Here is a 144,179-nt window from a genome sequence, read left to right on the forward strand (position 1 = left end):
TGGAAATAAGTGCTTCGCAGTCCAATAAAAGTCAAAGGGCGACGCACATTCTCTATAGGCGACAAGAGATCAGTCAACGAAGTCAAAGTCAATAAAGTCAAAGGGCGAGGTGCGACGCACTTTGCTATGTGCGACGCACCTGGGTGCCGAATCTGTCCACTTTTCTGCATCATATATATAGCTGCAAAAATATTCCAAAACCCTATCTTTCATTTTCCAAACGATTTTAAGAGCTTTTTCTAGGGTTTATCTTATTTTTCATCAATTTGAAGGATCAAAGACTCGTTCGGAATCATTTCGTTATTCGTTTTTCAATCCTTTGTATTCGGTAACAATGAATTATTTCGTTTTGATTTGTTATTTCATATTTAATATGAGTGACTAGTCGCCTTTTCATCCATCTTGATGGAGTGAGACATTATGTAGGGATTGCACAATATTTATTATTTCGAGTGATTTGATTTAACATTTTGTCGTGAACTTAATCTATTAATTCTTTGTTATTCAATTATTGATTGAGGATAATTTGTATTCATTACTTAGTGACGACTAGGATGTGGGTGTAAATTATTTTGATTGCTCGGTTAGAAGCAATTGGCTCTATGACGGGTACGGTAGAGGGTAGTCAATATTTGATAAGAATTAACAGGTTGACGGTTGGGTACATTCGATAGGCAAAATTATCTGAAATGACCAAAACCATTGTTTAACTAGGGAAGTTATAAAAAGGCGTCTCGTGGTACCGGTCTTAATAATGAAACTAGTTTATACAAGAGAGTCAAATGAGTTGTTAACTTGACGGGTACGGGGTTGGCGATAAATTTGAGTCTCGGTTATTTAATCACTAAATTGAATTTGAACTTCATCAAAAGTGCAATCCTAACATTCTGTCAAGCGAAATCAAGATGGGTGACCTTTAAATTATTGTTTTCAACAACAAATTCTTCTTTCGACTAATCCTTTCGGATTACTAACTTTTCAAACTAATTGCTCGCAACGTGGCAACTCGGCCACAAAACCCCCATTTTTACTTGAATCATTTAACGTTTTACAAATGCTTGTTTAAGTCCTTGCGAACGATCTCGGCTTACCAGTTTTTAACTATACTGCATGCGATCAGGTACACTGCCTGTGAGTGTGTAGTAATCAGTATTTTCGGTAAATCGTGTTTATAAATTTAAAGCTAGATTTCGCACATCAGGGTGACTCAATTATTATTATTAAAAGGGGTAAAGTTATTATTAGGATACATTGTAAAAAAAAAAAAGAAGAAGAAAGAAAGAATTATGAATTGTGTAAAAGGTAGAATGTATATATATAGATGGTAAAAATAAAATTAAAAGGTAAAAAATTTTTTTTTTAATTAAATGGTCATTACCAACGGCTCAAATTCTTGGAAGATACAAAATGTTGAGCGAGAGTAAAATTTCGCCCGTTTGAGTATGGGGGCGTAATCGGCGAGAGGGGATGGTGTGGAGAGCGACAAAAGGGGGAGATACGCCCCACTCGGTTTAGCCTAAGTGCTCGTACGACTAAATTGGCCAACTAAGTGTTGATTCACCAATGGACTACTTAGGTGATTGTGTTTGTTGGTAGTTTAAAAAAAAATGTTAGGTCCAGTTTTGTTGAAAACTGGAGCTCTCCAGTTGCATCTGGAGAGCAGGAAGAATTGTCCGAAATATTTGAAGTCCAGTTGTGATGTACAGTTTATGCAACTGATGACTTCCTCCAGTTGAGATCTAAAGAACAACATTTGAAGACATTCCAGTTGAAGTCGAAGACAACAAGTGGAAGAAAGAGAATGGCAATGGCAGCGAAGCCCAGTTGACATTCTAATCAGATTAATCAACTGGAGATCCTCCAGTGTAAATGCTCTTACAAAGCTTTATACTGATTACGAGGAGGACCTTTTACACTACATTCTTTTACCCAGATAAAAATCTTGTCTGTGGATAAAAGTGCAAAGATGTAGAGTGGTTGAATAAAGTAACATTTTATCTTACTTTATTTAGCACACACAGAAAGAATTATTTACTAATACTTTTGTGTGTTGTCAACCATATTTGTACGTCGAAGTTAAGATCCCAATGCTCAACCTTCGACTATAAATAGAGGCCCTTGCACAAGCATTTTCACAACTTTGCAAAAACACATATACCTGCAATATCGTTGGTGAACTTGTGCAATATTCTCTCAATCGCTAAAAGGAACATTTCAAAACTCTAAGTGTTTTGATTGTATAAGAGAATTTCCAAGTATAAATCAATTGTATTTCATAGGTTGTTAGGATATTTATATTTGTGTATTATCTTGGTTCCGCAACAACCTTGTATTTTATTTAACCATCAGTAAATAAAATACACTTAAAAAATTACATATTGTCTCACCAATTTACTTTACTTATACTTTACATTATTGCTTCGTATTTACTTATTTATATTGTCACCTTAATAAGTAACTTCCAGTTAACCTGATACACTGTTCACTACAACTGGTCACGTCCAGATACAGTGAACGCCTTGCAAAGTAAACTCACCATCGACATAGAGGTGTCTTCAGTACTCATCTAGTAATAGTTGGGACTTACAAGTGGTATCAGAGCAGGCAAGTTGAATTGTATCAATTCTATAACCTAGGTCTGCTTAGATGTCTACTGAAGGTGAGAATGGTTCTGGTCCTCAAAATGAAACTAATCCTAATAACACTGTACCTATTACGAATCCTCCTCCTCCTCATCTTCCTCCTACATCTGGAGCCAGCCACGTCCATGTACATTATTCTAATACTCCTATTCCCAAGTTCGATGGGAGCAGTGAGACTTTTGGTACATAGAAAGCCATAATGCTCTTGCATTTTGGTGGGATAGAGAGGTATATGTTGAAAATCCTCAAGGATGGACCATATATATTCATGTCCAGTGGGGTAAGTCCTCTTCTAGACCCAACTTGGAGAAGAGGTACGAGGGAGAAAGCAGAGGAACATTGGTCTGATAAGGATCGCAGACTGGTTGACCTTGATACCAGACTGAAAAACATGATCCTCGCTGCTGTCCCTGAGGAACTAATTCCAACACTTGTGTTGTTCCCAGTGCCAAGTCAATGTGGGATGAATTAGTTCTCCAGTTTGAATGAGGAAATGACACCATTGCCACCAGGAAGGTTGCTTTAAACAAAAAGTATGAATCCTTCTTTGCTCTTCCCAAGTTTAACTGGTACCTACACCAGATTTACTAGCCTCATTAACCAACTGAGAGGCTTGGGTGTAGAGAAGGATAATGATATTCTTCTTGAAAAGTTTTGTGATATTTTACCATCCAAATGGGCACACATGGTTCTTGTCCTAAGACAAGGAAAGACATTGCACAACCATACTCTTGCATCTCTCTATGGAGCCTTCAGATTCACTGAAGATAATAATGCTGCAAGATTACTGACTGAGCAAGATGCTTTAAACCATGCTCAGAGTTCCAAGGTCGCTAGCTTCACTGGGCAACCTTGTGCTGCTTTAATGTCTGCTGAGAATGTCCGGCCACATTCTATGAAGATGTTAAACAACTTCTTGAACTCTGGCCTGACCACTGACCTCAGTGATGGTTGTGATGAAAATGACGATGATGGCTCAAGTCCACCCTCATGTCACTTGAGCAAGAAAAAGAAAAAGAAAAGAACAAATGCATGATGGCTCAAACTGAAGGAAAGTGGGAACTCTCTGATGACTCATCTGATGATGACGAAGAGATCAGGGATGTGTGTTTTATGGCTCTGAAAAATCAACAAGCGATGGTGAAAGATGATGTTATTTCTGGAAGATGGGTAGACATCATTTTAAAGAAGGTAAGGGATTATGATGTTGAGATGGATACAGAATCAAAACTGGACATTGCTGAATCACTTAATGATGATTTACTTTTTGTTGAAACAATAAGAACTGATTGTGAAAGATATATTGCAATTGTTTTAACTGAGCTAAATAATTTGAAACCTCAACTGAATGATTTGCAAAGTGTCCAATTGGCTCTTAAAGAGTCAGATTTGAAAAATGAGGCATTGGAAAGAGATAACCAAAAATTAAAATATGATCTTGAAAAGGAACACATGGTTATCAAATCTTGGGTACAAGCATCTGGTAAAAATTATGATGCATTTTCAAAAACCATTGATGCTCAAGAAACTGACTGGAAATATGGTGATCTCCAGATGGCATCTGTTTTACCCTCAATCTATCAGATGCCTGAATCAGTTAGAATTGAGACTCCATATGACTCTTCTAACATTGCCAAATCTAAATTTGTTGAGACCACCCCTGTTGAGGCCAAAACTAGAGCCAAAAAGGCTAAAGCTCCAGTTAAAAAGGAAGCTGGTGATGTTCCTTTGCCTCAAAAGTCCAAAGAGCCCAAGACTCCCAAGACTAAAAATTCCACTGACCCCAAGTCCAAGGGTCAGCAGCCTGAAGAAAACAACCTTTTGATGAAACTGGAGAGTCAACTCCAAAATTTATCAAGGCAGGTACAAAGTTGTACTGCCAGAATTAAAAATATGAAAGGAGCTTCGACTTCTTCAGTTGAAAAACAAGTTGTTAAAACCCCTCCCCTAAAACAAAAACAAAAGCAAATTGCTCAAAAAGGAGCAAAATCTGGAAAAGAAAAGGAGGTTGTTCCCCTAAACCAATTGTTTTTACCTTTGAAACTGGAAGTAATACTCCAGTCTCAGCCTCCAGTACAACCCCAAGTCAATCTGCTGAGACTTCTCAGGACAAGTCTTGTGGACCCATCAAGAAAAGATGGGTTCACAAAAATAACTGATTATTTACTTGGGTGTGCAGGGCGATTGAAAGAAGAATATCTGGTATCTGGACAGCGCAGCTGGCTGGACTATGACCTGATGTAAGCCCCTGCTGGAAGAGTTCACTGTCCAAGATGGACCAGCAGTGACATTTGGTAATGATGGAAGTGGGAAAACTAAAGGATATGGTATAATCAATAATGGACAGATTTAGTTCACTAAAGTTGCATTTGTTAATGGTTTGAAATATAAGCTGATAAGTGTCAGTCAACTTTGTGATGATGGATATAAGATACTGTTTGATATTGCTCAAGGTACCATATTTAATAAGGATTGAAAAGTGGTGATGATTGCTCCAAGAAAGGTAATGTACATCATAGACATGGAACCAGCTCCAAAAGAGCATTGTTTTTATGCCAAGGCTGATGATGACACCTAACTGGCTATGGCATACAAGGTTATCCCACCTGAACTTCAAAAATATCAACAAGTTGTCTAGAAAACAACTGTTGGATGGGATACCTTTAATTTCCTTTAAAAAGGAAAAGCCATTTCCAGGGTGTGAGATGGGCAAGAAGAAAAGGGCCAGTTTCAAGACCAGGAAAAATTTTAGCATCACTGAACCTCTTCACATGCTTCATATGGATCTCTTTGGTCCAATGAATGTTCCAACTAGAGCTGGTAAGCGATACACTTTAGTTGTTGTTGATGAATACACCAGATTCTGTTGGGTGATATTCATCAGATCAAAAAGTGATGCACCTGGTGAAATCATATCTCTCATCAAAAGAATTGAACTCAAGTATACCAAGAAAGTGTGTCAGTTGTGAAGTGATAATAGTACAGAATTTATAAATAAAGAATTAGAATCATTTTGCAATGACACTGGCATTTCTCAAAACTTCTCTTCAGCTCGTTCTCCAGAGCAAAATGGTGTGGTTGAAAGAAAGAATCGCACATTGATTGAAGCTGCAAGAAGTATGTTATCTGAATCAGGTCTTCCCACCAGTTTTTAGGCTGAAGCTATGGCAACTGCTTGCCAAACCCAAAATCGGTTAGATTATGTCAAGAGACATATGAAGACTACATATGAAGTCCTCAGGAATCGTAAACCAAATATTGGTTATTTCCATATATTTGGTTGTCCAGTTTATATTCTAAACGATTCCAGTCAGTTGGGAAAGTTTGATGCAAAGGCTAACGAGGGTGTTTTTGTGGGATATGAAGATATAAGAAAGGCCTATAGAGTTTATAACTATAGACTCCAAAAGGTACATGAGACAATTCATGTCACATTCGATGAATCAAATGAATCAATCAATAAAAGACCAAGCCTTGATTTACCTCCAGTTGTCCGAGTTGATTTTGGTGTATCTGATCAAGTTCATCAATCAATTTCTACACCAAAAGATGTTTCAAGTCACCAAGACTTGGAACCAGTTGCACAGAAGAAAAGATCCTGTGACACTGCATTTTATCCCTGCATCAGTTTCAATTTACCACATAAACTGGTGATTGGATTAGATGTACATGCCACAACAACATCAAAACCAGTTCAAACCTCTCCAGTTCTTCAAGACATGCCTTTATTTGAAGAAAATCATGATGTCAATCCAATTGAAACTGATGATGAAGCTGAAGTAGTTTGGGCTGATCCTTCTCCAGTTGCTACAACTATTGAGGATCACCAGGTGACTTGCACTGATGTTGTGCTATATCAACCTAGTCAATACACTAAATAGACAGCAGCTCATCCAATAGAACAAATTATTGGAGATCCAGATAGTGGGGTTCATACTACAAGAGCCACAAGTGAGCAATGCTTGAATGTCACCTTCTTATCACTGATTGAACCGAAAAAGATTGACGAGGCTATGGCAGATCCAAGCTGGGTTGAGGCTATGCAAAAAGAGCTCAACCAGTTCGAAAGGAACAATGTTTGGCAACTTGTTCCCTTTCCTCCAGGGTTAAAGAAAGAACCCATTGGTACGAGGTGGGTCTACCGAAACAAGATGGATGAAGATGGCAATGTAGTGAAAAACAAAACTAGATTGGTTGCCAAGGGTTATTGTCAAGCTGAGGGTGTTGATTTTGATGAAACTTTTGCTCCGGTTACAAGACTTGAAGCCATTAGAATACTTTTGACTTATGTGACCCATCTGCACTTCAAGGTTTTCCAGATGGATGTCAAAAGTGCGTTCCTGAATGGAACTTTGGAAGAAGAAGTGTATGTTAAGCAGACTCCAGGCTTCATTAATGAGAAGCATCCTCACTGGGTATACAGACTGAACAAAGCTTTGTATGGTCTTCGCCAAGCCCCAAAAGCCTGGTATGATACTTTAACTAAATATCTTCTTAATAATGGTTTTCAAAGAGGTGCAATAGATAATACCTTGTTTATCTTGAAAGAAAAAGGTAATATCTTGTTGGTACAAATTTATGTTGATTGTAACACCCCGACTACGGCTGAAAACTCGGTATGCAAGATAAAGCACACACGCACATAGATGTTACATAGGAAAAGCTAAATGAGTGCATAGACTAAGCATAAATAGTCGAATACATAGTTCAAATAAGCAAAACTTAGTTCACAAACATAAATTCCATAGCCTTCAAATAAAATTTAAGGTAAGTTCCCACGCAGGGGAAACGGTTAGGCATATTGCCGACTAGCACGTAAGAAGGCATGCAAGACTCCCAATCCTAAGTCTGAAGTCTGCTACGAGTCCCATGCTACCAATCCTATCCACGATTTGCTTGGTTACTGAAAGGAATACTTAAACGAGTCAACACATAGGTTGGTGAGTTCGTAGGTTTGAAAACATGATTGTATGCTTGTAATCCTCCTTTGAATCACATATAGTTTACTTGAATATCCATTTGAAAACATTAATAGATTAAATGAGTAGGATTTATGTTGTCACTTAAATTTGAGAATAACATGGTATGATGTAGCTATAGACCTACCTACGGCACATAAGTAAGAGTATGTGTATAAATCGTGCACTTACGGTACCTGGCCAGTATGTATCAATCGAGCACTCACAGTCATAAACATGACATGGCTAGTATGTATCAATCATGCACTCACAGTCTTAAACATGACATGGCTAGTATGTATCAATCGTGAAGTAGTCTATTAGCCATAGAATAAACAATGAAAGCAGTTACGGCATATATATGAGCACATTTTGTATTCCTTTCACCCCAAAACATAAGTAAAAAGGGGCTACGAAAACTCACAGTGATCTGGTACAAGCACAGTTTATAAGCACAGAGATAGATAGGTTGTATCTATCAAAACCCAAGCACGTCTTGATGGAAGCCTATATACAAGTCATTGATCGTAAATAAGCACACGTATTAGCTCTTGTGATTTAAGTAATCACTGAAATGTCCCTGATGAACTGATGATTTGGCCCTTTGAAGATCTTTGAACGTTTTGACTAAAAAAGAGTTTGAAAGAACTTTAAGTAGTTGAGCTGGACTCGTTCTGAACGTCTTTGAACTCACACATATGTAATCATAATGTTTACATGTCTTTAATAATGGACTTTAGTCTTAAGAACTTCGTTTGATTGTTTATAGAACTTGCACTTTATTGGTTAAGATGAATCATGATTTTTAATGTGCTTGGTTTTGGAACATGTACAAGATCGTCTTAGTGTTTAGTAGGAGCAAGGTCGTTTTAAAGCTACGCATGATCAAAGTCGCATTGTGGCACATGAACTGATGAATCAAGATCGTTATAAGAGACAAGGAAGTGACAAGATCGTCCTAGCTCAAGCAAGACAAGATCGTCCTAGCTGAAGCTGAGACAAGATTGTCCTAGCTCAAGCCAAGACAAGATCCTCCTAGCTCAAGCCAAGACAAGATCGTCCTAGCTGAGCTGAGACAAGATCGTCTTATAGCATCCAGGGTTCAAGATCGTTTCAAGGTCTGAGCAAAGACACGATCATTTTGTTTCAAGAGCAAAGGTTGAGCAAAACCAATCCAAAAGATTAGTTAGCCAAGAAGTGACTGGTTTCCAACCACATACCAAAACTACATCACAATCACCACACGAGATTCAACGAATAAGCACAAGGGAGACAAGGAGGCTGCCCTACGACGGTCTTGGTGATCAAGATCGTCCTAGTGCCCAAGAACAAGATCGTTTCAGCCTATAAGATGAGCTGAACAAGAACGATCACAATACGGAAACGTCTAGATCAATTTTTAGGACTTGTTGGACATAGCACAAGAACATATATACACAATAACACTATCTCATAACACTTTTCCTGGTTTTAAGATCAAATATAACATAAACAAGTTATGACTTCAAGAATAAGCTATACCTTTATTTATAAAAAAAAACAGGTTTTGTAGATTAAAGCATGTTATGACCCAAATTTACACGATTAAAACGGGTTTTGTAGATCAAATATAACATAAACACATTTAGACAAAAACCCATTAACTATTAACACGATTTTCTTTCAAGAATTGGGCCAAATCATCAAGACCATAAACTTGAAAAAGTACACTTTTAATTTGATCAAAAACCCATCAAATGTTGTTGTTACCTGTAAAATGATTCAAGAAGTGTGTTTTGATTATCACAAGGATGCTAAAAGTACAAACGATTTCGATTGAATGAATCAAAATCAAAAGATGCTCTTGTGTGTGTTTTATGGTGTCTAGAGTGTGTGTTTTAGTGAGAGAGTGGGGAGGTGGAGAAGATGAAGGGAATGGGGTTTCTCTCTCTAACTCTCTATTTATAGTTTTCGAATATTAAATGAACTTAATAAGTGAAAGGACTATTTGCGAACATTTTAAACTAGAACTTTTATGAACACGAACATTTACGACCCGAACTTTAGTATTTTATCATATTATATCACAAACTCGTCATGTAAATCAAGATTTAAGATCAATTTGACCTTCATATAAGCACATAATTGGGTCTAAAGATTATCAAGAACTTAAATAAATTGAAATATCTAGCCGTTCTAATGGCGAAAGTAAGATTCGAGGAACTTATCTAGAACATTTCTAAGACGGTTGTTACGTTGATGACATTATATTCGAGTCAACTGATGATGCAATGTGTAAAAAGTTTTCAAAAATCAAGTCAACTGAGTATGAAATGAGTTTAATGGGTGAATAACATTTTTCTTAGGATTAAAAATTAAACAAACCATGGATGGTATTTTTATTAACCAAGAAAAATATGTAAGCGATTTGTTAAGAAAATATAAATTTGATTCAATCCCATCGAAAAACACACCCATTGCAGCACCTTTAAATTTGGAAAATCAGTGGACCAAAAAGAATATCATGGAATGGTTTTGGTTCACTGATGTACTTAACTGCAAGTCGACCAGATATAATGTTTGCAACATGTTTATGTGCCAGATTTCAGGTTAACCCAAAAGAATCACATTTGCACGCTGTCAAGCGCATTTTTAGGTACCTGAAAGGGTGCCCTAGCCTTGTTCTTTGGTATTCCAAAGGCTCAGGGTTAGATCTAATGGGTTTTTCTGATTCAGATCATGCAGGTTGTAAGATAGATAAAAAGTCTACAACTGGTGGTTGTCACTTCCTAAGGGGAAAACTGGTGAGTTGGACTAGCAAGAAGCAAACGTCAGTCTCAATGTCAACTGCTGAGGCAGAGTACATTTCTGTGGCCAGTTGTTGTGCCCAAAATTTTTGGATCAAAAACCAGTTGCTCGATTATGGTATGAAATAAACAAGAACCCCAATCTTTTGTGACAACACCAGTGCAATTGCTATATCTCACAACCCGATGATGCACTCAAAGACAAAGCATATTGACATCAGGTATCATTTTATTCGAGATCATGTTATGAAAGGAGATATTGAAATTCATTTCATCCCCACTAATAAACAATTAGCTGATGTTTTACAAAACCTCTTGATGAAAAGACTTTTAAACATCTCATCAGCGAATTAGGAATGCTAAATCCTTGAAATTGGAAACTTTGTTATGAACGCGTCAGTGACACTGATGAAGTTCTTCTAGTTAAGGAGGTCCAGATGATCCTTGCTCGCCAGGCTATCGAACGCCTTTGTGATACTTTCCTGGCACTAACTGATATCTGGATCATCATTCTAGGGGAAAAAGGCTCAATGTTTTTATGACTAAAATTCATTTTTGCTCAAAGATGCAGCTGGAAAGACCTCCAGTTGAAACTGACTAAAATTTATTTTTGTTTTGAAAACTGCAACTGGAGAACCTCTCCAGTTGAAACTGGCACTAGATAATCTCCAGTGTACACGTTTATTCTTATCTCAAACTAGTGGTCAACCAGATTTTCATAACTAGAAGGATACTTAATCAATATTTGTGATACGTGATGGCACTCGAGTGTTTTATCCCACTCCCAACCGTCATATGACGTGTCAAAACCATTTTGACATAAAGATGCACTTTTTATGGGGATTGTTGCTGGTAGTGGGCGTGTGGGAGTACCAGCCGTAGTAGCATTAAATGTTTGACAAGATGGTATTAAATATTTTTGAATTTCAAATTTTCTAAAAATCAAAGTAATAAACGATTTCGAAAATTTGGGGATTAAAATACATTTTCGTATATATAGTGGATACTTTATTGCCTATATATACCCCCACCTAAATCATTTCTCAGTTACTTCGCACAAAAATTCCCTTCATTTACTCTTCAATCATCCAAAATCACTTCCTTTCTCTCTCTTCTCTATAAATCGAAAACCCTAAATTTCCAATCTTTCTAAAATGGCTCCTAAAGCATCCACCTCTCGTACTCATGATTTAAATCTTCTCACCGTTGAGTACGAACCATCAGAAAATGTTAAACATGTCATGGGTGCATCATTAAATCCAATATTAATTAAATTGAATCCAAACAACCCCATTGCAAGTTTGAAAGGGATTCAGGCCGCCGATACCCTTATTGGACGAATCCAACAATTTCTTCGGGATTCTCCTTTAGGGAAGTCCTTCTCCCTTAATCCAAACAAAATGTATCACGATTATTTGTGTGAGGTTTGGTACACAACAACCCTTTCTGAGGACTGTTCATCCATCTCCTTCCCTCTAAAGGATGGTTCAATCCAGTGTACCATTACAACTGGAACGTTGAGGGACGCTCTTCACCTCAACTACTAGAGACAGGGTGAGACTCCAGTTGTGATATCCCCCAATATCAATTTCCGTCAGGTACTTCTTGACATGGGTAACACTGAAGTACTTAAAAGGGGGGTATTAAGGACCAAGGGTCCACTGACCATGAAAGGCCTCACACCATCCTGGAGATATTTCTTTATTCATCTCGTCAAGAGTTTAGGTGGAAGTTCTAGTAGATTGGACCAGATTAACTCTTTCCAGGCAGAGATGGCTTACTGCCTGTGGAATGGGCTGAGGGTAGATTTTGCAAATATTTTGTTTAGAAGCCTTGTGTTTAAGTTGAAAGGCAACAGGGGTCCATATATCCCTTTTTCTCTATTTCTATCCCTCTGTTTCAAGCTAATTCTAGGTAGAGAAGCATACATAATACTCTATCACTTTACTCTGTGCCAGAATTGCTTAGGAATCTGGACAACCTTGAATCTCTTACTACTGAGGTCCAGATTCCACCAAGAATGTTGCTGGCATTCGCTAAAACTGATGCACCACCACCAGGTGAGTCAGAAAGGCAACTGGGCGGGCCTCAAAATAATGAGGGACCCACCAGTTCGTCTGCTGGTATAGTGACGATTACTGAACCCGGGCAAGGTTGTAACCCCACCAACTCCAGTATGTTGGTTTCCCCAGTTCTGTACCACGGAGACCTCCCAACAGGTGTCCGAACTATTCCAAAGGCAAAAAGAAACAAACAAAGTAGGAATGCATCAGCATTTGCCACTGATGATAGTACACCAGCCAGCCCTTCAGGTGCTTCTCAACAAGCACCTAGAGAAAGTCAAAGGGAAAACCTGCTTGCAACCACCCTCGAAACTTCTCTAGGTGAGGGTGGTGAAAATGATACTAGGTCAGCCCAACCCAGAATATAGTCCGTGTCAGCACTCAACTTGGAAAACCAAACTTCTGACACTCTTCTTGCACGAACTGACGAAGTCTCTGGCCAGTCACAGCTGGAGATCGAGGTTCCAGACTCTTTGGCCCATGATATTGCAACTGAGGAAAGAGCAGTTGTAGTTGAGGCACCAGTGACCTCTTTCCAGGGAGAAGATGCTTCGGCAACGGATCCTAGAACTGATGAAACCATTGAGGAAACTTAAACTGGTCATCAGGAGCATGAACACTCTATTCAGACACCCTCAACATTTATGGATCTAGGCATAAATGAGGGTGAGTTTCAGCTTGAGTCTTCGGATTCATCTGAGACAGAATCTGGTCAGAAAATGGCTGATGCATCTTCACATGATCAGCTCCCTTCCTTTTCTGATCAACCCCTAGTTCCACCAGTTTCAGTTTCATCTTCTGACTTCTCCACACTTCATGAAATTCCACAATTCGCCTCCAGACAACTCCTCTCTTCTATGAATGTGCCTAGAAATAGACACATTCTAACACCACCGTCGCCGGCATACATACCTGAGCATTCTCAACCTGTACGTCAACTTGAATCTCTTCCCCTTCTTTCTTCAACAACTCCTCTTGTCTCAACTGGTGCTACTACAACTAGAGAACCAACACTTGTAATACCTCCTCCAGTTGTAACTATAGCTTTCAGAACTGGTCCAGTGACACCTTCCCTTCCGTCACTAGATAGCCAGTTTGTATCTTTTCAATCCGATATCCAAAACCTTCTTACGAGGGTAGAGGATATTCAAAAGATACTTGATAAGAATACCAAGTCCCTCTCCAGGTACCAGAAAGAACACATTACAAAAGTCAAAGTGGTTGACATGGGGATCAATAAGTTCTCTGCAAATGAGGACTTGGTATTTAACAAGCTCAACGAGTTAGTAAATTCCTCCAATCAATTGGCAACATTTTTAAAGGAGGCTTTTGCACTGACTCAATCTGGAGTCACATCCTCAATTACCAACCTGCTGAACACAACTGTTAGATCTCCGAGGTTAATTTGAAGGAATTTGAAAGACAGGTTAAGTTGCTAATTGAAAAACCTGGTCTGGATGTGACCGAGCTTGGTAACCAGTTGGCCTCTTCAGTTGGTCAAAAGATAGAAGAAACCTGGGCTGCTAGAGAACAACAATTTTTGGAAAAGGTGATATCTGAGATCACCAAGATTGCAGTGCCCCGGGTTGATCTCACCCCCATTACACCTGAGATCGATCGGTTGAGGTGCAGTCTAGACACTTTAGCTAGCAAGGTATCTGATCACTCAACTGCCATAAATAATCTGACAACTGAAGCTGGCAAAGACAAGAATGAAAGTTTGAAGGAAATGATGAAAGAGGTGGTTTGGGAGATGGTTCCCTCAGGTCTCTCTCCAGATGATGTAAAACTATTAACTGAAATCCAGGCAAGTCAAGTTAAAACCTTTGAAAATGTCATGACTCAGTCTCGGGAAGTAAACCATTTGTGGAGAACCTTGAGGTTGGTTTGTGGAACCTTCAAGAAGTGTAAGGATATGCAATCGTGGCAGCCTCTAGCTAATTTACCTTCAAGTCATCAAGACTTTGAAAATGTTCGTCTGGGCTAGATGCTGCCAAGGGGGAAAGATCAGTGCATACCTATATTACTGCTGTTGAAATCCCCAAATCCACTGGCAAAGAATTGGTAGTTGTTGTTAGGAATAGTATTGATGTTAGTCAGGTTGTGGTTGCCGCCAGTACTGAAGCTGGTAGGCAAGTGATCGAACAGTTTGATGATATGGATGTCAGAGGGAAGGTGGACAAAGGAAAGGGAATGGCCACTAATGAACAAACTGATAAGCCGACCACTGATTTTCCAATGTTGAAAACTGGTAACGTTGATCAGCTGCCTCCAGTAACAGAAAGTGAAAGTTAGAAACTGGCAAGAATTGGGAATGTTATTAAGGAGAGAAAGAAACAAATGAAAGTTAATCAAAATGAATCAAGGAAAACTCTCCCTCCCATTCTTGTTGATGCCACTGACGCACAACTTCTTAGCATGCAACTGGTGGAATACAAGAAGATCAAAGAAGATCCAAGGATTGTTAATGCCTTGAGAGAAATGCTGGAGGTTAACCTGGATAAACATTATCTGGATGATGAAGCTGATTACGATGCCAGATGCTTAAACATATCAGTGGAAAGGGATAAGGAGATACGAACTTAAGGTATTCTCAAGAGAACTGAGCAAGTTAAGAAGGTGGTCAAACAAGTATTGAATCCACCCAAGTCCACAGGAAGAAAATAAAAGGCTTTACCAAGGGATGCAAACCTGAGGACTTGGTTAGAACCATCTAAGCCATCAAATGAAGATATTCTAGCTGCTACTCACAAACTGAGCACGAGACAGATCAAACTGGAAAATGAATCTGAGGCTCGCACATACTTATCAGATGTAAAGCGTCGAAGGCACAATTCAGGAAGTATCACTGATGTAAAGGTATCGATCAAACCTGGTGCCAAAAACTTTGTGGTGGAGGTTCATTACTTTGGTGGGCCAAAATGAACAACTGAGAATCCAGATGTTCATCAGTATGGTCATTTGGAGCATGTGGAGATGTTGAGCTTGTTGGAAAAACGGCAGCACAAGAACAAGGCAGAAAAACGCTGGGAATATGTATTGCAGAATCTGATCAAGTTCAAAGAAAATGTCGAAAAAAGGTTGAACTTCGATCCAAAGGATAAGCAGCCAATTTCATCTGTTGCCAAGAGAAGGAAAACTGAAGAAGGGCCATCAGTTTAAGTTTTTCTTCTATCTATTTGCTTGTAATTTTATTTACTTTCTTGTAACTGATGTAAAATTAATGTATATACAAGTTGCCAGATTGTAAGCCGCAAGTTAGATAGCTGATAAAATCAACAAACATTTAAAATTGAACCCAAGCATTTAATGATCTATAAAAATGTCTTGGAAAATTAATAGGTTTTATCAAACTCAAAGTTTTTCAAACTTACACTTGTATAGAAACAAGTTTGAAAATACTTGGCAATATTTCAGGACAATTATGGGGAATTTGTTAGGTCAAGTTTTGTTTAAAACTGAAGAATTGTCCGAAATATTTGAATTCTAGTTGTGATGTACAGTTTATGCAACTGATGACTTCCTCCAGTTGAGATCTGAAGAACAACATTTGAAGACATTCCATTTGAAGTCGAAGACAACAAGTGGAAGAAAGAGAATGGCAATGACAATGAAGCCCAGTTGACATTCTAATCAGATTAATCAACTAGAGATCCTCCAGTGTAAATGCTCTTACAAAGCTTTACGCTGATTACGAGGAGGACCTTTTACACTACATCCTTTTACCCGGATAATAATCTTGTCTGTGGATAAAATTGCAAAGATATAGAGTGGTTGGATAAAGTTACTTTTTGTCTTACTTTATTTAGCACACACACAAAGAATTATTTACTAATACTTTTGTGTGTTGTCAACCATATTTGTACGTCAAAGTTGAGATCCCAATGCTCAACCTTCGACTATAAATAGAGGCCCTTGTACAAGCATTTTCACAACTTTGCAAAAACGCATATACCTGCAATATCGTTGGTGAACTTGTGCAATATTCTCTCAATCGCTAAAAGGAACATTTCACAACTCTAAGTGTTTCGATTGTATAAGAGAATTTCCAAGTTTAGATCAATTGTATTTCATAGGTTGTTAGGATATTTACATTTGTGTATTATCTTGGTTTCACAACAACCTTGTATTTTATTTAACCATCAATAAATAAAATACACTTGAAAAATTACATATTGTCTCACCAATTTACTTTACTTGTACTTTACATTATTGCTTCGTATTTACTTGAAAATTTTTTTACCAAATTGACCAATCATATTTGTCCTTTTTTCTTCACATTCTTTCTCCCTCGTTGTTATCACATACCACATCTCATCTTTTTGAATAGGGATAATGATCTGTAGATGTAGTTAACTATGAAAAAATGTCTATGTTATGTATTGATTTAATCGGGGGTCTATATTATGTAACGAACTTACCAAAACTGTCTAAGTGATGCATGTTACCGGGTAATCTACAGGTATCCAGTTACCATCCAAAGGGATAATGACCTATGAATGTAGTGAACTATGACAAAATGTCTATGTTATGTAATGAACTTACCAAAACTGTCTAAGTGATGAATAATATTTATTGTTTCCAACTCCTCCCGAGTATTTAAGAACTGGTATTTTCTTGTTTCCATTTTGTTATTTATTAATATCCCGAAAAGAGAAATGATGAATTCTGAGGTCAAGGGGATTTGATCTTTTCAGCTTTAGGCGTAATGCGTTATTTTAAGTTTGTTGTTGTGTTGCTTTAAATAAAATATATCAATTAGTTATTCTTTCCCATTTCAATTCTAAGTTATGCTTCAAGAAGCCATGTAAGAATACGTCCCCTAGTCTCTCATTGTTTGTTTGTGTGGGTTGTATATATGTACCCTTAGATTTGTGTGTCAATGTGTATATGTTTGAGAATATATGTACTGATTGGTTTCAGGTTCTTGACCTTATAAGGAATTGTAATCTTCAAATGCGATTTTAATTTTTGAGATCTATGTTTTTTTGGTATATGATTGTGTTAAGGTTGATCTGAAAAATGGGGAGGTAGGTGGCGGCCAGAAAATATGAAGGTGTTTACAGTTTTTATATAATTACAGAATTATATAAATATATGTTTCCATAACTTATATTTATTTATATATGTTAAATAGGGTAAAGTTATTTTGAGAACCTTTTTTTGCGAGAACCTTTGAGAACTTTTCATATCAAGCCCAACCGATAATTGTTCTTTACATGAAATTTGTTTTTTGACTATTCTCTGAATAACTTATGTGTAAATTTGAAGTTTATAATTGTGTGGAGGCATGGATTATCATATGTTATACAATTATGTGGAGGTTTGGATTATTGATCACATGTGCACGAATATTGCTATGATCACATGTATGCAAGTCGATCACATGTAATCATAGCAATATTCGTGCACATGTGATCAAGAATCCAAATTTCCACATAATTGTATAACGGATGATAATCCATGTCTGTACACAATTATATACTTCAAAATTATACATAAGTTATTCAGTAAACAATCAAAAAACAATTTTCATGTAAAGAATAATCATCGGCTGACCTTGATTTGAAAAGTTCTCAAAGGTTCTCGCAAAAAAAAAAGTTCTCAAAATAACTTTTCACATGTTAAATAAATAAATTAATTATTAAGATTAAAAAATAAAGGGAAAAAAATTGATGACCGGCTTTAACCTGTAACATGCATCCCTTAGACAGTTTTGGTAAGTTCGTTACATAACATAGACCCCCCGATTAGATTAATACATAATATAGATATTTTGTCATAGTTCACTATATCCACATGTCATTATCCCACAAAAAAATGGATGGTAACCCGCTACCTGTAGATTACCCAGTAACATGCATCACTTAGACAGTTTTGGTAAGTTCGTTACATAACATAGACCCTCGATTAGATCAATACATAACATAGACATTTTTTCATATTTCACTATATCATTATGTGAATCGAAGTAGCATAAGAAGGTTATTTTGAAAAATATATCATTATCCTTATATAAACATTTGCTTAGCATTTGACATGATTAAATTTCAGCTTTCTCTCCAATTGAATATCCTTCGTACGCAACCACTACACCTTCCACACACTAACCAAACGGTCCTAAAACCATAGATTTATGATTTCTTCTTAATATACCTAATGACAATTTAATCCTATGAATAATAACAGCTCACACTTTAAGAGCATTTAGATACAGATATCCATCATTATCTAACATACCATATTATATAGAAGAAATGAATGAAGGTATCTACTTTTAGAATAAGATATCTGGAATTTTTACTTAGGGGGTATGATTTTATTCTATTCTCTCAAAATGAGCACACAAGTTTATAAGTTAAAAAAGCAATAAAAATTAATCTCTCAAGTTTTTATGGATGAGAGTTGAGAGAGAGAGCATCCAAACAAGAATCATATAGGGATTAGGGGGTCGCCCACGTTATAATCAATGTGTTAGCTTACTAGAACACACTTATTTAGAAGGCAGATACCGCACTTAATCATTGTTTAGTATTATTATCTTGAAGTTGTGGATCATGTCACCTCAGGCCTCATTAATTAGTACATAACCTTTTGATTAGTTTGTAAATCAATATGGTACCAATTACTGTCATCTCTTAAACAATGACCCATCCATAAAGTATGCTTTCTTGAGTGTGTATGAAACTTTGGATATTAATAATGCATGGAAATTAAATGGAATCCAGTTATACCATGCTTAATCATATGAAGCAGGTTCGATAATTCTCACACAAAGATAATCATGATTTTGTATACGGGGTCGGTATATATTTATGACCTATAGCGAATTCAAATATATATAATGGTAAACTTCACATTCGACGACTAATGATATATCTAAATTTTTATTTTTGATAACTCTAAAAAAGCCGCCCTGTGTATATTCTTTGCTCCTAGCGATCGAAGAAAAAGTATAAAATCTTACATAAGACTTACTAATATTCAGGCTCGTCCAATGAACGGGTAGTCTCAAAATATATTAATCAAAGCTAAAAATTAGTATTCAAATATATTAAATGGATTTACCAAAATCAACTTGGAAATTTGCTAACTGAATAGCCATTCCATCGGTCAAAATACTCCTAAAAATATCCGCTTATTCACCATTGACCGAGCTATGTTTGATAGTGCCCTGCAAATACCAAAAAAAAAAAACATGGAAAAAACTGATAAGTTCTCTTAGTATGTTTTTATGTATTTAATCCAATTTTAAAAAATATACCTCAAACAAATTAACCATAATAATCGAATAAACATCTTTGCCTACAGATCCATGAAAATATTCAGGATAAAAAAAGAACCTAATTAAGGACATTTCAAACGTCAATAAAATGATTCAATCGGCTAATGCAGGAAAGATAGGGAAACAAATTCTTGATAAAAAAAAAGGGAGTCGAGCCAAAAACCTTGCAAAGTCATCTCCTGTTGTGTTAAATCCTAAACATAACGTGGATCAAAGGGTTTTATCTAAAGGTATTATTTAAAATTGATATCATACTTTTTATAAGATCTGAAGTATATCTGTCATACACAAACTAAAATGATGAGTTGCTCCACCATGCTAAATAATCATACTAAAACGATCAACACGATCTCAATATGTAGCATTTTCTCCTGATAGAATAACAGCGACTAAAAAATTTCACCATTAATGAGCTAGTTTCAAAACTGATTCAAAATAATCATAGTCGGTATATTAAAGTAATCATGATCTTACTTATAACAATATTCGACTTTTTATCTAAAAGCTTATATAAATATATAATCGTAAATCTTAAGTATACACCATTAATGAGCTACTTTCAAAACGATATCAAAATAATCAAAGTCAATATATTAAAGTAATCAGAACCCTACTCATAGCAAATTTAGATTTTTTATCTAAAACTAAAAGGTTATAGAAAAATATAATCGTAAATCCTAAGAGTTAATATAGGTTACAAATACAAATTTAATATATAATATTTAAATTAGTTAAGTCATATATCACAACTTAATCAATACGAAAGCTAAAGAAGAAACATACGAAAACTAACTCCATATAAATATTGAATCCACTTTACCTTTTTTTTTTTTCCCAACTTTAGTCATATAAAAAATTTACAGTTTCTTATATTTTAAAAGTGTAAACTATATAATTTGAAAAATATATATCAATTCATCAACAAAGACCATCTCGAACCTTTTGAATTTTGAAAGAACTAGACTCGATAAACCGAAAACGCAATTTTTTTTTTATACGGGGCAGTGGGTCGAACACTCCCCACTGCGCCGCAGTGGGCAAAACCACCCCCACTGCGCCGCAGTGGGAGACCTAACCAGCAACCCTAACATCAACTTAACACTTGATCCAACTTGCAACCTTCAAATTTCAAAACGAACTTCTCAAAACACTTTGCAAAGGTTTCCAACAACAAAGTAGACGCATTTCAAACCCAATTACAATATAACTAGTTTCACAAATCCAAGAACAACCCTAACGGGTCATTTACCCGTTTTGGCAACATTTTCGCCCATAAACAACAATACCAATTTTTCAGAGACTTTACAGCCTGGATATTTACAGAAATATTACCGAAACATGACCCCAAATCAAAATGTACCAAGAGCCAAAGGAGAGGGATAACTAGGTATCTACACCAAAATATTGTCATCCATCCAAGGATGACCTAAATACCTTCAAGAACTTCCAAAAGTTACTTCAAGCTCTAATTCAACTTTCTTCATATCAACAACACTAGTTCCTTCTTCCGGAACTACCTATAAGAGTGTAAACAACTAAAATATAAGCAAAGGCTTAGTGAATATACTTGCATACATTTACGAATACGAAGGAGGGCAAAGTACAAAGACTTTTACATGTAACCTATGGCATCGTCATGTCACATTTACATATGCACCTTGTACACTAACAATACATATATGGATCCATATAAGCTAAACAACATAATCATGATCATCTATCGGGGTTCTTAGGCCTCAATTAATCAACTATCGGGGTTCTTAGGCCTCGGAGGTTCTTAGGCCTCATAAACTATGCCCCACATGGGCTAAACGCCAAATCAATTACCATGCTTGGAACATTCACATCTCTTGGTAATTGACCCAACGTATACACAAAGGTATGCAAATATACTCACCTCCTCCGCAACAAAGACAACAAAGCTAAACAATAATGCTCAACAAGCTCAACATATGATCATATCATAAAATGCATAAGCTTTCATTCACAACTTGAGTAGCTCAACCTAGTCATACTAAATCACTAGCCTTTCCAAACCCAACCCAACCCATTTTTCATTGAGTTACTTTCAACACCCACAATTACAAAAAGGTAGTTCAACCTACCATTTTCATCACTATTTCAATAACTAGAAAAACTCATCTTTTCTCATAAACTTAAATTATAACAAGAACTTATCAATTTCATAATCAAACACATCAAATAACTCAATGACACTAGGTTTGCTAAGGAAATGGGAAAAATCCATCCATAATAAATTTCTAGCAAAAACCCCCAAATTGGAAATCTCCAAGAACCCTAATTTCAAGAGAAAAAGGAGATAAAACTAGGTTAAGGAAATTCAATACCTCAATCTTCCAAGAACTAATTCAAGACTTTAAGTTACAATTTCTTCTCCCCCAAATTCCTTAGGATTTTCAGCCACACCACAACACCCACAAACCCTAACTCTTCAAATTGCTTGATAAGGATTATTGGTGATGGTTATTATGATAGTTTCTATCTTGAATTGAAGGAATTGAGCTTTGATTTTCAAAGAAATGGGAAGGAATGCATGAAAAGATAGAGAAAAAGAGAGTGGGAAATGACTCACAAGCCAAAAGGATGGCTGGTTCTCTTTGGAGATGCCACGACCCATCCCACCTTTTGTGGGTATTTTACCCGCTATCCATTAAAGTTCCAACTAAATTAACCTCATATCCAAAAATAAAATACTAGGAAATTAATTAGTGTCAAAACTATGAAAAAGGGTTAATTTCTTTTACCTTAAAATACTTGGGGTGTTACAACTTTCTTCGGGTTGTTCCACTTCGAAACAGTCCATACATGCACAACACAGAGTCGTAAATGATAGTTAACATGTATTGGCTTAAGATCTCCAAAATGAACTAATGTGATCATATTTTTGTTGTTGAAGAAAAGCCATAACGAACCTATAATGGACAACAAACTAAATTAAAAATAATAATAATAACAATAACATAAGAATTCAATATTAAAAAATAATAATAATAATTAATTATGTGCAAAGTATATAAAAAGAAAAACTCTTTTGAAGTTGATCGTAGCTTATTTTTTTGTTGTCGTACGTGAGTTATATATAAAAAGAAAAACTCTGGATCATTGTTGTGACAACCGTCATCTGAGCGTATTTCCCCGAAGTACTTTTCCTGTCGTTTTAGTTCCTTTCGTTTATGTACGTCTTTAAACTTTAAGACTTTGGCGATGAAATAGGTGGATTTATGACTTATTTGGACTCCTTGAGCATTTAGACTTTAGAAAGATTGTGCGTGGATTCGAGAACAGGAGAAATACTAGTTGTTTTGTGGAAATGCCAAAATAAATAAAATACTTTAAATTAAATCAGTTAAAGATTTAATAAACAAATATGGTCATGTTTATATCCGTTGGAAAACTATTGAAAAGTTATATTCAAATAAGTCGACAAAATAAATTTATGAGTCTCGGGCTTTCTTAATTGGTCGAGTCAAACGAGTTTTTGGTAGAGTCAAAGGTTGGTCAAATTTTGGTCAAGCTGAGGGAGGAGCTAACAAAACCCTAGTTTCTCCTAAACCTAATCTCATTTATCCTACAACTCTCTCACTCTTCTCCTTCTCTTCCTTTTGGCCACCCCTCTCTCTCAATTTCGGCCAGCCGCCACCATCCACCACAGAACCACCACCGGCCGCTGTAAACCACCACCACTTCTCACGTTTTCTTCATCTTCTTTTTATTTTCTTTTAGTTTTGGGTAAGATTAATTTAGATCTTTGAGTTTAAATGATTTTCTTCATCAAAAATCACAAGATTTCGTACATATATTGTTAGGTCCAGTTTTACAGAAACTGAAGCATCTCCAGTTACAACTGGAGAGTGAAGAATTGTCCAAAAATATATTGAAGTCTAGTTGCAACGTACAGTTAATGCAACTAAAGACTTCCTCCAGTTGAGATCTGATCAGAACTGAAGACATTCCAATTGACGTCGAAGACAACAAGTGGAAGATAGAGAATGACAATGGCAGCGAAGCCCAGTTGACATTCTACACAGATAGAAACTGGAGAATATCAGTCTAAAGCCTTTACAATGCTTTACACTGTTTACGAGGAAGACTTTTTTGCTTTATGCAGCTTTATATAGACAATATCATTTGTCTATGATTAAATTACAAAAGTGCATAAAGCAGGTTGGATAAAGTAACATCTTGACTTACCTTATCAAGCATTTCAAAGGAACTCACCTAGTTTCCTTGAATGCTGTCAACCACATCTATACAACAAAGTTGGAATCCCAATGTCAACTTTAATTTGTCTATAAATAGAGGTCTTTGCACAACAAGAATACAACTTTGCATATTTAGACTTTTGCAATATTTTTGGTGTACTTGTGCAATATTCTCTCAATTGTAAAAGGGAACACTTCACAACTTTAAGTGTTTCAATTGTTAAAGAGAATTTCCAAGTATAGATCATTTGTATTTCATAGGTTGTTAGGATATTTACATTTATGTATTATCTTGGTTCCGCAACAACCAAGTATTTTATTTAGCATCAATAAATAAAATATATTTGAAAATTACAACTTGGTCTCACCATTTTTACTTTGTTGTATTTAATTATTGCATTGTCATTTCCATATTGTCACCTGTTAAGTAATCTAACTAAGGACTTGGTATATATTCACTGTAACTGGTCGTCTCCAGTTCAGGGGTATTAGTTAGTACCATCTCTTGAGTTGGGACTTATAAGTGGTATCAGAACAGAAGGCTAACATAATTGCCTAGATCTGCTAAGATGTCTACTACTGAAGGTGAGAATGGTCCTGGTCATGATGAAAACATTAATGCTAACAATACTGTTCCTAATCAAAATGTTAAGCAAATTGTTAATATCAATCCTCCTCCTAATGCCCCCAACCACGTTTATGTCCATTACTCAAATACTCTTCCCAAATTTGATGGAAATGGTGAAATGTTTGGGACATAGAAGGCCAAAATGCTGCTGCATTTTGGTGGGATAGAGAGGTATATGTTGAAAATCCTTAAGGATGGACCTTATATACCCATGTCTCTCGGGGTAAGTCCTCTTCTTGATCCAACTGGAAGAAGAGGCTCTAGAGAAAAACCAGAAGACCACTGGTCAGATGAGGATTGTAGACTGGTAAACTTGGATACCAGACTGAAAAACATGATTCTTGTTGCTGTTCCTGAAGACTTAATTCCAACACTTGTGTTGTTTCCCAGTGCCAAGGCAATGTGGGATGAATTGGTCATTCAGTTTGAAGGAGGTGATGATACCATTGTCACTAGGAAAGTTGCCTTGAACAAGAAGTATGAGTCATTTTTTGCTCTACCTAATGAGAGTCTAACTGGTACATATACCAGATTTACTAGCCTTATCAATCAGTTGAGAGGTTTGGGTATTGAAAAAGACAAGGACATCCTTCTTGAGAAATTTTGTGATATTTTTCCATCTAAATGGGAAAATATGATTCGTGTCTTAAGACAAGGTAAAACCCTGCAAATTCACACTCTTGCATCCCTCTTTGGAGCTTTTAGATTCACTGAGGATAACAATGCTGCAAGACTTGTGGCTGAATAGGATGCCATAAACCATGCCCAAAGTTCCAAGGTAACCAGTTACATTCTATGAAGGAGATGTTAAGCACTTTCCTGAACTTTAGTTTGACCACTGGGATCAATTTCCTGAACTGACGATGATGATCTGGTGGCATGATTGCCAAGACCTTTAATAGGTTTAAGCATAAATCTAATCGATTTAATGGTTCCAACAATGCTTCCAGCTCCAACTCTCTGGACAAGGCCAATCTTACTTGCTATAAGTGTGGTAAGAAAGGTCACTTTATGAAGGGATGCAGATCTAGTCAAATGAACAATCAATTTGGTCCCCTTGTCCCAATTTATAATGTTCCTGATGATAAATACAAAGCTAAATATAAGAAGCTTAAGGCACAAATTGCCCTCTTGTCTCTTGAAAAATAAAAAGAAAAGAATAAATGCATGATGGCAAGCACTGAAGGGGAGTGGGAACTCTCTGATGTGTTTTATGGCACTAGAAGATCAACAGCAACATCTGGTGAAAGATGATCTCATTGCAGGAAGATGAGTGGACATCATTCTGAAAAAGGTATGTGATTATGATAAGTAGGATGACCCTGAATTGAAACTGGACATTGCTGAATCACTCAATGGTGATTTATTGTTTTTTGAAACCGTTAGAACTGATAGTGAAAGATATCTAGAAATAATTTTAACTGAATTAAACAATGTGAAACCCTAGTTGAATGACTTGTAGAGTGTGCAGTTGGCTCTCAAAGAGTCAGTTTTGAAAAATGAAGCTTTAAAACTTGAAAATCAAAGTTTAAAATCTGATCTTGAGATAGAAAAAATGATTATCAAGTCCTGGGTAAAAACATCTGGGAAGAATTATGATGCATTGTCAAGAACAATTGATGCCCAAAAGAATGCATGGAAATCTGGAGATCTTCAAATGGCAGCTGCCATACCAGATCTCCATGCATTGCCTTCATCTCTTCAAGTTGAAACTCCTTATGATCAACCTAAGAGTATCAAAATTGATTCTGTTGAAATCATCTCTGTTGAGGTTAAAACTGGAGCCAATCAGGCTAAAGCTCCAGTTAAAAAGGTTGCAGGTGAAAAGACTTTACCTCAAAAGTCAAAGGAGCCAAAGAATCCTAAAACCAAGAATCAAACTGAACCTAAGTCCAAGGTTTAGGTGTCTGTTGAAAATGACATTTTGCTGAAACTGGACAGTCAACTCCAACTTTTGTCTAGGCAGGTTCAGAGTTGTACTGACAAAATCAAAAATCTAGAAGGAGCCTATTATTCTTCAGTTAAAAAGCTAAGTGTCAAAACCCCTTCCAAGTCTAAACAAAAACAAAAGGTTCCACCTGGAACCAAAACTAAAAATAAAAAGGGAAACAAATACCAAGTACCAATTGTTTTTACTCATGGATCTGAAGCAATTGAACAAGCTCCAGATTTAGCCTCCAGTTCCACCCCTCAACAATCAACTGTGGCTTCTCAGGTGAAGTCCAGTGAACCCATAAACAAAAGATGGGTTCACAAAAAAAACTAATGATTTTTTGGGTGTCCAGGGCTATCGAAAGAAGCATATCTGGTATCTGGACAGCGCTGCTGGACAGACTATGACAGGATGTAAGCCCCTGCTGGAAGAGTTCACTGTCCAAGATGGTCCGACGGTGACTTTTGGTAATGATGGTAGTGGAAAAACTGAAGGATATGGTGTACTTAACAATGGACAAGTCAAATTCACTAAAGTTGCATTTGTAAATGGTTTGAAATATAACCTGGTCAGTGTAAGTCAACTGTGTGATGATGGCTTCAGAGTTCTGTTCGATGTTGCACAAGGCACCATTTTTAATAAGGATTGGCAAGTGGTAATGATTACTCCAAGAAAGGGAAATGTGTACATCATGGATATGGAACCTGCTCCAAAAGAGCATTGTTTCTATACCAAGGCTGATGAGGACACCAACTGGTTATGGCACAAAAGACTATCCCATCTAAATTTCAAAAATATTAATAAGTTGTCTCGTAAACATATAGCAGATGGGATACCTCTTATTTCCTTCAAGAAAGAAAAGCCATGTCCAAGGTGTGAGATGGGCAAGCAGAAAAGAGCCAGTTTTAAAACCAGGCAAAACTTTAGTATCACTAAACCTCTTCACATGCTTCATATGGATCTATTTGGTCCAGTGAATGTTCAAACTAGAGCTGGAAAGCGTTATGCTCTAGTTGTGGTTAATGAGTTCACCAAATACTGTTGGGTGATATTCCTCAGATCCAAAGGTGATGCACCTGCTGAAATCATCTCACTCATCAAAATAATTGAACTCAAGTATACTCACAAAGTGTGTCAGTTAAGACGTGATAAGGTGATGCAACTGCTGAAATCATCTCACTCACCAAATAGGTTTATTTACATCAAAAGGAACAAGAAGACTGCTTATGAAGTGCTCAGGAATCGTAAGCCAAATATTGGTTATTTCCATGTATTTGGCTGTCCACTTTACATTTTAAACGATTCTAGTCAGTTAGGGAAGTTTGATGCTAAAGCTGATGAATGAGTATTTGTAGGTTATTCAGATATTTGCAAAGCTTTTAGAGTTTATAATTATAGACTCCAAAAGATTCATGAATCAAATCATGTCACATTTGATGAATCAACTGAAGCAATCAACCAAAGGCCAAATCTTGATATTTCTCCATTTATTCCAGTTGATTTTGGTGTATCTGACCCAGTTCATCAATCAGTTACTACACCAAGAGATGTTTCCAGTCACAAAGACTTGGAACAAGTTATGAAGACAACTAGTGACACTTCATTTTATCCCTCCATCAGTTTTAATTTACCACAAAAACTGGTGATTGGATCTGATGTTCGTGCTACTCCAATATCAGAACCAGTTCAGACTCAAGATTCTCCAATTTCTCAAGAAATGCCTTCAACTGGAGAATTCCACGATGCAAATCGTGATCTCATTGACTCTGATGAAGATGTTGAAAAAGTCTGGACCGATCCTCTTCCAGTTTCAACAATTGTGGAGGTTCCCCAGGTTACTTGCACTGATATTTTTATACACCAACCTAGTCAATACACTAAATGGACACAAGCGCATCCAATTGAGCAGATAATTGGAGATCCAAGTAGTGGGGTTCAGACTAAAAGAGCCACAAGTGAACAATGCTTGAACGTCACCTTCTTATCACTGATTGAACCAAAGAAGATTGACGAGGCTATGGCAGACCCAAGTGGGGTAGAAGCAATGCAAGAAGAGCTTATCCAGTTTGAGAGGAACAATGTGTGGGAACTTGTTCCTTGTCCACCAGGGTTGAAGAAGGAACCTATTGGTACAAGATGGGTTTACCGAAACAAGATGGATGAAGATGGGAATGTTGTTAGAAACAAAGCTAGATTGTTTGCCAAGGGTTATTGTCAAGCAAAAGGTGTTGATTTTGATGAGACTTTTGCTCAAGTTGCTAGACTTGAAGCCATATGAACTTTCTTGGCTTATGCAGCCCATCTGCAATTCAAAGTCTACCAGATGGATGTCAAAAGTGCAGTTCTAAATGGAACATTGGAAGAAGAAGTGTATGTTAAGCAGACTCCAGGCTTCATTGATGAGAAGCATCCTCACTGGGTATATTGACTGAACAAAGCATTGTATGGTCTTAGACAAACCCCCAGAGCCTGGTATGACACTTTAACCAAACATCTTCTTAAACATGGTTTTCAAAGAGGAGTAATAGATAATACCTTGTTTATCTTGAAAGAAAAAGGTAATATCTTAATGGTACAAATTTATGTTGATGACATTATATTTGGGTCAACTGATGACCCAATGTGTAAAAAATTTTCAAAAATCATGTCTACTGAGTATGAAATGAGTTTAATGGGAGAATTAACATTTTTCTTAGGTTTACAAATTAAAAAAACCATGGATGGTATTTTTATTAACCAAGAAAATATGTCAAATATTTGTTAAGAAAATACAAATTTGATTCAATCCCATCGAAAAACACACCCATTGCAGCACCTTTGAATTTGGATTCTGACCAAAATGGAAAACTAGTGGACCAAAAAGAATACCGTGGAATGGTTGGTTCACTAATGTACTTAACTGCAAGTCGACCAGATATAATGTTTGCAACATGTTTATGTGCCAGATTTCAGGCTAACCCAAAAGAATCACATTTGCACGTTGTCAAGCGGATTTGTAGGTACCTGAAAGGGTGCCCTAGCCTTGGTCTTTGGTATCCCAAAGGCTCAGGGTTAGATCTAATGAGTTATTCAGATTCAGATCATGCAGGTTGTAAGATAGATAGAAAGTCTACAAATGGTGGTTGTCACTTTCTAGGGGGAAAACTGGTGAGTTGGACTAGTAAGAAGCAGACTTCGGTCTCAATGTCAACTGCTGAAGCAAGTTTCAGTTTTGAGCAAACTGTCAGCCATCAACGGATTTGATATGTCTTTACCAGAGCCGTTTGCTGCTGGACTAGATGAAGATTGTAGTTCTTCATTAACTTTCTTTTTGCTTTTTTCCAAAGCAACAGGAGTCAACAGATTTAACTTTTCTTTACCCTTTACTGTTTGAGAGGGAATAGATTCAGATTTTATCCTTGTGGATTCCAGTTCTGAATTAACAATTGTTAGACTTTCGTCATAAAGAGCTATTTTTTCTTGAATAGCTTTTAATTCAATTAAAAGAATTTTTTCCCTTAGGCGAAATGCCTTAAGTTCTTCCATTATTCCCCCTTTCTTAAAATGGAAAATAGATGTCTTTTTTTTTCTCAATTACTCCTTATATGCTAGTTATAGCAAAATTTGAGTTATTGCTTTCGTTTTTTAAAAATTACGGGTCAAGCAATCACTAGTACCCTTTTTTGTCAAGATGTTCTAAAAGTAATATCTTGAAATCTTTATTTGTATTTTGACAAGACGTCTTTATTATCTCCATAGATTTTTGTTTTAAGGAAATAGATAAAGTTATTGTTATCTAAACTTTAACTTGAGTTAAATAAATAGAAAACTTTGAAATAATATTTTTTACTGCAAGTAATTTTTTATTACTGTGGTAGCTTTTTGAAGTATCTTTGCATATTTCTTCTTTTCCTGTATTTTCTTCTTTCAAACTAGCACTTCAAAATTCATTAGAAGCATCTGTTTATAATAAGAAAATTTATATTCATTTTTCTTCTGACGAAGAGTATTCAATTTTTAATGAATATACCTTTGTTATTCTATCAAAAATATCTTCTAAAGGAAAATATTCTTCATCTTCAGCTTATAAAATAAGTTTTATTTTATTAGGAAATTTTTGCCTATTTGGACATTCATTTGCATAATGTCCTTCTTCAGAGCATATCCGGCACCGACAGTTCTTTTTACCTTGAAGACGTACCTTAGGTTTTTCTTTTGAAAAATATTTACCTGGGGTAAATGTTCTTCTCTTAGGCTTCCAAAACCTTCTACTATTGGTAGGTTTGTTATATTTCTTTTTATATTTATTTTTGAAATATTTTTTTTATCTTTAACTGGGTTACAACCGTATGATAATGGTGGTATATCAGTTAAATTTGCACAACAATTTTTATTAAACCTTTTTAACTGTTTTTGTGTATTTGCAAGATCGCAAATAATTGCGATTTCTTCTTTAACAATTTTTGTAGCAAATCCAAGAGAATGCTTTGTTAAATCATTTTTTTCTTTATTCCATCTTTCTTTGGTTTTTTCTCCAATGATAGGAATTTTCATTAAGTATACTTCTATCCAATTGTGATATTCACCTGTGGATAATTTGTAAAGATTTTGTTCAAATACGCAAGTAAAGTCTTCTAAGAGACATATATCACAAATTTGAGCTTTTGTTAAGGTTTGTCTTGCCTTTTCGTGTATTCTGTTATTTTCTTTATTTTTATTAGTAAAGTAATCAATTCCTAAAAACATCATGTACATGGAACCAATAATATTATAATATAAGTCTCCTTCATGTATATCCATGTTCTAATTAGTTCCTTTGATCATATTTTGAACTATTCCGGAGGATTTATGTTCTACTAAAAGTAAAACGGATCTTGCTCTAGAAAATTCATCAGGATTTGACTGATTAGTAAAATTTATTTTAGTATTCCATTTATCAATTATCTCTTTTCTTCTTACGAAGTCAAAGATGCAATCAATTTTTATGGTATCAATGGGTTGTGAATTTCCATTATTATTTGAATTAGGTATGCCTTTATGATATGGCATAGAGAATTCTAATTTATTATTATAGGAAGGTCTTCTGCTACTACTAGTAGCTTGAGTTTGACTCCTATTTATTTTGTATTCTAATGGTTCTTCTTCTACTTCCATTTCATCTAAAGAATCATCTTCTTCAGTTTCTGGTTCTTCGGTTTTTGGTTCTTGATTAGTAAAAATATTTATTTTTCAATTCTTTATTTTCTGGAAGCTTTTGTTCACATTCTTTATTACTTAAGGATAAAAGTTGCACTAGTTCATTAATTTGATCTAGATCATCTTTTTCCAAATTATCAAAAAAGATATTTTCTAACTTTTCATTAATAGAACTCATTTTTATTGGTTATCTTTGATGATATCCTTATTATTTGAAGTTGACTCAAAAGACCATGTTCATGCATTAGAACTCGTAGAGTTTCCTAATGAAGAATTTCCAACATTGAAGTTAGGAAATGTATATTTTTGACATCTTTTTGAAAGATTATTTTGACTAGATTCTTCCATTATATATAGTTTTTGTGTTTCTTCTAGTTTTTGAGTTTCAACTAAAATTTGTGTTTTTTCTATTTTATCAATTCTTTCTGATAAATATTTGATAATTTTAGCAGCAATTTCTTCTAAATTTTTATTTGTAGATAAATTATCTATTTTTTTAATTAATTCTTTTATTAATTCTTCTATTTTGGCTAGAGAACTCATATTGTATAAATAGTAGTTCTTCTTGTCTTTAAATAAATAATTGGTTGTAAGGACATTTTTAAATTCTTACTACCTCTTTGAGGATTTCTCCATATTTATCTATTCTTTTAGACATTGATCTCATTAAATCAATAGAGATTTCAGATGAACGTGGTTCACTTAATCTTAATGAGTTAGAAAGACTATATCTAGGCCTTTGGTGTAAAACCTGTTTATCTCGTGCAATATTAATTGCCCAATTTTCTTGTAACTGTGATGGTTCAGTAAATTCACTGCCTTCAACAGTTCCTATTTCTGAGAATATATCTTCCATTGTGATATTCTCTTTTTCTTTATACTCGATAAAATGAGTACTATTTGTAATAACATATGCGTTTAAATAATTAACCGTAAATACTTTATTACCTGGTTCCAAAAGGTCAGTTCTTTCACATTGGTGTATAAAGCTTAAAGATTTATCAAAATCTCTAGACTCTCTATGTAAAGCAAATGTAGGATAGACGGTGAACATAAATTTACCATATGTTAAATTTCCTTGTATAACTCCTAATAGAGCATCTTGTCTGTTAACAATTCTATTGTCAACAAGTGCCATTTTTATTGGAAAGTTAATTCCATCTCTAAATTGTGCTTTTAGGAGAATTTTTACTGCTCCTATATGAACCATATTAAGAGATTTTCTTAATTCTGGTCTAATTCTTAAAAGTCTTTTTGCTATTTCTCCTTTAGTTAGAAGTGGCAAATAAACTTCTCCAGATGTATCTTTTATATCTACTGAAAGTTCTTCAGTATTAAAACAGTAAAAGATTTTATTTTTTCGAGTAAAAGCTTTTGAAACTAAACTCTATAAATATCCATACTGATTAAAAACCTGTCTTGTATCAAGCTTGAATTTAAGCTTATTAATTTTTTTAAGTTGATCAGAATTTATCATGTAATATGATATAAAACCTTTTTCATTCTTATTGAAATTTAAAATTTCAGTCATTTTTTCTTTAAATTCTTCAGAATCGTTCATTAAAACGGGATAATTTTCCATTTCTCCCAAGTGGCTCTGGTACCATTGGTCGTAGCGAGGGGTGACGAGGGGCAAGGATGGGAGCGTAGGGAGACTTAATATAATTTGTATCTTTAAAATTTCTAAAATGGAAAAATGAAAAGTGGAAAACAATAAAAAAATATATTTTTAATTTTCCATTGAAAAAGTGGAGAACAGTGTTTTCTGTCTTAGAAAATATTTTTGAAAAAATATGATTTGAACGCGTTTCCTATTTTTCATTTTTTTTTTTGAGAAAATGAAAATGGAAAATAATGGATGTTTTTTGAACTAAACGTGCCCTAAGTATTTTGCCTTGATTATGTAAAAGGTAGAATGTTAGATACACCAAACGTATAATATACACGACATCCTAACATGTATGAAATTGATTTCCATAAGATAAGTGAACCTCTCTCTTACTGAGGCTAAGGTGGCGTATGTATTAGACCATTTAGTATGGTCACTACTGGTCTTAGTCACCACTAATCCTGATCAGCATCATATCAAAAAAGTTATTGTCTGTTCCACTATAAATAATAAGTATTTTCTGAGTCGCTTTATCAAGATCAGAAACAAAGCTTCTAATTCTATGAATTGTGTCGGTTCAAATTTTCATTTACCGGCTACTTATTCCGTAGCTTTAATTTAAGCTGTAAACCCCACTTTGGAACAGAGATACCCACATTAATAACGGGTTGGATGCCGATACTAAATAGATCGACAAATAAAAATATTTGTCCACCGGTAAACGAAATGACAGTAGTAGGAATATAAGCTGAAAGATCTCCTATTTGGGTTTCAACTATTGGTAAAGTAGTCACATATAATTCCTTCACCTAATAAACTTAATTAGCAGCCTTTTTCTACGACCTTTTTAATTGTAAAAAAAAACAATGGGGTTGGAGAATTGATGTGTAGTTGAATCATAAGAGCTAGCAACCATCGATATGCTCATATTGGTGACGGTATTTCTCTAAAAAATCACAAGAGATCAGAGTTGTCTTTTCACCGCTACTCCTAGTCAACATCATATCAAAAAAATTACCCCAGGTATGTTTCAACCAATAATTGAACACAATAACTCTTAAGTCACAACTAATCAATCATTCATTGTTAAAGATCTTAATGACATCAAGGAGTTTAATAACACATTTTTAATCAATTTTTTAATTAAATAATAATATGAAATTATCCAATAGTAGAAAAAAAAAACATTCATTGTTAAAGATGGTCTAAGCAATGTCCAAAAGCCCTTTGTTTTACTAGATGGATGCCGGCGCGATGTAGCGGCGATGGTGGTAGCAACGACGGTGTGGTGGTGGTGGTGGTGTGGTGGTGATTATAAATTAATTGATGTAAAAGGGGTTAATATGTTTATTTAAAGATTGGAAAATATATGTTGTAAGTTATTTCATTAAGGGTCTTATAAATATATAAATGAAATGTTTAAATTACTGAATAAATAAGAGAGATAATATGTTTATTTTAAAATCTTAATTGCTTAAAGGGAGAGGATAGTTTGTTTTATATATAGATAGCACGGTGCCCGCGCGTTGCGGCGACTTTACGGTGATCACATACAAAACATGAAAGAAAAACAAAATAAAAAAGACACCGGTGGGGATTTGATTCCGGCTCCGGCGGCATCAGTAAAAAAATGAAGAAAGATACCGGTGGGTTTTTGGTTTGTGTGGATATGTATTTTTAGGATGTGTGGGTTTTTTTTTTGTATGAAAGGGTAAGTTTGAAACTTTAGAAATAAAGTGGGGATATCTTGAGAACAAAAATTATGCTGAATTTCTTAAACTCAATCCTTTTTATAAGGGATTATAGATATAGATATAGATATAGTCATATAGATAAAGAGATAGAGTAATACAATATGTTTCGCTAGACTGGATATTGAAAATTTGAAACACAAAAGGAAAAATAAAGAAAAAAGACTTCGGTCCATATAATCATAGATCTGTCCTGGCTTGGCCCACGATTGATATTTTGGTTGGCCCAGTTATACTTTCCTAATGATCTATTTTGGACGTTCTTAAGAATTCTGATTTTTGATTAACTTGTACGAGTAATAATGTTTGTGATTTACTTATTCTAAATTATTTTCACTAAATGTTACGACTACTGTTTTTAATTTTCCTAATTTTACAAACATATTTTCTATTTGATTTAAGAGTAAACGGCCTAATCGTCACTGTAGTTTACCCTTATAATCAAGTTTCGTCCTTAAGTATTCAAAATAACACTGGCAGTCATTCTGGGAATAATAACGTTTACATCCAGTCCTTTATACAAATGGACGTTTTCGTCAATCCGTTAACTCTCGCACGTGTCGTGCACGTGAGGGCTTTTGTCTTTTCAAACCTGTAAATGACCTTTTAACTTCTATCTCCTTCTCGTACCTTGTATTCCAAAACCCAAATCACTCCATTAATATGTATATCTAATATATATATATATATATGAAAATCTATATCACAATTCAAGAATTTAATGAAAACCCAAATATATATATATTTAAATTTATATCTATGTAATAGATTCAACGCCACCATCACTATAAGAGTTATCGACCTAAATCGTCCGTGTGGTTTACCCAAATAATCAAGTTTCATCCCTGAAGATCCGAAACCTCAAGGTCAATCCTTTGTAGGAAGATAAGGTTTCTATTTGGTCCTTGGCTATTTGACCGTCATCTCTCCTTCGTTAATAGCCTCATGTGCCTCTCACGTGAGGGGTATTCTAGTCATTTTCCTCCCCGGTTGGCAATCTTCTTCCTCGTTATCCTTCTTTTCCTACAACCCTAATAACTTAAAACTATACATACAAATATTTGTATTTATCATCATCATCATCACCAATAAACTATTTATCTCTTATCATCATCAGCATCATCATCATCATCACCAATAAACTATTTATCTCTTTTCCTTTCACATGAGTATACAATCTCTCTAACACTTGCTAATCAATAAATGCAAGAAAACGAATAGCAAATCTGTCACCAATAAAGACTAGGGAACAACTCATGAATTTATACTAACTATAAGCAACATGATTTATCATCTTAATCTATATCTATATATATACATATCTACATATATAGTTCTATAGATATATATGTATATATATATATTAGAGATCCTGGAAAAAGGTGTCTTAAGGAGAGAAGGTCCTATGAACCAATCAGAATGCGACATGTGTCAAAATGAAAAATATGTGCGGTGGCATTTTGGTAAATAAATCAAACTTTTCTGAAGTGATCAATTTGGGTTCCGATTAGCTTGGGTCTGGGTCAGCTTGGGTTCTGATCAGCTTGGTTGGTCAGCTTGGTCAGTGATATGTCCATTTATATGCATATTTCCATATCGTTTCTAAGTCGTTTTAAGCTTAATTATGTGCAAATTATATGTATATTCGATGCTTTGATGGTATTGTTAGTGATTTCAGGCTTAGAACAGGTACATTGGTTAGAAATAGCATTTGGAAGGTTAAAAGATGCATTAGGATGATTCTTGGACGAGTACGAGTGAAGACGAGTTGAAAAATACAAGTTTTGCGAAATCTGGAAGCTTGTGCGGCGCATGGATGTGGTATGCGGCGCACAAAAAGGTGAGATTTTGGACAGGGAATTTGGCAATTGTGCTTGTGCGGCGCACACAGAGGGCATGCGGCGCATATCGGGTGAGGAAAGTCTGAAATATGGAAATTGGAGGATTTGTGCGGCGCATGGTGGTTTTCTGCGGCGCATAAATAAGGTCGGCAGAAGGGTTTTTGATTTTTCACTATAAATACAAGACCATAGCCCTCCCATTCGATATACAACCACCTTTAGTCAATTTTAGGGTTCTTTGGGGCAATTCTCAGCAGCTTTTTCGTCCATCAAGGTCTAATGGTTGTTCGTGAGCTTCAAGGCATTTGGTTATCGATTTTCTTAGCGTTTACTTGTTTTCTACACATTGGTACAATATGTTCTTCTATATTTTTACTCTTTATGCTTTGTTTATGATTATGAGTAGCTAAATAATTCGTCATCCACTGAGATGAAGTGATACATTGATTAATGGTTGCATAATCTTTTGAATTTAAGTTGACTTGATTTAACATTGTGTCGTAATCTTAGCTTATTAGTTTTTTGTTATTTAACTCTTAATTGCGGATAGTTTTTGCATGATCTCAGTGGTAACTTAGGTTGTGTAGAAGCTATTTTGATTGCTTGGTTAGAAGCGATTGTTTCTATGACGGGTACGGTAGAAAGTAATTAATAGTTAGCAAGAGTTAACGGGTTAATGGTTGGGTACAATCAATAGACACAATTGTTATCTAAATAACCAAAACAATTAGTTGACTAGGAAAGTTATGAAAGGCGTCTTGGGGTACCGGTCTTAGTAATGGAACTAGTTAATTAAGGGAATTGAATAAAGTAACAAACTTGACGGGTACGGGGTGAGTCTTTGTTTAGTTCTCGGTTATAAATCAACATATTTGAATTGGTTCTTCAATTAAATGCAACCTAAATAATGTGTGTCATGGAGTCGAAGTGGATGATCTTCTCATCCTATTTGATTTAAAATAATTTTCGTTTCGATAAATTCTTTGAAATTTCTAACTCTTTCAATCAACTAACTTTTAATATAAAAACCAAGATAACGTGGTGTCTTTAAAAAACCAAACTCTTTTTAACTACTTAAAACTCGTTAGCTCTTTGTAGTCTCCGTGGAACGAACCTTTACTTACTTTAATCTATATTGCATACGAACGGGTCCACTGCCTGATTGTGTGTGGTATTCGATTCGGAGTATTTTTAAGGATTTTAATTTAACTAGATTTTCACACATCAAGTTTTTGGCGCCGCTGCCGGGGACTAATTTAAGAGCTTTAGTTTGAGATTTCGTAGTTGATCATTTCTTGTACTCAAGTGCAAGAGAGTTACTTGTTTTCTTAGGTCAATTCTCGATTTTTAGTTTTAATTTTTTCTGTTTTGTTTACTTTGTGTAACTTGGTGCGTTTTACGGTTTTCTTTGTTTGTGTTTTCAGGTTTGTTCTTAGTTAATGACCACAAGGGCTGCCAGTATACCAATAGTAAGTCCTCAATCTAATCCGGGAAAAACGAAGAGACGAGGAAAGAAACCTTCTAAAACCGTTAACCTTTCACCTAGCAAAATAGATTCCTTAAACTTAAACATTGAAGCCGAAAGTTCCATCCATTCCACACCACCGGAAAATAAACAACCAACTCCACCGAAAACTTCACCTAAAAATTCACCAAATTCAACACCAAACTCCACTCCACCCTCTACACCTCCTACTACACCTAGAAACATGGTCGAAGACATGGTTCATCCGTTTGATAGGACTATTGGGGAAAGTACTCGAGTCATTGCACCTAATAGGGGCTCGGCTATTCGGCCTCCAACCACCGCTCCAAATTTCAATGTCAAAGGTAATCACTTGTCTCGGGTTGAGGAAAATCAGTTTGGCGGGACTGTTAAGTGGGATCCGTATGATCATGTCGAGAAGTTTGAAAAGGTTTGTCGATTGTTCAAGTATAAGGAGACTCAAATGCCACATGTTGAGCTTGAATTGTTTCTGTTGTCTCTCACGGGAGAGGCGGCGAATTGGTATAAGAATCTCGATGAAAACATATTTGAGACATGGGAAGAGTTGAGGGAAGGATTCATTGAGCGGTTCTTTCCGGCTCAATTGGTTGAAACAATGAAGTTGGAGATCCGGGCGTTTAAGCAACTTAGTGGTGAGGATTTGGTAGATGCTTGGAAAAGATTGAAGGAATTGATGAGGAATCATCCCGGGCATGGTATTTGATTGAATGAGCACATTTTTATTTCATTTCCGGGGTTTAGATAGCCGTACTCAAAGGGAATTAGATTGGGCTTGTGGTACGTAACATTAATAATGTCACTTACAACGAAGCCTATAAGATTATGGAAGATATGGTTCGTACTAGTGTGATTCGAGAAGCGGGTAGGACTAAACCGGATCTTGTGAAAATGGGAAGAAGAAGTGTGGCTCGGGTTGATAGTGGTGGAAGTAATGATGTTATGGCTGAAATTAAGGCTTTGGCGAGTCACATGGATAAGAAATTTGCAAGCATGGATGGTAGGTTCGGATTGATTGAAAAAGATTTGAAAGCGGCGGTTGCGGGATGTGATATTTGTGGTGATAGGCATTACACGGAAGATTGTGATAAAGCACCACGGAATGAAGAAGTTGATTATGTTCAAAATCAATATCAACCACCATTTACAAATCGAGGGTTATTTCAAAGGAATGGAGCTTATCAAAACTGGTACCAAGGTAATTCTAATTCTAATTCTAATGGTGCAGGAAATTATAGGTCTACATTGGGAGCTTCATGGCAAGGAACAAATCAAGGAGGTCCGTCGGTTCAACCGATTGAAGTTGTTGATCCAAATGTCGAGCTTAGGGATCTTGTTAAGAAGTTTATGGTTGATCAAGATAAGAAGAATGAGAACTACCGAACCGATATCACCGCTTTGAATGATAAGATGAATCAAAATATCAAAAGTCAACAAGCGGCGATCAAGGATTTAGGAGTTAGGTTTGATAGAATGGGTAATTTTAATCGTCAACAAGGATCTTTGCCAAGTAATACCCAACAAAATCCTAAACCTTCCAGTTCAAATGATGGAGGTAATAAGTATCAACACCCGAATGTTAGGAATGAGCATGTAAATGCCATTACTACTCGGTCTGGTAAGGTAGTTAATTCTCCTATTTCTCCTCCTATTTCTAGTGCTACTAATGTTCCTACGCAGGTTGATAGTGAGAACGAAGAAGATGAACAAGTCGATGAAGAGATTGTAATGGATTCGAACCAAGCCGTGAAACCACCGGCCGTTCCACTTACATCTACTACTCCGGTTGCTACACCGGTAGCTAAACCGACGGTTGATGAGCCTCAAGTGAAGCCATATAAGCCTAAAATTTCTTTCCCTCAAAGATTGCAGAAGGATAAGCTCAAGGAACAATACGGTAAGTTTGTAGACATGATTAAATCGGTTTTTATTAATGTGTCTTTGGTTGATTTGCTTTCAGGGATGCCGAATTATGCTAAGTTCATCAAGGATCTTGTAATGGATAAGAGGAAGCTAAAGGAAGCTAAGGCTACTTTCCTCAACGCGGAGTGTTCGGCAATTGTGCAAAATCAAATCCCTCCTAAGCTTGAAGACCCAGGGAGTTTTCTAATTACTTGTTCTCTTGATGCTAAGCTTACTTGTGATGCTTTGGCCTATATTGGTGCAAGCATTAATTTAATGCCTTTTTCAGTTTATAGGCGATTGTCTTTAGCGTCTCTTAAGCCAACTCGGATGAGCATTAGGCTCGCCGATCATTCATTTCAGTATCCCATGGGGATTGCGGAAAATTTGTGTGTTAAAGTAGGCCATATTGTCTTTTTGGCCGATGTTGTTATTCTTGAGATGGAAGAGGATGCCAAGGTGCCTCTTATCTTAGGCCGACCTTTCTTATATACGGCCGATGCCATCATTCGTGTTAAGGATAAGATTATTTCGTTAGGAATAGGAAATGATAGAATTTCGTTTTCAATTGATAAAGCTTTGCAACATCCTTATTCTACCGATGATTCATGTTTCAGGATTGATGTAATCGAAGAAGATGAAGCTTTGGAAATGGAATTGATAAGTTTCTTGGACACGGATGAAGGAGAAGCTTTGCTAGCTTGTAGTAAAGAAGAGCAAGTGATGGTTGCGGACATCGTAAGAGAGATTATGGAGGTAAGCATGGATGAATCAACACCGGAAAATGAGACTTTTGAGGAGATTGAGAGGGATGGTTTGAAGATTGAAACTTCGGTGGACAATCCACCAACCGATTTGGAGCTCAAGCCACTTCTCGAGCACTTGGAATATGCATTCCTTGAAGGTAAGCCACTTCTTCCCGTTGTTATATCATCATCACTTTCGGATGATGAAAAAGGTAAATTAATGACTGTGTTGAAGGCTCATAAAAGAGCCTTTGCTTGGCGTACAACAGACATACCTGGAATTAGCCCCGAATTTTGTAAACATAAGATTAATTTGCATAAAAATTTCAAACCGAGTGCTCAAAGACAAAGGATGCTAAATCCGAATATGAAAGATATCGTTAAGAAAGAGATAATTAAACTTTTAGATGCTGGAATTATTTATCCTATCTCTGACAGTCCATGGGTAAGTTCGGTCCATTGTATACCAAAGAAGGGGGAATGACCGTTGTCACTAATGAACATAATGAACTTGTACCTACTAGAACGGTTACCGGGTGGCGGGTGTGTATTGATTATAGGAAGTTAAATAATACGACCCGTAAAGACCACTTTCCTTTACCCTTCATTGACCAAATGCTCGAACGGTTAGCCGGAACGAGTATTTTTGTTTTCTTGATGGTTTCTCCGGGTACTTTCAAATACCCATTGATACCAACGATCAAGAAAAGACAACCTTTACATGTCCCTTTGGCACGTATGCTTATCGTAGGATGCCATTTGGATTGTGTAATGGTCCCGCCACCTTCCAAAGGTGTATGATCGCGATATTCCAAGACATGTTAGAAACATCTATGGAAGTTTTCATGGATGACTTCTCGGTCTTTGGTTACTCTTTTGACAAGTGTCTTTCCAACTTGGATAAGATGCTTGAGCGATGTGAGCGGGCACACCTTGTTCTTAATTGGGAAAAATGTCATTTTATGGTTAGAGAAAGCATTGTGTTAGGTCATAAGGTGTCTAATGTAGGGATTGAGGTAGATAAGGCTAAAATTGATGTTATTGCTAAATTACCTCCACCAACTAATGTAAAGGGCGTTAGAAGTTTCTTAGGTCATGTCGGGTTCTACCGTAGGTTTATTAAAGATTTTTCTAAGATAACCCGACCTATGACCCGTTTGCTTGAGAAAGATGTGCCTTTCGAATTTAATTCGGATTGTTTGAAGGCATTTGTATTGTTAAAAGATTGTTTGACTCACTCACCCATTATGGTTTCTCCTGATTGGTCTCAACCTTTTGAACTAATGTGTGATGCGAGTGATTTTGCAGTAGGACCTGTTTTAGGGCAACGAGAAGGTAATCATTTTCATCCTATTTACTTTGCTAGCAAGACTCTTAATAGTGCTCAACAAAATTACACCACTACTGAAAAAGAGTTGCTTGCAGTTGTGTATGCGTTTGATAAGTTTAGATCGTATTTGGTGCTTAGTAAGACCATTGTTTTTATCGATCATTCAGCCCTTAAGTACTTGTTTGCTAAACAAAATGCTAAACCTCGTCTCATACGTCGGGTCTTGCTTTTGCAAGAGTTCGATATTGAGATAAAGGATAAGAAAGGGGCTGAAAATTTGGCGGCCGATCATTTGAGTAGGTTAGAGGATCCTTACCATGAGGAACCAAAAGGGGGATGATATTGATGATGCATTCCCAGATGAGTCTTTGATGAGTATTGAATCTAATGTTCCATGGTATGCAGATTTTGCTAATTATCTTGTTGCAGGGGTACTTCCAAAAGGATGGACAAATCAACAAAGGAAAAAGTTCTTTTCCGATGTGTTGCAGGTGGAGAGACTCATTTGATTTTGGATGGATGTCACCGAGGACCAACCGGTGGTCATTATGGACCAACCGTTACTAGTAAGGAAGAGTTTGATGCAGCTTTTATTGGCCAACAATTTTCTTGGGGTACCGGTCTTAGTAATGGAACTAGTTAATTAGTGGAATTGAATAAAGTAACGAACTTGACGGGTACGGGGTGAGTCTTTGTTTAGTTCTCGGTTATAAATCAACATATTTGAATTGGTTCTTCAATTAAATGCAACCTAAATAATGTGTGTCATGGAGTCAAAGTGGATGATCTTCTCATCCTATTTGATTTTAAACAATTTTCTTTTCGATAAGTTCTTAGGAATTTCTAACTATTTCAATCAACTAACTTTTAATATAAAAACCAAGATGACGTGGTGTCTTTAAAAAACCAAACTCTTTTTAACTACTTAAAACTCGCTAGCTCTTTGTAGTCTCCGTGGAACGAACATTTACTTACTTTAATCTATATTGCATACGAACGGGTCTACTGCCCGATTGTGTGTGGTATTTGATTCAGAGTATTTTTAAGGATTTTAATTTAACTAGATTTTCACACATCAGTCAGCCTGGGTTCTGATCAGCTTGGGTCTGGGTCAGCTTGGTTGGTCAGTATAATAAGTTTGGTCAGTTTGGGTCTGGGTCAAGTTGGGGTCTGTTCAGATTGGGTCAACTTGACACAATTTACACATAATCTACACAAATATAGATTATGGGTTTTGGGTCAGCTTGGGTTCTGGGTTGGGTCAGCTTGGGTCGGTTTTGGGTCAGCTTGGGTTCTGATTAGTTTGGTTGGTGAGCATGATGAGTTTGGTCAGATTGAGGTCAGGATCTGATTGGGTCAGCTTGGGGTCAGGTTGGGCTAGCTTGGGTTTGGGTCAGCTTGGGGTTGGGTTGGGTCAGCTTGGGGTCAGGTTGGGTCAGCTTAGTTAGCTTGGGTTGGGTCAGGTTGACACAATCTACACAAATGTAGATTAATCTACACAAATGTAGATTATGGGTTTTGGGTCAGCTTGGGGTCACATTAGGTCAGCTTGGGGTCTGGTTCAGGTTAGGTCAGATTGGGTCAGCTTGGTTAGCTTGGATAGGGTCAGCTTGACACAATCTACACAAATGTAGATTAATCTACACAAATGTAGATAATGGGTTTTAGATCAGCTTGGGGTTGGGTTGGGTCAGCTTGGGGTCTGGGTCAGCTTGGTTAGCTTGGGTTGGGTCAGTTTGACACAAAACTACACATAATCTACACAAATATGGATCCCAAGCTGACCCAGATTTCAGGCTGACCAAGCTGACCCATAACCCAGGCTGACCAATCTGACCCAACCAAGCTGACCAAGCTGACTAACCAAGCTCATCAGAACCCAAGCTGACCCAGAACCCAAACTGACCAAGCTTACCCAACCAAGCTGATCATAACCCAAGCTGACCCAGACCCAGGCTAATCCAGAGCCAGGCTGACAAAAGTTTGATTTATTTACAAAAATGCTACCGCGTTTTTTTTTAAATCAACATGTCACGTTCTGATTGGTTCATAAGACCTTCTCTCCCTTCTCTCCTTAAAACACCTTCTTATTTGATCTCTCCTATATATATATATATATATATTCTATGTATATATGATCTAAATCGATATTTATATTTATACACATACAAACAAGATTAAGGTTGCATAGTGATGTCGCCATTGCCGTAAAAGCGAATCCAGCCATCACCAACAAGCTTCGACCACACCACCATTAACACAGAGATCCAAACACTTGTTGTGTTGGAAAAGGAGCCCTGGTGTCGTTTGTGGCCGGAAAAATTGATGATAACCACTGGTATGATGATGGGAAGAGAGACGGCGGTGGAACAATAACTAAAATACCTCACCGGAAAACTCGTCAGAGAAAGATACTCGAAGTCGTACCACCGCTAAGAAGCTCGCCGAAGATCACTTTAAGAGGCAGTGGTGGTGGTCTTGTCAATCTCCGGCCATTGTTAGTAATCTTATAGATTTCCGACCCAACACCATCGTAGATTGATGGATATAGTATAAAGAGATGATGGTACGTACATTGGTTTTTTATTTTAGCTTGGGATGGGTGGAGAGATCTGTATTTTTTACGAGTAGATAACCTCATATCTGCTTTTCTATATTTATTATTTGATTTGTATTTTAGGTTTTAGGAAGGTGAAATGGAAATAATAAATTAGGATAATTTAAGGTTTTTTGATTAGTGATGAAAAATATTTGATCGATGTCGTTGGACCGATCAAAAATATAAACTAAATACCACTAATTAGTTAGGGTAAGTCGAATATCGTTCCACAGGGAATCACGGGAAAGTGTTAAACAAGTTTACAAAATTAATTAATCTAGGCATAAACTTAAAATCGATTGATTGATTGATTTAGTTAAAACTAAAAATGATTATTGACTTAACACAATAATTCAATTAAACAAAATAGACCATTCTCATGCTCCCAATTATGTTTTCAAATATGTAATCTAACTTATACTCATTGGAAACCACATAGACATAATTCGTTATAACGTTTGGATTGAATGAATTCAAGAACTAGACTAATCGATTGTGATGATTCACGATAACGAAAACCGGGGAATTGACACAACTAGACTTCTAATTCATTAAAATAAACTATGAGTTCATAAGAAATTCATTCAATAATCAATGATCAATTAACAAGTTAAAACCAAACGATAGATGAATTTCATTCAAGTCATGAACAAATAATCATTCAAACAATCCAAACAACATTAGATGTAAAAGACTAATAAAGGATTAAACATCTAATCCAACATGAGTATGAGAAAGATTGAACATAAATGGCTTACATAATTGTTCACATGAGAATGATCAATAGAAAACCTAGCCTATCATCTTCATCATTGAATCTTCACTTTGAATTGTCATCTTCATGAATTGGTGATTTGATGATGATTTTGGGGTCTTCTCTATGTTAGGAACTGTTATTGTGAGTGAATTTGATGAATGGTAACTTCCCAAGTCGTCAATTGAATTGTATATAACTGAAAGTTAATTAAAACCATAAAAATCGGGTTTCTGATCTGCAACTGGCGTAACCTACTACCCCCTGGGCGTAAGTTACGCCCCTTGGATTTTCAACTGGCGTAACCTACTGCCAAGTCTGGCGTAAGTTACGCCCTTTGTAATTTCAGAATTCCAGATTTTTGCTTCTTGGTTCCTTGACTCGTTTCTTGATTCAATTAGCTCCATTTCATCACCTAGTGCCTGAAACACTTAACAAACATAAGGGTACCCCTAATCGTCTATTAAGCTTCACAAAACAACTTGATTTTACATCTTAAAATTATGCATTCTAGGCGTTTATCACATTCCCCAACTTAACTCTTTTCGTCCCGAAAAGACATTCATCATGTGTCAAAGCTAATTTACAATCCTATAATACTTCCTATCATCAAAGAAACACCATATAAGAATTATACCAACTATACATACTTGTAAAACTCAATTTTCAAGCAACCTTCAGAGTACACTTGGGCAAAACTAAGCAATGCAAACCAAACTACATAACACAACCAACTCATGAGACTTACAACTATCAAAAGATTTACAACTAGTAAATAAAAATATATAAATGTGCAATTAAACCTAATAAACCTCAAATTCGTCACAATACATGCATCACACTCTCACAATGTGCACTCCCCTCGGTTCATATTTGAGTGAATTAGCAAAAGATGTGCCAATATATATATGAATATGAAGCTCTCAACTCATTATTGCACACTAAAAGTCATAGGCTAGTACACAAATCGAATCAAGACCTCATAACTCAAACTATTACTTCGGTATTCATACAAGATTGATGGAATGAAACACGGTAATGATTCTCAATTGGCGATTTACTAGAATGATTTTTGAACAATTCACTTTTGGTTCTTTTGAATCAACTTACATGGATAATTGACTTGAATTTGACTTTTAACCATATACTTTGATTTTTCAACCGGATATTTCAATTTGACTTCAATTTGTTCTTTCTTTCGATTCATCATCATAAACAACATACTTTTGAACTATTAACGGATTTCATGACGAGGTGAAGTGGACTATGGAGTGATTTGTATGATCGTTTTATGATTTTAAGCACATAATTCAAGCTAGAGGTCTCGACACGGTGAGTATACTAGTTCTAACCTAATGTACAATAATGATTCACACAATATGATGATCACGAAAAATAATGCTACGCTAACAATCTAAATCAATCGTCGACGAGGCGTTTTTCTCTCATGAAATTGAAGGATATAACGGATAAATAAGTGTGATGCATGCATTATGACTCACAATTGGCATATTACCTTCAATTGTACATTTCTATGTTTTTACTTGCTAACAACTCTATCAAGCGGCTTATAAATCAATCATGTCATGCAATCTAGCCTATACTACCTAGCTCCACTTACATATACTCATCCAATTACAAGAAAATCTCATTTTACAAATATGTATAACTAATATAACTCGAACATTTTGTCTCTTTGATTCATTCCATAATACAAGAAAGTAAATTAACAATAAATTAACAAGAAATTTGAAATCTACCTATGAATTGAAAATGCAAAAGCACAAAAACAAATAAATAAATAGTCACATAATCACACAAGAAATAACAAAAATAAAAATGAAAAGAAGGTACCGATCACTGTCGTGGACCTCGTGATCCAAAAATCGATTCCATCAAACCCCGATAGAGAGATTGGGCTTCAAATGGATCCGAAGCTGCTGGTGGTGCATCCGAAGTATCCTCGACCCGACTGACACAAGAATGTCGGGGAAACCATTCAGAATCATAACTTTGAGGATATGCTGGATGAGCTGCAGGATTAAACGGCTGTGTATAATCGTATGGTGGGGGAGTTTCTACATAATCAAGACCTGCAATGTGGTCCTGATGATGGCGGACCTGCTCATAATAATCGAACTGCTGTCTTCTATGTTGTTCATGAGCATACGCCATAGCTAATTCATAACTCCGCCTCTGTACACCACTCTGAGCAGTAATATCCCACATACTCCTCTCATAGGAGGTCCACTGATCATACTCCTGAGGCCTAGCATAACCAAAACTCGGCCCTGTACCTCCTATCCCAGCTCCCAGCAAACCATCTCTTCTTCCTTGAACACCTTCTTGAGGCCTACTTGATTCACCCCTTTGACTAGCACCCATTGATTCCACAAGTGCTATTGCCTCTTCCCGAGTAACCCCCTGCTTAGGGGCTACCAAGTACCCACCAACCTTCAAATCCTTAAGGAGTTTAAACTGTGGATGATCTTGAAACTCCCATTCATTCCCTTTCAACAACCTCTTCCTTGTATAAGGAGTACCATCCAAAAACTGTAAATTAGTATCCTTTGGGACTACCTTATTGATTTGAAGTAGGCGAGAAATAAGTTTCGGGTGAGGGATGACAAGCTTGTTCCTCTTGTTCCTTGCCTCCCAAATATTAAACATCATAATCTGTCTAAGTGATAAGGCTAGGTTCCCCGTTACCAAGGCATATAAAACAATAACATCCTGATGCCTAACCATACTTTTATCACTGGTTTGGGGCAAACATTCCAAAGTAACATTGACATTATCAACCGGGGCAGTGGTTTCAACAAAGAACGCTCCAACCTAAATGTTGTGCTCAAACTGTCTCTTCTAACATCAAAAATCTCAGAAAGCATATCAATCCAATTAGGTGGTGTTTCCGCCCCTGCCAAATATTTCTCATCTACATAATCACAAGCCCTTCCCGACGTAGCACCCGTGTCAAATTTTGCTATTTTATCTAAAGTAGCAAAAGACATTATCACCTTCTTTCCATTTACCGTGCCTACTAACTTAGAAGACACAGGAGGGTTACTACCATGAATTAATTCTAAGGTACTTAACCAATCCATAATACCATTTAAGTACACCTCAGAATTATCATTATTGGTCCAAACCAAGGCTTGTTTCCACCCCATTTGCTCAAAGGCCTCAATCATCCCAAATCCCCGAAATTCTGACAAATCAAGTGGCCTTTCCCCCAACAATTGATCCTCAAGATGTCTAGCCTCCCCCATTTTTTCTTTAAACAAAATTGGTTGCCATTCAAGAGGTAATGTAAATAAGGGGATACCTTGACGCCATTCCGGTTTATCCACTTCAACTTCCATTTCATCACTTCTCTGCTGTGAGTTTTCTTCTGATGATGATGATGATGATGATTCTTGAATAACCACTTGCCTTCTCTTCTTCTTTTGTTGACTAGAAGAAGTGTCACCTTTCTTGCTTAAATTCTTGAACATCTTTCCTGCCTTCTTTAGAGCATCCATGTCAACAACTAACACAAAGTAACAAACTTTAGCAAAGGTTAGTGAATTAAACAAAAATTAAGAAGAAATTTCAAAAAAATTCGAAATTAAACTCACATGAATCGTGAAAATTAGGCTGAAATTAAACAAACAAAGATAGGGGTTTTGTAGCCCTCGAAAAGTTATGCAATTTAGCCTAAAGAATTGTTAGAATTGATGAAGAATTGAAAAAGTAATTAGAGATTGAAGGTTAGGGTTTTGTGGAAAATAATTGGGGAAGAAAGAATTGAGAAATAAAGATATGTTCAGATATGTGTGGGTGAAAAGAAAAAGAATTCTGGTTGTGGTTGTAATTAAAAGTTTTAAAATTTTCTGGATTTTATAAAAAAAATTCGACCTTCTGTTACCGTAATTTACGCCAGGAAGGGGCGTAACCTACGCCGGTTCTGCTTTCTGTTGCCGTAACCTACGCTGAGAAGGGCCGTAATTTACGCCAGTTGTATTCAGACATAAGTCTCAGTCACACCTACCGTAACCTACGCCAGATGTAGGCGTAACCTACGCCTAATCAAAACACTTACCGTAACTTATGCCGGATAGGGGCGTAACTTACGCCTATCTGGAAATAGCTATTTTGGCGTCTTCGGAGGCGTAAACAGAGGATTTTTGGCGTAAACTAAAATAGCCACTTCCAGGGCACCGTAACCTACGCCAAGGCTGGCGTAGCTACGCTAAATTGAAATTTTGCAAATCCTTTGTACCGTAAGTTACGCCAGTTAGGCCGTAGCTTACGCCCTTATGAATTTTTATTTTATTTTATTTTTTTTAACTACAGCCACATTGATTGCAATTGGTTATAAAAATAGACTCCCTTCCCCAACTTAAAGGCACATTGTCCTCAATGCACGCCCGAAATTAGAGATGAGTTACTCAACTACGTAACTTGCAAAACGTTTTCCTTTTTCACCTAAACTGACCTTCCCCAACTTAATTCTCAAACATAAGTGCTGGGAATTAAGTTTTCATGTGTGATTATGCTACAAAACACTCAAACAAATAAATAAAAATGAAAACAAGCTAACTTACCGAAAATGAGGCTAGAAAACAAACAAACAACGGGTTGCCTCCCGTTTAGCGCTAAGTTTATTGTCCTCGGCCCGACATTACCTCAATTTGATTCATGCAAGATCATAAGATGGTGGACTTGAGATGAAGTTCACCATTTCCTTTGTAGAGCCATTAATGTCACTTGCATCCAAATAAGGCTTTAAACGGTGCCCATTGACCATTTGCTTCACTCCATCCTTTGGATCCTCAATTTCAATTTCACCAAACTTTCCGACTCTTGTAATAACATATGGACCCATCCACTTGCTCTTGAGTTTTCCCGGAAAGAATTTGAGCCTTGAATTGTAAAGCCACACCTTTTGGCCAACTTCGAACACCTTTTTCTTTAATTTGGCATCATGAACCGCTTTCATCTTGTCTTTGTATGTTGATGCGCATTCATATGCTTCATTTCTCAGTTCTTCCAATTCGCACAATTGCAACTTTCTTTCCTTACCTGCACTCTCAAAATCCATGTTAACGGCCTTAACGGCCCAAAAAGCCCTATGTGCAAGCTCAAGTGGAAATGACAACCCTTCCCATAAACCAACCGATATGGTGTAGTGCCAATAGGTGTTTTAAAAGCGGTTCGATAAGCCCATAAAGCATCATTCAATTTTGTTGACCAATCCTTTCTATCGGGCCTAACCGTCTTTTGCAAAATTTCTTTAATTTGCCTATTGGAAACCTCAACTTGACCACTCGTTTGTGGGTGGTAAGGAGTAGCAATTCGGTGGTTCACGCCATACCGTTTGAGAAGTTTGCCAAACTGAAAATTTTTAAAATGAGATCCCCCATCACTTATGATCACACGAGGAATTCCAAATCTTGAGAAAATGTTACTTTGAACAAACTTGCAAACAACGGTATGGTCATTGGTTTTAGTGGCAATGGCTTCCACCCATTTTGAAACATAATCTACGGCTACTAAAATGTAGTAATTACCAAAGGAATTAGGGAATGGACCCATGAAATCAATGCCCCAAACATCAAAAATATTAACAACTAAAATAGGTTGCATGGGCATTTCGTTTCTTTTGGTAATACTACCTAGTTGTTGACACCTAACACACTTTTTAACAAATTCAGCGGCATCTTTAAAGATACTAGGCCAAAACAAACCACACATAAGAACCTTATGACCTGTCTTTTGGCCGCTGAAGTGACCTCCACATGCAAATGAGTGTGCATGAGTCAAAACCTCTTGAATTTCTTCTTCCGGAACACATCTTCTCACCAATTGATCCGGGCCCACTTTAAACAAATCCGGCTCATCCCAAATGTATTGCTTTGCTTGTGCCAAGAATTGTTGTTTCTTTCTCTTAGGCCAATGTTCCGGTATCTTACCTGCAGACAAGAAATTCACAAAATTTGCATACCAAGGAACAATAGAAATGGTTAGTAAATGTTCATCCGGAAACGTTTCATTGATCTCCTTGGTTGATCCATCATCCATTGATTGAATCCTTGACAAGTGGTCCGCTACCACGTTCTCACTTCCTTTCTTGTCTCGAATCTCCAAATCAAACTCTTGTAGTAGCAACACCCACCGAATTAGCCTTGGTTTTGCATCCTTTTTCTCCATCAAATGCTTCACCGCGCTATGATCTGTGTACACTATCACTTTGCTACCACAAATGTAAGAACGAAACTTGTCAAGTGCATAAACAACAGCAAGCAATTCTTTTTCGGTGGTTGTATAATTCAATTGGGCATCCGATAAAGTTTTGCTTGCATAATAAATCACAACGGGTTTCTTGTCTACCCGTTGCCCCAAAACAGCCCCGATTGCAAAATCACTTGCATCACACATAATTTCAAATGGCATGGACCAATTTGGTGATTGCAAAATGGGGGCTTCAACCAATTTCTCTTTCAAGGTTTCGAAAGCTTTTAAACACTCTTCATCAAAAACAAAAGGTACATCTTTTAGTAACAAATTACACAAAGGTTTTGTTATGACACTAAATCCTTTGATGAACCTTCTATAAAACCCGGCGTGTCCAAGAAAAGAACGGACACCCTTAACATTGGTTGGAGGGGGTAAAGTAGAAATCACTTTGATTTTGGCCCGGTCAACTTCCATGCCTTTATTTGAAATTACATGACCCAAAACCGTCCCCTCTTGAACCATGAAGTGGCTCTTTTCCCAACTTAAAACCAAATTTGTCTCAACACATCTTTTCAAAACTTTGGTAAGCTCATCAAGACAATTATCAAAGGTTTGACCAAAAATTGAAAAATCATCCATAAAGATTTCTAGTGATTCACCGACCATATCTGAAAAGATACTCATCATACACCTTTGAAAGGTGGCTGGAGCATTACACAAACCGAATGGCATTCGCCTAAAGGCAAAAGTCCCATAGGGGCATGTGAATGTGGTCTTGTGTTGGTCATCGGGATGGATAGCAATTTGATTATAACCTGAATAACCATCTAGAAAACAATAAAACTTCTGACCTGCAAGTTTTTCGATGATTTGATCAATGAATGGTAATGGGAAATGATCTTTTGAAGTAGCGGTATTCAATTTCCTGTAATCAATGCACACCCTCCACCCGGTGATGGGTCGGGTAGCAATTTGCTCACCACTATCTCCTTTCACCACTTGAATTCCGGCTTTCTTAGGTACCGTTTGTGTTGGACTCACCCATGTACTATCCGAAATTGGGTAAACAATTCCAGCATCCAACCATTTTAGCACCTCCTTCTTCACAACTTCACGCATATGAGGATTCAACCTTCTTTGAGCATCACGTGAAGGTTTTGCTTCAGAATCGGTGATTATCTTATGCATCACAATTGATGGACTAATACCTTTCAAGTCGGCAATTGTCCACCCAATGGCCGCGTTGTTTTCCTTGAGCACTTTTAGCAATGCCTTTTCTTGCACTTCTTCCAAATTTGATGCAATAATCACCGGTAAAGTTTGTTCTTCTCCCAAAAATGCATACTTCAAATGAGATGGGAGCTCTTTCAACTCAACTTGTGGTGGACTTTCAATGGAAGGCTTGAGATGAGTATCAATATGATCCGGTAGACTTTCCACCAAGTGAGTCCATGGTGGTCTACCTTCTTGAATTGCCATGATCTCCCAATCTTTCTCTTCCTTCTTCAATGTTTCACTATGCTCCACAATTAACCTGTCAACTAAAGCACAAGACTCCCGTGTGTCCTCCTCATTTTCATGAGAAATACACTCATCAATGACGTCCGCCATAAAGCATTCGTCACTAACTACGGGGTTAGGAACACTAGCAAAAACATTCAATCTAATCTTACGGTTGCCAAAGGTCATTTCAACCGTACCCCTTCTACAATCAATTAATGCATTAGCGGTGGCCAAAAAGGGTCTACCCAAGATAACGGTGGGTTGCCTAACATTACCGCTTGGTGCAAAATCAAGTACCAAAAAGTCTACGGGGTAGTAAAAATCCTCCACTTTAACTATGACATCTTGGACAATTCCCCTAGGGAGTTTGAGTGACAAATCAGCCATCACCAAGGTGGTGTCGACTTTTTCCAATGGTCCAAAGTCATATTGGTCATACAAAATACCCGGTAGGATACTCACACCCGCCCCAATATCCAAAAGTGACCTTTTCATCTTAAAATCACCAACTTGAATTGTAATCAAAGGTGCTCCTGGATCTTGGAGTTTGGGTGGGAGTATGCCCATCACAACGGCACTAACTTCCTCATTTAAAACAATTTTTTTTGGAAGCTTATGATGCCGTTTTTGGGTACACAAGTCCTTGAGGTATTTAGCATAAGCCGGAACTTGTTTGATTATGTCAATAAGAGGTATATTGATTTTCACTTGTTTAAAAATTTCCCACATTTCTTCCTCATGGGGACCTCTTTTCTTAAGTGTAGGCCTAAGTTTTGGATCAATCAAAGCCAAAGGGAAAGGAATGGTATTACCCTCCATATCCTTACCTTGTTTTTCAGAAAATTTTTCACTAGACCTATTGTTTTTTACCTCTTTAAAAGACACTTTTTTACTTGGTTTAGGCAAAACAAATTCCGGTTCATGCTCACTATCTTGGTCATCATCAACTTCCTCCACCACACCATCTACCAGTGATGATGAAGGTTCAACTTTATTATCATAAATCCTACCACTACGAAGAGTACTTACATTATTTATCTCCACATTCTTGATATTCTTTGAGCCGCTACTTTGGTGTTGTGGATTGATCTTTGTGTCACTTGGTAGCTTCCCCGGATCCTTTCTCAACGCAGCCACATCTTCCGCCAATTGACCAACTTGCTTTTGCAAACTTTCAACCGTTTTGTCCCGAATCTCATTCTTTCGATCCATTTCCTTCAAGTACTCCATAATCTCCCGGTTGATACCTCATTACCTCCCGAATTCCCACCTTGGTTATTACCTTGTTGATAGTTCCTTGGGTAGCCTCTATTGAACCCTTGATTTTGGCCACCTTGATAATTTCCTTGGTTGTAATTTCGGTTTTGGAACGGTTGAGATGGTGCTCCACTGGTTTGGTTGTTTCCTTGAAAGTTCGGGTTGAGTTGGTTTGATGAATTCCCATATCTAAGATTGGGATGGTTTCTCATTCCCGGATGATAAATGTTGGAGTTCATGTCAAATGGCCTCTTTTCTCCAAACACTTGATTCACCTCTTCAACTTCTTCCGGGAGTAATGGACATTGCAAAGCCGTATGCCCAAGCTCATCACAACTCTCACAAATCGGGTATTCTTGAGAAACTTGAGCAACACCCCTATTTTCAGCTTTCCCCAACTTGGCAAACTTTCGCTCCAATGCCTCAATTCGATCTTTTGTTGCTTGATCACTTGTTGATGATAATGAAGCAATTGGATGCCTTGCCCTCCTATTTGATTGAGCTTGTCTCTTTGAATTCACACTCATCTTCTCCAAGAATTCCCAATCAACATCTTCGGGATTTGTCAAGAAAGTACCATTGCTAATAGAATTCACATCTCTTTTCTCTTCCGGTAACAAACCATCATAGAAAGCCGTGATCAACTCCCATTTAGCAATCCCATGGTGTGGACAAGTTCTCAACAACTCATTAAACCTCTTAAATGACTCATGAAATGTTTCACCCGATTGTTGTTGAAAGGTTCTAATGGAGGTTCTTGCATCACTAGTCTTTTGCATTGTATAATACTCATCCAAGAATTGTTGTTGCATTTCAGCCCATGTAAAGATACTACCCGATGGCAAAGCTAAGAACCATTGCTTCGCTTTATCCTTCAAAGTGAACTGAAACAAAACTAGTTTAATCTCATCCGGTGAGAATCCTTGACCTCCAATGGTACCACAAATAGCCTCAAACTCTGACAAATGCAAATAAGGCTCCTCCGTTGCTTTTCCATAGAAACTCGGTAATATACTCAAACATTGAGGTCTTACCTCAAACGCTCTACCCCTCAACACCGGTGGTACTATAGGTGAAGCATTAACGGCGATGGTGGGTCGAAAATGACTATCAACTCCTTGTGGTGGAGGTTGATAGTTCATGTTTGGAGCAGCTCGATTACGTGGTAGGTAAATTGGGTGGTTTCCATGACGGTTGTGGTTTGGTGGTCCTTGAGGAAATCTTTGGTTAATTGGAGGTTGGTTAAATTGCGGGTATTGGCGGTTTGGTGGTTGAACATAATCCTCCCCATCATTCCATTCATACCCATCCGAATGGTCATCAAACCTCCTATCATCCCAATTAGCAACTCGATCATACACATCCTCCCTATACCGTGATCTATCTCCAACATAGGTTGGTGTTCCAAATCGGTGAGGAGTTGTAAAACCACTCCTCTCGGATCGGGGTGGTTGTTGATATTGGTCTTGATGTTGGTAGTTTGGTTCAAAGTTGGGTTCATGTTGAATTCCGGCGGGTTGGGTCTTTGGTGGAATGTTTCTTTGTGAATTACCGGGGTCACTCATAGTTGCACGGTGAAGTACTCGGTTTCTCCTAGCTGTTTTCTCAATTTCCGGATCAAACAACAACGGTGACTTCTTCTTTGAATACCTCGTATGCATATACAAACAACCTGTAGCCTACACACAATGAACACACCTAGCGTAAAACTGAAATACAAGAATAAAAAGGAAATAACCAAACTAACAACTAAAACTAGACTACTTCTTTTTGAATTTTTTTTTTTCTGAAAATTTTAACAAATTACAAACAAACTTTAACACTTTGCACACCGATTCCCCGGCAGCGGCGCCAAAATTTGATCGATGTCGTTGGACCGATCAAAAATATAAACTAAATACCACTAATTAGTTAGGGTAAGTCGAATATCGTTCCACAGGGAATCACGGGAAAGTGTTAAACAAGTTTACAAAATTAATTAATCTAGGCATAAACTTAAAATCGATTGATTGATTGATTTAGTTAAAACTAAAAATGATTATTGACTTAACACAATAATTCAATTAAACAAAATAGACCATTCTCATGCTCCCAATTATGTTTTCAAATATGTAATCTAACTTATACTCATTGGAAACCACATAGACATAATTCGTTATAACGTTTGGATTGAATGAATTCAAGAACTAGACTAATCGATTGTGATGATTCACGATAACGAAAACCGGGGAATTGACACAACTAGACTTCTAATTCATTAAAATAAACTATGAGTTCATAAGAAATTCATTCAATAATCAATGATCAATTAACAAGTTAAAACCAAACGATAGATGAATTTCATTCAAGTCATGAACAAATAATCATTCAAACAATCCAAACAACATTAGATGTAAAAGACTAATAAAGGATTAAACATCTAATCCAACATGAGTATGAGAAAGATTGAACATAAATGGCTTACATAATTGTTCACATGAGAATGATCAATAGAAAACCTAGCCTATCATCTTCATCATTGAATCTTCACTTTGAATTGTCATCTTCATGAATTGGTGATTTGATGATGATTTTGGGGTCTTCTCTATGTTAGGAACTGTTATTGTGAGTGAATTTGATGAATGGTAACTTCCCAAGTCGTCAATTGAATTGTATATAACTGAAAGTTAATTAAAACCATAAAAATCGGGTTTCTGATCTGCAACTGGCGTAACCTACTACCCCCCTGGGCGTAAGTTACGCCCCTTGGATTTTCAACTGGCGTAACCTACTGCCAAGTCTGGCGTAAGTTACGCCCTTTGTAATTTCAGAATTCCAGATTTTTGCTTCTTGGTTCCTTGACTCGTTTCTTGATTCAATTAGCTCCATTTCATCACCTAGTGCCTGAAACACTTAACAAACATAAGGGTACCCCTAATCGTCTATTAAGCTTCACAAAACAACTTGATTTTACATCTTAAAATTATGCATTCTAGGCGTTTATCAAAATTCACCAATCGTCCTTTCGTATTAAAAAGACTGGAATACCCTGCACGTGAATGGCACGTGAGGCGCTTAACGGAAGAGAGATGACGGTCAAATAGTCAAAGGACCAAATAGGGACCTTATCTTCTTATAAAGGATTGACCTTGAGGTTTCGGATCTCCAGGGATGAAACTTGATTATTTGGGTAAACTACATGGACGATTTAGGTCAATAACTCTCACTATAATTTTCCATATAAAATACCCAAATAAAATCCCTAAATCAACATATCTTCACTTTCTCATTCTTTTTCTCTATGTCTCTCTAGATGTGTGCAAGTGTTGACTTAAGGTTACCATACAATGACCGAGTACATCAAAGAGTTCCTGGGTCACCGTCGCCGCATAGCCACCACCTTTAAATTCCGGAAACCACTAACAAGATCCAGCTACCATCATGGAGATCCGGCCACCACTGCTAACATCCCCAGGCACAACTACCACGAGAACGATCCGACCAAATTTTCTTCTTATTTGTTGGTGTGAATCAGGGAACACAACCCTTCGATATCTATTCTATCTATTCAGTTGACTCACCGTCGATATCTATTTACGAACAGAATAAATCCGGCGAAACACCGTCGGGCCATCCACTATTTGGGTTTCTTCTCTTGTATTCTATAAATCTAGCAACAAAACATCACTATATTGACCATCAATTTCATATTCTTGAGTCGAAATATAAAACTTTTGTATTTACTTTTCTTATAAAATTGGTGATTTTTACAAGGTCTACAAAGTTTCTATTGTAAAGTTTCTACCTTTTTACTATCAAAAGTTGTAAATACATCTATTACATCTAGATCCAAAGTTATTTGTGTTTTTGTAAACAAAATGTCTATTTTTTTGATGATTTAGTAACTTTTCTCAAACTTTCTTACCAAATGGGTCACATACTTATAGTCCATTTTTTTAAACTGTATGCTTGATATTGTTTTTCTATAGTGATAAGAAACACAAAAGTACAACCAGATTTCTAAAACTAACCACGATTTTTATGAAAAGCGTTTTGAGAGTTCTTAGGGCAGAAACACACAAATGACAGAAACACACAAATGATAGAAACACACAAATGACCGAAAACACACAAATGACCAGAAACACACAAATAACCAGAAACGCGCAAATGACCATAAACACGCAAATGACCAGAAACGCGCAAATGACCAGAAACACGCAAAACATCAGAAGCACACAAATCATCATAAACACACAAAATGGTCAAAACTCTCAAAATGGTCAAAACTTTCAAAATGGTCAAAACTCACAAAAGGGTCAAACATGCAAAACTTGTGAACGTTATACAAACCTCATAAGCTTGGAGACTTCTTGATACTTGTGGATAATCTACCCGCCTCTATTACCTGTTTAGTAATCAGACGAACACCATGTGAGTTTCGTAGTCCCCTTTTTACACTTTTTCATGGGGCTGAAAGGATACAAACTATTTTTCTAATAAACTGTATTTATTGGAAACTATGCTATGATGATTTTGGAGAAACGTATATTGGATAAACATATGATTACTTTTATTGGATATATTTGGTAACTTATTTTGGCTACATATATGACTACCTAATTTGGAAACTCGTGTCTTTGTGTCTATCATCATTTATGGCTATTTGACTGTACTTTATGATGTGCACTGTGATACTTGACACTTGATACTTGATGCTTGTGTTGGAGTTTGAGATGCTTGATACTTGATACTTATGATGGAGCTGGAGGCACTTGACACTTGATACTTGATACTTATGTTGGAGTTTAAGATGCTTGATACTTGATACTTATGGTGGACTTGGAGACACCAGATACTAGATACTTGACACTTGATACTTATGATGGAGTTTGAGATGCTTGATACTTGATACTTATGGTGGAGTTGGAGACACCAGATACTTGATACTTGATGTTTACACCTTAGGCCTGGTATACCGTAAGTGCTGGTGGCATAGAGATACTTGATTCTTGCTATCATAAGTAAGTTGATAGCCATTTTGCTGTGTGGATCTTGATGATACTTCAACCTGGCACCGTACTTGATACTTGTTTACAAAACCTACGAACTCACCAACCATTGTGTTGACGCTTTTTAGTATCCTTTTAGGTTTGCAAGTTGAGAATGTTAGAAGTGGCTAAGGAGCATAGCATGGTGACTTGTAGCAAACCAGACTAGGGTTTTGGAGTTACATTAACTCATGTTTTGTTATGGTTGCTATGTAATTAGACTATGGCATTATGCCTATGAGTTATTCCCCTGCGTGGATGTTTATCTATGTTTTATTTGAATCTTAAATCTATGTTGGATATTTGTGTTTGGATTTTGTGAAATGCATGTTATTTAAGTATTCATGTAGTTACTCTACGTAATATCCATGACGTGTGTACTATGCGTCACATCCCGAGTTTTCCACCTTAGTTGGGGTGTGACATAATTCAATGGCTAGGATTTGTCCCTTGGTTTCCATGGAAAAAACTAGACTCAAATGAACAAAACTCTAGTAAGGTATCTTCAAAATTTCGTAGCAATATATTCTTTTATAATTTTTAACGTAATTGTGATTTGATAAGGATATAATTGGTGAGATCAATATGCCATATGGCAATAAAAATTGTCTTATGTGTCACTTTATAATAACTCTAATTATATCCCGTGTCGTTTTAAAAATTATTCAGTCATGATTTAGTATATTGGTAGATACTTGAATGTACATATATTGTCTCTCCTATTACATAAAATGTATGAAATGGGCCTTGATTTTTAAAAATTTTAAGATTAACAAATTTATTATTATGCCCTTACTACACCCCCACCTCTATTTTTATTTTTGATAGGCAATGGTAAGATTTCACACAATTCCTCACGTATTTACAAAATGTTTATCATGAGATTACAATGTATAATCTTTAAGTTAAAAGGTTATTACAAGCCAAGGCTAGCTCGAGGGTTACACCACCTCTATTTACCCGTTTCCTTCATTTTTACGAGCTTTAGATGATCTTAACTACTAGCTAGAAACCATGAATGTGGAAAAAAAATTTTCTAGTGACATTTATACTAGTTGTCACGTTAGAAAAAAATACTATAGGACTATAGGAGATATGTCTACAATAGCATATTAAGAAAGTTGACTACAAACAATAGAAGAGTTCTTAGTTGAATGTGTAGAATTACAGATTTGGACTAAGTTTTAACATCTTTATCCCTTAATTTTAATGATCTGCATTTACGCATATATTTGAGTGTAAATGAAATTGTCACAAAAGGGGTTATGAGGAACCCCTCACTCAAGGGGAACCTCTCACTTCAAGGAGGACTCTACATGTCATGCATATAGCAAAAAGAGCTAGGGGTTCCAAGAACCTGTGACTCCCCATGGTCTAATATGTGTGTAATATAACATGAAGTCAATTTTTGATGATGTTAGCTGTCTACCTCCTCTGTTACTCATTTGAGTTAATTCTACGTAAGAATATATCGTATTCGCTATAGTGGCGCACACACATTAGCATATTCTCCAAAATTATGTTAGTTAAATACTAGTTGACGTATTTGTCTAATTCTGCTCATTTGATTTGAAATTAGATACTTGGAATTCAATTCTGTGTAGTAAAGTTGCTCGTTAATATTTCGTGAAAGCATTATGTTTTGGAATAAAATTGAAAGAACCATATCTATATAAGGTTTTGTCAACTAACGCAGCATGCATTATAGCATAATCTTTGAACTTCTAAGATTCAAGTTCATCTTAATTCCATCTTGTGCCTACTAAATCTAATTATTCTATCTCTAAGATTTGGCAATACTGTTTGGAATGGTAAAAAAGATTCAGTTTAATTGCCACTATTACTTGATTAGCATATTCGTGTTAATTAGTGCGGACATCAACAAATTTGCATCAATGTTGAAAATAACATGACCGTGGGGTACCACGTACTAGTCGGTAGTCAGGTGGTTGACTCGTGAAGGTACAAACCACGATCCCTGTGGTGACTAGTGACTAGTGGTGGAAAACCCATTGCTAATGATCTACGCATACTTTTCTAAAAGGGTATCAATATTGACTGAGATATAAATAAGGGTTAGGGACTTCTATCATATATTCATATTCTTGATACATAGAGGAAGTCTAGTTGTATTATTAGAAGTTGTCGGATGTCAGGGACTCGTACTCAGGAGGACTAATCTTAATCAGCGCCACATCAGCAAAAAACCATCCAAGGACTAATCCGCCTAAATCCAACCTTATACCCAGGACTAGTCTTGGACCCCCATGGGGACTAATGGGGAAGGACAAGTCCAACCCCGCGATGTTATATCGAGGACGAGTCTTGGACTAGTCTTGGACGAAGGCATAAGGCAACCTCTTATACCAAATTAAATTAGATGTGAATCATAAATACTTATTTTGTAAGGTAACATCATGGAAAATCATGATGATAACAACTAAGCACCCTGTAAGTATTTTTTCTATGGGTTGAACCTGCAGCATGTTTGCTGCTAAGGATAATCAGAAGATTTACGAAACTATAACTCCATTTCTAAAAATAAAAAATGCAGACGTATAGTTTATTGATCTCAGGCCCTCGATCAATACCTTCAGCATGCAGGCCCTCAGATTGGACTCTCTTTCTACATCTAATATGATATATATTTTTCCTACTTTCTGGATATACATTCCATATATCAAAATCAATGCCATCCTTCTCCCAAAAATGTGGATACTTGTTATGATCAGTAACCAAACGTATTAACCTACTCTGCAATGTAATTTTCTTTTTTCTAACCATATATATACAAGTGTGAATATAAATGTGTCTACCAAAGAGTCCAGTTAACTAAAATTGAGGAAGCAAAACTGATTTATATGCTTCCAAGAAAAAAGTACTTTGGACTGTACCATGCAATTTAACACCACCGAAACAATCCTAGATGGGTCATATTATTTCATTCAAAACTACTTGACCTTTCCTTTGCTAAAGAGATGGGGTTAACATAAATCACAATTAGATATGTAGCGAAGAGATTATATGTTTATAGGCATGATGTATCAAAAATAAGAAAAAGCAAGCTAAAAAGAGAGTGAAGAAAATATGTCTTGAAATGTATCCATATAATACATTCAAGAGAAAACAAAAGCAAGTTAAAAAGAAGAAAGGGATATAATTAAAGCCGAAACTTTTTCATGAAGGACACAGCTGATATGGCAAATTGGCAATATCCAACAATACTGGGGCACCATCGTACTGCGCTGCAACATCATGTAACCCACAACACCTCTCACTCATATCCAAATGAGCCGGGGACCTAGTCATCTAGTCGTGTCTCATCTATTCCTTCGATATGTCAGTTCTTCTTTCCTGGCGCTATTTGTTTGTAGCCTTATACAAAAGAGATGTCCCCTTCCAATTTTCCTTCCTATTTACTAATTATTACACAAACTAAGTATAAGTGTTCCCACATTATACTTAGTAAGGGTCCTAATTTTATTTTATTTTTACCTTCTACACATCATTTGTAGTCCCTTCAGCATTTATTGTTGGTATTCAACTAGTGAAAATTATGCTGATACTTGGAGAATTTGTTTATATCGTGTAAGGTGTAATCACTTTCTAGAAATGATAAATGGACCTTACACATCATATTCAATGTTCTTATTTTGGCTGGCAAACCATGAACCAGATTGATAGAGAATCCTAAATCGTGTTTATGTTTCATAAATATACGTACAGCATCAAAACTTTCTGGAGAAAGACATTAAAATCAAAACAATTTTAAAAAGAAAGTGATTAAACAAGAAGTGTACAGAGGAAATTTGAAGTTAGGCTGCACTGATAGCTGATATTGTAGAATCAAAATAAATCAAAACAATTTAAAAAGACAGAACTTTTGGATTACATATATAGTTGATACGTCAGCTTATTTTTAAGACATTCATTCATTCCATCTTACGGCCCGAGTGCCATATTTACAACATTGTGATTAATTGCATTGGCCCCTAAAGGGGAAGCCACTATTTGAAACAACCATGTTAACTACGTGGTAGGCTAATTGGGGATAAAGAAACAATCATCTATTTGGTTCGTCACAAGGTAAAGAGGAGATTGATTCTATAGTTTATTTTTCAATTTTTATGGTATGTCAATAAGAACAAAAATGTAACTTATGCTTGGGATGAGGGGATTAAAAATCCATTCCTTATAAAAATGTAGCTTATGCTTGGGATGAGGGGATTAAAAATCCATTCCTTATGGTGTACACTTTGATTTTCTGGTTGAATCTGATACAAATCAAATGGTTGTATCGAATGATAAGAACAATAAGAAAGATAGGCTGGTATTCGAGAACCAGTAAACTCCCAAATTAAACTAAACAAGAACAATAAATTTCTGATTAACATTCCACACTCTTCATAATACAATCATAAAGCCGTATATATAGATAACCTATAACTTGTTCCCTAAGATTTACCTAATTAAATAAGATCATAATAATACTTTCCTAACCCTAATAATAATAAATTTATATTATCTAATTATAAATAATATTGATCGTATCATTACTTCCCGCCGCAAAACACACCTTGTCCTCAAGGTGTGGCTTCAAAGAATGCTTCAAACGATTCCTGGATCCCATACCATTCTGGAACACCCCAAAACATGTCCAACAACAACCAGACCATATTGACTAATAACACTAGGTAAGTTAAGTGTTATAGAGTTGTCTCGACTATCTCCCTGGTCTCCACCACCGAGTTACTTATTGAAGCTATACAAAATTCTGGTCTTTATGGTCCTGTTTGTTCCATGTTGGCTTTTGCAACCATCAACGATTATCTCACCTCCCTATTGCACCCAACTGTTGATTCGTCCATATGGGTCATGTTTACCTACAACTGAATCTGAAACATATTCAATCTCCTTACTAACTGTAACTTGACGAGTATCATTCAGATCTATTACTACCTTATTCTCTGGTACCTTAGTGGTTCCATCCTCGGGCTCCTTGCTTCTATCTTCATGGTGTGATTGTGCTGATTTTGTACCCGTGTCTTCCACGATGTTGATTTTATGATCGGTTTGTTGGGTGGAATGTTTTTCACTAATAACACTTGTCTTCTCAACCACTTTGGTTTCACAACCATTAACAGATTGAGTACCTTCAACGCCAGCTGATGAGGGCCAGTCAAACACGTCGCAGCCCCTCGAAATCGCAAGCCCCCTTAATAATGTCATGATCTCATTGTGTTGCCTTGCACGCCGTTCCATATATTCATCATGTTTCCTACTAAATTCCCCCGTCTTTGCCTTGAATTCCTCCATCTTTGCTCTGAAATTCTACATCATTGCCATAAAAAAATAATAATTTTTGTGTTTCAGAATGAATAGTAAACGTGATGAACAATACCGAGTGAACAGTGTTTTCAAAAAAAAAAAAATTTCTTCTGAATATCACAGGTTCAAGATCGATGCTCTGATACCAATTGATACGAACCAATGGCTTGTATCAAATGATAAGAACAATAAGAAAGATAGGTTGGTATTCGAGAACCAGTAAACTCCCAAATTAAACTAAACAAGAACAATAAACTTCTGATTAATATTCCACACTCCTCATAATACAATCATAAAGCCGTATATATAGATAATCTATAACTTGTTCCCTAAGATTTACCTAATTAAATAAGATCCTAATAATACTTTCCTAAATAATAATACCCTAATAATAATAAATTTATATTATCTAATTATAAATAATATTGATCGTATTAGAATCCTTATTCAACCAGTTATGTTTAATAAAATTAAGTAGTTGAAGAAAAAATGTGTTTTGGTTATGTTGGGTAACTTCTGTTATGAGTGAAGAACAATATACTTACTGCGAGACGTAGTTGTAGCTACTGGGAATAATTTACCAAATACCGTCAAAATCGGAGTATGTAAGGGTTGAGATGTAGACAATCGTATCTTCCACCTATCTCACAACAATGACAATTGAAACTCAATGCCTTGTAGCCTTTGCAGCCTCGCAGGTAGTTATCACCATTTCATGATTAGAAAGCCTTATCATTTCAATCCAAGTTGAACAACTTAAGCCTACATCTTAAGAACCCAGTGAAGACACCAAATACCAAACTTCAATGGGTCTTAAGTTTACTTTTTTAAGCAATTAGGTCTAATAACTTAGGCACAGGATATTGGGAGCCCAGTAAAGAGACATCCATATACATTTATTGGGCTGATAGATGTTTTCCCTTTTGTAGCTGTAATTCTTTTTGGACATTGTTGCATCCTATGATTTATCATCAGAAAATTAGCCATGATGATATACACTTTCTTTGCAATTGTAGATTATTGTTTTAGTGTGAATGAAGATTGTATCTTAGTTCAAATCCTGCTAGGTATAATTTTAATGGTGCCAAGAGCTCGGAAACCACCATGGGTACTCCGGTTTAGCTGTGTATATCTATGTCAAAAGACTCGTGTTTCAAAGATAACGTGAATAGAGAACCTCATCCCTTCAAATAATCCTTTTATCGGCATGTCTTCAATTCTTAGAAATAGAAAATGGACAACTTGCTCGTGGCATGTGACATTACAGCGACAATCAAGCACATCAACAGGTGAATATATCATTTCCGAGATAAGTCGTTTATATGTGATGGTCAGTTAATCAACTCTCTTCTTTTTTGACACTTTGAATGTTGGCTATTCTTAGCTTCAAGGTTCAACAAAATCCATATTTGATGTCTTGACACCTTTCTTCTTTTTTTGGGTTTTTTTTGTTTCTTTTGGCAAAGTAATATCTTGGCACTTGTAGTACAAAAGATGCGCAATTGCAACTCATCAAAATTTCAGTGCATGTCTTAGCCTGGATAATGGAACCAATGGATAGAAATGAATCAGATCTCAACTTTGGATTGCATCATTATTTGGCATCGGATTAGAAAAGCTTCAAACCATAATTTACAAGCAATTGCTAATGAAACAACTAAAATTTACAATAATTACCAGCCAAACCAATCGTTGCATCACTGGTTAGTCCCAATAAGAATCTACAACTCTCGATCTCTCACACTCATGTTCTTTACAAGATCATACAACTTGAACCAAACACATTTAAACAGCTATTTAACATCGATGATTTGTCAAATGCTTTACATAATTTACCCTCCGTTGACCATGATGGACTGAAAAGGCACCCTTTTAATATGCACAAATGTCGAGGACTCATTGTTCATGGGTTGTTTCCATGGTTCTCCATCCATCTGCATAAAAGCTTCTTTCCATGCTCCACCCCTCAATTCATACCGAATTTCTGTAGCCTGGAAAAGAAAAAAGTATTATATGGATTCCAAGTTTCCAACTTGGCGCTTTTGCAAGCGAAAATAATACAAAACTTAGGTTGTGTTTGATAATGCAGAATGATTTAGTGCTGAATGATTTTTTAGCCTGAATGGTTCAAAGACACAGAATGAACTTGATTCTGAATGAAAATAATATGTTTGATTTCTAGTCTGAATGTATACTCTGAATAATGAAAAATTACAAGTTTAACCTTACGGAAAAGATTTTTGATTAATCAAACATGGCCTAACTTTTGTTTTTAGTTGCAAGCATTGCATATAAAAATATAAAAAAGATAATAAAAACATTGAATATAATAATTATCTTAAAACATTAAAAAAAAATAAAAAATGTTCATATATTTTAATGGCCAAGAGAATGTCATCATCATCATCTCTCCTTCCTCATCTTTTCTGACCACAATCACTATTCACCACCACCACATTTTTCCACCTTCACCATTAAGAACTTCCATTAAACCCCATCAAATTTCACTCTGAGAATCCATTTTTATTCACAAATTCAAACAACCACCTTTCTTATCATGTGTCACAACAACAAAAGCTCTAACAGAAATACAGAATCATCATCTACATTTGATTCCACTAAATCACGTGACTTGGAAGGCAATAATGGAACTTGATGTTCTTGTTTTTAATAGGAGACCACCATTTAAAACATACATAAGAAAAGAATGAAAAAAGTAGGAGAGGAAAAAATAAATAAAAAGAGATTATGACAGATATCTATGCCATAGAATTAGTAGAAAAAAAAGAAGCAAAAATAAGGTAGATGGGGAGAGAAACGGCAGAAATAGATTGGGATGAAAAAGGGAGTAGAAGGGTATTTGAGTAAGAAGTGGATAATGAATGGTTAAGAGAGCATCTAAAGGTGAAATGGTTCAGAGTTTTTTTTCTCTCGTTCAGTATTCAGAACAACATAACAAACAATTAGGATGCTGACCGATTCAGCACCAAGTGCTGAACCATCCCATTCAGTGAAAATCAAACAGAGCCTTAGACATGTTAAATACCTGTGCAAGGTGTTTGGCTGAAATAAGATCAGCCATTACAAATGATGCATGCCATCCATGTTTGAACCCAAAAACTTCTAAGAGCCCATCATCTGCTTTAGCCTCAACAAACCCTTTCTGCATTTAGAGCGATAGCTATTTAAGGTGTTACACAGAACGATGATGGAGAAAAGAAATGGAACAATATAGTAGTCACTTATTATATATCTATTGAGAAAGTAAATACATTAAAACGATGTTCTTTGTCCTAACTTTCGTTACTACTTTCTAATGATATTGGGTCCATAAAGTTACATCTTGCTTGATGTTTAAAATGGTCATGAAGGCAGCTTCATTGTTGAAAAAGATTACAATAAAGCTTTCATCTTGGTAAGATATACGAGTACAAAGATTCATGGGGAGACCAATTGGGAGAGTGACTGAATCGGTGAAAGTTAGAACTCGCTTGGGGAATGAGAATTATGAAGGGCAGCAACATTAGTCAGAGAGACATTAGGGGAAACGAAGAACTGTTTAGGTGTTGATGTACCCACAAACCTTTATAGCATCTTAAATAGAATGGAGTATGTAAAGTTAACTTTGACAGGTAATGGGCTTTAGAGTTATAATTGTTACAATGGCTTCTTGTATAAATGAAAATATAAATTCTCCATACTTTATATATACAGAGGTAACTTGATTTATGCCTTTTTTTAAGCTTTCTAAAATCCCCATTCATCTTTTACGGGATACACTAATAATATATTTATATTTATATCTTTGTTAGGTTACTTTATAACTATGTTTATATTTATATCTTCGTTTAAACAATTTTAAATATTTTAATATTTTTTTGTTTATGTTATTTTTTTTCCTCTAAAATAACATATATTTTTATTAAAATATTAGATATTTGCTTTTTCGGAAATACTTAAAACAAAATTAATTCAAAGGCTCGCGTTTTACGCGGGATCTAAAACTAGTTATATATCTATTGAGAAAGTAAATACATTAAAACGATGTTTTTTGTCCTAACTTCCGTTACTACTTACTAATGATATTGGGTACATAATGTAGCAAGACTCCAAATCCAGTTGTGACATTATTCGACTAACAAACGTTACCTTTTCTAAATACTCTGGCTTCAATTTACCCCATGGATTCCTTCCACTTGCATAGCTACGAAGATTTAAAGCCACTATCGACCTAACACTGGAAAATAAACATGTCAGATAAGAGAAATATGCCTGGCCAGGCACCCATTAAAGAGTTAACACGTCGATAATACCTATATAGGCATACTATTGTAAATTCAAAATATAACTATATGATATTGCATTAATTTCATAAACTTCTCTAATTGTTTGTGTAGAACGTTATGATAGGCATCTGCAGATAATGATACATTTTCCAGACTACTTGTTAAGTCAAACGTCGCAACTTTCAAAGACAGGGTACATTATTAGAATTCAAATTATGTAACAAGGTGCCAAAATGATTGAGAGTACCAACTCCAGTAGTTAATAGCAAATATTCAAATAAGAATGAACTTTTTATATATTTCAACTAGCACAAAAATACTAATGATGAATTATAATGGAATAACCTTACCTCGATGGGATAGTAACTGGCTCCCACTTGGTGCTGTTGAGCTTTTTAACATGCAGCTTCAGGATGTTATTTAGTCCCCTGCATTCATCACAGTGTTAATAGCGAGTTAAACGGTATTACTCTATTTAGAATCAAACCTAAAGGTAGCAATTAGGACCATTTTACAATGAATGTGTATAATTGGGCTACGTTTTGAACAAACGGGTTAAATTGGGTTAAAAGTTAGACTTTAAGGTAATCTTAATGCACCAAGGTTCTTCACAAGGATCCAGTAGAACATTCTTTGTTTGCAATACATCAGTGTAAAATTACTTTTCTTTAAGGTAATATAAGTTGATACCTACAGTTTGTGCTCAAAAGAAGATTTAACCAAAGATTACCAATAATATGTCCAAACTAAAATATGGGACTTCCAGAACATTCAATTTGAGAAACTCTTACCTCAAACCTGGATCAGATATACAAGGCGTAAAAAACCACCCTTGTTTGCAGCTATAACTCGAGTAAATTATCTGCAATCGGGAATTAGTCGACAAATATATTAGACCCCCAAAACTGATTAACTCTTAACCACCTATGTTCTAACTATATACTTTAATAAAAGTGGAAACATGGGCAGGGTGGGTGGGTCAGGTGAAGGCTCAAAATGAGAATTCTTTGGTACAAGTTGGGTTGACCTCAAACATTATAAACCATGTGGCCATTTCGTTTTAGGTTATTTTTTTATTTCACAGTTAGCCCGTTAAAGATATAACATAACCTGATCTGATCTATTTATAATGGGTTAGAATTGTCACCTTAACTTGATTTTAATTTAAAAGAAGCTCATATTCAAAGGATATTTAGTAAGGTATGAGATTCTACGATTTACAGATCAAAGATCAGACCTTGTTTGAGATAGGACCTTGTGCAAGGTAAGGTTTCTCATTCCTTAGGTGATGAAAACCATAAGCCACTTGCGCATCCATTCCTACATTGATTAGAATAGATATAAACCAAAACAAAAGGTTACAGTCTGTACTTCCATAAACTTTATCGTGCATACAAAGAAAAAGGCTGACACTATATACAAGAATAATTTAGACACAGTCATTAACATTAATAGCATTACCTATGCTGAAATAATTATAGAAGACTCCTCGGTAGCACGAGACTTTTTCAGGCCATCCTTCCATTTTTAAATCCTGCAAATAAGTGCACGGAACATCGATTATTACAATACAACTAACAAGAACTATAAGAGAAGCAAAAATTGTCAACAACATATCTCTAAGCTAAGGGTACAATTCCCACCTGATCAAGAACAACTTCTTCAGTTTGTTTCAAGGAATAAGGAGTCTCCATCTCTGGCCCCGCAGGCATTGATATTACAAGATCCCAACTATTTATTTCATACAAGAAAGCATAAGTACATAATCAACTAGATAAAACCAAATTCAGAGCCATTTCTAACATAAAGCAAAAAAGTATTATATTTGTACTTGACACCTACGGAACAGCTTATGAACATAAAAATCTATACTAACTCACCTGTCCAGGCGACTAGTTGGAGCATGAATAGCCTTATCAATAGTCTTTTTTATAGCAGATTTCCAACTAAAAGGAAACGAACCACCCTGAAAATAAGTACAAACCCATATGAAGAACCTGGCCCATATCAGAAAATCTGTTAGTAGATAGACATTCTTAAAATTACCCAACCAAAACTTCTGGACAAGTCATTTCCTGTACCAAGAGGTACAACGGCAGTCGGTGGGACAGGGTCCCGACCCGCTTTATGGAGCTCTCCTAGGCATCCAAGAACCCATCCTACGGTTCCATCACCTCCTGCAACCTATCAAATAATAACCAACTTAACTTCTTTTATAAGTCATATAACAATAACTGACTAGTGACTGCATGATATCTTTTTATGTTGACATTATATTACACGTACCACAATCCTCAATCTTTCGCGGGTTTCCTTGGCACATACATCACCAAGACTAGCAAACTTCTCAAGGCAACCCAACCCGTATTCAATAAACTCATGAGGCTTCACCGTTAAAAGGTCAATCACCTAAAACCATAAGAAACTTAATATTAATAAAACACATACAAGTATATACAAGCCTTTGGCCTAACAGTATTTAAGGTGGCCCATTAACCAATAGATTTTGGGTATGGGTCGATTATTTGATATTTGTCTTTCATAAAAATAATAAATAAAAAAATGTAGTGAACTTTCACTTAGCCAATAAGTTTTTGGTCTAGTGGTCCAAGACTCCAAGGGGAGGTTGGAGGCTTTGCCCCTCTATAGGTCGCCTTAAATTACTAACCTGGAATAAAATAACTACTAACAAGTAACATTTTGCCGTTAAAAAAAAATCGTGAACTTTCACTCATATCAATCCCAATCTTATCCCATCTAAATTCAACCAAACCTCACATATAAATATACACACGAAACACCACAAATCAACATAAATATCTCTAACTTTTACACTATCAAAACCAACATTAATAATGCTTTAAAAAAACTTCAAAAAGATAAGCACCTAAAAGCCCAAAAAGAAAACTAACAAAAGGGTTTACTATAACAACTATATATGACAAGAAATTAACAAACTTTACACATATTTCTTATAGAACAAAAAATAAAATCAAAAAGGCTAAACAAATCTTGAAACCTGTTCTTGGCCCATTAAATCTTGCAATCTAGCTTTAAGATGAGGCCCAAATCTTCCACCACTTTTGGAATTAATAAAAACAACAACTGGGGATTCAGGAACATCAGTGACAGACAAAGATTTGTCAAAATGAGGTTTTCCAGCATCAATATCTTTAGAAGAAACAGAATCTCTAATGGCGAAACGTAAGTATTCTGGGATAGTTATTTTTTGTCTTAACTCTTCTTTAGAGATCTGTATGCCGGATAATGATGACCACCCTTTTATTGATTCTATTACTGATGATCTAACGGCTACTTTATTCATCGCCGGTGATGGCCCAGATGATGATGATTCCATCTTTTTTTTATTGACAAACAACAGTGGAGCAAGATGAAAGGAAAAAGAATATATTCTTGTTTTGAAACACAAGTTGTTTACTTTTTATTTTATTTTTTTTGTGAAATTTGACTTGTGTTTTATTCTTGAGAGAGAGTGTGTGTATATATATGTGTGTATATATATGTGTGTATGAATGTGTATGTATGTATATGTGTGTGAGAGAGAGATGGGGTCGACGATGGGGGGTTTGCGAAATCCGGTGGAAGGTGGTGATTTGGAAAGTTTTGGTTGGCTTTTGTTTCAAACAAAGTTGGCTTTACTCTTTTTTTCTTTTTCTTTTTTTTTTCTTTTAACCGCAATTCTGTTAATTATTGTTTCAAATAATTCTAAACTCACGAATAACATAATCATAGTTGTGTATAACGTCCCAATTCAAGCCAGAATAACAATAACATAACAATTCAATATCAAATAATAAACAAATACGGACAAAATAGCAAAAATAAAACTAAAGTGGTATAAAGAAAACCGTATGTTTTTATTTAGAAATTTATTAAACTTGATTTGTTTATGAAAGATAAGAAAAAAAAGAATAATATGAATGAAAATGATTAATAAAAGTTAGGTTGTATATATAATAACTTTTAAAAAAAGATAGTTGAATGTTAATTGTATATATAATAATTTATTGAGAGAGTTTTAATCGTAGTTACAACTGTTTTTATCCTTCTTTAGAATGAAGACAATTTAGAAGAAAGGAATAGAAAGTTTCTCTTTCACATCCAATATGGTAAATAAGACAAAAGCGTCTGTTGCAAGTACTTCTAGCCAATAAAAATTCGACAACCACCATCATATCACCATCAACTCACGGATCTTTTGCCCTATGTCTTCTATTTTATAAGTTAACACATTCTCTCACAGTTGGTGTGTTTGTCACAAAAGAAAGTGTGTTCCTTCTTATTTACACTTGTTGTAATTTATTGTTCTAAGTTTATAATTAGTCTTAAACTTAACAATTGTAATTTCATTTACATGCTTGTAAGTCAAGTTGTAATATCGACCGTTTATTCACTGTTTAGTCAATGATACATATGATTAGACTTGCATAGATTATATGTTCTTAAATTTTTACTCTTGTTCCTTATTTAATATTTCTTAATCACTTGTCTAGTTAATTAATATAAGATTGACAAACTTGTGGACTGTCAATATATCAAAGGTAAATATCAAAATAATAAATAACAAAAGATAAAAAATAACAAAACATGAACAAAATAAGTTTAAAAGAATAAACCCGTTAGTAGTATAAGAAAAAGTCATAATCAAACTACAATTGATAGCAAACTAAATTAAAAGAAATAACAAATAACAACAGCATAACAATTCAATATCAAATAATAAACAAACATGATAAAATACCAAAACTATAATTAAAGTGATATAAAAAAATCGTTTTTTTTTTTTTTTTGACAAATTTACTGACATTGATTTGTTTATTATAGATAGCAAGGAGAGGAATAATATGAGTGAATTAATGATTAATAAAAGTTTAGGTTGTATATATATAATAATTTATCTATTGAGAGAGTTTTAATGATATTATATATTTTTAAAATTTAAAAAGTTTTGATCCGATAGAAAAAGATTTACAATAGACTTTTAAATATAATTATCTATTTAATAAGCAAATAAAAAAAATCTATAAAAAAAAAAAGAGAGAGCTCTAAAGTAATTAAAAGAGAGTTTTAGGTCTAAAAAGAAGTTTAAGAGGTGTCAAATGCCAAGTGTACTCCCAACCTGCTATTCTTGTTTAAATATACATAGTTGGGGATTTAATCTCTCTTATATCTTTCAGTCAAATGTTGGTCACGGGTTCGAAACCTTTCAAATACATATTGGGAAGTCCTTGCCAATGAGATAAGACATAGGGGTTTTCTCTAACATTTAGCTATCTAGTTTTCCCTTGAACCGTAGTGGGACTTCCACCGCCAGTCATACCCTCAAATTAATTGTGCTGGTGACGTGGTCAATCTATACTGGACGATAAAGAGGCAATGCACTGAGTCCAATCACCATTATTATTCAAATATATATATATACATTTTATTAACAAATGATATAAATCTGAAAAAATGATCAAACTAAAGTTTTCTAGACCATTTCCTTCAATATCTTCAAGATGTATTTTAGTTATCTCAAATTACAACAAAATTAACCAATTCTTGCATAAATAGACTATTGGATAGATGAGATGTAGATAGTTTTATTTACCCCCAAGCTAAAAAGAACTGCTTGCATAAAAACCGATCAAACGGATTCATTTTTAAACTTTTCATTTGTTTCATTAAAATTACAAGTATTCTTTATTTTCTAAATAATTGGAAATAAAAAATTAGTAAACTATTCTAAAACAAAACGCAACTAGCCTTTACAGAAAAATGGTTTCAGAATATAGATTATTTTGTATAATCATTAAATATAAAAGAATTAAAAGTTTGTGGCAAACGTGAAATAATTTTTTGGCTAAAACATAGCTTAAAAATGTGTGGTAAAAACATCAAAAAATCACTGTAATTAAGGCTACTTCAGTCGTTTTATATAAAAAATATATGTTTAAATACAAATTCTGGTTTATAACTAATTAACTATTATTCTTAGGCAAAGTGACAAATAAATAAACTGATGTATGCATTTAATTGAAATCTACTTGAAAAGCATTGTGCCAGATGGACCAGTTTGCCATACTTCAAGACATAAAAACATTACCGTCGGTGTGGTTCCGGTGGGAACCGTTCCACAATGGGAGAATTTTTTTTTTTTTAACTGCGAATAGTATCACTCACCGCAGCACCTTTTGCAATCGGTGGCAGCAACGCGATCATCCTCTAATGCCTTCCAGAAGGAAGCCCAAATAAATTGGGAAAATCCCCTGTTTGTGGGAATCGAACCAGTGATGTCCTAGCCATCCAAAGGTTCTATCCAACCCTGATGACCACTACGCTGTGAAGCCGTGGTCCACAATGGGAGGATTTATCTACCATACATGATACATTATAATCTTACGACATAAATATATCGAATGACCTCTTCAATTAACGAGCATGAAATTTTAATAACACTCATATATTATTTATAATTTATGAATGTACGCTTTTTGTGATAAAATCTTTTGAATAAATTAGATGAACATAAAATGATTTGTGGAAGATAGAAAAAAAATGAATTGTTGAAATTTGAGGAGAGAGAAATGATATTATAATTATTTTAAGTAAATATACAATAGATATGATGAATATTTTGGTGAAGTAAATGTTGAAGCTTAAAATTTTAGATAGAGGCTATTTGCTTTATAAGATAATATAGAAGTATAGATAACATTGTACAAAATTAATAAAACATATCTAATATATATATATATATATATATACGAGAGATAGTGCCCGCGCGTTGCGGAGGTGAGATGGTGGAGGTAATAGGTCAAGTCACAGAGTATGATAGTCAAATGCCTTAGCTATACAGACTCACACCTCAATTAAGTATTTGAACTACCTAAATTACCCTTCTTATTTATTCACTAATTTAAACATCTATACCTAATATACCTATAATACTCTTAAATCTCAACCACTCATTTTTTTTTCTTTTTTGAAATCTCAACCACTCATTTTTTTCTCTCTTCCATAAATTATTTTTTCTTCTAATTCATTGAAAATCTTTTATCTCAAAACTATATATGAGTGGTTGAGATTTTAAAAGAGGAAAAAAAAAATAAGTAGTTGTGATTTAAGGGTATTATAGGTATATTAGGTAGAGATGTTTAAATTATTGAATAAATAAGAAAGGCAATTTAGGTAATTCAAATACTTAATTGAGAATTTAAAAAAAAAGAAGAAAAATATTTTATAAGATAGTATTAGATATATCATGTGTTATAGTATTCTATCATTTTTCTTTTGGAATAAAGTGGCATCCAAAATATTATTTTAGTATTACTTCAGCTTTCATAATATTATTATTTTCAGATCACGCCTAAATGGATGAATATAAAAAGTCACTTTTTAATTTCTATACTTTAATAAATTCCGTAAATAATTTTATGATTCATAGACTTGAATTGTCCATGCCAAAAAATCAGCTTTCGTTCTTAAGTTTGCAAAACTTCTAACGAAAATTTTTATAAGTGGATAAGGTTCATATATATCTAACACTTAGACCATTCATAACCATTCAATCTTTCACCTACACTTTTTCCTGCTACATCAGCATCACCTTCTCACCTCTTTCACCTTCTATTTTTCTCCTTAACCATTCACCTATTATTTGGTCCCCGCCTTTTTTTAAATTGTGAACTTGTAAAAGATTCTCATTGACCCACTAATTTGTCATCTTCTAGTAGGTGAATGAATTAGCCTAGCCATCTTCACCTTCATATTTAACCTATATGCCATAAAGCTTTTACCTCTTAACCTACCTATTTCACCTTTAGTTTTCACCTACTCTTAAGAATGGTCTTAGAAAAAGAAGTTGTTATCTCTCATTTATTAACTCCCTTGGAAGCCTTCCACGTGAATGTAATTTAAAAGGGGTGAATAAATTATATCAATTTTTAACTTTTTTTGCAAGTATATTTTAGAAACAAAACTTGATTACTTGGTTTGTGCAAAACAATATCAATGTGTAAATTTTATATCAAATATACTCAAATGAAAAGTTAGAATTAGAGTCAGAGAATATATCACCAATCAAGAGAACACCACGATGTATAGTGGTTCAAGTGAATGTTAATGAATTCACCGTAATCCACTCCTTGATTCACGAATCCAAATTACAATTTTGCACTTCAAGATTACAAAAGTACCTAAACACTAGAAAAACACCACTTCAAGAGCATACCCATCAATCACACTCACTATGTTGAGATAAGGTTATGAAACTAGTTTCAAGTCTTGGGAATGTGTAACGAAGTCACAACACAAAATGGCTGATCAAAACCTAGCGACCATCGGCCAGTGACTGTGGAGATCCACACAGCCATCGAGACATTTTTCAACTAATGCTACATCAAAACTCAAACTTCACGTTTTCATCATTTTTTGTCCAGAAATTAAGTATGTATGCATGCCTAAATCATCTTTTATTTTATTTTACAACCATTATATGTATTTTTAATCATTATCAAAACAACGAAAACGTTTTAATTAACCATAAAATGCCTAAAATGCACTAACAAACTGCAGTTGAGGTTTCATAAATTTAAGAACAAAACCGAACATTTTGTAAACAACAACGACAACGCTAAATTTCTTTAACTATTGTTTGTTTAGTAAAAGGTTACAAAATTATAGATACAAACTTTTATTTAGACTAATGTTAGAAATCCAAAATAGTGATAAATTGTAATTTAAGTTATAGGACTTACTTGTTGTTAAGTCATAGGCTTATGATTACTAAGGTTGAGGGGCTAATTGTGATAATTAGCATAATTGTTTAGATTAGCCTATAAATACCCCTCATCACCTTAGAAATCATAACCCTACACACATCCTTGATTCATTTTACACACACTTAATACCATTTCACCTCTAATTCTCTCTCAATACACACACAAACACCAAGAACACACACACTAACCAAACACCTTGATTCCGCCATTGTTAATGTGAATTCGATGATATAAATCATGTTATTACATGTGGTATCAGAGCATAATATCGTTTTGATATCGATCCATAACCGAATTCAATCACAATTTATCAAAAAATCAAAATTATTTTTGTTTTTTGTTCGTCATTTTTCGTCACTGAAATTTCAAAATTCACCTCACAATTCACATAAAATCACAAATGTTTGTTCACCATTAGATTCGTGATAGTTGATAACACAATCCTTTCAAGTTTCAAGTTCTAATTCGATCTGGATCACGAGTTCGAATTTTGAGTTTTTTGGCGCTAAAATTTGGGATTTGATTCTGTTATGTTTTGTGTTGATATTTGTTAATCGGATCATAGCTAAAGTGATTTCAAACTGTTTGCAAGTGGTTTCATGTTCTAATTCCCAGAAAATCAAAAGATATTGAAGTTTTTCAAGTTCATCAATGGAGTTTTATGTTGAAACTGAACTGATGAAGAAGACGACTCAAGGACGATCTTGCAAAGATCGTTTCAGTCTTCATACTTGTTTTTCACATTTCAGTGTTGTGGCTTGTAGGACGATCCTCATAAGATCGTTCTGACAAGTGTGGTTGTGTTGTGAAGTATTGATTGTGGCTAATTAATCCTTTTGGATTGGTTTGGTCAATTCAATTACTTGGAAATAGCTGTGTTACTGAAAGTTTTGGAAAGAAAAACCAAGACGATCTCAATCAAGATCGTCTTAGCCTGTTGATACCAGGACAATCTCAATTAAGATCGTCCCAGTTTTCTTTGAACAAGTTCTGGTTTGATTGATTTTGTGAAGTGTTGTGATTGGGAATCACACTTTTCTTGGGTAACTGATCTTCGTGATTGGTTTTGCTCAATTCATTTCATTCCATCTCACACCGTTACTCTGCCCCAATCGTTTCAGAATACTTAGAAATTTTTTTCTCAAATTCAAGAAACCTAAAACGATCTCTTTTACAAGACCGTTTCATTTCATACCATACAAGATCGTTTCATCTCCAATCTAATCAAGATCGTTTCATTTCTTCAACCAAATTCAATTCTTAATTCAAATCAAGTTCAAATGGCTTCTCGTGAAGCATTGGCATTGGGTTCCAATACAAGACCTCCAGTTCTGTACCGTGATGCTGAACAAAAAGATCGAACAGCTGCAGATAACAGAGCTAGATCATGCTTGTACAAAGCATTACCAGATGAAATCTATGGTTCTGTTGATTCTTATGATACAGCCAAGGAGATATGAGATGAGGTGGCAAGACAAATGGAAGGATCTGATGTGACTTCAACAATAAGATTGACAAATGTGTTTACTGAGTTTGACAACTTCAGCAAATTGCCAAATGAATCTCTAGAGGCTGTCTACTGTAGGTTCTGCAATGTCATAAATGAACTTAGGAAGAACAATGTCAATAAATCAGAGATTGAGTTAAACATCAAATTCATCAAAGCCCTTGGTCCAGAATAGGAAGATTTTGGAACACAGATTAAGCAACATCAAAATCTGACCAAGTTCACCATCCATAATCTTCATGAATCTTTCAAACTCAATGAACATCAAGTTCTAAACAAAGCTTCATCAAACAAAATGCCAGAAGTTGTATCTTCTGATCCTTTGGCATTGATTGTTGAAAAGAAGGTTTCTGAAGCTCTTAAAAGGCAAATGGTAATTGTTTCTTCATCTGATGAGGAGGGAGATGATATGATGGCTACAAGAGATGGTGTCTCAGATGAACTATATCAAGCTCTTGCCGCGGTAACTAAGCATTCCAAAAGAAAGTACTACAAAGCGAGGCCAACCAACAACAATCTTTGTACTTCATCAACAAGTGCATTTTCAAAGAAGGAACACTATCATCACAAGAACTTTGAACAAGGTAAATCTAGTGGATCAAAGCATAAGGACAAGAAGGAAGGAAGTGAGAAACAAATTGTGGAGAAGGGTAATTCATTTGACAAAAAGTGTTATAACTGTGAAGTTTCTGGTCATTTTGCTGTGGATTGCAAGCTACCTCGCAAGAAGAATTATGAATACTATAAGCAGAAGATGCTTTTGGCCAAGCAAGTGGAAGCCACACAAGCCTTAATTGCTGAGGATGATAAATGGCTATTGCTTTCTGATGACGAAAATGAAGATCTGTCTGCAAATGTGTGTTTCATGGCGAGGTTGAGCAGGGACAAAGTGTTGGAAGCTGAAAGCATTGATGAGGAATATCCCGATGATGAGGTAAATCTCGACTCTACTTTTTCATTAATTAAGGATAAAGAGTCTTGTAGAATTGCCTTATCAAACTTGACAAAACATTTCAATTCTCTAGCCAACAAAAACAAAAATTGAAAAATAGCATTTCATTTTCTAAAAGTGAGTATACAAAACTTCTTGAAGAACATTCAAAAGTACTTTTTGAATATGATGCTATGAAACAAGATTTTCAAAATTATAAAGAAAAAATGTTGGTTAAAGAATGTGAGATGAATGCCTCTCCTGATTTTAAGTTATTAGAAAAGTGTCATAATCTTGAAAAGACCATTCTTGATCTTGAAAAGGCCAATCAAGATCTTGAAATTCAAAAGACCAATGAATGGCTTCAGGCAAATGCTAGACAAATGGATGTTGATATTCTGAATAAAAAATTGATAGGTCAGAACTTCTTCTCGGGTTGGGATTTGAGAATATCACTCCATTGCAAAAAGCCAAAGAAAAAATTGAACCTTTGTATGATGAAAATTTTCTGAGACTTGGTATGGTACAACAATTCATTCGTTCATTGGATGACGAATTTGAGACTGATGAAGTTGAGAAAATTCAAAACAATAAATTTTTGGTTAATTATGATGCTCTAAATACTTCTTACGAAACAAAAGAATCATCAATTTTTGAATTAGAAGAAATTGCATCTAATTTTCAAAACCAAGAATCTGTCAGGTCTCCACCTAAACCAACTAAATTGTATGTTCCATCCACATTTTTGGAAAAACAAATAGAAGGTTTACAACAAAAGGTGGATTCTCAACAAAAACTCATTAATGACCTAAAGTCTCAAAGTCCGAATTTAGAGGATGAATCAGTTGTTGATATCAAGAAAGTTTGTGTGAATGTTTCTACTCAAACTAACCTAAATTCCTTAGTAGACCATTCCACTCAGACTACCGGTGATTCATCTACAAATTCATCCACCCAAACCTTGACTGATTGTCTTGCATGTACTTGTCAAACTACTGCTACTTCAATAGCTGAAAATTATGTGCAATCTGATTTATCTGATGAAGATCTTGCGCATAGTTTAGTTTTAATATGGTACTTTTATCAGTTTTTCACATGCAATAGTGTTGATGAGCTAGTTGTTGACCCTAAGCTTAGTGCTAGTATAGGTGTTGAAACTTCTACTCAATTCTCCTGTGAAACCAAAGATGTGTCAGGCCAAGTTGACCTAATTTCTGAGACTACCAGTGATGTGAAGTTGGACAACAAGATTCCTGATTTTTCTAAATTTTCAAAAGAATTCACCAAAGATGATTTTGACAAATTCATGGAGGGAGAATATGTTTTTGACTTAGAAACTGAGAAAAAAATTGAATCTATCAAAATCAAAGTAGAAACAAAAAAGGAATCTCAAAAATCAAAGTCCAAAGCCCCAACTTCATATTATTTTAAGGAACGAGTTAAACCCAAACTCGTCAAGACTAAACAAAAGAGTCCTACCCCTCCTACCCCTATCAAACATGTCAAGAAGAAACAAGCTGCGACCTTACCAAGACCAAAGTATCAAAAAGTGAAACTTCCAAAAGACAATCCCAACGTTTCTTCGTCTAACTCTTAATCTAGTTCTTTACCTAAGGTGTCTAAGTCTAGCTCAGTGTTGCTAAATAAGGACACATCGAATGGTTCAACTAGATATAGGGATAGATATGGATGGTTTTCTCATGACAAACCTAAGAAACAAGAAGTTTCCTCACCCCCAAAAGAGACCAAAAAGATGGAAGTGTTTAAAACCCCTTGTTCTAATCTTCTTAGTTTCAATTCAACAGGTGGAAAGACCAAATGGGTTCCTAAGTCATTAGAACCTAAGATCACTAATAAGCATGTTGAGGAAAAGAAGAAGAGGAGGAGGAGAAAGAATGTTGGGAATAGAAAAAAGAAAAATTTTGTTAGTTTAAACAATTCATCTTTGGAAAACAATGTTAATAATTCCAAGGCTATGCCTTGTGGGTCTGTAAAAAATGTTAATTCTCGTGCTTGTTTGAATAATGTTAGACATGTTACTTTTGATTCGAATGTGAATGTGCGTACCTTTTATACAAATGTGCTTATTGATGGTGTGCTTGTTAATGCTCATATTGATTCTAAAGCATGTTCGTATGCATTTCCTAAGTTATACCCCCTGCCTGTGTTAACTAACCACAAAGTACCCGTCTTTAAGTGGGTACCTAAAGTCGGTTAAAATTTTGGATTGCAGGAAATAACCATCTGTGTTTGGATACTCGATTCCGGGTGTTCGAAACACATGACTGGCAATAAAGCATTGCTCAAGAACTTTGTTGAACGATTCATGGGAACTGTTCGTTTTGGAAACAACAACTTTGCTCCTATTCTAGGTTATGGAGATATTGAACGTAACGGAATTGTCATCAAGAAAGTTCATTATGTTGAAGGTCTAAGTCATAACTTGTTCAGCGTTGGACAATTCTGTGACAACAACCTTCAAGTTCTTTTTCGACAATCCCTGTGCAAAGTCCAAACTCTAGATGGGGTTGATATCCTTTGCGGAGATCGTGGTGATAATCGTTTTACCGTTAATCTCGATGATAACCAACCAACTAATAACATCTGTCTCGTTTCAAAGGCTACTTTGAATAATTCTTGGTTATGGCATAGAAGGCTTTCTCACTTGAATTTTCAAACCATCAATGCTTTGGTTAACAAGCAGCTTGTTGAAGGCTTGCCTGACTACAAGTATGAAAGTGAGCATGTTTGTCCTTCTTGTGCAGTTGGGAAGATCAAAAGAACTTCTCATAAACCAAAAAAAATTCCACACACTTTGGCACCTCTTCATTTGCTTCACATGGATCTCTGTGGGCCTATGAAAGTACAAAGCCGAAACGGGAAGAGATATATCTTGGTTATCGTTGATGATTTTTCAAGATATACTTGGGTCAAGTTTTTTGCATCCAAAGATGAAACAACTCAAATTTTGATCGATTTCATCACTTCCACTCAAGTAAATCTCCAACTTCCAGCCCGTTACATCCGATCAGATAATGGTACTGAGTTCAAGAATGCCGTTTTCAGTTAATTTTGCAAATCAAAAGGCATTACTCACCAATTCTCTGCTGCCCGTACCCCACAACAGAACGGTGTCGTTGAAAGGAGAAACCGAACGCTGGTGGAAGCAGCAAGGACAATGCTTGTTTATTCCAAATTACCTTCGAATATGTGGGCTGAAGCTGTTGACACTGCTTGTCATACTCAGAATCGGTCTATCATTAATCAGCGTCATGAGAAGACTCTTTATGAGGTTATTAACAAACACAAACCCAACATCAACTATTTTCACATTGTTGGGTGTGTTTGTTACACTTTGAATGATTGGGAAAATGTTGGAAAGTTTGAGAAGAAAGGTGACGAAGGTTACTTTGTTGGTTATTCTAAGACATCAATTGCCTATCGTATCTTCAATCGCCGAACAAACACAATTCAAGAAACAATGAATGTTTGGTTTGATGAGATGTCTGGCATGATTTTTGAACAAGAAAGTTTGCTACCACAATCAGTGATCCAAGTACTTCAAGTGCTCCGACAAGGACGTCTACCTTAGCTTCTAATTTGAAGAAGTATCCGACTCCAACAAGTGAAGAAATAGATATTCTTTTCGAAGAATTCTACAATTCAAAACTGATTCATGAAAGGGAACCTCAAGTCATCAATGAACCTATTCCAATCAATGAACCAATTCAGACCAATGATTCAGTTCCTGACAACAATCATGAACCATCATCAAGTTCTTCAGAGCAACAAGAATCACCTTCAATTAATATTTTTTCTCAAAAGAATGTTCAAGAACAACCTTTTCAGATAACTCAGACAACAAACCCATCAAATACTCCAAATATGAATGTGCCACTGGACTTTGATCATCCAGATTTTGAGAAAAGAGTTCTTCCAAGTTATGATTCCATCTCTCAACAAAACTCCAGTTTTAATGATGATGATGTTGACATTCATCAACAAGATCTTCTTCCTCATGACAACAAATGGGCACGTATACGGAAAGATCATCTTACAGAGCAGATAATTGGAGATCCACAAGCTGGAGTAACTACTCGTACTTCCGTCAATGAGTGTCTTGTTGTGCTTTCTCTTAGCAATATCGAACCCAAAACAGTCTCTGAAGCTCTTAGTGATCCAAAGTGGGTTAAGGCGATGCAAGATGAAATCACACAGTTTGAAAGACTGAAGGTATGGAGATTAGTTCCAAATCCGAGGAAAGAAGAACCAATTGGTACCAAGTGGATTTTCAAGAACAAGAAGGATGAAAGTGGAGTCGTAGTAAGGAACAAAGCTCGACTAGTTGCGAAGGGTTATTTCCAACAACTTGGTGTTGACTTCGATGAAACTTTTGCTCCAGTTGCAAGAATGGAGGCCATTCGCATATTCTTAGCCTATGCCACATTCAGAAACTTCAATATGTTTCAAATGGATGTGAAGACTGCGTTCTTGAATGGTGATCTCAAAGAAGAAGTTTATGTGGAGCAACCAGAAGGTTTTGTTGATCCTCAGAGGCCGAACCATGTCTACAGGTTAGACAAGGCTCTTTACGGTCTGAAGCAAGCACCCCGAGCATGGTATGATTCCTTGACTACTTTCTTACTCAAAGGTGGCTTTACCAAAGGCACGATAGACCCTACCTTGTTTATTCGCAAGCAAGGTAAGCATGATTTACTTGTCCAAATATATGTTGATGACATTATCTTTGGGTCGACCAGTCAAACTTTTTGCCGAAACTTTTCATCTCTAATGGTCAATCATTTTGAAATGAGCATGATTGGGGAAATGAACTACTTTTTAGGTCTTCAAATCAAACAATTACCAAATGATATTTTTATATCACAAGGTAAGTACATTAATGATATGTTGAGAAAGTTTGACATGACTTCATGTTCTTCAATTTCTACCCCAATGGCTGCTCGAACAAACATTAATGCTGATAAAAATGGGAAACCATTTGACCAAAAGAGATATAGAAGCATGATTGATTCGTTGTTGTATCTTACAGCATCTCGCCCAGATATAATGTTTGCAACATGTATGTGTGCTAGGTATCAAGCTGCTCCAACTGATTTACATTACCAAGCTGTGAAACGAATTTTTCGTTATCTAAAGGGTACATCCAATCTAGGTCTCTGGTATCCAAGGGATACTGGATTCAATTTAACTGCCTATTCAGATGCAGATCATGCAGGTTGTAAGCTTGATCGCAAGAGCACATCTGGTACTTTACAATTCTTAGGTGATAAAATTGTGAGTTGGTCATCCAAGAAGCAAAATTGTGTGTCACTATCAACGGCTGAAGCTGAATATGTGGTTGCGGCTAGTTGTTTTGCTAAAGTGTTATGGATGAAGACACAACTTACTGATTATGGTCTGAAATATGATCGTGTCCCTATCTATTGTGCTTCTCAAAGTGCCATTGCAATTTCAGTCAACTCAGTAAACCACTCTCGCTCAAAGCATATTGATGTTAGATATCATTTTCTCAAGGATCATATTGAGAAAGGTGACATCGAGCTCTACTTCGTGGGAACTGACTATCAACTTGCTGATTTGTTCACAAAACCACTGGATGAGAAGAGGTTTAACTTTCTAATCTCTAAATTTGGTATGCTAAATCTTGATCCTTAAATCACTTTACCCTTGAAGGAATTCTTGATACATTTTCGAAAATTTAAAAATAAATAAATAAATAAATAAAAAATGGCTTATGCATACTCAGTGCATAACCCATTCTTAATTGAAATTATTTATATTTCAAAGTTGGTATAAATTCATGTTGTTATACATATAGATTGATATAAGATAACGAGGAATTGAACGCCTTTGTGTACTTCCAAGTGGTCTTATATGAATATATATGTGTAATAGCAATTTTGAAGTTTGTTGAGCAAAGATGTGACTTGAAATGAAACAATTCATGAAATTTTTCCGACAATAAATTATCAAACTCTCAATTGTTGATATGAGAAGTGAAGGATCGAATGCCTTTGTGTACTCCCGAGTTGTCTCATCTTGAACAATTGATTGAGTTAACATGAGTAAAATCATTATGGTTTTTGTGAAATTCATTTTTGCTCCGCCTTTATATCTTTGCATAGATTAATGGGGAGTTTGTGATTTCAAACCTCTTTCAAACTTCAAATGTGTTTTTAAAACAATTTTTTTCACATTCGATGATTTTCCAATGATTTTTATCCAATGGGAGTTCGGTGATTAGTTTGCATATGAGCAACTAGGTTTTCTCAAATATCACTCCATGAACTTCATCATCACCGATGAGTTCTAACCCCGGAGTATTCACTTCTTTCATTCGATAGTGAGGGTATTTAGAGTGATGATGATTTCGTGCAAATAGGATGGAGGGAGTTAAGTCGAAAAGTGAGAGGTTATGGTGATATGTTGTGAGAAAAAGGGTTAAAAGAAATGATACCCTTCCCTAAAATTCTCAAATCACCGGGTTAAATACGTTTCTATCGGATGTCATTTGTTGATATCTCGTTATTGAAGAAGTCTTCATGTACCCAGTGAAGCGATGCACATCTTTATCTAACCACTCAAGTGTTTATTAACAAATGCTTGTTTTATTTTTCACGGAGATTTTTTATTTCTATTGACTCTTCATTTGAAAGATGTTGATATTGAAAAAGGGCGACACTCTGCTCCAGTCCCTGACTTCATTTGATCACATTGTGTCTAGAGCTATATTGTTTGATCAGTCCTTTGATCATTATTCATTCTTTAGGACACAATCGAGTCACATCTTTGTGATATAATTGCTTATCTTTGTGATATAGCCGGAACATTAGTAGTGATATCTTAATTGATATTTCACGATGATCAAATGGAAATCCTACCATTGTTAACGTCTTGGCCAACTTTGAACGTAGGTCTCATAATTACATTAGTGTGAATATAGAGTTAACAAGAAGTCTATTGTGACCTTCGTTTTCTCTTAAAAAGTCTTTAAGGATAGTAGAACATGGTTATCGAACACTTTGGTGACACTGACCATGGTATACATTCTTTGAAGCAATCTTGAGGTTGAAAAGCCAAAAGACCGAACTATGTTAGAGTTTGCTTTGTGCATTTCTCAATGATACATAGGAAATCCGATAAATGGTATTCATTTCTTTCGGTCATTTCATTAATCCTTTCGGTTTTTGCAAATGTTAACGGATTATTATTATCCGGTTTTATTTCTCTTCACCCCAACACAGAAAACACCAACACCATGCTAAAACATTTGTATCAACAACTTCAATCTTATATTTTAGACACCCATAGGATTATTTGGGTTGGCTTAATGTCTAGGTTGTAGTTTTGATGGTTGATAATTCTTCGTGTGCATAATATCTAACTTTTGGTCATATTATTTCTTTTGACATTTCATTAATCAATGTGTGCATAATGACATTGGTTCCCAACTTTGTCATTATGAGGGGGAGAAAATATTATGATTGATTAGGGGAAGAAATTAGAATGATTGATAAGGACAGCAAGGAGAAAAACTTTTGTGTTTGGTTGTTTTAAAAGTATTAAGGGGAGAACAGAAAAACACCTCATCATTAAAAAAAAAATTGCAACAAATCATGCTTTGGATCGTTAACGTATAGTTATTTTGAAAGGGTTCCAAATTCAACTTGAAGTTCTTTCATCTCGAAAGTAGATCATTTGTTCTTTCAATTTATAATATTTCAGTCAATTGAGCTCAAGTTTTCACTAGATCTTAGTTGAAATGAGATCTTGACTTGAAAAAGAAAATCCGAATTGAGTTCAGAAATAAGAATGAGATCAGAGATGCTCCAATCAAAGACTGTGATTACTCATGAATTGAGGGAGAGCATGATTACTTTCATAAGAGACTTTTCAAAATCTCAATTCAAATGTATACTCTCCAAAGTACATATTTCTCCAAAAGAATTGAGGGGAAGCTCCAATGCATACATCAAGGGGGAGAGTACATATTTCTGAAAAATTCATTCCAAGACATCAAAATTCAAGAAAGCATAAAGACTTGTTCAAATTCATTGTTCTCCTTGTAGAATCAAGAAGCTGAATTTCATTCAAGAATCGAAGATTGAAGAATCCAAGACAAGTTTATACCTTCCGCATTTCAAAAGACAACTCTGATTCATGATTCAACAATCCTCTAAGATTCAAGATACACACACTCATCATTCTCTGTTCAAAAAGAACATTGAGAATCAATAAATGATTTAACTTCAAGAAGTCCAAGACCAAGACTGAATCAAGTTCTCCAAAGACAATGAGAAAGCTTTGAAGACTTGTTTCAACACACCAATTGTCTTCACCACCGGGCACATCAAATTCATTCCTACAAGACAAAATAACACGTACTTCATTCCTTACAATATATCACTAAGGGGGAGAATGTTAGAAATCCAAAATAGTAATAAATTGTAATTTAAGTTATAGGACTTACTTGTTGTTAAGTCATAGGCTTATGATTACTAAGGTTGAGGGGCTAATTGTGATAATTAACATAATTGTTTAGATTAACCTACAAATACCCCTCATCACCTTAGGAATCATAACCCTACACACATCCTTGATTCATTTTACACACACTTAATACCATTTCACCTCTAATTCTCTCTCAATACACACACACTAACCAAACACCTTGATTCCGCCATTGTTAATGTGAATTCGGTGATATAAATCGTGTTATTACAACTAAATACATTTATTTCGAAACGTGGATTTTTAAAATACATCAAAAGGCTTTGTGTTGTTTCGGATCACTACTAGAAAAATAGTCTTTAATGACACCTAAATTATGACACACGCATTTTAATGACAAACAAAAACATGTGTCATAAAAATACTGTCATAATTTGTAAAATTTGAAAGGTTTATGACACGCAATTTTTGGTGTCACAAAAAAAGGTAGTGTAACACGGGATACACTTTCTTTGCGTGTCATCCCTGGATGTCGTCTTATAATTTTGTTACAAATATATAAAAGCTGTACTTAAACAAACCTCCCCAAAAAAGAAGCCCCAAAATCCCCAAAATCCAATTCAAGTACGAGTATATAATTTTTGGTGTCGTCCTCATCTCTTTTTCTCAAATCTCGATCACAGACTTAGATAGATCCAGCTCTCTCTTTCATTTCTCGACGTTATCTCGCCGTCACCGTTGTTCACCATCGCGGGCAAAATGGCAGCACCTCAACACCACTGTCGTCTCGCGATCTGTACTGAAAAATTTGGTCTTTCAATTCTCTTCCTTCTTTTCATCAACAGATCTGTAAGTGTTTCAATTTCGTTCAATTTTTTTTTTTATTTTTAGTTCAATTTCGTGATTAATTTTGCTTTTAATTTTGTGTTTATTGGTTTGAGTTCATTAATTTTGGATTTGTACGTGTTTCTCTCTTTATGTGTATATACAATATATATGTGTAGCTGGTAGGTTTTTTATACAATATATGTATATAATATGTATATATATGATTTAATACAAATGTTCGTTGTAAAAAAAAATACAGTTAACTGGGAGATATCTTTTAACTTCATGAAGGTGTATGTGATAATATAGTGCGCAATATAAGTGTTTGATGAAATGCCTCAGTGACATGTTTAGGTAAAATTATCTAATTTTGTACCTTATAGATGGAGCGGGACTGCAGCTTTAGTGTTTCTTTATATACTGAGGGTTTATTACGCGCAAGGGTTTTAGTGTTCTACATTGTTTTTTTGTCTTTGGTGATATCTTCAACACAATTTTATAATTATCTTTTATATATTTATCTTAGACAAACCCGGAGATCTTAAGAAGACGGAGCAATGAAGTACAAGAAGCTGTTTAGTCAAGAGTTGCACTCGTGCAGTTTCATGCACTTGCTCTGCTCCACCAGATATGATAAAGTGATATGAATACATTTATATACTATATAAATTGATTATAGTTTATTGAATGCAAAAAATATATCTAGATATCTATATACTGTATCTATATGTCAGGTCTCGATTATTATCATAGGGGAAGACACGTCACAAACAACATAAATAGGTAATTATTTTTTGAATTGTAATATCTATTGTTTTGTTATTTTGAAGATAATTAATAAACAAGTAAATTTTTTGAGTTTGAGATTTTTTTTTTGTGTATTTTGCTTGACCATATAACAATGCGCGTCTTGGTTATTGATCGGATTAATTGACCTTATGTTTTTATGGCTAAGAGTGTCAATGGCTTTTTTAAGTTATGAAAAAAGAAACCTGATTAAATTTATGGCTCTGTTGATGAATGTTTGTTTCTGGTACAATACTATATGGATTTATCTAAAGGAAGTGCATAAAGCAAACAAATTATGGTGTTGTTTAAAGTGGTTTGGATGAAGATGATTAAGTTGCAAGGGCTTGATGTGTTTTATTATTTTTTAGAGAGTAAGACATGTATGTGCACTCGGGGTCTAATTGCTTTTAAGTTGCAAGTAGGAATTGTTGCATTTTATTTTGGCTGATGTCTTGGTAACTTCTTGGCTACTTGGTCAAGAGGGCATTTGTTTCACGGTTGCTGTTTCGCATGTAATCGAGGGCAGGTGCTAGCAAGCACATCTAAGCTGGCGGTAAGAAACTCATAATCACTGCACCCGCAAAAGGTACCAAATTTATGCTGTTTTTGTTCAAGTCATAATCACTGCACCCAAACAATTCATTTGCTTAGTATATAAATTAATCGTGATAACTTTGCAATTTTTCAGCTTCAAGACTCAAGCAAGGAGAGCTTGGCAGCTGTTACAGGAATGTTTACTAGTAAAGCCAAGGGTAAAGCACTCTGACATAGGTAGAAGAACTTAAAATGCATTTAGCTTTGTGAACAGCTAACTTTGTTTTTATTAGGTTAGGTATATTGACATGTTTATATTTCGACATAGGGTAACTACTATTTTTAGTTGCTAAGATTGTTTTGTCATATATTTTACATGTTTTTATTTGCCTTAACTTATTTTATATATTTATCTCTTTTTTAATGTATTGTACGTATATGTCAGATCGAGGAAGGTAAAGAGGAATATACGGATGATGATTTGGATGAAGTTCGTGAAGAATGGGTAAATTATGTGGCAAACTTTATTTTCCGGTCTTGAACTTTATATGATTTAGCGGTTGTAAACTTTTATGGTTAATATTAGAATTTAAAATTACTTGTAGTGTACGAAACACATTGTTTTGATATATATGAAATGCGCTCTGTTGCTATTTGTGTATTTATTTTTATTATGAGATTAACTGTTACTTAATGTGTGGATATTAATAATTTTACAAATATATATTTTTTTAGAAATATTTGAACCATGACACGCAAACGTCGTGTCATTAAAGCATGTCGTAAAAGTGTGTCATAAAAGCATGTCATAAATTCATGACGCGCGCAAGGCGTTTCATAAAGATTTATGATGGGTCGATTTATGACACCAAAAAGCGTGTCATCTGACCCCTTTTATGACACGCATTCGGTGTCATTAAAGGTGTCATTAAAGACATTTTTTCTAGTAGTGGATTTAATATAATTAATAAAAAAAATACTTAACTCATTAAGTCAATAAAAAATAATTTTTTGCCTTAATAAACAAAAACAGTTGTATTGACTTAATCCATACAAACATTATTAATCAATTCAGTCATTTTATCAATTCAGTTATTTTATTTTAAAAAAAACAGTAAAATTACTAAAAACACAAAAAGACACTAGTAATAGCTACATTAGGCTACGTGTAAAACTTACTAATTATTCGGTGAGATTTCCCTGGCACGTTCCAAAGCTAATTGTTAACCGCATTCAAGATTTTGAGTTTTTGCCAAGATTTTGAGTTTTTGCCTTTCATGACCATCTATATTAGATTTTGTGTCAAAATCTTCAAGTCGTTTCTTTTTTCCATTTAGTTTCTTGTGTGCAACAAATCATCAACTCGTTTTGCAACTACAGTTATTTTGTCCATACCTTATGAAGGTTGTAAAATATGAAGTGTGTTTGAAAATGTGTAAAATGGTACTAGAGAGTGAGGAAGGAAGAAAGAAGATATATACATCTATAATGAATAAATATTTGGAAATGCAATTGTATATAGGGTATTTTGAAAAATGTAGTAACTAACACCGATGTTATTTTTTATAGTTTGAATCCTAATATCATCGATGATAGTGTATGAGAGAAGTTGAGATGTATACAACTTTATTTTTACCAAGGTAGCGATCGAGTTACAGGTTCTATCTAAGATTAAAAAAGACAACGATATTACCACTTAATTCAACCTTATTGTTTGTATACAAGTGACTAAAAACCTTTTAAGAAATTAGTATTGGAGTGGCATGTCATTCGCTGAGATAGTTTTGGTTTTTGCTTTAATTGGATGTACATAGACTTCCTGATGAAAGTTATATAAGGAGAGAAATGTCAGAGATACCCTCCACTAAAACAACACACCTTATAAATAATACACCCCATCCTAAATGAATAAATACACCATCATTCCTCCAAACTTTTGAAATAGCTACACTAATCATTATATTAATTACATTTACATTAATAACCTACACTACTCGTCGTCACCAACATCGGTCGCCGCCGTCACTTGTCACCACTGCATTGCTGCCACCGCCGTTGTATTGTCCGGTCACAATGCTAGTTTACTTTAATGTTTTTTGTGGTATAATACAACTAATCGGGGTAAAATACAACTTAATATTTGAATCTTAACTCTTAATTTTAATCCAAAGGGTAAAATTGTTTCAACTTCAATTCACCTCTAAAGTTTGATCAACCTTAGAATATCCTATCCAACCATTAATCGGTGCTGATAGGGAGGAATTCGAGCTACCCGGCCGGCCACAACGCCGATCCCTACACCCAATCCCCGATGCTCTCGTACTATTAATTTGATGTATACGCCTACCATTATTATCAAATATTCTAATCATCAAAATTGCAATCATTACATCGAAAAATATATTATTCAGCTCACATACTATGCCCACAAGCAAGTATGGGAAAGTGGCCACACCTTCAAGAAAGGGACATTTCGACCCAGATCATATAACACAAAAGATACGCTATTTATTTAATTAACTATTCCTTAAGAAAATGGTAGGGCCAGTTTTTATTATTCTAGTCCAGATTCCATTATTATTATAATCGATAATCGACTAATTGAGTTGTGACAAACATTTACATTAAAAAACTTTAAGATCAGTGCCCGTATAATGCAATGGCGGTAACGACGGTGGTGATGGTGTTGTTATTAACATAAAAATAATTTTATTGCGGTCAGAGATGTGATAAATTGTTACGGTAAGATATGAAAAGGGGAGGAGGGAGACGAATTTTGAGTTAGAGTTTTGCTATGTATTTCTACATGAGGGAGAGATAGATGGTGAATTTTTTTTTTAAAGGCATTTGAGTCATCGTCTATAAAATGAAAATAAAAATGTATTAAGGTGAAAAGTAAATGTATCATTTTAGGTTCTTAAAATTAAGGAGAGGAGATGAAGTTTCTTTTAAAAGGATTTATAGAAATAAATAAATTAAGTAAAAGACAACTTGTCAAAATCCCTATTGTCATAAATTAAAAATATGCTATAATTGAATAGGTTAATTACAATTTACAACACATGTGAGCCCTTGAACAGATCCTTAATTCATTTGAAAAAGGTCTTTTCATTTTGAAATAGTTCGATTATGTACTTTATATTTTGTCCCCCACGTAGGTTGTGAACTTAAAATAACTTTTTCTGATGATCTACCGTTGAAAAGTAAGTCCACTATGCATTTCTTGTTGATATTGGAACAAAGTTTTAAAAGTACTTTTTCAAATTGCGTATACTGGAACAAACTCAAAAGTATATCGCCTACATTGACAATTTTTTAAAGTTCATTACATACATTAAAACAAAAGATACAGTAATTAATTTACAGCTAAGACTACGTTCAAAAAATCATAATTTATAGCTCAATTCCTTTTATTTTTGGCGGGTTTGGTCAATCTTTGACATCAACTCAAATTAACTACCAAATGATACCTAAAACATGCGTGATTCTTAAGAATCACTACTTTCATATAATTGGGCTAGATAAGATGAAAATCTTGAAAAACCCCAAAAGAATGAAATTCGGAGGCGAGACTATTGTTAACTTGAAGCATAGATTGATACATCAGATGTAATGTAAGAAACTTGCCCAAGCATAGATACTAGAAACGAAACTAGTGTGAAGCTGGAGGCATGGTGTTTGGAGAAGTAACATCCTCAACTAGTACATTACTACTAGATGTAATTCTGTATCTAACATCTAAGCCTTCTAAATTAAGGTGATATATGGTATCAGAAAATTCATTACCAGAAACATTCTCGTTGTCAGTCTTTCCGGAAATCTCATCCTTTTGGGTTCGTTGTGATACTGATCGTATGTCCCATGTAAGCACTTGTTTGATCAACATTTGAAATTCTTGGGGTGATGAATATAGTGATCTCTTTTTATCCTGTAACAATGCGACAAGAACAAACATATGACTATTTGAGCTATATATTAATAAATAATAATAGTTATATTGTGTGAAAGCAATTCATAAGTGTTACCATTGCTGACCAACAATGAGTTAGAGTTGCAAAAAACTCAGAAGAGAAATCAACAGATGCTACCGCCAGCAAATCATCCATCTGTTAAAAATGCGGAGAAAATTACACGCTTAAGAACATCTTCAACGAGTCATACAAGTAAATTTATGTTCATAAGCTGCCAAGTTAACAGTTTTACAAATATTAAATCCCTCTTTTGCTATTGCCCGTTGGTATCATAGACTATTGACAGTGGACTTGTAGTAATAGGCTGATAGCTATTACTACATACTTAGATATATCAATTCTTCACGACTGATATTTATCTTTGTCGGCGCAATATAGCTAATATTTAAAAGTTCACCTTAACCCATTGGGGTATGGCTGCTTCTTCAATGCTGTCACAGTAAGGTAGATAGGGCTTGATATCCAGAACTGGCTACTCAACACCAGAACATAAAAAAGCATCAAAAATGGCAGATATAAACACAATATTTATGTGATACTGGAGCAATGAATTACTTACAGTGCCATCAACCAGATCCACACCTGAAAGTAGGATGCTGCTTCCCTGAACCGACTCCACCTAAAAGATTAATGTTCTTATTTTTAAAAACACACTTTACATAATTCAAATAATAATTTCTGTGGTATTATGTTCACCTGATCACCTCTAGATCTAAATAAATTGATAGCAAGTTCTGATCATAAATATAGAACGGATGATATGTTCACTATAAAAGTTGAAATATTTGCCAATTTCAATATAATTTTAACATTAAACTAGTAAGATAGTTTAATACACTTTAATTGCTGGTAGAATATCTAAAGTAGTCCTTAACAAAAACAAAGAAAGGAAGCTTTTGAACTAACAGAAACAAAGAAAGGAAGCTTTTGAACAGAAATTAATGCCATTAATGTATCGTTATTTCTTACAAAAGACGAACAATGTTGGAATGAAAAATAATATAGTAGAATTCAATTTACCTTAGCGACGGTAAGACCAATTGGGCAGGGGCGATGTGGTGATCTTGTAGCAAAGAGACCCATCTTTTCACCTTTCAGTCTTGGCACTCGCACCTACAATATTTAAGGTGGTCTGAAGCCTTTAGAAAGATAGTAAAATACTTAGAAAGAGATAGATCTGCACCTTTGCCTTCAACTTTGACCGAGATGGATGTTTCCACATCTTATCAAGATCTGTATTAAGATGAAAGACATATATGATCCAGCAGTGGGAATACTCCTCAAGACCCTCTAGAGATGCTGGTGGAACCCGACTTACATCAAACATCAACTGTGCCCTTGCAAGAGGTACAATCAGAGGTTGTCTTGGTGTCCCGTTCCTGAGTACATGAAGCATGCATAGGTCAAATAATTCAATTTCAAAGTACATACATAAATCGTATTTACATGCGTTAAGAGCAAAAGTTACTCCAAAAAAAGGCGCAATGACATTTACTTTTTATGAAACTTCAGCCGACCCACTTATATTGAGATGTCTGGCAAGGTGGTCATAAACCAATAGTCAGGCCTAATCACCACTTCACCAGAAAGGCAGAACAATGTATAAATAGTATTCATTTAGGAGTAAGGATAAAAGATTAAGCAATGGGAATGCTTTTGCAGTCCAAGTCCTAAAACCAACAGGTCCAAGTCAGTAAAATTGTAGGCTTAATTTCGGATTTTCAGAACAGAAGCTGGACAAAACCTTGGTGCATGGCAGAAAAATTACAGATCTCTCTTGCTGACTAGCTTATATTCTTCAGCGTTAAGGACTTCTCTTAGAAGTCTTAAAAAACGATGGAAATTAACGGCAACCCATTTCTAACCAGTTTGAATCCTAATCAACAACATTCATCTCCAACCAACAATCAGACTTCAAGAGATTCTTCCACAACATATTGAAGATTTAAGGATGAACATGGAAGGTTAAACTGGTGTAGGTTACTTGGCTTCTGGAACGTTGAACGAACATGGAACAGCTGTGCATGTGTCGTGGCAGGAACAAAATAATCTTAATTTCACTAGCTACTTACTTTAAACCTCCAATGCATTGAAACAACACAATCAAACCAAAACATAATATCCAATTGGATTGGGGGTTCATGGTAGTGGTGTCCATATTACAGTAGCGGCTACAGTAGTGCAATGGTGAGGCTGGTCACTGGTGTGCCATTACCAGAGGAGTGTTTGTTTGTTGTTAAGCCCATTTTTAGGTAAATTGTTTTGGCATATGAATCATTTCCCTTCTCTTAATGCTTAACATGCAAACAAACACAAGAAAGGTACAATTTAATTAATTTTCAGCAGTTGACATCTGAACTGGTGAGTGAGACAAGCATATGAGTTTAAGAAAGAACATGACATGTTGCATCTTAAGTCATTAAAAGCACGGACTTTAAACCATAAAACTACGGGCTCTATTACAGAGCTGAAACAGAAACTAGGCCAAAAACTTGGCGTGGGATCCATAAATCTATGAACAAGTCAACCAAATCTTGGAACTTGCAATTTTGGAAGGCTTGGAAAGCTTCTTCAGATACCGTAACCCATATAATTATCTTCAGCATGAATTTGGTTACGTTTTTCACCAACTTCCGTCGATGCATAGAGATGATCATGATCCAAAGCAATTGCAACCGGTTTCCGACCCGATGGAAGTCATGGAACGCTAATAAAAACCATTTTTTCTTCATCCAAACAATCTGACTTCACAAGGAATTCTCCAACAACATACTGAAGACTTAAGAATGATAATTGAAGGCTAAATCCTTGGTGATTGTTCCCGGATTAGGATACTTAGTTTAGTTCTCTTTTATAATTTTTCTTTCAATTTGTGAAACTTTACAATCATATAATTGCAAAGACTGTGACAGTTCATTGGTAGTTCATTATCTTATTTAAGTTATTTTGACCGAATTATTTTAAGACACATAGTTATGAGACAACTACGGAAATAAAAGTTGACCTTGCAACTTAGGAGATCACCCCTTCATAGGCACAAGCTTGAGTGAAATAAGCTAGTAAAAGTCTATAGATTGTGTGTAACTGTGTATTACACAATACATGGAAGCATCTAAAAGAGCATAGTATTAAGAAATAGAAACATAGATAACTTTTATTGTAACACTGAAATAGTTCATAATGATAAATAACCAGGAATAATAACTTTAAACAGGCTAAAATGTCATTAAAAGTTTTGTTTGAACCTAAATTGATCAGTTCAGTGACGGATTAAGATTAGGGCACAATCACTACAACTACAACTCCTGATAAATCAGTGCGAATCTAGCAAACTCTTAGCGAGTCTAAGGTGGTAGTGATTGTGTGATGAATATGATATGATTGATTCTTGATTGACTGTAAGAATTGAATGCGATTGAATTGAATGTGTGTATTGACATGCATTGAATTGAGCTTTTATAGAAAGTATATTTGGAAAGGTGACAAACACTTTCAAGGATTCTAATGTTTTTAGTTTCCTTTTCTTTGTAAAGACTGTAGCTTGACATGTATTGATTATCCATATGAATATTTATTTTTATATGTCATATGTATAATTTATGTACAAGGTTACCTTTGTTATATGTCATATGTATAAAATATGACATGCACTCGAGCAAGGGATGTCATAGCTCATGCCATGTACTATTCAAGCAAGGCATGTCATAGCTCATGCCATGTGCTATTCTAGCAAGGCATGTCATAGCTCATGCCATGTGCTATTCTAGCAAGGTATGTCATAGCTCATACTATTCTAGCAAGGCATGTCATAGCTCATGCCATGTGCTATTCTAGCAAGGCATGTCATAGCTCATGCTATTCTAGCAAGGCATGCCTTGCTATTCTACCAAGGCATGTCATAGCTCATGCTATTCTAGCAAGGCATGCCTTGCTATTCTACCAAGGCATGTCATAGCTCATGCTATTCTAGCAAGGCATGTCATAGCTCATGCCATGTGCTATTCGAGCAAGGCATGTCATAGCTCATGCTATTCTAGCAAGGCATGTCATAGCTCATGCTATTCTAGCAAGGCATGTCATAGCTCATGCTATTCTAACAAGGCATGTCATAGCTTATGCCATGTGCTATTCAAGCAAGGCATGAGCATGAGAATCATTACTAGAGCAAGTATGAGCATAAGGTCATAACTCGGGCATCACCTATTACTCGAGCATCATCCACTACTCGAGTATCCCCTCACGACACATCCTTGTTCGAGCAAACCTCAAGCGAACTCATTACTAGAGCAACATAACTCGAGCCATACCCTTGAGGGGTTATTTTGGCTGATTAAGCAAGGTTCGAGTACTATTACATAACTCGAGACATCCTTTGTAACTCGAGCTTTTTGAGAATACCCTCTTAGGGGTTTCGAGAGATTACTTTAGTTGCTATTATCCACTCGTCTTATTGTCGTGGATATCTATACACGATCAAGTTTGAAACAGACACCTTTAGCAATTAAGATGAATCATGTAATAAACACGATATGTACATAGACTCGTCCACATCAGAAAATATCAACTGTCTATATAGATTGAAAGTTTGAAATAGACAGAGAAATAATCTATAGTTTTACTAAGTACCAGGTACCCACAAGACTAAAACCAGGAGTAGTTACCTTTACCTTAACCAACTTGCTATCAAACCCTAATTTCTTAATCATTTCTTAACTGTCAAAATTGACTAATTTTAGTTACTCCTAGGTTACTTTCTTTTCATAGCTTTTATAAGTTTCATAACCAAAGATAACAATCAATTTCCTTGTATGTACAAATTTTAGCTACAGTACACTCCTTGTGGATATGAATCATGTGATACTCAATTTCCCTATATAGCATAAGGTGTTAACTTATTACTGATATCATGTACTTTGTACATTGATCACCAACTTACGTAATGAACAGTTTAAAATACTAATGACTTGAGAGTTGAGACAGTACCCGCGAATTTAATCTTTCGATACGTAAACTATAAAGCTTCTAGCCATAGCAAAAAAAAGAGGGGAGTAACAAATACTATACAAATTTTCCAATATATTGCATTTCGAAAGGAAAATGGACCCAACAAACAAAGGATTTAGCACAAACAGTAAATATATGTGGATGTGTCGGAATAACTGTCTTCCGAAAAAAGGTAACAGAGAGAAAGGGAAAAGAGATGGATAGAGATTTTGAAGATGTAATAATTACCTCGTAGAGAAACAAGATTGAATGATGCCAATGGCTGCCATGGGATAAATCGTCTCCAACTTATCAGTTACCGATTGAAGCATTGCCTTTCTTAGATCCTACAAAACTAGTTACAATAGTCAATAACTATCTTATCTAACATTATTGCCAAAACTAGAATACGAATTTAAATACAATTACAACAAATCGAAAGATTCAGTCAGAATCCTTAGACTTACAACTAGCATTTGACGTTTGCCGTTAAACTCGAAGACAACTTATGCTTTGTTATTAATGATTTATTTACACATAGTTTAAAAAAGCATATATTGGTTCTATCTACTTAATTGCATTTTGTAATTGGTAAAAAGGAAAAAAAAAAAAAAAAAAGAAGCTAGAAAAGAAGGCAGCACACAAGAATTAGGCCGAATGTCAGACTTAAGCGCAGATCAACCCACTTTCTTACAAAGAGATGTAGTGCATCAATTTTCAATGCTTCACTTATTCATTTCATATCAATGTATATCCATGCCACCATAAGTGTTATAGTTTCTTACATATGCAATAAAACACAAACTGGGAAGGAAATAGTTTCCGTGTCTAACTTTTTTCGCTTAATACATTGCAATTCCTAGAAAAACTTCAATTAACATCAAAAGGAAATTTCTTTAAAACATATAATAAAGACGTGTGAGTGTAAGTTACCTGTTGAGCCCGAATTCGACCTTGTCTTTCAGCAGCACATTTTTGTAAAGATTCTTTCAGTGATTTCTCAAGTTCCTCTATAATATTCTTCTTATCATTCAACTCTTTTCTTTTTTTACTCCAAAAGTACACTAAATATACACTCATCAAATTTTCATTACATTACAAGAATGTACATATATGTAATTTTTAGATACATAAAAATTAAAATAAAAAAGATATAACAAAACATTACCTGCTGATGCAGAAACAGCAGCAAAGGTCAATGTTATTGATAAAGTCAACCATTTTGAAGTTTCAGTCGACCACCTCCCTGCCATTGAGTTTAACTCAATAACACAAACCTCCGAAACCTTGTACTAGGGCTTAACCTGAGGCACACATAGACATACTGGTAATTTTTGTTTTGTTGGTAAATTGCAATAATGGTCCCTGTACTATACATGTATGTATATATATATGGTTGAACCATGTAGAAAGTTTACACTATATTGTTTGAGTTTTTTTTTTCCATAGAATAAGAAAAGAAATGATAATTTTTTTTTTAAATTGTCATTCTTGAATTTCTTTTATAAAAGAAAAAATAGGAAAGTATAGGAAAACTTAAAGGTTTTAAGTCCCAAAACTTTTTTATTAATTTTGGCATGATTGTGATGGAAAAGAAAGGATACATATATAAAATTACCATTTCACTATTCAAACTACATCTAATACTTATTTTATAAAGGCTATATGTGTAAAATTGTATCTTTTTTTCTTTTCCTTTCCATTCATTAAAACTCAAGAATGTAATCAACTATTTCTTTTCTTATCATATCTTTCATTTTTTTTAAACTCAAGAATGCATTATATTTATATAATTTCTTTTCTTTTCTTCCCTCATCTAATCTTATCATTTCTTTTCTTTTCTTTTCTTCCCTATTTATAGAGTTAAAAAGTTTATATATGTATGTCTCTCTGTTAAAAATTTATTGTTTTTTACTAAAATAAGGAGATAAGTTTTAAAATGATGTTTGTCATTGCTTCCAAACACCCCTATTAGTGTACAGAAGTCCACGACCCACAACAATCTTTTTGATTTCCTTCCTTTTTCACCTGAGCAACAGGTACTTTAATGCCCATTATTGTTCCCCCTTTTTCTTTTAATTTTATATACGAGTATATATATATGCATTTGATGTAGATAGATAAGTTAATAAATAAAATGTTCTTTATTAAAGATTAAAATCATCAATAATTGTCTTGATTTGACCAAACTTATTGATTTGTTGTGTATATATATATATATGCTGAATAGTGAATATGAAGACTTTTTTTCCTTGTAGCCAAGAATTTATAATTCCCAATGCCAAAATTAGGATTTGTGATCATATTAGTATTGTTCTTTTACTTGGCATTGCATATTGTGTTGCCAAATTTCAAGATTTTTAAGCCTCTTATTGTATGTAGAAGAAGTTTCAAGTTTGCCCAAAAAGTTCTTAAATTTGATAGCATGCTGCATTCACAAATATCACTTCATCGAATTCGCATGCTTTCGGAAAGGTATGATAATAAGGTACATGTATTTGATTATGTCCATAGTTAGTTTTGGTTTGAAATTCTGTCAAAGTCAGCATACCTCATTTGCAAAAAGTTTGAATTCAATTGGTTTGTAAGTGTTTTCTTTCGTTTAGTTAGTATAAATTGGATGTGTTCTTTTTGCATTGTGTAAAAGATCCACTATTGTTGGTATTTGATTAAGTCAATAATAGTTTTTCGGTCAATATTTGATCAAAGGCTCAAAGCATACCACCAATGCAAAAAACTGAGTTTGATTCAAGTTTATCACGAATGCAGAAATCTTAGTAGAAGGGTGAAGGGTTTAGATACAAATATGGACCAATCCTCATGGAAGCTATTGCTAGAAGAATTAACATTCAAAGAAAACTCGGCCCCTTTTAATAGTTGTCATGCTTCTACTATAGTTGAGGTATAAGACGAAATTTTTTTTAGTACTTCCTACATACAAGGGTTATAATGGTCCTCAGACGATAATTAGCAATTCCAAAATGGTGGTTATGATTTACTGATTTCGGTTACTCTTAGGTTGATAAAGACTACTTTTTGGTAGCATACTTTGGGGGGTCCTATGAGGGGGCACCGGATGTCAAAATTTGGTTACAAATGCACAAGGTATGTATGTTTAGGAATATCAAGTATGAATAAGTTTATTATATTGACACTGAGTTGTAAAAGTTATATGGGTTAAAAATGAGCATGTATCGTCTTAATAGTTTCAAAAGTTATTTTCATTGAGGCTAATGGTCAACATGACTTTGACAGGATGGTATTTGGCATCCCCCAGTAATTGCCGACGAGCAACAAGATGTTCCGATGTGGAATCCTGTATTATTTAAGCTTTCCTCCAATGAGCTGCTCCTCTTCTACAAGGTCGGGCAGGAGGTACAAAAGTATGTTTTTACCGTTTAACCAGTTGTGCTTTTGTATAAAATAAATTTTCTTGATGGATTTTTTATTTTTACTAGGTGGAGTGGCTGCATGAAAAGGTCAAATGATGGTGGTGTAACTTGGAGCGCGAGAGAACAACTTCCTCCTGGCATCTTAGGACCGATTAAGAATAAGGTTGAACATTTGATTTACTCTTTGTTTCATTTAAGGGTTCATAATTACGGAGACCATGATATCCTGGCGTGTATTTTTTTTCTGTGCAGCCCATCTTACTTGAAAATGGACAATTACTATGTGGTTCATCTGTCGAGAGTTGGAACTCATGGGGTGCTTGGGTGGAGGTTGTGTGCTTTACCTTGATGATCAATTCTCTGACTATAACTAAGTGAACCAGAGATGTTAACTTCGTTTTGTTTTATAATCCCTAAAACAGATGACTGCAGATTCCGGCAGGTCGTGGAAAAAATATGGACCAATTTATATCAAAGACCAGTCCCTCAGTGTAATCCAACCAGTTCCTTACAAAACTGAAAAAGGAAATCTACGTGTTCTATTAAGATCATTTGATGGTATTGGTCGAATTTGTATGTCAGAATCCTTTGATGGTGGCGAAACCTGGAGTTTTGTAGTCCCTACTGATTTGCCCAACCCAAATTCAGGTTTTAATCCATATTAACATAGTACCATATTCTTTTTCTTTTATTTTTTGTTGCAAGTTAAACAATTTTTTTTCCTGAAAATGCCAATAAAAATACTATAAAAAGTGTTGAGACTGACCAAAATCTGAATGACCCCATCATTTTCTCCAAACAACTCATATTGTAATTGTTTTTCATTCATGGTGACTTAACAGGTATAGATGGTGTAAAACTAAGTGATGGTCGGGTTGTGCTTGCGTATAATACGATCTCCAGAGCTGTGCTGAAAGTTGCTGTTTCAGCAGATGACGGAGACTCGTGGCAAGATGTTGCAACATTGGAGGATACAGAAGGAATGGAATTCTCATATCCTGCTGTTATTGAATCAAGTGATAAATGTGTTCATATCACATATACGTATAACAGGACACAGATTAAGGTAGGAATTTCTTGGTTTTACACTTCTACAGATTGTAAGTTTTTTCGATTACAGTTGTATTAATTTTCTAACTGCATTGTTATTGTTCTCAGCATGTTGTTCTCCAACCGAAAAAGGTGCAATAAAACTCAGAGAAACAAGATCTTGAAGATTTCTTTTTGATGTACCTTCACGGGTATTTTACAGATTTCTTGTTTGTATACTTTCATGTGTCAGATCACAAGAACAGATTGTGTACTTATTTCTTATTAATCGCAAGAACTTACTGTTTTACATTTGACATTTTTGCACATCAGATTGTTTGAGCATGATATTTGAATGTTGATTAATCTTAACTGTTCAGTGTGATTAAATGAATCATGCATGTATATGACTTGAAAATATGATACATATGAAATAGAAATAAATACAATTGCTAAACCAAACTACATAAATATGTATTTTGAATACAAAACTATTTTTAGATTTCTATGTTTAGAAGGTGGTATCTTTGTCTATTTCATAGAACTCGATGTTCTTGTATTTCTGAGAAATTATCTCTGCTTGAACTTTTCTTGCCGTGTCTGTAGCACAACCAACCAGAATTAAGACTGAGGTACCCGCAAATCCACGGAAAGCTGTGAGGTGTGTCGTTTGTTCCACAACAGCAGGCCCAGCTGCAAGAACCGCCAAAAATACTGACCCTAAAACTGATATCCTACTTAAAACCTGCAGACAACAACATATCAGCTTTTTAAAAGACTATTTTCTTTTTTGTTGCAAATAGACCATCGTCATTAGGTAAATGCATTGAAAACACCACACTGCAAGAATCAGATATTTCGGAATAGATGTGTATTTTCTGCCTCTACATGCCAATAAGCCCAATAATTTGTCCAGAATTTTTCGTTTATTTTTAAACGGAATAGTCTCTTTTGCATTTTTTTTACAAAAAATGCTAGTTTGTTTGCATCAAAAATCATAAGGGTTTAACTCCTAGGGTTGACTTTGTGATAAATTTTATAGGACGATAAGTCTAACCCATTTTTGGAGGTCCTAGGTACAAATTTGACTAAGATCAAACAATATCTAGGAGCCCGGACAACTTCATAGATAAATATTTTACTGATTTATGTGTAGGGGGGACTTTGCATGAATCACATGGATTTAGTAGCCCACTAAAGGTGGAGTGAAACTACAGGTACAGAAAACGAGGGAGCGTTCAAATGTATGTTTGAAAAGTAATATGTTGGAGCTTCAAATAATTTTTGATAAGTTAAAAAAGTAGCAAGAAAAAATGACCAGAAAAGGACTTAAGAAAAAATTAGAGTATGTATTTGAAAAAATATATAAATATCTCTAGTTTTCGACTTAAATAAGAGTAAATGTGCAATTAGAAATTCCCCATAGATGATTAGTTTTGTTGCTGCTTGTATGACACCCTGATTATCCCTATTCAGAAGCAGACTAATTTCTGTACCGGATAGAAATGCAAAGTCGAACATTTGACACTACAGATAAGATATTGAGAATTACCGTTCTGATGAATGCCGCTGTGCTTTTGCCAGGCCGTACCAGAGGAATGGAGGCACCTTGACGCTTCAACTGTTCACTGACATCATCGGGATCCAGTTGTAGGAAAGTGTAGTAATAGTTAAAGAAGCCTATCAATAATATGTTTGTTGGGAGATAGAAAGCACCTAAATAGTTACAAAATATAGTGAGATAAAGATCTTAAAAATTATCAGCTACCACAACAAAATTTGGTTCAAATACCCTTCTTACCCCCTGGATTCAAGCCGATGGCGGCATTTTTTAGAACATTTAAACCAGTAAACCGTGCTAGAGTGGCAGGAAGAGCTAATGATGACGTGGAGAATATGATTGGCATTACTCCCGAACTGTTGACCTGACCACATCATGCTCAAATCAATTCAATAAACCGGCAGTCAGAAAGCAGGAAATAATAAAGGTTATTTCACAAAGCATACATACCTTGAAAGGCAGGTAGGCAGATTTCTGAAGCCCCCCTGATTTACTACTGTACCTTGAAGCATAATTAATAGGAATTTTTCTTTCGGCTTCCTGAAACAGTTCAACGGTTACTTCACTGCCAGAAAAGTAGCCAAGACAGTTTTCACAAAGACCAAACAGTGAAATAGGTAATTTTACCTGAACATAGACGATGCTAAGAACTAGCAGGAAGAATGAAAAAACGATGGCAGCTAGACCCGTATAATTACCATCTTGAAAAGCCTCGGCAACTGTTCTACCAAATGATGCTGGCAGATAGGAGATGATGCTTGTAAAAATCAGAAGTGACGTACCATTTCCAAGTTTTAAATCTGTGATTCTTTCTCCAATAAATGTTGTCAACACTGATCCAAGTGTTAATAAGATAACAGAAGATAAGACCCACTGAGTGCTGAAGTCTTCGACATATGGACGAAGAAACAGTGCTTGACCAATTGCCTACTCATGGGGAAAAACCTTAGTTTAGAGATTAATAATATGTGATAAAATAGTAGTTGGTCTTATAAAAGAATTACTTGTTTCATCTCATGAAATTGAATCAAACCTTTTTTATAGAACATTCTATCCTACTCTTCCTAAATTACACGCATGCCTAGGATGAAACCCAAGACTCTTGAAAAACCCCTTATTAATCCACCCCCCAAATGTGGGAAGTGAGAATGTGAGACTCGAACCCGGGTGGATCCTCCCAAGGTCAAAGACCTTACCAATGGGCCACAGAAAAAAAAATATTTACTAAAGTTTCGAGGGTTATTGTTGGGAAAATTTGAATATATGACAGTTTTAAAATAGAGAATTCTAATCAAATATTTACCGATATCATAAGGGTTTTTTCTAGGGCCAAAAAAACTGAAACCCTGGAATAGAACTTTGACCAAAGTTGACTACAGTTCTTTTTGCAATTAGCGGTGTTACATATACCAATAACCGTTGATGCTAAGGTCGTAGAAAAGTTAATGGTAAATGTAATTTTGAAAATCATGTCTTTCACAGAAACCTGATGTGACCAACCTTTGTAGACAATTGAGCCTTAATGGAAGTTTTTTTACCTGCACCACAGCAAACCCAACAGAAGCATATCGAGTATACTGAAGAATTTTCTTTCTCCCTGCTTCACCTTCTCTTTTTTGAAGTTCTTGTAACTTGGGGTAAATTTGTGTAAGAAGTTGAAACACGATAGATGCATTAATGAACGGGACTATACCAAGGGAGCATATCCCGAGCCGACCTATTCCTCCTCCAGAAAATGTGTCCAAAGTACTTAAAATACTGTTTTGGTCCAAGTTCCCTACAAATGCTTCTCGGTTCACTCCACCAAGTGGTATGTATATTCCGAGTCGAGACAAAGCTAAGTACCCCAAAAGTTTAAGAAACTTTCCAGGTAATGGGCCTTTGAAGAAGTCACCAAAATCGATGGAAGTGTCCTCTATTGCAGCTGTCAACCATAACAAAAATCCATACATCACAATAACTTACGAAAGAAGCTTTTTAGTTTGCATCATAAAGATATGTAATCAATTTTCTCATTTATTGTGCTTGATTGCAAATTAGCCACTGCTCTTGCAAAAAAGTAGCAATTTTGACCTGCTTATTATTAAGTCAATTCAAGTTATGCTTATTCTCCAACTGGTTAAATGAATCAAACTGAAGACAGTGCTAAAAAGGAAACATGTCGAAAGTTGGCAAAAGTTTATTTCTTAAGGCATATAACCTCTTAAATCATTTAATTTAAAAACTAGTTTACTGAAATAATATAACTTTTTTTAAACCATAGTTGACGCATTAACAACTTAAACATTATTGACCAAATATGTTTGGGGTAAATCCACTCCTGCCGATTGTGACCTGTTACCCAACCCGCCCAATCCACCCATTTTGACACCATTACATGAAAGATACTAAACTAAGCACTTAGCACTTTTGTCCACGATCATTTTTCTAGTACGTTTCCACATCATATTTTTGCCTTTATGCAAAATGATGGTATGTTTGCAAGAAAAATTAAAGTACAATAGTTCCGAAAGTTAATCATCTGAAAACAAGAGAAAGTTGATAATCAGATCCAAACCTGCCGCTCCTCTAGATGGGGAAGATTTATCATTTTTTGTACCAAATGAACTTTCAAATGTCTCTGAAAACAATCCCAAAACACTTTCCCAAGCAGAACCCAGACCTGATGTTTTACCTGTATTGATACCTAGTGGATCAAAATTAGAGCTCTCGCAGCTGGAAAAAGATGAAAGAAAAAAACTGTCAAATATACTGCCAATGCATCAGAAAGCGTACATTTAAGTGTTAATGGTAAATACATGTTAAATCACTGTCTGAAATAAAGCTATTATCCTCATTTACCAAGCTTATACATAGGATTGGCAACTTTTCCAAGAGTCTACTTACACTTACTCTCTATTCCCTTCTTGAATCTACAGAGTTCCATATCCATTGCCAGGGCCTCATCCAAATGAGACATGACAAGGAAGATACAATAGGGCCTAACTAAAGTTTCATCATTAGCATAGTAGCTACATAATTCAGTACATATGTCTTTGTTTTGTACCATATTACATCTGTGGCCAAGTTCAAGAATCATGATCATTTAAGGAATGGAGACTTTGTTTTAAAGTTCAAACTATTCTTAACAGAAACTCAACTAAAATTAGTCTCACAAAACTCAAAGAAAGCATATATATGTCATTATGAGCATTTGGGATTGATTGTTCAACTGTTTATCTGCTTATTAGTTATATTAACGCAGATAAGCAATGACACACTCTTCTGCAAATGGTTTATCTGCATAGCTCAAAGCAAATAAGCACTTAAAACTAAACTAGTATGTAACCGCGCAATGCGACAAGACTGAACACTTTGTCGCCGACAACGACAAGTGGTCTTGCCTTGTTTTGCGTCGCGAAACATTTTATTCAGAAACTGTATAAATAGGTTGATACATACTTATAATTTACATTTATAAGCACTTTATAATAAGCAATCCCACTATGCAATTTATAATTGGAAATGGCAGGACCACTTCGGTCTGGTATGACTGGTGGAATGATAATGGACCACTATGCAATTTATATAGTAGAAGAAGGATTCATGATGCAGGTTTTGAAACTAATATGACTATTGATAGAATGGTTGAGCATGGAAGATGGATTTTTCCCGATGAATGGAGGAGACAACACCCTTTCCTTAATGAAATCCCGACTCCCACCAATCTTGTTATTAAGGACAGAGTAGTCTGGAGACAAAATAATGGGAGTGATGTGGAGTTTGCTGTTAGCAGGGTATAGGAGGATCTAAAGGAGAATGGAACAAAAGTAGATTGGAGTAAGCTAGTCTGGTTTTCTCAAGGTATAATATGTTCATCCTATGGCTTGCTGTCCATGAGAGATTGCAGACACAAGATAGACTAATGATGTGGAATAGGGATGATAATTTGAGATGTTTTCTTGGCAATGAATGCCCGGACTCACATATCCATCTTTTCATTCAATGTAAGTTTTCAAAAGTTGTTTGGGAAGAGATGTTGAAGAAGTGTTCTATCAAAGAAATTTCAGGGAATTGAAGAGACATTGTATCAATTATGGCTTCTAAATGTACAAGCAATGCTGTGGCAAGTGTGGTTGGAAAACTCGTCCTTGGAGCGTCTGTTTATCATATATGGCAGGAGTGAAACAGAAGGTGCTTTGGAGGGGAAAAGAGAAGTGAAAAGGTTGTTACTGATTGCATCACGGAAACTATCAAACTGAAAATGTTGAGCTTGAGGGTTAAAAAGACTAAGAATGTCATTCAAGAGTATAGGAGATGGGATATTCAACCTATTTTCAGAGACTAATTTCTTATGGTCACAGATTGGGTTTTGATTGAATTGTGCTACTATGATGCATGTGCGAACTGGAATAGAGAGTGCGTGAAAGATGAGCCTTCTTGGTCCATTCTAGTGAGTTGTGTTTAGATGTATTTCTTGCAAAAGTAATTAGTTTGTTGAATTTGTTTCAGTATATTTGAGGTATGGAACTTTGCAGCAGTTGGGTTTGTCCAATTGGCTGGGATGTATATTTGTAAATATTGGTTGATTAATATATAATGTTCACCTTTGGAGAAAAAAAATAATAAGCAATCCCAAACACCCTAGAAGCTAACAGTATGTTTTTGTTTGGTGGACTATTATTTTGTGACGGAAGGAAAAGTACACAAGAAATGCATTGAAAAAATTCCCAACTCGGAGAAAGCAAAATCAAGATGCAAAATACCAAATTCCCAATGAGCATATGCTTGCAATAATTTAACAAAATCTTGCAATAATAACATCTAATTATATAATTAGAGCTGCAAACAAACTGAACAATGGACGAACCGTTCATGAACTGTTCGGCGGGAAGTTTGTTCACAATCATTCATTTAAATGAACAAATCAATTTTCTTAACGAACTAACATGTACACAGATTTTTTTGTTAAGATATCCTTAAGTTAAACGAAAGAACACGAACATGGTCTCATTCGATTCGTTTATAGTCCTAAATATAATGAAAAAGCACCCGACTTTACAAACAAAGATTGAATTTTGTAAAGAACCCAATATGAAAATATTGAAAAAAAATGAGGGAATACCAACCTGGTGGATAAGAGAGTGTTGTTTTTGGTTCTTCTTGTGTGGACAGAAAGTGTGGCTCTGCAAATATTATTATTATTTCTTTTATAATGAAATGGAGTGCGAAATTTGCAAGAAAGGTAGCATTGTGTTGAAGCAGATGATGAAGATGATGACGCAATCTCTCCCCCTGTTATCAACATTATCCCCAACTAGTTGTTTTCACTTGTCTTGAGATTTTTCACTTCAAAGAAAGGGGACTACTAATTTTTTATTTGATCTGTTAAAAAGAGAATATTTGGAGGGGGGAATTTTAAGAAAGCTGAAACCTTAGGGGAGTTTTATTAAAATTAAGAAAACTATAAACCGGAAAAACATATGGCTTTTGGTTTGGGTATTTATGAAAGAAAAATGATCAATCAAAACTAAAACTATTGACTCAATTTGAGTTTAATTTTAGGAGAAAAATGATAAGAATTGAAAGGATTTTTTTTTTGTTGATTTTTCAATGTTCCTTAAAAAAATTTATGCCCATTAATGGGATCACTTCCAATCATCTTTTTTCTTTTATATAATTTAAACTCAACACATCATAAGACAATATATTTTTGAATATAACTTGTATCTATACTTATAAAACTTAACTTATGTTCAGTAGATATCTTATTATATACCGTACTTATCAATATGTATTTTATATAAAAAGTACATATCATGATCAATCAATGAATTCAGTTATTTCGTTTTTAAACTCTTATCTTATTAAATTACACTCTGATATCTTATCTTTTAAAATATTTCGACTATCACTTTTATATCGGTCACATTTAGATCTACCTACACTCGACACCATCACCACTACTAATAGTTATCGCCATCATCACCCGTCACCTACACCTCCAGACTCCGTCGTGAACATCATTGTTGCATTAAACAAGTATTATGCTAGTTATTATATTAACATAATGGGTGAAGGTTTAGATTACTCCAAATGCAAAACCTTACCAATGGGTACCAACCGATTGGTTTATATTAACACACACAAAGGATATTCATTTACTTGTTTTATCCAATAAAAACAAATATATAAACTGTTTAAAGTTAAATGAACGTGAATGTGAATATGTATAACTAAATGTTTTATGATAACGATAAATATATAGATCTAAAATTAAATGGAAAAAACCCCACAAGACTAATTGTCATTTCTAGTCCCAAACAAACCACCTAAGAGTGACACTAAGTCAAGATGTTCTCAAAAGATTGACAACAAATATAACAAACAACCTTTTATGTCTAGCTTCAAACATTCTCGGACTAAATAACGAAGGCTGGTCTGCAACTTTGTATAGGAATGAGCAAGTCTATTCAATCAATCACTACTTTAATAAAAAGCAAACTTAAAAAGCTAGAAAGTTTAAAAAGAGAAGTATAAACAAACATGCCAACATCGGTTTGAGGAGGCCAAAACTCACTTTTAGCTCAACATTTACTTGCTACAATGAGACGTGTATAATACAGACTTTTAATTCTTCAAATGAAAAGTCTAAAATATAAAGCTACCAGTGTATCTAGCATTTCTAACGTGCAGCATACACAAGGTTGCATCCACTTGTAAGCCAAAAACTATCAGTTAGCGAATAAATAGAAAACAATGTAGACCCAAAATGAACTCAGCAGACGGTGGAGCCATGTTTCATAAGTATATAGATATATATATGTCTTGATCTAGTTGATTCAACCCCATAAGTTGACTAACTGATATCCGGCTCAACAGAAAAGTCAGGTTCTTCCGGTTTCTGCAGTTTAGGTAACCTGCCTTCACTTTTAAGCCTCCGAGCAATTCCCCTTCTTGTGTTTGCAGCAAACCTTGATGCCAATATGGTGACCCCTAGGTTTGACTCAACTTGAGCTGTTGGACCATGAGACTGCTCATTTTCTTGATCCACTTGGTGATGACTTTGATCATGTTCATCATCATCATCATCATCATCATCATCATCGTGTTCATGGTGATCAACAAAAGACTCCATTGTTGAAAGGTATCTCGCCATGGTCCTCCTTTTATGTCTTCTCCAAGCAGCCTGTATAAAGCAAGCGGCCCATGTCCTCCAATGGTGGGAATAATGTCTAAAAGTATGCTGCAATTTCTTGCTATGCAGTCTTCTGAACTGATTTGCAACAAATTTGAGATCTTCAGCTCGTAGGGCAAAAGCTTCTACTTCTGTAAGAGATCGCACAGTTCGGGTTGAAGATGGTAAGTTGACTGTTGACTTTGGATGTAAAGCCCACGCAAGAAGTTCTTCACCACAAAAATCTCCAGGCCTCATTATGATGGAATTAAAGAAGCCCGTCCGGCCTCCATTTGTTGTGGAGCTTTCGAGTCTGCCTCTAATAATGAAAAACATCTCTGTTACAGGATCTCCTTCACGAACCATGTATGCACCTTCGGTGCTTAAAGATGAAACGAGACGCTCGCATATGGCATCCAGTAATTGGTCATCCATCTGCGAAAAGAACGGAACCTGCAATGTGCAAAAAGCAATTTACTTAAATTAGTTTTAAGTATGAACGGATAGATCGTTCATATATACTTCAAATACAACATTGGGGCCAACTAACTTTTAAGATTTAAAAGTAGCATTCCTAAAATCTGTTTATGAACGCATCAGTGCATGCTAGTACACGAAGATGAGTGTGGGGAAATATTATGCATGAAACGATGAAAAACAGTGGAGGTGTTTAAACGTGCATTTTGGAGCGATTATGTCACATTGAATAATCAGATACTTAAATTGCTGCAGGAGATCAGTATTGCTTCAGATGTTTGAAGTTGTGACAATCCGCATACAAATTCTGACATTGACAGGAAATAATAAATGTGCAAAAAAGGAGACACACCATTTAAGATGAGAGTAAAGGTCTCTCAAATAAGGTTGAGAGAAGGGTTGATTAGAAAATTTTATTTAGCTGTGTTTTGAAGTACCTAGTATGAAACTGATTATGAGAGAATCACATAATTAGAAGCAGAATTTATTAATCCAAACATTAATAATGGAAAGCATACCCGGCGAACAAGGTCCAAGCACAAGTGGCGTTGGATATCCCGTCGAAGATCAGCAGGTAAGCCATGAAGGATAGCTTCTTCATGTACTCCTCGAGTTGCAACCCACTTATATTGAACAAAACGCCTAACACGTTTTCTCAAATCTTCAGGCAGTTGACGGTGTCTCATCCACTCCTCAGTATCTCTTCGCCTAAGCCTCCATTCTTCAAGTCTCATGGTTAATGATTGTAGGTATGTCTACACATGCCACAAGCCCACAACATGGATATATAATCAGAGATTTATTAAAGTAAGAGGTGGATTCATACAATAATTATGCTTCCGCATACCTGCATGTTGCCAATCAGGTGTGCAAACAAAACAAGACCAACAATGGCAATGAGTATTGCAAATGATGTCTCCCCTATGAATGTGGTAGTTGACAAGTTTTGCCCATATGAACTGGAAAACAATATAAAATCATGGTTAGCAGATAATACTGTTTGCACTGGGCACCTGACGTATAAAGAATGGTTTAACATTCCAAATAGCTCGTTATTTAACTTCATAGTGGAAGGACACGAGTGCATCATACAATATGGGTTATGTCATTTGAGGGTATTTCTGTCATTGAACTAACATCAGCTTCTAACATGCATCAATTCTATTTGCTTGGAGGATTGTTGCTTATAATGAGTGCCCATAAAAGATAGAATTATCTAATACATGCAAATATGTGTACGTAATAAGCAACCTGGTAGATGTGTACACTTATAAACCAACGATAACTGGTTTACAAACAGTCGTGATGACAAGTGGTTTAAATAAATGAGAGATTGAGAACCTCTCTACAAATTGTGGTGTTGGGAATTAAATCTGCAAGTATGTAAAATATGTTTTCTTTTGGTTAATAAAAGTCTTACTCTCAACAAATGACAACCAGGCACAAGCATGAAAAAACAAAATCAGAAAAGATCCAAGAGGCAGTATTACTCGGGGAGGTTGTCCTATATTTCTTCCCAGATCAAGCCCTCTATGACTCTATACCTTCACAGCCTAGTATTTCTAAAAGCAGTAAAGCAATCACCACCAATGGATGGCCCCACATATTGATATCATGACTATCATTATGGCATAGGCGGTCTTACACTGGGTAAGTACTCAAGAGGCTCTCGAACTGATCCCCGCCAACCCCGTGACTCGTGAGGTTGAATCAGCTGCTCTGGATATACCATTCTACCATAGGGTGACATGGTTTAACCAGTATTAGTCACACAAGGCTCTCATATGTCAAATTTAAGTCTAGGCATCTAACACTTAGGCAAACTAATTTCCGTAAAGTACTATTATAGTAAAACAAGTGACACCTGCAGTAAGGGTGTGCAAACAATTTATTTAACTTGAGTAAACAGGCCAATTTGCTTCAACATGGTGAGGTTTGACATCCATAAATTGGTCAACTGGTTTGAAATCTATTTACCCTGTTAGGTTTAAGATTTAAAGTGACAACAAGCAGTCATTTCAGCCAAACTGAACCATGCATATTATGAATATCTTAAAACTTATACTGAATATTAAAGTAATTTGTATGCAAAGTCAGCAGTTAAATTTGAATGTTGATATTCAAAGAAAAAAAGTTCAAACTACCAAAGGGCCTTTGACCTAGCGGTATTGGGTGTGATCCATCAAACAAAAGGTTGTCAGTTGAAATCTAACTTGAGGAAATTGGTGTAGATGATTTAGGTGGTTGTAGGTGTGTAACTAGTTGCCTTTCAACAGAAAAAAAAATAAAGGTTCAAACCCTTTCCCCTTTTCTCTTTTCTTTACTATCTTTGAAGATGAGCTTCCGTATGTGAAACTAAAAAACTAAATCAGATGCTAAAACCAGTCGAAACAAACAAGTTTTGGTCAGTACAGCCAAGTCTATTAATTTGGATAAATTTATTTTGCAAATTGTCATTTCGAATCCCCAAATTGACACACACATCCCTACCCCTCAATCTATCAGCCTATCACGTACTAATCTCAAACGTTACCCACTCGTGCAATTACCTCACTCTTTTTACTCTATTTCGTACAGCATTTTGTTCTTAACATTTCAGGTTCCTTATGGTGAGTAGTTAACTTACAGCTCCTTTATGTAACCCTGGAAAATCTTTGTTTTTATTAAAGATTATAACACATGTTTAATTATGTCAAGACTAATTTATGAATATTGGATCACGAATTGTTACATGACTTGATTTTGTAGCGATCTTTTGCATCTCTTTAGAACTTTGTCTGATTCTATGATGACAGCTTGCTTGAGATACACTCATGGTTTTTCCCGGGTCTTTATTGGGCTTGTTACACTACAGACTGATTCACTTTAGAGTAAAATTTTAGGAGATCAACTTTGAGATCTCATCTTTAATTGTATAATGATATAGCTTTGATCTAAATACTTTATGTCAATCTAGTATACATGGAGTAGTCAATCTATGAGAATCACTTAGGAATCCTAAATTGAATATTTATGATCCTTATCTTTTTAGTTCAATTTCGCTAAAAAGAAAAATTAAAAAAATTCAAGCTTTAGTTATTTCAAATTCAGTAGTCACTTCAACTTTATATATTGCAAGTACATAATTTCTTAAAGATGGAAGAAAGGCATACCTTAGTTGTTGTAATCCCCACCATAAACAATAGAAGTATTTGTGAAAGAAATTCGAGGATATGACATTTTTTTGCACTGCACTTTCAAATATTCCATACTTAAAGTTGAAGGGTGAATCATCATTAGCAGTGCACCTCTTGAACGCATTGGTCACATTTGCCCAATTTCTGCGATCACTATGATTGATGGAGCCGCAATCCAGATAACTAGCTTTACATGAAGCTTTTTCAAGATTGCAAATAGATTTCCAGCACGACATGTGTCGATCAATGGATAGCAGATACCAAGCTGCACCCAATACCTAATCACCAGAAAAAAATGTCTCAAGTAAAAAAACAAAGGAACGAAGTTGGATTTAATTTTCTGTATATTATATAGATTCAATATACATACATGACTAGCCAACATGTACAACATTAAATTATATGCAGCCCCTGCCCAAGCAGTTTTTGTCACCACTCCTGTTGCTTTGACCAATTCAGAACTTAAAGGAAAAATTAGATATAATCTCGGAATATATTGTAATAGTACAATCAACGCAAGGGCGTTATTATTGTGATTGGCCCGTGAGCTCCTCGTTGCTGGTATGATGAACCAGATAACAAACTGCAAAAATTCCACAAATATCAGCACCAATGGGAAGAAAGCGAAATAACCTATTTAAACACTCCATCTAAAAAGCATGAAAAGTACCTGCGGGAGAGGAAGCGTTGCAATTAGATCAATGAAAAAATCAGTTCTAATATATCTTCTGGCAATCTTCTTAGGATCCATAACAAGCTCACCTCTCCCAAAAACCCGAGAGCTAGGAGCAACATAAGCTGTCCTAAACTTAATTGCCATATGTAATATATAAAACAAATCTGCCAGAGTACGAAAAGTAGTAACAACTATTCGCAGATTCAAGTCCGTTTTCACACACCATGAGTCTTGGTCTCCTACCACACCAGGCAAATAGAAATACAATGGATCGATAAATAATGCCAACAAGCAAGATACAATAAAAATCCGGTTCCACTTTAACACAATCTCACTACCCGGATCAAGTATCCGCTTTTGCCATGGCTCATGATCCTCGGGAAATAAATTACTTGTTCCAGGTTTCGAATTAGGATTTCCGTTGACTTTTCCCATACCAAAATTGGATTTTGGTAAAAGGGTTAAACCATTGTACCCGGAAGACGATTTTTCAAGGTGTAAGGGCTCACTTCTTCCCCATACAAAATCTTTCTTTTGCTTGTCATTTGCATAAAACCTACATACATAATTATAATGAGCCCACAGAATACAGATATCTATGGTATGTACTTAAACTCTAAATCCAAAACTTAGCAATCTAAATGGGGAAATGTACATGGTCAAGCGATAATATCTCCATGACCATATCCGAACCTTCTCCTAGAGATTCGAACTTGAACCTCTTGTGAGGACACAGTATGTCTCACCACTAGGTCACCTTAGTGGTGGTTACACTCACACCTTAGCAATCCAGGTAGGGCAAAATAACCTTAAATCATATCAACTCTTTATTTAGTTTGTAACAATAGTTCATTAAATTTCCTAAATCTTTTTTTTTTTCTTTTTGGCTAAGCATAAGTACAAAAAGTTTGCTGACAACCAACCAAAACACCATGTTAAACTACACTCAATAATAAAAGCAGCATACTTTCACATCACACACATGTTTCTTTTTCCATAATAAATCTAACAATAAATCATCAAGAATTTTAACAAACATTAAAAAGATCAAATTTTGAACACAACCCACTCCTTATAATCATAAATAAAATCAAAACTCTAAAAATCTTGGAAAATAAACACGAAAAAACAAAAAAGATTAAATTTTTAAAGATCAAAAAATCTAACCTGACAATCTTCTCCTTGTTTAACTCCATAAGTTAAAAACCCAAGACAAAAACCTCTGATTAAGTCTTATGTTGTGGGTAAAGATTGATGATGGGATGTTGGGGAAACAGAGAAATAGTGAAAGTGACAATTAATGAGAGAACAATAATTGGGTAATGGTTTCTGTTTCCATAAATTGTAGTAAAAAATACATAGGTCTATATATGTTTTTTTTTACAAAAATTGTATTATAGATATAGTATAGATACAAGTGTATATATATATGAAATATATGAAAGGAATATTTAAGGATTTAAATTAGTTGTTTAAAGGTACATTCGAGGAATGTTATGTTAAAAGGGGTATAAGATGATTAATTAATTAATGAGATGTTAGGAATTGGCTTCTTAATTTGATGATAGAAAATTAGAAACTAGTGGTGTTTTTGTATTAGTGAAAAAGGTAAAGTAAAAAGAACGAGGAAAGATATTTAAAGAAAATGGTGTCATAGTCACGAGCCATAACAGTGGGGAAATGAGTAGGGCCAGCTTTTCTTTAAAAACAAATTAAAAGTGATGAGTAGGCCCGTTTTTGTTGACTCAATTATCTCAGACTATCATTTTTTTATAAATCTTTATACATCTTTATAAATTCTTCAAATCTTATAATTTTATCTCTAACCATACAAACATCCTTACATATCATTTTATCTCCACTAAAAACAAAAATATATTAAGTAAAGACAAGTAAGGGCATGCCCTTAGGTAAGAGCATCCTTCAAAAAAATCATTAATTTTGGACAAGCTTCAATGGCAAAGGATATCCAAGGGCACGTAATGACACCCCATTGGAGATAGCCTAAGGTGGGGAATGCTTCACTCCGTTCATCCCCGCTTTTTCTCTTCCTCCCCGCCCAGTCCCTAAATGCACTGAATGTTTTCTTGTCCCTCCCTGCCACTCCCCACCCTTTTTTATTTTATTTATTTTCTATTTATTTTTAACTAACTAAATAAAAAGTTTAATCTAAAACAAATATTACTAAAACCATAAAATATTAAATAATATTACTAAAATCATTACATTACATTATATTACTAAAATCATTAAAAAAAATCACATTATATATATTACTAAAATTATTAAAAACATTACATAAACCTAATACTCTGAATAGTCTGAGTTCACAGTACTGTTGTCGTCGTTACGATGAATGTATAGATAGGGTTCATGAGACACGGTAATTTCCCGGGGTTGAGGAGATACGTACTCTAACTCCTGGTCAGTATGATAATCTACATGCTGACCACCACCAACATTGCCTTGCGAGAATAACGTGTGGTCAAGCGTGGCTGTGAAGATGGAAGAGGCAGTGGTAAGTTGGATAATAATTTGGTTCAGCCAGTCGATCTTCTGTCGAAGATATACTACATACTCAGTTTCGGCAGTGTTCCGAACCCGATCGGGAGCTTCAATTAGATTGATTTTGGTTTAGTAAGTCGCCTTCTCGTCGGATACACTCTGAATGACGGTGTTCACTTGAGATCGGTGTTTGTCGTCGTTGACTATGTGGGATGACATTGCCATCTTAATATCCCTAAGGTTCATGTTTGTCATTTGTGTGTGTTGTGAACAACTGGGTATATAGCCACATCCCCCTAAGGTGGCTATAGCCAAAGGGGATTGCATCACCATCTTAATATCCCTAAGGTTCATCTTAATATCCCTAAGGGGCTTCCTATCATCTATTCACATCCCTCGGATGGGTGAAATTTACCTTATCTGGCATAATACTTTTAACCACATCGTTTTTGGCTTTACGTGAATTCAACCCAACGTGTCAAAGCAAAAGGGGTGAAATTTGTGAGTAGAAGGGGAAAAATTCGCCCCATCCGAAGCCAGACTTTTTCCCATACCTCATCACTTTTACGTCATTTTTGTGCATCACCTTTATGTCATTTTTATCCGACACTGTCAGGGTAGAAGGGCGAAAAATCGCCCTTCTGCTTTTTATTTTCTTCTGCCCCATTTATGCATGAAAGAGCGACGTTTGTTCCCTGTTAGTGCATTTCCGGGTGACAACATCATTATAGAAGTTTCTCTTGAGTCTATTGAATATGTACTTGTAATAAGCGTTATTTTATTTCATATAATAAAGTCAACCTCGAGTTAATCAACATGTTGACTTGGTCGAGCTCGACCTAGTCAAGCTCAAATGGTCATACGAGTTGGGTTCGGTCCATGAAACTCGAGGCCCGACTAGTCCATTAGCTTAGTATAAATAGAGATTAAACCTTATGTTTAAGGTTAATCTTCCAGTTAATCTTCCAGTCGTTTTGTTTTCATAATTTCATATTCCGAACTTGGTATCTTACTTGTAATTGCATTTACTGAAGTAATATACGGTTCTTATTCATATTCATGTTCGTGTTGTTGATTGCTTTTGTATAAGAATTTCCGCACTTGTACATTAGTTACTTAATCTCGTTTGATCCGGTGGCTAAGGGACTTTCAATTGGTATCAGAGCTATTGATCGTGTTCAGGGTTAGAGATTTCAACAATCTTCAAGTCGTCTCTGCAGTTTCTTGCTTGAAAGAGGTCGATTTCAATTCATTTTGGCAGTTAATAGCTTCATAGAGGTCGAGTTCAACGGGTAAAGTCCGACCACTTTGGTCGAGTTCGACCTCTCTGGTCATGTTTACTTTCGACTCTTGGCTATAAATACGTCTCCTTTTACTTTCTTTAAAAAAAACCCCGATTTTCTTTGCTTTGTTCGAGTTAAGGTTTGAATCTTTCGAACTTGATTTTGAACTGGAAAAACTCTTTTGAGTTACAGTTTGAGATCTGAATTTCGAATTTTTGAACTTGTTAACTTGAACAATCAAGAGTTCTTACAATTTCTAATACACACTAAAGAAGTTGTAAGTTTGTTTAAGTTTTGGTTTGAACTTGTTTGAGATTGAACGTGTAACTCAATTTGGTTTTGAGTTTGATCTCTGTCAATCAAGTTTTTGAACTTGTAGACTTGAACAATTTTGGGTTCTAACTTAATATCATTCAGATTTGGAACTTGTAAACTCTTCGAGTTTAGGTTCTTAATTTAGATGATTATAATTCAATGACGACTCGAAGTCTATCCTCTTGAAGATTCCGAGAAATATTAGAGTTTCAAGATCAAGCCAAAAATATTGTTTTAACAAGGAGCTACTAGGTTATCTCTTCATTGTATATATGAACAACTTTGTCATGATGTTGTTCTGGCAAAGAGCTACTGAGTTATCTCTTAATTGCATATGTGAAGAGTCGTGGGATGAAAATGAGAATGAGAGATGTGTTTAAACCAAAAACAAACATATAGGATGTTTTGAAAATTTTGTAGAGAAAAGGGGTGATAAAAATTTAAAACCTTCTTTGTTTTCTGTACAAAATTCTGGTTACTTGAAATTAAGTAGATCGTGATGTTTTGACAGAGTTCAATCATGGTATCTTTCTGGTTTTGAATCTGTGTGACATATGTCTGACCTGATTTTCGGATCAAAGACACTTGATTATAGATTAGGTGATTCAGATGAATCAGATAAAGATTGAAGACTAGGGTTGAAAGTTGATTAAACTATAGATGATCTTTGCTGAGCATGTGTTTGGGATTTTGTCTTAGTGCCTTTGTGATGAAATTAATCATTTGTAGCCAAGTAGTTGATGATCAAACCTTTATTTTACACCAATGATGTAGAGATGATTAATTCGATAACTAGTGAAGGGGTTGCAGATTAAGTGGTTCTCTATGTAATTTGGAGATGCTTACCTTGAGGGGCAGGTTTAATACAAAGGACGTAAGGTGATTGGTGAATTCGTTAAGTTTCAAGACAAAGTCAAACGCTAGTGGTTGAAGACATGGATCTTGTTAGTGTTGCAGATCTGAAATTCAAATTAGATAATTTCTTATCTTTGTGGAAGCTGGTAAAATTCAATGTTGATTGTTAGAGATTCAACTTATCTATCATATGTCAGTTAAGCATGAAAATCAAATGGATTTAGCTATGTTGTCTTGCATGATATCTTTTATGCTTGGAGAATCGATAATATCTGGATTGCTTGGAAGCAATGGATTTATTGATTACTTTGAAGTTATGATGTTTGGCATGATAATATTACTTGGAGCTTAATTTGGAGGAGGATACTGTTGAGGGGGAGAATTACAATCTGTGTATTGGATCTCTTAGCTGTTAGAAGGATACAGAGATTTTGCAGTTTAAAGATTAGTGTGCAGCGCATGAATATCAAGTCTTACCGAAAGAAGACCTGATATCATTGGTTAAATGGAAGTCTGTTGATGCAGATTTTTTTTAACTAATGATTGTCATAATTGATAGCAATTGTCAAGAAGTGTTTGATTGTGCATTTCCGTTACTATTGCTATGCATTACAAGTGAAGACTTTGAAGATCGAAGAAAACTTCTAAATGATGGTGTCAAGGGGGAGTTTGTTAGTGCATTTCTAGGTGACAACATCATTATAGAAGTTCGTATTGAGTCGTTTGTATATGTAATTTATTATACGATTTGTCAAACATGACCAAGTCAACTATAGGGTTGACCAGGTCGAACTCAACCAGGTCGAGTTCGACCATGTGTGGTCAAGTTCGACCAGATGTGGTCTAGTTCGACCTTATGTGGTCTAGTTCGACCAAAGATGGTCTAGTTCGACCTTATGTGGTCTAGTTCGACCAAAGGTGGTCTAGTTCGACCATGGGTGGTCGAGTTTGACCATGTTCAATGCCTATATATAAAGATTATATGTTATAGGTTTGGGTAGAGGTTTTAGTTGCAACGAGTGATAATCTCTCTAGTCTTTTGTTTACATTTTCTCTACTTAGTTGAGCTCGTGTGTTACTTGTAATCGTTATTATTGAAGTAATACAAGGCTCCGATTATCGCATCCATAATTTGTTCATCTTATATTCGTGTTTATTGTATTGTTGATTGCTAGCTATTGAGAATTTCCGCACTCAATAGTTAGTTATCTAATCTCGTAGATCTGGTGGCTAAGGGACTTTGATTTCCATTTATAGTAAACCTTCTGAAACCTAAATATTTCATATCAGGTATGTATATGTTAAGATTTCATACTATTTCATTGATTATGTATATAAAGTTGTATATTTTAAATGGATAATTCTGACGATAACAACTCAGATGAGAGTGGTAATTTTGACTACGACGCTACTCCATTTTATATTGATGAAGTATAATAACATAACTTTACGCTTAGTTTTCTATTATTTAATAAAAACATGGAATCTATATTTTCTATTATATTAGACATTCAACTCAGTCGAAAAAATGAAGGATTGGGCGCAAGCAACAACAATGTCGCTAGGTTATGTTCTAGTCAAGGGTAGATCAAACAAAAATGCAGCAGATAACGATTTTAGAGCATTACTCATTCTGAGGTGTGCTGTCAATGGTCACATTCCTTAGAGTCAATAGTATGCCTCTAATGTAAAGATGAGGGATTGGCCTATTACATTACAGCTCTATTTTTATATAAAAAATGGGTGGGGATCCCTTCAAGTTGATTCTTCAACTTGAGTCTAATTAGGAAAATCTTGACCCTTGGATAAAAATCAAGGACTAAGATTCAAAGATTTGGTCCTTAATTTTTATCTAAGGGCCAAGATAATTCTAACTTGACCCCTCAAGTTAGAAATAACTTCAAGGGATATTCACCCACAAAAGGTAGAGGTTTCTTTTTGCTATTTAAGTAGAACATCTTTTTATTTAAATAATGATAAAGTGTATCTACATTTTAACCTTTTTTTTATAAATGACTATCGAGGTATTAATTATAAAACCCGTGGAATACTACATTGCCAGTTGCTTTCCCTTTTTTTCTTGGTAAAAGTTTTACTCCAATTAGCTTTTTTTAACTTGATAATAATCCATCTATATAAAAATGAAATTCGAATCCCGATGAAAATATCAAAATAAAAAACTTACTAATAAGTCAACAACGTTATTGATAATTTCACATCAACTTTATTGTCATATGAGAATCATATTATCGAAAACACCTTAAAAATTTCTTATACCAATCATACATCATTATCATTTCACTCCTAATTTTTTTTTATTAATATAACGTTAAATAAAATTATTTTTTTCCTAAAACTTTCACTTTACAATAATCGTAATAATAGAATATTACGATACTAATTAAAAGAACCAGTTCAATAATAAAAACACATTATAATTATAATAGCTAAATAAAACAGTTAATCAACTCATTTAGGCCTCTGTCAACCCTACAGCTCTTCCTGCCTATTTCTCACTGCCATATCAGCTTTTCTCTGACCTAAATCACCTCTTCCTTACTCACTACCAACCCTACCTTTTCCTCAACTTTTATTTATTCTTATTTTATATTTAACAAAAGTATATAATTACCAAATAAACCCTAAACTTTCATTATTATATTCGGTTTATGGGGCTCGTTTTACTGATGACCGTTGCTCAATTAAAAAAAAATTAATTCGAATTTTTGAAAATAACGGCTAGTAGGCATTTTTTTTATACCCCTATTTATACTCAACTTAACACAGTCATTTCAAATCACAATAACTTCTTTCAACTCCTTTTTATCTTCCTAAAACCATTTCATTTCAAAATGTCGACACGAAGGTGGACTGAATCCGAAGATCTTTTGTTATCCAGGTGTTGGATACAAGGATGTGAATTGGTTACCCAAGCCAAAAAACTTGGACCAACATATCTGAAAGCTTCAACATGAACACGACTAAACGTCCACAGACCAAATCTCAACTACTAGGCCACTTCAACAAAATTCGCAATGAATGTAAGCAGTTTGAGACAATCTATACGAGGTTGAATTCATAGAGGAGGACCTTATTTGAAGAGTTGCTCTATGCAACGGCGCATCAGGAGTATCGCGAGAATTATGGGAGGGGCTTCAGATATGAGCAATGTTTCAGGGAGCTTATCATGGTTGCCTACTTTTAATTAAGTCTGTTTTCGTATTTTAATTAATTATGTATTAGTATTTTAATTAAGTGTGTTTTAGTATTTTAATTAACTGTATTCAATGTATTGTAATGCCAACTTTGTAATTTAATAACAGACTTTTATTAATAATTTAGAAACATTACAACATAATAGTTCTTACAACATATTAAAAACTTATTTATTAATCTCATAAACTGCTTTGACCTATATGATCAGATGCTCCAAGGTGGTGACCGCATAATCAAGTTGTTCCACAGCAATTTAAATCTTGTCGATCTTTCCCTGCAAATAAGTAAAGTATTGACACTTAAGATTAGTACAATACCCGGTTTGTATATAATTGATTTGTTCTCGACACCATTGCTTCTTCGCACTTAGTTTTCGCATAACTGCAACAAGTTCCTCTTTAAACAATTGGTGGTCGAGGATATCAGTCATGATACTTTCGTGCACTTGATCTTCAGTAATTAGTGGTTTTCGGTTAGGGATATTTGATGAAGAAGCCATTTCAGATGTATAATAGTTTGTGTTTTGATCCGAAATCTTTGATAAGGAGTGAGTATTTATAGGTAGACTACAAAGACATTCCTCCATCGTTCAAAATTTAAAAAACTTACACACTTAGTCCCCCCAACGTTCAAATTCAAATTATTTACCCTTTCAATCCCTCAAACAGCCACAAACTCAAAAACATTTACACATTCAGTCCTTGAACGGCTAGCCTGGATGTCACTTTGTAAATACAAACCTAGAGCACAATTCAGTTTCATCACCATTCCAATTTTCATTCTTCTACAAACTCACCCACCCTTTCTATCCAAATGATGTCATCATCATCAAAAAAAATGTTCACCGACCTCGTCTGACCAAAGATGAGATGAAAACACGAATCATGGCTGATATCCAAGAGGACACCCTCCATCAAACTGAACTCTCTGGGGTCATGGGTTATCTACGGGAGAAAAGACGACGATGCAAGCAAAAGGTTGAGGCAATACAAGCACTATGCCGCAAGGTCTCAAAGCACGAAGAACACTATTCTTCGTTTCTACAGGGGGAGATCAGCAAGGTCAAGAGGATGATGAGCGTCCATTTTGTGATAAAAACCCTTATCGCTTCATTTCAGTGTATGAATGTGTTAATATTCCGGAACAATTGGTACTTAATGGAATCATATGTTTATGCAAGTTCGCGGAAGATGCGAGAGAGGGTAAATGACATCAATTGACTCAAGAAGGAAGCCTATGAAGTTACAAGACACAAGGAAGTGATTCAGGAGCCGAATGAAGAAAAACAAGCTGCAGCAGGAGTCACCAGCAGCACTGGCTAGTGGGAAGTCCCAGCGCCGCTTTCAGGTCACCAGCGCCGCTGGCTCAAAGAAACCCAGTCCCAGCACCACTGGCAAGCCCAGCCAATGCCGCTGGGCGACCAAGATCTGAAACCGACTTAAATCACTATTTAAGTCGAACTAACGCTCAAAACCCTAAGAGAGAGCCGATTCAGCAGCCTTAGCCGCCCATTATCAATCCCAGTTCGTAGTTGTAGATTCCAAGAAGGTTTTGGAGCTTCCGTCACCTTCTGATCTTCATCCACGGTCTAGATTTATCTTTTCTATTTACTTTATATTATCAAACAATGTCTTTCATCTTTTCAGACTTTGTTATTCCTTTAATAATGCTAGGCTAGTAGGCTGAATACATGTTTGGATCGATGTGATCATGTAGACGTTTATTGTTTTACTTTGTTTGTTGGAATCTGTTGGAGTGTGTTTTACTGTTTATCGTAGATCCATATTTATTAGTAATTCATGATGCTATAGGTTCTATATCTGAATATATTAGTTTAATTCTGATAGTTGTCTATGATCATACACTAGTTTTAATATGCTAGGACGGAAAACACTAGTCGGTCTATAACTAGGAGTAAAAAGTTATTCACCTGTAACCGAGGGATCCAGAACCATAGTAACTAGGATGAATTGAACATGAAGCTTAACAATGTCAGACACGATCCAGCGACTTGTAACCGAGCACTGTGGTCAACGGAGAGAATTATTATCTGGTCATGGCTTAAGAGACGGGTAACTAAAAGATGAATTAGTAACACAAACTTTAGGTCATTAATGTTTAAACAATTATGAATCTAGCGAGAACTTGTTTATAGGGTAGTGTGAGTCTAGCGACAACACTAGTAATTAGGCAAAGTGAATCTAACAAGAATCTGAGCCGTGATTAAGTTTCCAACAGCCTAACAAACGGGTAGAATAGTATTTGGTCAAACCATGAGATCGGAGATGCCAAACAAGTATTTTAATTTAATTACTGTTATTTGCTTTTTCAATATTTTACGTTGTGTCTTTTGATGAAGTCTGCCCCGATAATACCGGATAGTTATTGTTAGGTAGTAGTTTATTAGGAGTTAGTGACAAACCCCCAAAACAAACTAGAATTATATATATTATTAGATTAGGTAGTGCAAGCGTCCCTGCGAACGATCCTATAATTTTCCACTAGATTATACTACACAGACCCGGTTCTCTGCTCGTAAGTGTGTAAGTTTTATAATAATTTACTTGTATAACATTATAAATTTAAAAGCTAGAATCAATAATAAAAACGCACATCAAGCTTTTTGACGCCGCTGCCGGGGACACAACGCATTCTTAGTTTAGTAGTGTAATTCGATCTTGCTTTTTGTTTCGGCACGAAGTAGTTACTTTTCAGTACTTAGGTTAAAAGTCAAATTAGGTCAAATTAGATCATTAGGTCAAAATTAGGGTTTTAGTTAATTTAGCGAGTATTTTCATTTTTCTTAAAAATCAAAAAATCCAAAAATATTTTTATTATATCGTTTTTAGTTATTAAGATTAGATTGTTTGAAGTTTGGTTAATTTAGTTTGTTTATGAAGTTACTAATCGTTTTCGTGTTTGTTTCGTTCTCGTTTTTCTTTTCTTTAGTTTTCGTTTAGTTTGTTTCAGTTAAGACAGGTACAATGCTTCTGGAATCGATTTGAGACATCCATTTTGGGGGTGGATAAAGGTTTCTATACAATGAAAAGCGAAGCGAGAAGCTGCACAGGAAACACCAGCGTCGCTGGCCACTCAGGCTAGCGCAGCTGGAAGACCCCCAGCACTGTTGGGAAGGTCTGTTCAGCCAACAGAACCTAATCGGCAAGTTCCCACTATTCGTAGGCCACTGAGCAACAAATATGAAATGGATCTACATCTAACTGAAGGAGAATTTGAACTTACAGTGTCGTTTAGCCATTGTGAGATAATGAACAAGGTGGCCAACTTTTGTCAAGAAAACTATAAGAGTCACGAAGAAGCTCTAAGAGAGGTGATAAATTTGGCTGATTACACCAAAAGGATAAGTAACCGTTGTTTGTCATTAGAATATAGGATTAAGGAAGCTTGCGGGATCTTGGAAGGACAAAGACAAGACATAATGAAGAAAATAAGGGACCAAGAAAAGATGCAGGTGGAGAAGATAGAGATGGTTGCAAGGATTGAGGCCAGGATCTCGAGCCGAAAAGTTAGATTTGAAGAACTCTTGGCAAAAACGGAGAAGCCAGCGCCGCTGGATATCACTCCCAGCACTACTGGAAGAGATTTTTGGACTCCAAATAAGGCGAAAGGCAATGTCGAGAAGGTAGAACACAATTAGACATCCAGAGTTGAGACCACTACCGAGCAGAAAGGAGGAAATTATAGGAAAGAAGAGGCAATGAGAAAACGATTCATTAGCAAAGTCTCCAAAAGAGAAGGCGTTAATGGCGGTGAAGAACTTTAAACAAGCAAAGAACGAAACTTGGGGAAAAGCATGGCAAAGAATGAAGGGGTTAGTGAATAAGTTAGCGACCGAGGATAAGAACGCAAAGGAACAAATGAAGTCATTCTATAACGGATTGAACGTAGGTACAAAGAAGGCATTCAATGAAGGGTTAGTGAAAAGCATCATCTTAACAGAACCCTAGAAGATAATGAAGTTCCTAGAAGATTATGGAAGCAAGAACGCAAAATCTGGAACTGTGACGGAGCAACCAGTGTCAATGGGTATATAGACCAGCGCCGCTGATACACCCTACAACTCTGATTTTTGCGAAACTAAATCCGTCACCACCCGAACCAGCCCTGGAAGTCAAACACCTATAGACGTGGAGATGGTTGAAGCTACTGGAACACGATGGAACTCAGACAACTTGGAGGAGAAAAAAGGAATCAACGTCAAGGAAGCCATAAGTCACTTCGAATGTTACCCCACGGGTACCGGCCCTAGGCCTAACCCGTACTCATCAACCTAGTTTCTAGGCCTAGTATGGCTGAAGACTCGTTAAACTTAGCGCTTTTTGCGAGGCAACCCAAGCAGTATTTTTATTTTTACTTTTTATTTTTTATTTTTCATTTTTAGGAATATGTAACTAATTGCAATTAAGTGATTGTTTTAAATTTTATCATTGTGATATTTTATGAAGTATGTTTTAAGTATCAGAGATGCAAGCTTTCAATTGATCAAGGAAACAAGTAACTTGTTGCAATCATATTTCGTTTTTATTTCCTTTATTTTATATTTTAGCTTGTTATTTTCCATTTCTTATATTTTGATTGAAGTGTGCAGGGGTATATTGCTTTGTAGTTTGAAAGAAACCATGCACTTGGCTAAAAGCTAAGTGTGAGGGAGTTTGAGCATCAAATCGCTGAAGAAATCAGACATCGGAGACTGTACAGGAGTCAAAACCTCCGCTTTAAGTCACAAAGCGCCGCAGGAAATGCATCAGGGCATCCCAGCTCCACACCCACCATGTCAGCACCGCTCCTAGCCCAGAAAGGTCCAACCAGCACCGCTTCTACCATGCCAACGCCGCTTAAGGCCCAGAAAGGCTCAGCCAGCGCCGCTCCCAGCTCCAGTCTGCGCACTAGATCGCCAAAAATCCAAAAAAAAATCAGAAAAACCCAAAAAATCCAAAAAAATTAAAAAATCAGAAAGTACCAAAAAGAAAAGAAGATGGAGACACATCCATGGATCGCCATCAAATGGAGACAATTGAATTTATCAAAGCTCATCATGTTCAAGTCGCTCTGCAAATGCCATCTTCAAACATCAATCATGCAAATTTAGGTCCGGGAAGTTTTGTTAATCCTGTTACTATTTTATTTTTACGTGTTTTTCCTATTACACTTAGTTTCTATGTCTAGTACAACGAGGACGTTGTACAATTTAAGTGTGGGGGGATGGAATAGGAAAAACCCTTTGTCTAATTGTTTGATTTTGAACAATTTTTCTACTACTTATTTTATGCAAATTAAAAGTTTTTTGTGTCTGAAAATTGTTTTGAGAATATAATTTTTGCAAGTAGACAAAAGATGACGATAACTAAGCAACATTAGCTTGGTAGGATGAACGATTAGTTAGAAATGTTAGCTTAACTATAGACTTGTGGCTGTTCCTGCTTCCAACTGGATTAGAGCTTAGACTGAAACTGTATGCGATTACGTTTGCCATAGCATACTTAACTGGACTTTAATAAGTCTAGCAATTAGAGCTTTCTAGTTATTAGTAGGTATATTAATTGGACTTAATACTATACGTGCTTGTGTAGGAACTAGTTTAGATGTATATGTCCCAACTAATACTAGATGGGTGCTGAAGACACCTCTATGTCAATGGTGAGTGTACTTTGCAACACTATCACTTAATCTGGACGTGACCAGTTTAGAGTGAGTAGTGTACCAGGTTGACAGCACACAAAAGTATTAGTAAAAGTATGAGCATTGGGATCTCAACTTCGACGTACAAATATGGTTGACAACACACAAAAGTATTAGTAAAAGTATTAGTAAATAATCCTTTGTGTGTGCTAAATAAAGTAGGACAAAAGGTTACTTTATTCAACCACTCTACATCTTTGCACTTTTATCCACAGACAAGATTATTGTCCGGTTAAAAGGATGTAGTGTAAAAGGTCCTCCTCGTAATCAGTGTAAAGCTTTGTAAAGGCATTTACACTGAATGATCTCCAGTTGATTGATCTGGTGAAATGTCAACTGGGCTTCGCTACCATTGCCATTTCCTTTCTTCCACTTGTTGTCTTCGACTTCAACTGGAAGGTCTTCAGATTTATGTCTTCAGATCTCAACTGGAGGAAGTCATCAGTTGCTTAAACTGTACAATGCAACTGTACTTCTAATATTTCGGACAATTCTTCATGCTCTCCAGATGCAGCTAGAGAGCTCCAGTTTATAGTCAAAACTGGACCTAATAAATTCCCCCTAATTGTCCTGAATTATTGCCAAGTATTTTCAAACTTGTTTCTATACAAGTGTAAGTTTGAAATACTTGTGTTTAATAAAACTTATAAAGTTTCCAAGACATTTTTATAGATCATCAAATGTCTTGGGTTTAATTTTAATTGTTTGTAGATCTTATCAGTTATCTAACTTGTGAATTACAATCTCGCAACTTGTATATACACAATTTTACAAAGAAGTTACAAGAGAGCAAATAAAATTACAAGCAGATAGATAGAAGGAAAACTTAAACAGATGGCCCTTCGCCAGTTTTCCTTCTCTTGGCAACCGATGAGATTGGCTGTTTGTCTTCAAGATCAAGGCCTAATCTTTCTTCAATGTTTTCCTTGAACTTGATTAGATTTTGCAATACATATTCCCAGCCTTTTTCTACCTTGTTCTTTCGCTGCCTACTCTCTAGCAAGCTCAACATCTCCACATGCTCTGAATGACCATACTGATGGACATCAGGGTTCTCAGTGGTTCTCTTGGGTCCACCAAAGTATTGAACCTCAACAACAAAATGTTTGGCACCAGGTTTGATCGATACTTTTACATCAGTGATCTTACCTTTATTGTGCCTTCGACGCTGTACATCAGATAAGTATGTGCGAGCCTCTGATTCATTGGTCAGCTTTATCTTACTTGTGCTCAGTTTGTGAGTAGCAGCTAGAATATCATCAGTTGTTGGTTCAGATGGTTCTACCCAAGTCCTCAGATTTGCATCTCTTGATAAGGCTTTCTGTTTTCTTCATTTGGACTTGGGTGGAGTTAATACTTTGCTGACCACCTTCTTAACTTGTTCAATCCTTTTGAGAATCCCTTCTGACCTTATCTCTTTAGCCTTTTCCACCGATACATTCAAACACTTGGCATCAAGACCAGCTTCATCATCTTGGTAGTGTTTGTCCAGTTCTACTTCAAGCATTTCCTTCAGGGCATTGAAAATCCTTGGATCTTCTTTTATTTTCTTGTATTCCAACAGTTGCAAGCCAAGGAGTTGTGCGTCAATTACATCAACAAGAGGGGTTGGAAGATTTTTCCTTGATTCAAACTGATTGGCCTTCATTTGTTTCTTCCTTTCCTTGACCAGATACCCAACCCTTGCTAATTAACTGGAGGCAATTGATCAATATTGCCAGTTTCCAAAATGGGTGCATCGGCGACAGGTTTCTTAGAGTCATCAGTTGCAATGGACTTTCCTTTATCCACATTCCCCCTAACCACATCATCAAAAGATTCAATTACCTGCTCACCAGCCTCAGTACTGGTAGCAACAACCATCTCCTTCCCTGAACCTGAAGCTTCAACAAGAGTGCGAGGGGCACGAATAGACCTTTCCCCCTTGGCAACATCTAGTCCTTGCCTAATAGCTTCAAAATCGGCATGACTGGAGGGCAAGCGATCTAGAGGCTGCCACGATTGCATGTTCTTGCACTCTTTGAAGACTCCACATAACATGCGAACTGTCCTCCATAGATGATTAATCTCTTGAGATTGAGTCATGACATTTCCACAAGTGGTGTCTTGACTCTTTTGAATCGCTTGAAGTATATTTAAATCATCTGGGGAGAGCCCAGTTGCCGGTGCTTCCTTTCCAACTTCTCCTTCCTATACTTTGCCAGCTTCAGTGGTCAGTTTTTCAATAGCAGTAGTGTGTTCAGATACCTTGCTGGCTAATGTATCCAGACTGCACCTCAACTGATTGATCTCAGATGTTATGGGGGTGAGATCAACCTGGGGCGCTGCAGTCTTGGTGATCTCAGATATCACCCTTTCTATCAAATTATTCTCCCTTTCAGCCAAGGTATTTTCAATTTTCTGACCAACTGAAGTGGCCAACTAGTTGCCAAGCTTAACAACATCCAGACCAGGTCTTTCAACAAGTAATTTGACCTGTCTTTCTAATTCGTTCAACTAACCGCTGATGATCTGACAGTATAGTTCAGCAGGTTGGTGATGGATGTGTGTACCTTTGATTGAGTTATGTCAAAAGCTTCCTTTAAAGAAGTAGCTAGTGAGTTGCAGCTGATGACTAACTCGTTGAGCTTCCTGAATACCAAGTCCTCATTGCCAGAGAACTTGTTAATCCCCAAATCAACCACCCTTACATTAGTGATGTGATCCTTGTGGTATTTGGAGAGGGACTTGGTATTCTTGTCCAGTGTCTTCTGAATATCCTCCACCCTTGTTAAAAGGTTTGAGATATCGGTTTGGAAAGACACGAACTGGCTATCCAGTGACGGAGGGGAAGGTGTCACTGGACCTGCTCGGAATGCAACAGATACAACTGGAGGAGGTACATAAAGTGAAGGTTCTCCAGTTGTTGCTGCACTAGCTGAAGAAATAGAAGTTGTTGAAGAAAGAAGGGGAAGAGATTCAATGTGACGTTCATGCTAAGAATGCTCAGGTGTGAACGTCGGCGACGGTGGTGTAAGAATGTGTCTTTCTCTACGCACATTCATGGATGAAAGTAGTTGTCAAGAGGCGAATGTTGGAATTTCTTGTAAGGAGGAGAAGTCAAGTGGTGAAACTGAAACTTGTGGTTCTTGGGGCTGACCAAGGAGAGAAGGGAGCTGATCAAGTACAGTTGCATCAGCCATCTCCTGGTCAGATTCAGTCTCAGATGAATCCGAAGATTCAAGCTGAAACTCACCCTCATTTATGCCAAGATCTATAAATGTTGGGGGTGGTTGAACAGGTTGTTCAGACTCCTGATGACCAGTTTGAGTTTCCTCAATGGTTTCATCAGTTATGGGATCCGTTGCCGAAGCATCTTCTCCCTGAAAAGAGGTAGCTGGAGCCTCAACTACAACTGTTGTTTCCTCAGTTGTAGTATCATGGGCTTGTGATTCGGAGACCATGATCACTGGCTGTGACTGGTCAGATATAGCAAGTCCTGATCTAGATCTTCTTCTACTTTTGGTAGATCTTCTTGCCTTTGGAACCGCCTGGATGCCTAAGGGGAGATCTCCAGGTTCTGCAACAGTCACTGCATCTGCAGACGAACTGGTGGGTCCCTCATTATTTTGAGGTCCTCCCAGTCATCTTTCTGACTCACCTGGTGGTGGTGCATCAGTTCTAGAGAATGCCAGTAGCATTCTTGGAGAAATCTGGACTTCATCAGATGTGGACACAAGGTTGTCCAGATTTCTTAATAATTCTGGCATAGAGTATAATGATTGAGTGTTATTGTATTCCTCTCTGCCCAGAATTAGTATGAAACAAAGGGATAGAAATCGCGAGAATGGGATACAAGGACCCCTGTTGCCTTTTAACTTAAACACCAGGCTTCTAAACAGGATGTTTGCGAAGTCCACCCTTAGTCCATTCCACAGGCAGTATGTCATCTCTGCCTGGAAAGAGTTTATCTGGTCCAAACCACCAGAACTCCCACCTAAACTTTCCACCAAGTGGACCATGAAGTACTTCCAGGATGGTGAAAGCCCTCTCATAGTAATTGATCCTTTGGTCTTCAGTACACCTCCCTCCAAGACTTCTTTATTCCCCATGTCAAGGAAGACCTGACGGAAGTTGATATTAGGAGAAATCACCACTGGACTCTCATCTTGTCTCCAGTAATTGAGGTTAAGGCCTCCCTCAATGTCTCAGTGGTGATGGTACACGGGACTGACCCATCCTTTAAAGTGAAGGAGATGGATGAGCAGTCATCAGAATTGGACGCCGTGTACCAGAACTCGCACAAGTAGTCATGAAACAACTTGTTTGGGTTCAAAGAAAAGACATCGCTGAGGGGAGAATCCCGAAGGAAGGATTGGATTTTCCCAATGAGAGAATCAGCGGCCTGATGCCCTTGAAGAGATGCCATTGGATTGTTTGGATTTAATTTTATTAACTTTAAGCTTATGGGGGAACCAACAGCATGAAAAACATTTTCGGATGGATTATAATCGACAGTGAGTAGATTCACATCACGAGAGCGAGATGAAGAAGATGATGATTTAGGAGCCATTTGAGAGTTTGGATTTAGGGTTTTTGATTTAAAGAAGAAAGAGAGAAAGGGATCTCGAATTGTGAATGATTGGAAGAGTAAATGAAAGGAATTTTGATGCGAAGTAAATGAGAAAAATATTTAATTGGGGTATATATAGGCAGTAAAATACCAATATATATATACGAAAAGATATTTTAATCCCCAAATTTTACACACAATTTCAAAATTTGATTTTTTAATAATTTTGAGAATTCAAAAACATTTAATACCTCCCATCAAGCATTTAATGCAATGACGGCTGGTATTCCCACTCACCCTTAACTTCAACAATTCCCATAAAAAGTGCAATAATTTTCAGCAAAAAGTCTTGACACGTAAGACATGTCAGGTGACGTTTGTGAGTGCGATACAAACACTCGAGTATCATCACGTGTCACAAGTATTCACCAAGTAAAACATAACGTTATGAAATCTGGTTGACCACCAGCTTAAGACAAAACCAAACTAGTATACTGGAGAGATTTCCAGATGCCAGTTTCAACTGAGAGATTCACCAGTCACATTTTTCAAAATAAAACGAATTTAAAAAAATATTTTGAGTCTTTCCCCCTAAAAATGTGATCCATTTGATCAATGACTAGTTTTTGAGTACATCAAGGCGTTCAATCTCCAACCAATCAAGGATCACTTGGACCATCCTCAACTGAAGGGCCTCTCCAGTTTAGTGAGGATTTAACATACCCGTTCACTGATGAGATGTTTAAAAGTTTTCTCATCAAGAGGTTTTGTAAAAACATCAGCTAACTGTTTATCAGTGGGGATGAAATGTATTTCAATGTCTCCTTTCATAACATGATCACGAATGAAGTGATACCTGATGTCAATATGCTTTGTCTTCGAGTGCATCACTGGGTTGTGAGATATGGCATTTGCACAGGTGTTGTCACAAAAGATTGGGGTCTTGTGTATTTCATACCATAATCAAGTAACTGGTTTTTGATCCAGAGAATCTGGGCACAGCAACTGGCCGCAGAAATGTATTCCGCCTCAGTAGTTGACATTGAGACTGAAGTCTGCTTCTTACTGGTCCAACTCACCAGTTTCCCCCCCAGGAAGTGACAACCACCAGTTGTAGACTTTCTATCAATCTTACAACCTGCATGATCTGAATCTGAATAACCCATTAGATCTAACCCTGAGCCTTTGGGATACCAAAGACCAAGGCTAAGGCACCCTTTCAGGTACCTGAAAATGCGTTTAACAGCATGCAAATGTGATTCTTTGGATTAGCCTGAAATCTGGCAAATAGACATGTTGCGAACATTATATCAGGTCAACTGGCAGTTAAATACATCAGTGAACCAACCATTCCACGATATTCCTTTGGTCCACTGGTTTACCATTTGGGTAAGAATCCAAGTTCAATGGAGCTGAAATAGGTATGGTTTTCGATGGGATAGAATCATATTTGTATTTTCTTAACAAATCTCTGACATATTTTTCTTGGTTAATAAAAATACCATCCATGGTTTGTTTAATTTGTAAACCTAAGAAAAATGTTAATTCACCCATTAAACTCATCTCATATTCTTGATACATGATTTTTGAAAACCTTTTACACATTTCATCATCAGTTGACCCAAATATAATGTCATCAACATAAATTTGTACCAACAAGATATTACCATTTTCTTTCAAGATAAACAAGGTATTATCTATTGCACCTCTTTGAAAACCATTATTGAGAAGATGTTTAGTTAGAGTGTCATACCAGGCTCTGGGGCTTGACGAAGACCATACAAAGCTTTGTTTAGTCTATAAACCCAGTGAGGATGCTTTTCGTTCAAGAACCCTGGAGTCTGCTTAACATACACTTCTTCTTCCAACTTTCCATTAAGGAACGCACTTTTGATATCCATCTGGAAGACTTTGAATTGCAAATGAGCAGCATAAGCCAAGAAAATTCTTATGGCTTCAAGTCTTGCAACTAGAGCAAAAGTTTCATCGAAATCAACACCTTCTGCTTGACAATAACCCTTGGCAACCAATCTTGCTTTGTTCCTGACAATATTGCCATCTTCATCCATCTTGTTTCGGTAGACCCACCTCGTTCCAATGGGTTCTTTCTTTAACCCTGGAGGACAAGGAACAAGTTCCCAAACATTGTTCCTTTCGAACTGGTTAAGTTCTTCTTGCATAGCCTCAACCCAGCTTGGATCTGCCAAAGCCTCGTCAATCTTCGGTTCAATCAGTGATAAGAAGGTGACGTTCAATGTTCACTTGTGGCTCTTCTAGTCTGAACCCCACTATCTGGATTTCCAATAATTTGCTCAATGGGATGAGCAACTGTCCATTTAGTGTATTGACTAGGTTGATATTGCACAACATCAGTGCAAGACACCTGACGATCTTCAACAGTTGTGGCAACTGGAGAAGGATCAGTCCAAAATACTTCAACTTCATCATCAGTGTCAGCTGGCATATTGACATGATCATCTTCAAACAGGCATATTTTGAAGAACTGAAGAAGTCTGAACTGGTTCTGATGTTGTGGCACGAACATGATCCAATCACCAGTTTCTGTGGTAAATTGAAACTGATGGAAGGAAAAATGGAGTGTCACTGGAGATTTTCTTCTGTGCTACTGGTTCCAAGTCTTGATGACTGGAAACATCTTCTGGTGTAGAAACTGATTGATGAACTTGATCAGATACACCAAAATCAACTGGGTCAACTGAAGATAAATCAAGGCTTGGTCTTTTATTGATTGCCTCATTTGATTCATCGAATGTGACATGAATTGTCTCATGTACCTTTTGGAGTCTATAATTGTAAACTCTATAGGCCTTTCTATATCTGAATACCCCACGAAAACACCTTCGTCAGCTTTTGCATCAAATTTTCCAACTGACTGGAATCGTTCAAAATATAAACTGGACAACCAAATACATGAAAATATCCAATGTTTGGTTTACGATTCCTGAGGACTTCATAGGCAGTCTTCCTATGTCTCTTGACATAAACTGACCGATTTTGGGTATGACAAGCTGTAGACACTGCTTCTGCCCAAAAACTGGTAGGAAGACCTGATTCAGATAACATACTTCTTGCAGCTTCAATCAATGTGCGATTTTTCCTTTCAACCACACCATTTTGCTCTAGAGAACGAGCTGAAGAGAAGTTTTGAGAAATGCCAGTATCAGTGCAAAATGACTCTAATTCATTATTGATGAATTCAGTACCATTATCACTTCGCAACTGACACACTTTTTGGTATATTTGAGTTCAATGTTTTGATGAGTGAGATGATTTCACCAGGTGCATCACTTTTTGATCTGATGAATACCACCCAACAATACCTGGTGTATTCATCAACAACAACTAAAGTGTATCGTTTACCAGCTTTAGTTTGAACATTCACTGGACCAAAGAGGTCCATATGCAGCATGTGAAGAGGTTCAGTGATACTGAAGTTTTGCCTGGTCTTGAAACTGGCCCTTTTCTTTTTGCCCATCTACACCCTGGACATGGCTTCTCCTTTTAAAGGAAATTAAAGGAATCCCTTCCACCAGTTTTTCTAGATAACTTATTGATATTCTTGAAATTAAGATGGGATAACCTTTTGTGCCACAACCAGTTGGTGCTCATCAGCTTGGCATAAAAACAATGCTCTTTTGGAGCTGGTTCCATGTCCATTAAGTACACATTCCCTTTCCTTGGTGCAATCATCACCACTTTCCAATCCTTGTTAAATATGGTACCTTGAGCAATATCGAACAACACCTTATATCCATCATCACAAAGTTGACTGACACTTATCAGGTTATATTTCAAACCATTAACAAATGCAACTTTTGTGAACTGGACTTGTCCATTGTCAATGACACCATATCCTTCAGTTTTCCCACTTCCATCATTACCAAATGTCACTGCCGGTCCATCTTGGACAGTGAACTCTTCCAGCAGGGGCTTACATCCGGTCATTGTCCGTCCAGCAGCGTTGTCCAGATACCAGATATTCTTCTTTCGATCGCCCTGCATACCCAAGTAGATAATTAGTTATTTTTGTGAACCCATCTTTTCTTGATGGGTCCACCAGACTTCTCTTGAGAAGTCTCTGCAGATTTACTTGGGTTGGAACTGGAGGCTGGAACTGGAGGATTATTTCCAGCTTCAGGAGTAAAAACAATTGGTTTGATGGGAACAACAACATCCTCCTTTTTCATTCCAGATTTTGCTCCTTTTGAGCAGATTGATTTTGTTTTTGCTTTTGCTTCATTGGAGGAGTTTTAACAATTGTTTTTCAACTGAAGAAGACGAAGCTCCTTCCAGATTTTTTATTCTGGCAGTACAACTTTGTACTTGCCTAGACAATTTTGGAGTTGACTCTCCAGTTTAACAAAAGGTTGTTTCTTCAGGCTGCTGAACCTTGGACTTGGGTTCAGCTAAATTCTGAGTCTTTGGAGTCTTGGGCTCTTTGGACTTTTGAGGTAAAGGATTATCACCAGCTTCCTTTTTAATTGGAGCTTTAGCCTTTTGGCTCCAGTTTTGACCTCAACAGGGGTGGTCTTAATGGATTCAGATTTGGCAATGTTAGAGGAGTCATATGGAGTCTCAACTAACTGATTCTGGCATCTGGTGAATTGTGGGTAAAACAGCTGCCATCTGAAGATCACCAGATTTCTAGGCATTTTTTGAGCATCAATGGTTTTTGAAAAAGCGTCATAATTTTTACCAGATGCTTGTACCCAAGATTTGATAACCATGTGTTCCTTTTCAAGATCAAATTTTAATTTTTGGTTATCTCTTTCCAATGCCTCATTTTTCAAATCTGACTCTTTGAGAGCCAACTGGACACTTTGCAAATCATTAATTTGACTTTTCATGTTATTAAACTCAATTAAAACTGTTTCCAGTATCTTTCACAGTCAGTTCTCATAGTTTCAACAAATAACAAGTCATCATTTATGATTCAGTATATCCAGTTTGTTCAGTATCCAATTCAAATCATAATCTCTTACCTTCTTTAAAATGATGTCCACCATCTCCCAGAAACAACATCATCTTTTACCACTGGTTGTTGATTTTCTAATGCCATGAAACACACATCTCTAATCTTCTTCATCATCAGATGAGTCATCAGAGAGTTCCATTTCTCTTCAGTTTGAGCCATCATGCATGTTCTTTTCTTTCTCTTTTCTTGTTCAAGAGACATGAGAGCAATTGGGCCTTAAGTTTCTTGTATTTGGCCTTATAATCATCAGTTTTGACAAATTTGGAACAACAGGACCAGTTTGGTTGTTCATCTGACTAGATCTGCATTCCTTCATGAAATGACCTTTCTTACCACACTTATAGCAGATAAGATTGGCCTTATCCAGAGATTTGAATGGAAGCATTATTGAACCCATTAAATCGATTAGATTTATGCTTGAACCTGTTAAAGGTTTAGCAATCATGGCTACCAGATCATCATCGTCAGTTTCCTCACAACCATTACTTAGATTTGTGGTTAGGCCAGAGTTCAGTAAGTTGTTTAACATCTCTTCATAGAATGTAACTGGACATTCTCAGCAGACATTAAAGCAGCACAAGGTTGCCCAGTAAGGTTGGCAACCTTGGAACTCTGAGCATGGTTTAAAGCATCTTGCTCAGCCAATATCCTTGCAGCATCATTCTCTTCAGTGAATCTGAAGGCTCCATAAAGGGAAGCAAGAGTATGCTGTGTAAGGTCTTACTTGTCTTAAGACAAGAACCATGTGTGCCCATTTGGATGGCAATACATCACAAAAATTTCTCAAGAAGAATATCCTTATCCTTCTCCACTCCCAAGCCTCTAAGTTGATTAATTAGGCCAGTAAATCTGGTATAAGTACCAGTTAAACTTTCATTGGGAAGAGCAAAGAAGGATTCATATCTTGTTTAGTGCAACCTTTCTGGTGACAATGGTGTCATTTCCTCTTTCAAACTAGAGAACTAATTCATCCCACACATAGATTTAGCACTGGGAAACAACACAAGTGTTGGAATTAGTTCCTCAGGAACAGCAGCAAGGATCATGTTTTTCAGTCTGGTATCAAGATCAACCAGCCTGCGATCCTCGTCTGACCAATGTTCCTTAGAGTTTCCCTGGTACCTCTTCTCCCAGTTGGGTCAAGAAGAGGGCTAACACCACTGGACATGGGTATATATGGTCCATCCTTGAGGATTTTCAACATATACCTCTCTATCCCACCAAAATGCAAGAGCATTCTAGCTTTCCATGTACCAAAGGTCTCTATTCCATCGAATTGGGAACTGGAGTATTGGAATAGTGTACATGGACATGGCTAGCTCCAGGTGGAGGAGGAGGAGGAGGAGGAGGAGGATTGGTGTTCAAAGGAGTTGTAACATTAATGTTAGGATTAGGATTAGTTTCATTTTGGGGACCAGAACCATTCTCACCTTCAGCAGCCATCAAGCAGACCTAGGTTATAGAATTGAAACAATTCAACCTGCCTGCTCTGATACCACTTATAAGTCCCAACTAATACTAGATGGGTGCTGAAGACTATGTCAATGGTGAGTGTACTTTGCAACACTATCACTTAATCTGTACGTGACCAGTTTAGAGTGAGTAGTGTACCAGGTTAACTGGAATGTTACTTATTAAGATGACAGTCGGAATAAGTAAATACAATGCAATAATGCAACTGACAAGTATATATAATTGGTGAGACAATATGTAATTTCAAGTGTATTTTATTTATTGATTATTAAATAAAATACAAGGTTGTTGCGGAACCAAGATAATACAAAGATGTGAATATCCTAACAACCTATGAAATACAATTGATCTATAGTTGGAAATTCTCCTAACAATCGAAACACTTAAAGTTGTGAAATGTTCCTTTTTACGATTGAGAGAATATTGCACAAGTTCACCAATATTGCAGAATGTATGTGTTTGCAAAGTTGTTGAAATGCTTGGGCAAGGACCTATTTATAGTCGAAGTATGAGCATTGGGATCTCAACTTCGACGTACAAATATGGTTGACAACACACAAAAGTATTAGTAGTATAGTAAATCCTTTGTGTGTGCTAAATAAAGTAGGACAAAAGATTACTTATTCAACCACTCTACATCTTTGCACTTTTATCCACAGACAAGATTTGTCCGGTTAAAAGGATGTAGTGTAAAAGGTCCTCCTCGTAATCAGTGTAAAGCTTTGTAAAGGCTTACACTGAATGATCTCCAGTTGATTGATCTGGTGAAATGTCAACTGGGCTTTGCTGCCATTGCATTTCCTTTCTTCCACTTGTTGTCTTCGACTTCAACTGGAAGGTCTTCAGATTTATGTCTTCAGATCTCAACTGGAGGAAGTCATCAGTTGCTTAAACTGTACAATGCAACTGGACTTCTAATATTTCGGACAATTCTTCATGCTCTCCAGATGCAGCTGGAGAGCTCCAGTTATAGTCAAAATGGACCTAACAAGATGTATGGTCGCCTTTAATTCTTCCACTATTAATGTGGACTAGTTGCATGCGGAGTAGGAATATGAGTCATCTGGGATCTCTAATAAATATCTATTGCATGAATAATGTAGATCTTAAGAAAAACAATCAGTAGATTAAACAATTTCAAAAAACTATAACGAGTAAAATCTAAAACGCATCAAGTTATGTCGTCTTGTCGCTCTGTGCGGCGGGGGAACCACCGACCTGTCATCGCTGTCTTGATGTACACTTTTAGTTGAGTTATGTCGCTCTACGCGTGAGGAATCACCGACCATCCGCTATCTCAACTATTAAAGATGATTATATGTATGACTGCTTAGTGTTAGCTAGCGAGCATGACTGTAGTGGAGTATATCTAAATAGTGACTCAACAAAAACACACGAAATAAATATCAAATGCCTTGCTAGTAGCTAGTAGTTTGATTGCTATTACAAACCTTATATAAGTGCTTAACTAGTCAGTAGAAAGTAGGAAGATTGAGCGGTAAGACACGTGGAACGATATAGAGCTGTTGTAGAGGTATTAACACGAGTAATAAGTTAGCTTTTAGTTTTGATTGACCAATTGTCGCCTATAGCTATAGCTTACTGATTTTGTCTAATGCTTTCTCAATTCGTTTGCAGACTGTTCTTTCAAATGATTCAAAAAG

At 35.7% G+C, this 144,179-nt stretch overlaps 6 protein-coding genes and 1 long non-coding RNA gene across 12 annotated transcripts; 2 read left to right on the forward strand and 5 right to left on the reverse strand.

Annotated features, from left to right (window-relative positions):
* Positions 1-32,294: 32,294 nt before the first annotated feature.
* Positions 32,295-32,831, reverse strand: LOC122591464. Its single transcript, XM_043763731.1, has one exon. The coding sequence runs from the start codon at positions 32,829-32,831 to the stop codon at positions 32,295-32,297; it is 537 nt and encodes a 178-aa protein (XP_043619666.1).
* A 33,844-nt stretch (positions 32,832-66,675) lies between these two features.
* LOC122592688 (diacylglycerol kinase 4-like) lies at positions 66,676-72,849 on the reverse strand. The gene is made up of 12 exons (XM_043764974.1): positions 72,372-72,849; positions 71,639-71,761; positions 71,399-71,536; positions 71,233-71,318; positions 70,996-71,083; positions 70,814-70,886; positions 70,590-70,672; positions 70,144-70,214; positions 69,703-69,780; positions 69,216-69,303; positions 68,113-68,229; positions 66,676-67,057 (listed from the first exon to the last, which is right to left on the reverse strand). Exons 1-12 carry the CDS (start codon positions 72,708-72,710, stop codon positions 66,899-66,901), a joined length of 1,443 nt encoding a protein of 480 aa, XP_043620909.1. The 5' UTR covers positions 72,711-72,849; the 3' UTR covers positions 66,676-66,898.
* Positions 72,850-89,627: 16,778 nt separating this feature from the next.
* LOC122593321 lies at positions 89,628-91,860 on the forward strand. 4 transcript variants are annotated; one of them, XR_006322821.1, is made up of 6 exons: positions 89,628-89,897; positions 90,403-90,514; positions 90,611-90,659; positions 91,088-91,251; positions 91,354-91,436; positions 91,645-91,860. It is a non-coding gene; the product is annotated as an uncharacterized LOC122593321 (long non-coding RNA). The 4 variants fall into 4 exon arrangements; XR_006322823.1 differs by having other exon boundaries at positions 91,146-91,251; XR_006322820.1 differs by having other exon boundaries at positions 90,403-90,659.
* Positions 91,861-94,753: 2,893 nt separating this feature from the next.
* LOC122593395 (tRNA (adenine(37)-N6)-methyltransferase) lies at positions 94,754-101,550 on the reverse strand. 2 transcript variants are annotated; one of them, XM_043765797.1, is made up of 9 exons: positions 101,322-101,550; positions 101,087-101,217; positions 100,403-100,500; positions 96,354-96,549; positions 96,191-96,283; positions 95,730-95,789; positions 95,568-95,642; positions 95,225-95,305; positions 94,754-95,127 (listed from the first exon to the last, which is right to left on the reverse strand). In XM_043765797.1, exons 1-9 carry the CDS (start codon positions 101,404-101,406, stop codon positions 94,852-94,854), a joined length of 1,095 nt encoding a protein of 364 aa, XP_043621732.1. In that variant the 5' UTR covers positions 101,407-101,550; the 3' UTR covers positions 94,754-94,851. The 2 variants fall into 2 exon arrangements, with proteins under 2 accessions (XP_043621732.1, XP_043621733.1); XM_043765798.1 differs by lacking the exon at positions 101,322-101,550 and having other exon boundaries at positions 100,403-100,508; positions 101,087-101,174.
* Positions 101,551-102,109: 559 nt separating this feature from the next.
* LOC122591503 lies at positions 102,110-104,886 on the forward strand. 2 transcript variants are annotated; one of them, XM_043763769.1, is made up of 10 exons: positions 102,126-102,192; positions 102,536-102,628; positions 102,923-103,055; positions 103,172-103,258; positions 103,409-103,536; positions 103,612-103,708; positions 103,798-103,875; positions 103,968-104,193; positions 104,388-104,611; positions 104,704-104,886. In XM_043763769.1, the coding sequence occupies exons 2-10, from the start codon at positions 102,579-102,581 to the stop codon at positions 104,734-104,736; spliced, it is 1,056 nt and encodes a 351-aa protein (XP_043619704.1). In that variant the 5' UTR covers positions 102,126-102,192; positions 102,536-102,578; the 3' UTR covers positions 104,737-104,886. The 2 variants fall into 2 exon arrangements, with proteins under 2 accessions (XP_043619705.1, XP_043619704.1); XM_043763770.1 differs by lacking the exon at positions 102,536-102,628 and having other exon boundaries at positions 102,110-102,192.
* Positions 104,887-104,959: 73 nt separating this feature from the next.
* On the reverse strand, positions 104,960-111,458 carry LOC122591502 (preprotein translocase subunit SCY1, chloroplastic). The gene is made up of 8 exons (XM_043763767.1): positions 111,244-111,458; positions 108,693-108,850; positions 107,674-108,059; positions 106,763-107,062; positions 106,586-106,675; positions 106,376-106,499; positions 106,127-106,290; positions 104,960-105,319 (listed from the first exon to the last, which is right to left on the reverse strand). Exons 1-8 carry the CDS (start codon positions 111,420-111,422, stop codon positions 105,086-105,088), a joined length of 1,635 nt encoding a protein of 544 aa, XP_043619702.1. The 5' UTR covers positions 111,423-111,458; the 3' UTR covers positions 104,960-105,085.
* Positions 111,459-112,651: 1,193 nt separating this feature from the next.
* Positions 112,652-118,962, reverse strand: LOC122592801 (cyclic nucleotide-gated ion channel 17-like). The gene is made up of 7 exons (XM_043765115.1): positions 118,788-118,962; positions 117,615-118,176; positions 117,315-117,527; positions 116,921-117,222; positions 114,616-114,727; positions 114,287-114,523; positions 112,652-113,744 (listed from the first exon to the last, which is right to left on the reverse strand). The coding sequence occupies exons 1-7, from the start codon at positions 118,814-118,816 to the stop codon at positions 112,974-112,976; spliced, it is 2,226 nt and encodes a 741-aa protein (XP_043621050.1). The 5' UTR covers positions 118,817-118,962; the 3' UTR covers positions 112,652-112,973.
* Between the last annotated feature and the right edge of the window lie 25,217 nt (positions 118,963-144,179).

Source organism: Erigeron canadensis, chromosome 3, assembly GCF_010389155.1.
Source record: "Erigeron canadensis isolate Cc75 chromosome 3, C_canadensis_v1, whole genome shotgun sequence".
NCBI lineage: Eukaryota > Viridiplantae > Streptophyta > Magnoliopsida > Asterales > Asteraceae > Erigeron > Erigeron canadensis.

Bases quoted from the DNA above. Each gene is read 5' to 3' on its own strand.
- LOC122591502 (XM_043763767.1), bottom strand. From the start codon at position 111,422: ATGTTGATAACAGGGGGAGAGATTGCGTCATCATCTTCATCATCTGCT. The intron at 106,676-106,762 runs GTAAAATTACCT...GAACTGTTTCAG, and splicing joins TTAGCATCGTCTATGTTCAG to GAAGCCGAAAGAAAAATTCC. The intron at 105,320-106,126 runs GTAATTCTCAAT...TGTTGTCTGCAG, and splicing joins CAGCGGCATTCATCAGAACG to GTTTTAAGTAGGATATCAGT.
- LOC122592801 (XM_043765115.1), bottom strand. From the start codon at position 118,816: ATGGAGTTAAACAAGGAGAAGATTGTCAG. The intron at 114,728-116,920 runs GTATGCCTTTCT...ATTGTTTTCCAG, and splicing joins TGGGGATTACAACAACTAAG to TTCATATGGGCAAAACTTGT. The intron at 114,524-114,615 runs GTATGCGGAAGC...TGGCATGTGTAG, and splicing joins ACCTGATTGGCAACATGCAG to ACATACCTACAATCATTAAC.
- LOC122591503 (XM_043763769.1), top strand. From the start codon at position 102,579: ATGCTGCATTCACAAATATCACTTCATCGAATTCGCATGCTTTCGGAA. The intron at 102,629-102,922 runs GTATGATAATAA...TCACGAATGCAG, and splicing joins ATTCGCATGCTTTCGGAAAG to AAATCTTAGTAGAAGGGTGA. The intron at 104,194-104,387 runs GTTTTAATCCAT...GTGACTTAACAG, and splicing joins TTTGCCCAACCCAAATTCAG to GTATAGATGGTGTAAAACTA.
- LOC122593395 (XM_043765797.1), bottom strand. From the start codon at position 101,406: ATGGCAGGGAGGTGGTCGACTGAAACTTCAAAATGGTTGACTTTATCA. The intron at 96,550-100,402 runs GTAATTATTACA...TCATGTACTCAG, and splicing joins CAATCTTGTTTCTCTACGAG to GAACGGGACACCAAGACAAC. The intron at 95,128-95,224 runs GTAACACTTATG...GCATTGTTACAG, and splicing joins CTCATTGTTGGTCAGCAATG to GATAAAAAGAGATCACTATA.
- LOC122592688 (XM_043764974.1), bottom strand. From the start codon at position 72,710: ATGGAATCATCATCATCTGGGCCATCACCGGCGATGAATAAAGTAGCC. The intron at 71,319-71,398 runs GTAATTTTAAGA...ACTTATTTTCAG, and splicing joins TGTCCAGAAGTTTTGGTTGG to GGTGGTTCGTTTCCTTTTAG. The intron at 70,673-70,813 runs GTAATGCTATTA...TAATCAATGTAG, and splicing joins CTATAATTATTTCAGCATAG to GAATGGATGCGCAAGTGGCT.
- LOC122591464 (XM_043763731.1), bottom strand. From the start codon at position 32,831: ATGGCACTTGTTGACAATAGAATTGTTAACAGACAAGATGCTCTATTA.